The following is a 138,120-nucleotide window of genomic DNA, read 5'->3' on the forward strand; positions in this document are numbered from 1 at the left end:
TTTGAGCGAGGAAAAAAAGAAAATCCCTCTTTTCCATACGCGTGGCCTGGGAACAGCCTGGACTACAACTCCCATCATGCACTGCGCCCCAGTGCCGCGCCCCCGCCGGCACCTCCCTCTCGGACTACAACTCCCGTCGTGCCTTCCGCCCCAGCGCCGCGCTCCGCCGTTCTCTCCACTCCCGGACTACATCTCCCAGGCGGCCCCGCAGCGCATGCGCAGAGTGGGGCGGGGCGTCGGCGCGGTCGGCGGCGGGGGAGAAGGGGCAGGGCCGCCCGGCGGGCCGAGCTGCTCCCCGCGGGGCTCCGGGACTGCCCTGCGCTCCTGTAAGTGCTGGGGGGGCCGCGCCCGAGGGGGCAGCTCGGGGGGCGCAGCTTCTGGCTCTAGGGGGCAGCCTGGAGCTCAGGGGGGCGGCCGGGCCTGTGGGGCAGCCCCGCTGTATGCGGAGGCCGGGCCCCTGTGGGGCAGCTCCGTGGGGCAGCCGGGCCCCTGTGGGGTGGCAGGGGCCTGTGAGTTGGCCAGGCTCTGGAGGGCGGGTCGGGGGGGCAGCCCTGCCCTGTGGGGCAGGCGCTGGGCTGATGCTCTTCCCTCCCTCCCCGCCCGCTCGGTGCTGGCCCGGGCAGGGCACTGTCCTGTGCCGGGCACTGTCCTGTGCCCGCCACGCCTCCGCCTTTGTGCAGCTCCTCGATCGTGCCTTTCCCTTCCTTCCTCCCACTCTTTTTTTCTTCCTTTTCGTTCTCCCTCGAAGCCTCAACAGTGGCGTGGGGGCTCTGCCCACGCTTCACCCCGGGCGCAGAGGCAGAATGGTCTTGGCGAGGCAGCCAGGGCTCTGTCTGATCCCCAGAGGTGAGAAGCTGATGTCAGGACCCCTAATATTGTTGCTTCCTACTCTTCTTCTTAACTTCGGTCTTTGAGCATGATGGGAAGGAGTGATCTTATCCCGGCAGAGCCCTGCGGTGCTGGTGCCTGGGTGGGTGTGGGCTCCCTGCCTGCTCGGTTCTGCTCCCTTTCAGTATTGACATGTCGAGCTGCAGCTTTGGTAAACGTGAGTGGGACAGCTAACGCCTCTTCTGGCTCTCGAAGGCGCTAGTTCTAGTCTAGTTCTGTTTGGGAAAACCATTGCCTGTGCTGCTGATGCAAGCCTGCGCCTCTGAGCTGTGTTCTGGCTTTGCTGTAACTGGGGCTGGTTACTTACTGCAGCAGAGTGGATGGATAACTTGACTAGAAATGAACGTTTAGCTAATATTGTCATATTTGCAGTCTGAGCACATGTAGAATTTCAGACAGGCGATTGATATGCTGCTGCCTTGTGTTGTGCAGCTCCCTTAGGTGTAACTATCACATAACCTTCATAAAAAGCTTTGTTATTGCATAAAATGTTTGCAAAACGGCTTTAAGAGGACAGCAATTTATCTTTGGGATGAAGGCTTCTGTTTTGAGGCCTTTTTTTTTAAAGTAAGCATCTAACTTCAATGTACTGTGTTAGTTCATAGGCAAGCAAAAAGAAGAGTTTATCTTCAAGTCGGGCAGCCATTCTTTATTAGGCTGAACATTATGAATTAGACATGAGCAAAGTGGTGTTGGTTACTTGAGGAAAGCTGAGAGGAAGAGGGATTTTTTATTTTTTTTTTTTTTGGTAGATCCTTAACAGCCAGATCTCTCTGTGCCTCACCCTCTTAGAAAAGCATAGCGTGTTTGGATAGACCACTCAGCATCCATGCATGTAGCAAGCTGAATGGCATCAGCTTTTTCACTGTCTTCTGATAAGTCCCTTGCTTTACTAAGAGGGGCCATAATATCTGTAAAGATACTTCTGCTCTCTTCCCGTTACCTGATCCCATGTGTGACAGTGAAAGACAGAGCTGTACGTGGTCACGCCGTTTGGGCCTGTGAGGTGCCAGGAATAGCTTCTTATGGTTGAATCCAGCAGGATTTGCTTCTTTTCTTTTCTTTGATTTGTCAACTTCCTTGTTGCGCTCAGGCTGTGTTCATTGAGATGCGGCACAAATCCAGTCTTTACTGGGATGGAGCTGGGCATGGCAGCTGTGGCTGGTCATGCTATAATGAGTTATTCTGTCTTAATGAATTTACTGCACTCTTAAGGATGATGGGGGTTTAATGCTTTTAACTTGAAAGCAGTTATGCTTATGTCTTGTATCGGTTTATTTCACAACTGAGTTAACAGGCTCAGCTAATTCAGCAGTCCTTGAGACTGCCTATAAATTCAATTACATATTGGAAGACTTAAGTTTTATAAGTTGCTCTTGTGAGGCTCCACATTTGATAAATTCACAGGTCACTTGCTGCATTCTGGTCTTAACAGTGGGTTTGAAACAGTGGACTTGCCTTTTAGGTCCTTGCAGTCTCATGTCCTACTGCTGGTTGTTATTTTGTTTGCAAGAGTCACCCAAGTAGCAATGCATAAAGCTGTCAGGTATGTAAAGCAAAGGGGTGCAGAAGTGCTATTTTCCTGTTTATCACACAAGTAAGTGTTAAAAGTGGGCTGCAATCTCTCATGGTAGAGAGAGATTCTTGGCCTTGTTGGTATTTGGAGGAGAGCCTCTTAATACAGGAATGAACAAGCACTGATGCTGTAGAGAATGATTCCAGACAATACATGGGGGGTTTGTGTATCCTAGAGATCACAGAGTACCAGACTGCTGGGACAGCTTTGCATAAAAGGTAAAACTCCGACTCTCTTATGTTCTTTTTACAGTTATTAATTGTTGCAATTTTATTTTGTTAGTGTAGAAACATTAATTCTGAGTTAGTAAACTGTAAAAATTAGAGTACTCTATTTTCTTAAGCTCTTTCTGTGTTCTGTAACTGCGTCTGGCCTTACATTGTGCTGTATAGCTGTGTATTTCAAGGACAGAAACACAGAGAAAGATGCACAGTGGTCACTGTGACAGTTAGATCGCAGTGTTCAAACGTTCCAGAGGAGCAGGGGCTTTCATATAAACTGGAGAATAGACAAAGAAAAGCCAGTGTATGAAGAAAATAGGAAGCATCTTAATAATTTTCCTCCTTCCCTATTGTATTTGCAGTGGCACCTGAGTGACAGGAGACAGTCACACACGTGGGGAATAAGGAGGGCGCGTATATGAGGGAAAGCCCTGAATGCAGAAGGTCTTGGTGTTTCCAGGTGGCTGTGGCTTGTTTCAGGAGACCAGGGAGCTATACCAGCAGAAATAATAGAGCTTAACTGTATGTCAGGGAGTTGGTGTGGAAGAGGGGAAGCGCAGAAGTCAGTATGTATTGACTGTAGCAGATTAGAAAGAGCTCGGACATCACTGAAATGTGAACAGATCAAGACTTGTAATGCCGCCTCCAGTGAGTGTTGGACGGTGCCCAGCCTGCCAGGCCTGCAGAATCCTCAGTCTATTTTAGTCACTTAGAATTCCATCAGTGTCTTTATTACAGAATGTGCCTGTTTATTTAAGCTGACAGTTATCACAGCAAGTGTGGTTCCCTCAGACTGCAGCAAAGCAGCGGCACTGGGAGGTGAGTGCACATTAAAAGTGAGAAGTTCCCTTGCATGCCATGGTTGTGCACTTCCTTGTGCATCAGTGCTGGTCTGAACAATGGCTTGTGGTGCAGGATCGGGTACTGTTCTCGCAAGATGGCGTGTGTGTAACTATGAACAATAGGAACATTCTTAAAACATTTTTAGTTGGGTTTGGAGCCAAAGGAACCTTTGTGCAGTTGTACAGTTGTGTGCAAATACAGGATAGTGACTTATGGCAATGCCAAAACATGGCAATTTAGGTAACTGGATTCAGCATAAACTTTGTAAAAGTGGAGCAAGTGCTGCGGGTTTCACCAGGAAACTAACCTTACAAGAAATACAGCAGTACATATGTGTATTCTTTTCGGTTTGAGTGTAAATGCAACAAGACGTAACCAGAAGCGTTGATCTTGGTGCTTTATAAAATTATATAAGAATCAAATATCAAATCCTAGTGAGCAGATCTGACAAGTAGAAATAATGTAGTTGCTTTAAAAAAAGCACCTGTTGAAGAGGTCAGAAGTGTGGTTCCACTTCTGGTTGTGAAGTGACACTTGAATGCACAGAAGGATGGCAACGAATTGGAATGGGGGATACGTCTGAGCTGCTGCAAAATTTCTTCAGCTCTTACACTGATCTCTTAGGTTAGGACTGTGAAGATCTGACCTCGTGCTGCAGCCTAACTGAGAAACATTTAGATACATATTCTTGTATGGCTGGGTTTTATAAATAACACTTTCCTGTTCGTGCTAGGTACAGCAGCAGGGTTTGTTGCTGTTGAGGAAGGAAGCTTAGTTCATTGTCTCAGCCCTGAGCAGCATTTTCTCCCTCCAGGGACTTGCAGAAGCATCGAGAATGTGTAGGTGTTTCTTTAATCTTGGAGAAGGAACTTATTAAGCTTTCTGGTGCAGAACTCTGAGCCACTTTTAACAGATGTTATCTGCACGAGCAGGGAGTTGCAGGTCTGGTAGACATTTGTGGCATTCAACAGTTTAAACAGTTTTCAGGTTGGAACATATGCCTTTGCCTTGAAAATCTGAATAGTTTCAGGTGTTTTATGTAGAAGAGTGGTGGTTCGATGGTGAGGCTGCTGCTCTGGGACTTGGGAAACAGGTTCAGCTCACTGCATTGCCTAGAGCTTCCTGTGTGGCCCGGGACTTGCTGCTTCTCTGTCCCTCCACTCTCATAGTGAAACTGCCAAGCAGATTCTGCATCACCCAAGTGCTGCAAAGGGCTGTTGGTCAGGGTTTGATGTGCAGTGGTGGTGTGGGGCTTGTAGCTCCACCGTGCTGGGAAGGAGAGGTTGGAAAGGCTGCTGAGTTAAAAGTTAGGAGAAAGCCCCAGACAGAAGGGGGTAAAATCAGAAAAATAAGGGAAGGGAAAAAAAGTTTGGACTGGAATTCTCTTGGATCAGTTAAAAACAAAGAAAGCAAGTTCTTAAAAGATTAAGGAGCACTGCATGGCTTAGTTTGTTTAACAAAGTATAAAAAACAATGCTTAAAATACCTGAATGAACCAGGCAAATATTACCTATTATGCCACACAGGGAACAACAGCAAAGCTATCGATTCCTCTCTTTGGAAAGCACTTTTCATGTTCGCTAACTGTTATCATCCCAGAGGTGTAGCTGTCAGTTTTGTCCATTGGTTCTTCTGGCACAATAGGCAGAATTTCTTAAATTGTTTAATTTATTGACTTTTTGTGTGAAAGAGGTTGAGAAATGAGAGCTTCTCTGCTGCCATGCTTCTCTGCCTCCCCACTCTTTTTGCAACTCCCTCTAAGGAGCAATGTCTTTAGTAACTTTATAGAGCTAAAAGTATTTTGGATTTTAAAGCCTTTTAGGGAAATACAAGATGGTATTGCCATGGCTGTGAACTGAAAATGTAGACCAGACAGCAATTACCAAGCTTTGCAAATGTGTTTTGATTTGCTGAGAGTCAGTGCTCCCAAGAGCAGTCTCTATCCCGACGGTAGGTGATAAAATTCATTACTTTAACATGGAATTGTTTTGATGTTTATGTTCTCCACAGATGCTTTGGTACCCACCACATTTACATCCCATGTCCAAGAAAATGTGTTTGTACTTGTCCAGACTAGTGACTTAATTAAGTGTTCTGTTCAGGCTGAAACAGTTACATGTCAGCTTTGTTCTGAGAGCAAGCAGGCTTCTTAAAACTGCATTTGAAAAGGTGTTGTTAAATCTATTAGTTAGCTCTTTAGGGGGGCTTATAATGAGTGGAAGCTTAGGCTGTACTAACCAATCACCTGGCGAATTATTTCTGTAGCTGGTAGCCTTTCTGTGTGTGCACGCACTGGTGCTGTAAAGTGAGGTAGCAGTGCTTACAGGTTGGCCTGGCTTCCAAAGGGTTCTTGCTCCTTCAGGACTTCAGGCTTTGGTTATGTCCTAACCCTTCTTTTTCCCCTTAAACCAAGTTCACTGCAGGTGCTGTAATTCTTTTATGCTGTCTTGCTGGTTGTGTCAGTGCCCTGGTTCTTGGTGGAGGAGCAGGGTTTCTCAGAGTGGTCTATTCAGTCCCCTCCTGCGATCGTGTTGCAAACCAGTCCCGTGTGTACACACAGTAAGGTCAGGATGTCTAAGCATATTTTTGCACGTACAGGACCTGCAACTCCTCTGGATTGTTTCTGTCTCGCAGTGTACAGGTCAGGCAGCGCTTCTGCAAGGTGCCAGGAGCCCAATGACTTCCTGGTAGTGTTGGGGTGACTCTGGGTGGAGCATCATTATTCTCCATAGATGCTGGAATTTGGGAAGCCCTGTGTCAGTGCAGGCCAGCAGCTGGGGTCTGTGGCGTTGCACAACTAGGGAGAGGGGGAAGGAAGATCTGCAGCCAGGCATGGGCTGTACCTGATGTGAGGACTCTGCTGTAGCTTCACAGCTTGTTTGCAAGGAGGAAGGCTGCTGGAAATGTATGGTGTAAGAACTTAAAGCAAAGTATGTGCTTCAAGTGAGCTGTGCTGGCACTGTGCTACAAAACATGTTATTGCAGAGACATTTTTATTTTATAGGGCTTTTTTCTGTGTCAGGCGAGACCTTTATCATATATATGAGAGTGGGATTTCATTTTCATAATTTAAGAAGTATAAAAAAGCAAGACAGGAAGATAATGACCTGAAAACCTTGCTGTTTGATGGGAGCTACCTCAGTAAATGGGAGCTAGTGTATGTCCTGTAAATGTGTGTTGGATTACTTGTGTGAGACAGACCAAGCCTTATTCTTCCTAAAGAACTCTCACTGAACTTACGCTTACTGCTGAGCTCTGAGATTAGTCCTAATTGCTGTGAACCCTTGTGTAGTACCAGTATCATTGATACTCCCTCTAGATCCTGGAGGCCATGTCCAGTCTCGCAGTAGTGGGAGTTTTGGCCCCAAGAGTGGGTTCTGCAACGAACTGAACGTGGTCTGTAGTGAGTGGTCCCACAGTGTGAGGGGAAATCTTAATGGCAGCAATTGTTCCTTCCTAAAATAGGAAAGTAGATGAAACTGCATTATTTTATTCTGCATTAAATATGCTAAATTAGATCTATCAAATCCAATCTGATCATCAGTTACTTGCTTTGTGTGCTTTGATTTCATTAAATCCTTGTACCTTTTCAAAAAGGGTCAAACCAAATGCTCATCTCAGTGTCCTTTTCGTTGTTTAGCACTTGAAATGAACTTACCTTTGAATCTGTATGGGGTTTTAGCCAGCCTCGCTTTCCTTCCTTTTGTATCAGAGTTCCCCAAATCCACCAAGTTTCATAAGGATTTGTAGTTTGGTGGAGACAGTCACTGGGCTTCAAGTCCTCAGAGTGCTGTCTCAGTTTAGCCCCATCCTGGCCAATCTTGACAACTAGAACTGAGCAATTGTGCTGCCGCAACCCGGAGACTGAGTCTTGTGCTCTGTCGACTGAGCTCTTTGAGACTCTTGCTGTTTGAAGATGAGTTTGGGTTGAGTTTGTGGTTGCTGGCAGCGTGTGGAATTGGAGTTGTTGGAGCAATTGGCCTGGATGAAACGGGTTTTTTTACTAATGACTAGGCTGTTCATAATAAGTAATCCTAATAAGTAATATGCTTAGTCCCCGCTTAATTTCTAATTCGGACCAGTGCGTATAAGTGTTTTCAGGAGCAAGGGCCTGATTTGTTGTGTCTGGACTTTCACATACAGCACTTGCTGAAGATTTTGAAAAGGCTTGTAAAATGTTAAGGTAATTGTAAATAATAATGAGTTCCAAATGTGCATTATGAAGCATTTTAACTAGTGTGAAACTGAAATTAATAAGGTATTAAAAACGTGTTTTGAGGATTGCATGACCTAAGCTGAAGTGAATTAGCAATGTGGTGCTCATCCCTGGCTAGATCTCATTTTGAGTGACTTTGTGTTACCTCGGCTTCATAGGAGGTAATGGAAACTGGATTTCTGATGGCTGTAAAAACTACTTTATTTAACATATTTTTCCATTGTCATTCAACTTTGTTATTTGTCTTTATTGCTCTCTAGGCTGGGCATCACTCATCAGTTATTAATAGATAATTTCCAAGTGCTTCCTTTTGTTTGTGTCAGCTCAGGGCATTCAGAGGGGCTATTAAAGCACTTGTTTGACCTGGGCAAAACCTATTCATAGGCAAGGTTTTTTTTGTTTTGGCTGTCTTAAGGGATCAGAGACAGGGAGGAATTCCACATCCTGTGCCGGGCATTTCCTCGTTTCATCATATCCCAGAGCCTGCGGCTGCTGTTGCACATACCTTAAGATGGAAAAAAAAAGGTTAAATTAAGAACATGAAACATCGCTTACAGAAATCCCTGCAAAAGTTCTGTTCCATCATGGAACTTGTATATCATTATGCAAAATAGGCCAGTGGATGATTGCAGAATCACAGAATCATTTAGGGTGGGAAAGACCTTTAAGTTCAGCCATAAACCTCACACTGCCAAGTCACCACTGAACTATGTCCCTAAGCACCACACCTCCACATCTTTTGAATCCCTCCAGGGATGGAGACTCCACTACTGCCTTGGGCGACCTGTTCCAGTGTTTGACAGCCCTTTCTGTGAAGGAATGTTTCCTAATATCCAGCCTAAACCTCCCCTGCCCCAGCTTGAAGCCATTTCTTCTTGTCTTATCACTTCTTGGGAGAAGAGACCAGCATCCACTTCATCACAACCTCCATTCAGATAGGATTCAAGTAACTTCAGAACGTTCTCCTTAGAAGTCCAGTGTTCCCCTGAAATGTAATGGAATTTTTACCTGGACAAAGGTGATGTTGCTGCAGTTCAGCCTGAAGATGAAGGGCTTGCACGTGGATGGATGACGTTGTCCATGGAGAATGTCTGTGGCTTTCTGGCCATCCTGTCTGGAGTTGGGGCAGCCCAAAAAGGCTGTGAAAAGCCATCCCTTCCAGCGTAGTCAGGAAGGATGCGGTGGGATTTGTGTTCATGGACTGCATGTGTCTTTTGGGGTTAACTTCATTTCAGTTGATTTCATTGCAGTTGTTACTTGCTTTGGTTTGAGCCAACTGTTTCCCATTAGCGTTTTTTTATACCAGGTGTCTTGGAAAGCTGCAGGGTTTACTGGATCCAGTCTGTACTGAAAGAAGGTGCATCAGGCTGCATATTTTGATGCATTTCTGTTGCAAAAATGTGTATTTTAATAAATATACATTTAACACATATACATTGAATAAATACGCACACAGAAAATATTTTAAGAAACGCTGTTTATATGTGGACATTGAGAGCAGGTGGGGTTAATGCTGTGGCATTTTAGTGGTAGATAATATGGAATAAAAAAATACAGCCATTTGACTTGCTGTGTTACAGTGGAAAAGATGGGAATAGTTGGCTTACCCTGATTTAACAAGTCTTCCTGGAAAACAGCAGATCAGATGTGTTTTAAAGACAGAATGATAGCCAAGTAAGACTGACAGGCAAGATAAGACAGCTGTGTGTGTTAGGTGATTCATCAGCGCAAGTGATGATTCTTACCCGCTGTGGCCTGGCTGGAAGCTGGATTAGGGACTGGGATAGGGGTGTGTTGGTTGCCTCATGGTTTGATTAGGGATGGGTGAAGCCAGTGCTCCTGGTACTTATTTCAGAATTTTTTAAAGATCAAGGTCTTATGCTTAGGAATTCTCTTGCAGGTGAATAGGGGCCTTCTGCAGCTGCTTTTTCCCTCCTCCTTGGCCGTTTTAGAGAAGGAATCTAAGTTTAGGGGGCTGCACATCTTAGAGATTTCCCATTCTCATCTCTAGATAGAGTTAAGATACTGCTGATAGTTTCACACGCTTCTAGCAAGTCAAGTAGTGTGGTCTCTGTAACAGAAGCATACGATTTCTGTTGTGCCCTCCAGAACAAAACAAATCAGTGAGGTATCTTTGGGAAACAGAGAAGCTCAGTATGTCATTTTAAAATACTCAATCCTAAATTATCTTTAATTGTCATCAGAATTGTACACTGGTGATACCTTCAGCTCCTGGATTAGTGTTTTCTGTCATGGTTTGGGTACTTAGGAAGCTGTACTTTGGGTAGTTAAAGGGGTTGTTAAAGATGAGCAATGATGTTATCTCTTGATGTAAATTATCCACGGTGTTGTCCCTCTCCTAGAAGGTTTACTAAAGAAGTGTGAACAACTGGCCTGGAAGATTTATGGGACTTGTTTTCAGAGGCTGCTCTGAGCTGGTTGTGTCAGGGTTGGGGTTTTTTTTGCCCCCTCCTCTTTGTTGGCCTGAATGTGTGCAGGAAGGAAAGCTTTCATTACTGTGCTCTTCAGGGAATAAGGAGGACAGTGAACTCACCCCTTCCCCTCGGGAGCCCGTAAGTGGAGTAAATGGGCAGTAACAGAGGTGACCAACTGAAGCGGAGCTGATTTACAGCAGGAAGCTGATAGTAATTGTCAAGGCAAAAACCAAGACTGCTCAATAATTAATCAGTCCCTGGAACTGCAGGGAAGGCTGGAGATTGCTGGGAATGCCCTTTGCAGTGACGGTGTAAACAGTAGGGCTTAAAAAGAGGGGTGGGGAGGCGGGGTGGGCATGACTTACAGCATCATTTTATATTTATCAAGTGTCAGTTTATGAATGTTGTTCATCATTTCATAGAGGTGAGTAAGTAGGTAATGTACACAGCTTCGTCACAGCTAATAGAAAAGGAATCCCAAAGTCACCTCCTGCTGTAAGTTAAACCCAAAGTTCAAAATGTCCGTAGGCTGACAGAGCACCAAGTAGAAATGTTACTTTAATTTAAAGAAGTTAAAACAATATTAAAATTTTACAGAAAGCTTGGTGAAATACACGTAAAATAGACACATGTAAAATAAATCTAAAAGGTAGCGTGGAGAAATGCTCATCTTGCTACATTTCTTAAACAAGCTTTCATAGAATCATGGAATGGTTTGGGTGGGAAGGGACCTCAAAGTCCATCCAGGACAACTCCTACTGGATCTGCTTGCTCCAAGCCCCATCCAACCTGGCCTCAAACACCTCCAGGCAACCTGGACCAGGGCCTCACCCCACCCTCACAGGAAAACATTTCTTTAAAAGATCTTATCTCAGTCTCCCCTCTTTCAGCTGAAAACTGTTCTCCCTTGTCTATTCTGAATGTTTCAAAGGAGCTGCATATATGCCCCTGCACATACCAGCTGAGCAGTCCTGCAGTCGCAGTGATAGACTGCAAGAAGGCAATCTGTGATTTGTATTTATCGTGGAGCCCAGGAGGCCAGGCAGCCTTCAGTTTTGATGTAAATATTGAGGGGGAATCTGAGGCAAGCTGGTCTGTGAGGTAAGTACCTACTTAAATTGGTGCACTGCCACCAGAAAGAGGGGCATAAGCCTCAAAAACAAGTGAATGCTCCTGTTTAGGATATAATACAGCCCTCCAAGAAGGGATTTTGAGGAGCTGAGGGTTTTCTGAGTTCTTATCTCTGAGTGTCAGTGCACACTACGAAGTGGGCTTGCACAAAGATATTGCAGCTTCTGGTGGATGACTGCGAGAGCCAAGATGAAATGGGCCCCAGGGATGTTTTCTGAGGTAGCACTGCTTCACTGACCCCTGCCTCCTCCCTTCCTGGTTCCGCTGTTCCAGAGAGAGAGGTTATAGTGCAGTGATAATGTGTGTGATCCATTACAGGTTTGATGCTTTCTGCTTTTCTCTCTCAGAACTCCTGATTGTTTTATAATGTTTGATTCTAAAAGTGGGCAGAAAAGTTATTACACTGTGTTGTACAGCAGAAAATAAGAGCTCCCATGTAGTAAAGGCTGGATAAAGTACACAGGCTTGGAGGCTTTTGTTTTATAATTTCCTGAAATTATAATTTTGTGAATAATAAATCCTATCCACGTAAGGTAGGATCTGTGTTCTGAAGATGCCTGTAAGTTGAGATTCAGGTCAGTTTTTAGGCTGATAGCACAGAACTCCTTTCATGACTCTTCAGAAGTAATGTGGTGGCTCCATCTACATTGCTCTCTCAGTCAGTCTGGAGTGGCCAGGAAGGTGTTGGGCTGGTGGGTTTGTCATGGGGGCTCAGTTGCTGCAGTAACTGGGAGAAAAGCACAAATGGATTTTTTTGTGCGCTAGAAATTGTGGTTTGTTAGTGAGGCTGAATACAATGGGTATTAATTTACAGTGGAATCTTGCCAAGCTGTAATGTGATGGAAGCGGGCTTTTAAAGCTGGAGAGCAATTGCATGTTTGATTCCAATTTTATGATCTACTTAGAGGATTGTTTGCAAGTCTCTTATTCTTTAAGTGCTTCTATCTGGTACGTGTCAGTAATCCTGTGAGGACCTGCAAACTAATCCAGGGGAAACAGCAGCTATTGATAGTCTAACCTGTGTTTCCATGACAGAACAAAGGAACTGCAAATAATGTTGTTTTGTAGGCTAGAAACTAGGTAGTACCACTTTGAAATAGCTGATCTGTATGAATTCAAGAGTGTTGTTCTGTGAAGATTGTTTTATTGAAAATACAAGAAATCTGGATTTTGTCTTTTGCCCTGGACAAAAGAATTCCAGTCAGGGAGTAGCTGGGCTGTAGCTGATTGAGCGCTTCTAACGGAGCTTTGTGAGTGTCCCTCTTCCACTTTTCAACAAGGCTTTCTTTTAACATTGGGTTAGTTTTATACAAGGTTTTTTAATCGATTTGTACCATGTTTCACAAGCACAGTTTCAATGTTTCATTCCTCCACATCTGCACAGGAGGCAGCCCGAGCCTGCTCTGCCAAGAACCCAGCCACCCCCATCTTACAGGCACGGGCTTTGCTAGGCTCTGTGAGCTGTTGGTGCTGCACTGGATTGTGCCCCAGGAGCGCTGTTGCTTTTGTTGAGGGACCACCTGGCCGAGGTGGGGCCTGGAAAGGACAAATCCTTTAATTCATTCAAACACAAGCGATATGCGCTGCCTCCTGGGAGGTTTGATTGAGAAGATCACTGCCCTCAGGCTTAACCCAGCTCCATATGTGTTTGTAGGGAGATGATGCTTCTGTGTGAATTACTGCTGAATGTTTGTTACCATTAGAACATTGTCTTAAGAGCACTCAAGTGTTTGGGTTTGCTGTCACTTGTAACTGGGTGACAGCACTCATCATAGATCAGTCATGTTTAAATTGTGAGGGACATACAGTAAAATCGAGATTATCTTAATGAATGTTCTGACTTTAGTGAAGAACAAGCCTGCACTGTTGAGGATTTAAACCATCATTGCATACCTAAACTATGGCAACTCCTTTACCTTTTAGAGGCAGAAAGAAGAAACCAGTTGAGCGCTCAGTGGGAAGCTTGTACACGTGTAATGGCCTTGGGGCTGTGCAGAAAATTTTCTGCATCTCAAACCAAAATGTTAACTTTGTTATGTACCAAAATGCATTTATCTTCAGAATTTAATAGCTTTATATATAATAAATTTAAAGCATTAACATTTCTAATGGTCTGTCATCACTATTGTATTATGTGTCTTCAGCTTTTGGCACATCCTGATGAACTGAGATGCATGCCACAGAACACCAGGTTGGAAGGGACCACAGAGATCGTCTGGTCCAACCTTTAGGTCATCTGTAGTTTAAATCAGATGTCCTAGCACCCTGTCGAGCTGAGCCTTGAAAGTGTCCAGTGTTGAGAGGTCCGCCACTTCCCTGGGGAGGCTGTTCCACTGCACCAGTGTCGATCTGGTCCCTGCTGCCTGGCTCAGTGTACCAGACCTGAATTCCACCTGAGGGTTGGTTTGTTGGTGAGAAGTTGGTTACAGATTGAGTTACGTGACTTAAAACTGCTCTCTAGAAATGCTTCTCCTGTGGTGTTGAAATGAGGATAATGGATTATTTAAGAATTATTTCTCATAGTGGTTGAAGCAAAATGTGACCAGTATTCTCATTAGCCATCTAAAAGGGCCGCTAAATCCAAGCACGAATCCACATGTTTGTATGTCTGATCCCAGACGCTTTCAAATGTGTCCAACCACATGTTGTGCTTTGCTGTGATATCAGTAGCAACCTGCAGAGTTAGCAGGGGGATGTGTGTGTAATTATAAATCAAATAACTTTAAGCAAGGAAATAGTAAAGGTAAACAACTTCAAGAAATATTTAAAGGAAATTTTGATGTTGCGCCGCAAAAGCTGCAGGGTGTTATGAGAAGTGGAGGGTGCTTAAACCTGCTATGTCTCCTGTTAATATCTTCAGATGCGTGCTGTCTCTGAGGTCTGTAATGATGTAGAGAAGACTGAATCTTTTCTTTCCTGGTTTTAGATGAGTATGCAAATTTCTCTTTGGTTGCACGGGGCTGGCTCATAAGGTAAAGTACTGTGCCATCAAATAAAAGGAAGCAAAGAAAATGATGCAAGAGCCTGCAGTGAGACAGAACCATAAAAGGTGAAGCAGGCAAAAAGGGAATAGGTGGTCAGTGGTACAGATTTTTCTTTCTTTCTTTTTTTTAAAGCACAAAAATAGGGAACACCCCACCACCCCCCTCCCCCCCCCAAAAAAAAAAGCCTACTGCCCTCAAACTTAGTGCCACGTGTATATTGAGGATTTGACGACTGACAAGGTGTTTGCATATTCATTTGAACTGTTTAATGTATAAGGATGGAAGGATGTCTGCTCTGAGATGTGAAGCGCTCCTTGTAGGAGATAATCAAAATGTGACCAATATTTCTGAAAGCCTTCTGTTCAATTTGCTCAAGCAAAGTGTAGACAATCACATTGAACAATAGAGCCACTGACAAAGATCTTTTCCTGATGGTGAAAGATGGTGTCAAGGTGGAAGCCTGAACCTTGCGTTGTCTCTGCTTTGTGCAGGTTGTGAGGGAGAACCTTTGGGGATTCTGTAGGGATCTCACTAAGGCCAGTCTGGATGCTCATTTGCTGTTTACCACTCGTATCTCTGCCTGTTTACCACTTGTATCTCTGCACCTGGGGTATTAGAGATCCTAATCTCTTTAAACAAGTGAGAAAGCCCTATCTAAAAATTTGGTGGGAGTGGGAGCAAACAGCCACACTTGTTCTCCTGTAGAAACTTCTTTTCGCTGTTAGTCAAAACTGCTGAAAATGTCATGGGTGGGTGCAGAGCAGCCCGAGAATCAGTAATGAGGAACCTGGCTTAACCTCCGTGCTTTCTGTTCTGCAGTGTGATGGTCAGGGTCAGAAATGCCTTATGTGGATCGTCAGAATCGCATCTGTGGTTTCCTAGATATCGAAGAAAATGAGAACAGCGGGAAGTTTCTGCGGCGGTACTTCATTCTGGACACGCGAGAGAACAGTCTGGTGTGGTACATGGATAACCCACAGGTGAGGGGTTCCCGGCAGTTGCTTCCTGGCTTCCATTGATTTCCACTTCTGTGGATTTTGTAACAGATATACTTAAAAATTTGGTTTAATTTTAACGTATTGTCCTGAAAGCTAGGGGAAAAGCATAGTTAACTAAGTGAAATGATTGTAAATCGCTTTGCTAATACATGCAGTCTGTTAATGAAAACAGTGTTCTTGTTTCTATTGAAAACATTACCAATTGCAGTTAATAGTAGAACATTAAAGCCAACTTGAATGTCAGTGACTTGCCAACATGAAATCTAAGCATTGACAGGAGATGTAGGGATCAGACTGGAATCTGAGTTTGATCACGCTTACCAACTGGTCACTAGGGTGCCTTGCGAGCGGGAAGTTGAACCTTCTTGATTTTCTTCTGCTGCTGTAGTTTTGAAGAACGACAGACTTTTGACAGATTCACCAAGTGGAGACAATTCCTAATCCTTGAAGTGATGAAACTTCATACAGGATGGGTCTGTGATTTGTGCAGAGCTTCATTGGGCCCTTTGCTACTAGAAGTGCTCTGTTTGTACGTGTGAAATCAATTCAGCTGTTCAGAGCAATATTCTTTTTAACTCCACCATTAACACGCATTATTATCCACATAAAGATTATAAAACTGGTGTGTGCTGGGATCAGAATCATTCTGATCAAGTAAAACTATATATTTGGGCAGAATGGGAAAACGTTTTTAATTAAACATCAGTGTTACTAGCCTACAGTAAACCTAACCTATTTCTTAGCTTTGAAATACGAGCGGACAAGAAATCATTTATTTTTCGTTTTCTGACTCTGTGGGCAGTGTTAGGCACTTCTCTGCGATGCCAAAGCTCTTAAGGCACTATGGAATAACACAGGGCCCTTTAGCTGGGGAAGGGAGCAGCGAGCAGACACACAGCACTATTCTCATGGCCTCCAGGGAGGCCGGGAATGGGAGGAACGGTACTGAGACGTAAAGGGCTGTTGAGAAAGTGAAAACTGTAATGGGAAAAAGTATATGGAAAACAATACTCTAGTGAGAGGAATAAAACTGGGAAGGCTGTTTCCTTAGAAAAGATGCTGCTGCTCAGTTCTTCTAGCTGGTTATGAACAGTACTGTGAATGTTACACTAGTGTGCTAGGAGGATGTGAAAACAAGGGACAGCTCTTCTTTGGAGCGTAGATATCCTGAGGCTTGTCTGCAGTGTTTGAAATCATCCCAGCCTTCCCTGCAAATATTAAATGTTCAGGCTATGATTTGTCAATTCCTTTTGGAGGGCGTGAGACTCTGCTTTTGAAGTGTCTGCCCTAACAGACGAATGTTGCTTCTTGTCCCTTCCGCCTGTCTTGGTCAGAATACATGAAGTGCCAACATCTGTTAAGGAAAAAGTATTCTTTCCGGATTTCCTGGATGCAGACCTGAAAGAACCCTTTTTCCTCTAGTAAAACACATAGACCTCTGAAACAGTCACTGTTTGTATTGTTTCTAGCAGTCATTGTGTTTTTAGGTGATTAACAGATGTGTGTACAGTAAACATGCACTTCCGATCCTGTTTTGAGCATGCATTGTGTATTGTCCATAAAAACATGTAGGGTTTTCTTTCTGTATGTGGAATTCAGTTACTTTTTATGTTTAAATGCTGCGATACGAGGATAAATTAGTTTCACTTTGCAATTTGTTTCAGAATCTTCCCTCTGGATCCCCGCCTGTTGGAGTCATCAAGCTTACGTATATTTCGAAGGTGAGAGAATATGCAAGACACTAGTTGCTAAATTTCGTGATGACTACCCAGGGCTGCTTTTGAAGGCCTGAACTTCAGTTGTAAATACCTCTCACATAGCACATGGGAAGATTTTCACTTTTGTGCTATTCCTGAATTTCAGAGAAGAATACAAACACTTCCAACAGAACCAGGTTAAAATAAGACAGACCAGTTGCCATGTTGTCTAGGTGCTCTTTGTGCTGTGTACAGTTAATATTTCAGAACTGTATGTTTCAGTTCTTGTTGAGTGATTGAATTCCAGTTAGTCTGGAGAAGAGACAGGCAGTTGGTGAAGTGAAGTCGCTGGGTGTGATGTTTTGCAAGTAAGAATGATCTTTAATGGGTAGGACAGAAAATCTTTTAGAAAATACTTGGTTCATTGCACTCTGCATATGCTCACTTCCGAATACATCTGAAAGAAAACTGTGAACTAAAAGTCTCTGTGGGTAAATTTGTAGCAGAGACTGCATTAACAAATAAGTGGAAAAAAACAGTTGACCTTCTCTTGTCTTTCTGCTCATTTCTCCTCCTTCCTTTGGTCATCTTTACCTTTGGAGGCAGCTTGTGTGTGCCTCCTGTGTGGAGACCTGCCTGACTCTCCATAGTTCTCCTATTTACGTGGTACATGTGTTCTGTTTCTGGCAGAAAAAGAGGGTTTAACGTGAGAGACTGCTTTGTCTTCTTCCTCCCTTGATAAAAGTGCTCTGTGATGTGAAAATGGCAATGCCTCTCTCAAAACAGGACACCCCCTTCCCTCTTACTCCCCCAGTGTGGAGACTCCAGAAGCAAAGTGGCTATTGTTCTTCTTATATTAATGAACCAAAATAGAACCAGTGTCCTTGAAAGCATGGAATGTCCTTGCGTTTTTAGTTCAGTTGAGAAATAGGACCTCAAAATGCAAGTGGAAGTCTTGTGTTTTCAGTTTGCAATCTTAGTCTGGTAATTAATCCTTAAAATTAAGGAACAGGAGCATATGGCTGAAGCTGTCTTCTTACCATAGGTTGCACATCTTGAGCCGAATCTTGTATAGTACTTCTGTTGTATCTGAACATCTTTATACACAACAAGCCTGCTGTGCTGCTAATCTGCAAATTTAACCACTTGAAAGAGAAAAACCCTTATGATATCCGATGTATATTTTGTATGCACAGCAATGTTTATGATCCTTGTTTCCCTCCTAGGTTAGTGACGCAACGAAGCTGAGGCCAAAGGCAGAGTTCTGTTTTGGTAAGTTCTCATGTGCGGCACACACATCAAGTACGTTCTTCAGAAATCGGAAACAGAGATGACGTTCTGCCATTCCCAATACAGCTGACAATTTGTTGTTTAAAAATGACCCAAGGTGCTGGCTAAAACCTTTCAATATTTGCAATTTATCAAAGCATATTTGATGCTTTTTAGAGGGAAAACTTAATTTTTTTTATTATTTTTTTTTTAAATACAGAGTTGCTCTTCCAGCCAATTTATTATACAGTTCTGTGGTTTGGATTTATATTTGCATCTAAAAATGTTTACCTCAAGCTGTTCAATTTGAGGAGAGAGAGGATAGAGTAAAAAGTGTGTATTTATCACCTGTGTTTGTTGCTAGCAAGGACCTGAAGAACAGTTGGGTTATAGGCAGAGCAGCAAAATCTTGTCATGCTTCAGGGTGCTGGGAAGGTTTTAGTCACTGTTCATCTGAAAAGCAGTTTCAGGATAAGCTCTTAGAATTTGTGAGAAAACCAGCTGTGATATTGTTTTTTTACTGTTCCTTAGCAATGCATTTGTCCTGTTTGGATGCAGGTGTGCTGGGTGTTGTCAGGTCGATATAGGAACTTGGTAAAAATACACTTTCTCTGCCAAATCATTGAAGTAAAATATAGATTTGTGTTCTGGCTGTTTTAAAGTTGTTTGATCCTGAGTGTCATGTTCTTAGCAACCAATGCTGATATTTATGCAAATTAAAAATAAAAGTCAGTGATCACAGTCCCATTACTGAGTTTGTTGCAAAGGATCACAGGGGCTGGTCAGAGGATTAAAGGGAGAAACTGTAGAAGTCCTAAGTATAAAACTTCATTTCTGAGGGAGATGGAGAAAAGGAAGATTCATGGTTTTGTTTCTATGTGATAAAAATCCTTTAACAAATTCTGTATGAGTCTATGTAAATGGACAGCTTAAAAAAAAGAGAGAGAGGGGGAAATTAGGGTTTTTTAGAACAAACCAAGCCCATCGAGTGGATGTGGGTGTCGTAAGATGGATTTCTAAAAAGCAGGGAACTTGAATGCTTCAGCTGCATTCTCTGTCTGAAATCAAATCTCTTTATGATGGTGTTAATTTGATCATAAATGTCAGTGTTGTTAACTTCTCACAATGTTTTTTAACAGTTATGAACGCAGGGATGAGGAAATACTTCCTACAAGCCAACGACCAGCAGGACCTAGTGGAATGGGTGAACGTTCTGAACAAAGCTACCAAAATCACAGTAAGTGCTTTAGTTGATTCATAGAATAGAATAGTTTGAGTCGGAAGGGACCTTAAAGATCATCTAGTTCCACACCCCTGCCACAGGCAGGGGCACCTCCTGCTAGATCAGGCTGTCCAAGGCCCCATCCAACTTGGCCTTGAACACCTCCAGGGATGGGGCAGCCACAACTTCCCTGGGCAACCTGTGCCTCACCACCCTCATGGTGCTCCTCTCCAGTTTAGCCCCGTTCCCCCTCATCCTATCACCACAAGCCCTTATGAATAGTCGCCCTCCAGCTTTCTTGTAGGCCCCTTTCAGATTCTTAGCAACGCTTTCAAATGGGGGCTGTCTCGAGATGCTTAAAAGGAACTTTGCTTCCAGTTGCTGTGCTAGAGTAGTCCTTTTAACTCTGCAAACAAGGCTTGGCTGGCTTTGCAAGACTTGGAGAAACTGTGCAGAACTCCCCCTAAATTGGAGTTTATTTCACTTTTTTTTACATTAACGGTCCTGTTCCACTCTCAGGTACCAAAGCAGTCTGATCCTCTCTGTCCGATGGATAATTCAAACCGCCAGGCTGAAAGCCCCGGGGGAAAGAAGCAGGTCTCCTACAGGACAGAAATTGTTGGCGGTGTTCCTATCATCACACCCACGCAGGTAATGCCCCTGAGACAAGGGACTGTTGTTTGATAGAGGAAGCTTTCTTTGGCACATGAGTACACGTTGTGTATCTCAGTATGGGTGTCAGCTTCTCACCTCGCTCAGAAGACTTATAGTTTGGTGTGCACCTTTCAGTGATACTTGGGCGGGGAGGATCTTATTCACTTTATACAAGATCATAGAAAATTAGATTAAACTATAAAGAATTGCTCAAGTATTGATTTTTTGCTCACAGATACCAGAGAGCGTGCTGCAAACATCTGACTCTGTGTGTGTGAAATCCGTTGGTAGTGTTAGCATTGCCAAAATTCTGTCTTCTGCCCACTTTTCCTGGCGGTTAAAGACGTGATTAAGTTGGTTGATTATATAGACGATGTTAATAGAGGTGGTAAGGACAGCAGTAGATTAAACCGTTGCAGAAGGGCTTTGTGAAATGGCATGTGTGGACAAATGAGACAGCAAGTGAAATTCAATGACAATAAAAGTGATGTAAGGATTCTGGGAAAAGCAGTCCTGGTTCTTACAGAAAATGCTAGTTTTTGAGAAGTAACAGTTTCTACTGAAGGGAGAGAGGAGAGTTACTGTCACACCATGAAAACATCTTCCTAGTGTTCAGTAGCAGCAGAGGAAAATGGGATTTGTGAACATGGGAGGACACGATTATTTCCTGTTGTAACTAGTACGCTTGTTCTTTGACCTTTGGAAACAACTGAGTGTTCTGAACTTTCCTGCTTTTCTCTAGAAAGAAGTCAGCGAGTGCAGTGACGGAGGGGATCGGGGCTACCTGAAACGGTCACAGAGTCACCTACCTTATTTCACTGCCAAGCACCCCCCGGATAATGCTGTCATCAAAGCTGGCTACTGCGTGAAGCAAGGAGCAGTGGTAAGTGTTTGAGACTGTGTCTCATCAATCAAGAGCACAGATCCTAGGGCAGTGGTTGCACTTGGCAAGTGGACAGTTTAAAGAGAGATGTAATTATCAGTAATTTCAGCACTGCTGTCAATGTTAAAGATAACTGAAGATAAAACTCATCCTCCTGCAGCACGTAACTTATGTATGTGTTCCTTCTTTTCATGACTTTCTACAGTGTGATGTTGGAAATATTTTGGAGAGGAACAGTTGTGTACAAAGACTTTCACGTGGCGCTCGGTGCTTGCAACTAGGGATTCTGCTGCTCCATATGTAGAGACCCTTAGCTCACTTATTAGAAGCGTTGAAATTGAGGCAGAAGTTCAATGTCTACAGGCTTTTTAAATCATTACAATGTTTAGCAAAGGCAATTTTTTCAGTTCAGAAGAGTTGTACGACTTCTCAATGATGAATACAAGTGGGACTGCTCACACCATGCCTTGCTGAAAGCAGGCACAGTTTGGATTAACCAAGATACGTGTGCATCGTGAGTCCTCAGCCTTGTTTTATCTTGGATTATGAAGCTGTTTTTTGTAATTTTCCTTTTTTAGTCAAAAATAAACTAGAAATTTTTAATGTACTGTCTTTTAACATTTCTTATTGGGTATTTGTGCTGCTGAGTTGCAACAGTTTCACTGTAGATGGTCTTATAGAACATACTAGCTTCAAGGATTTTTAATTTTTTGTCATTTTAAAAAATAAATTAACTGGGCAGAGCCTTGCAGAACTATTTTAGGGATGTTTTATATATACACAGCACACGTGTATGTGTAATACATAAAGTTATAGATCAGTAATTAGAAATAAGAATGATACAGAATATATTATTAAAATAATCTAGAATCATGAAAACAATTAAATATGCAAATATGTGGATAATATGTGCCGTGTAAGTGTATTTGTATTTTATATGTAAAATCTATGAATCTGTTTATTTTCCTTTACCAGATGAAGAACTGGAAGAGAAGATACTTCCAGTTAGATGAGAACACGATAGGCTATTTCAAGTCGGAACTGGTGAGTTTCCAAATGGTGCTACTTTCCAGTGATTGGTTGCAAGAAAATCTAAAGAAATACATGTGTCCTTGAAAAATGTGCCGTGCTGCTCCTAAAATCTGGTCTCTGTGCTATGATAGCTTTTCATGGTTGGGAAGAACAAAAAGTTAACAGGGTAGCTGTTAACTCATAGAATCATGGAATGATTTGGGTTAGAAGGGACCTCAAAGCCCATCAGTTCCACCCCCTGCTGTGGGCAGGGACACCTCCCACTGTATCAGGTTGCTCAAAGCCCCATCCAGCCTGGCCTTGAACACCTCCAGGGATGGGGCAGCCACCACTTCCCTGGACAACCTGGGCCAGAGCCTCCCCACCCTCATCTTGAAGAATTTCCTCCTTATGTCTAATCTAAATCTTCCCCTCTCCAATTTATAGCCATTGCCCCTCATTCTATCGCTCCAAACCTTTGTTAACAGCCCTTCCCCAGCTTTCTTGAACACCCCCTTCAGGTACGGGAAGGTAGCTACATGATCTCTCCGCAGCCTTCTTTTTTCCAGGCTGAACAACCCCAACTCTCTCAGCCTGTCCTCTTACGGGAGGTGGTCCAGCTGCATGATCATCTTTGTAGCATCCTCTAGACCTGTTCCAACAGCTGCATATCCTTCTTATTTTGAGGATTCCAGAACTGGACACAAACTCTGACTTCAGTCTGCTGTTTGGGAGACCGTCTGTAGGCACGGAAAAGCAGAAATAGGATACATCTTAGTGGCTTGTGTCACTTCGCACTTGCATGTAATTAATTGTGCTCTTGAAAGAGCTGATGATTCTGTGCAGAGGCAAAACTGTAATCTCACAATTCTGAATTTAAAGTCAGAATTACAGGGTGTTTATAGTATGAGCAATGAGATCCTTTTCCATGCACTTGTTTCATGAGGGCAGCCAAGATGGCAGAGCTCTGCTGCTCAGAAGCAGTGCTTACAGCATTTGCTTCTGTTTCCTGATCTTCCTTCCCAACTCCCCACCATTCAACCTTTTTACCAGTTTTGTCTGAATGTTAAGTGCCTTCAGGCTTCATTTAAATAAGAAGTGGCTGGTAGTGGGGATGGTTTGTTTGTCCCAAAAAGGAGTCCCACACTTACTGAACAGGAGAAATTCTGTGCCTAAGGAGTGGAGTCTGTGTGGTAGAGTATCGTAAATTAAGGAAAGTTGAGTTTACAGGCCAGCTGTGAGATGTAAGATGTCAAGAACCCAAATTTCAGGCTGCAACAAGGACAGGAAAATAATTGTGTGTGTGACTTGACTTTGGCATGGCAGAAGTGAAAGTATTTCTCTTGGAATGCTCTCACTTTTTTCCTGTTGTACAAAGCCTCTACAGGAACCGTAACACTTTTGTTATGGTACCAGGATTTTCTTGTGCTTTAAGAATACTTGCTCTTTTACAGGTTCTGGTATGATTGATCTCTTTGTATTATTTTTCATTGTGTTGGGGGTGGGATACAGTTAATCTGTTTTAAAGCAGTGTTATACAGTACAATTAACAAAGCATCTGGTGTTGAAGTGTTTCATATGAATGAATGCAATCGCGGTTTAACTGCAGTAAGCTGCTTGAGGCCAGGTTCAGTGCTCTGATCCGGTTAGAGGAAGGGAACAGGGGTGGCCGTCTCCATTACGGTGAGGGGAGTTGATGCTTCTGGGTGTTTAATTTTCTTAATTTGGCCTCCTTTTTGTTGCACATGCCATTTAATACTTAAGAAAGAGAATTAAAAGGTGGTGCCAACCAAAGTTTGCTAAAGCAACTGCCTTCAAAGTCATATTTATATACATCTGCTGCTGTCAACTGCTCTGACCACTGGCTTTCTGATGGGATTCCAGTTATTAGATACAGTCTACTAACATAGTTATGCCTTTCTTTTCAGGAGAAGGAGCCTCTCAGAGTGATACCTTTGAAGGAGGTCCATAAAGTTCAGGAATGCAAACAAAGGTGAGGAACGAAGCACTGACGCTGTTCCATGGAGTGCAGGATGTGGCTTTGGCATGGCTTGACAGCTCAGGAATGGCAGAGAACTCTTTAATAGCTGTGGTCAATGTGTGCATGTGTGAGACTCTATAGGACAGCGGGTATTTCTGCCCGTAGAACTGATTTTGAGAGCTCCATGTGTTTCAAACTCATCACTCGGTAGAATGCAAATGTGTTGGACAAGGGTGGAACAAAGGAAATCATACAGTCACGAGTTAGAGATGCACGGGTGCTGTCTGATGTGAGGCAGCAATTTTAGGAGTCTCTGTTCTGCTTAGGTAATCTCTAAGCCTTCAGAGGACATGACCTTATGTTAAATATCCAAATTGAGATGAGAACCCTCCTGCTGCCTCCCTCCCCTCAAGCAGCAATTCCAAAGGAATTAATTGCCTTGGTAGTAGTTATGAGGGATGTTGATTTTATTTTTTTTATCAGGCTGGTGCCAGAACTCTTACTTTGCAAAGACATCACAACATTTGCATATGAAATTGTACAGAAAATTGGCTGAAACAATAAATATTTTTAAACTTAAGGTGATGTGGTTTACAATGTTCCACTTAAATATATAAATAGGAGCACATGCACCACTGATAAAGAGTATTAAGGCTAAAATGAGTAAGATGCTGATTTTTGCTTTTACTTGATATTTACCAAAAACACCAACAGTGGTGCAATAAAGAAATTCAGACAAGAAATGCTCTGACTCTGCACACACTAAAGTCTTCTTAAAATAAAGTGGTTCAGTGTTACTTGGCTGCTGAGGTGTTTCTGTTTCATTTACAGCGATATAATGATGAGAGACAATCTCTTTGAAATTGTAACAACTTCTCGAACCTTCTATGTACAGGTAATTTCTTCTTTTAAATGTTGGGCAAACCCGAGAGACTGCCATAGTCACAGCAAAGAAGCGCTACTTTTTGCCTTTAAAGCTGTATTTAACTATGCTATCATTTTCAGAGCAAATGTGATCTTCATTGTATTTCAGAAAGATGCGTATAAGAAATATTCCGCACAACAGCAAGTATTGTGTTGGTAGCATATGAAAATAATAAACAACTCCTAATGTGAGTTTGTGGGCATTCAGATCTTCAGATTCAGAAGTGCTGAATTTTTATGTTTAGTAATTGAGGTTTCAGTTCCAAGTTAGTTGCCACATTAAAATGCCTACTAAAGCACAGCACCACTTAGATTTCCACACATATCAACGTCACTCACTGCATCCTCACCCTGTCACCTTTTACATGTTCATATACAATGCAAATTACAAAGACTTGCTTTTCCTAGCTCTGGGGGAATGTGGTGCTTATGGTACCAGAAATCATTTTGGAGTTCCTTACATAGGATCAGAAAGACGTGGATAAGCCCAGTAACTGCAGTGGTGCTGAGTTCTGAGCTAAATAGAATCATTAGGTTGGAAAATACCTTTGAGGTTGAGTCCGACCATACCTGTCCACCAGTAAACCACCTCCGAGCATCTCATCTGTCTGACTTTTAAGTCCCTCTGTACTACAGCTGAACAGAATGAAGCAACATGGTGCAGATATTTCTTCTTGGTGGATGTGTTCATTATTATAGTTACAACATAATTAGGAGGTGGCTTTAGCTTTTTAATCTGACTTTTATCCCCAGTATGTGCAGCCTTGGTATTTGCTGTCAATCTGCTGCACTTCTGTTGGATTTTGTTCCAAGTAAATGCAGAGCTGCCTCCCAAGAGGCTGAGTTGTGATTTAATGTAACTCTTCGGTCAGTACCTCCTAGAAGTGAAGCACAACAGTGACCAAAAGGCACAGAAGTGATGTCATTGGCCATGAGAGGGGTCAGCAGATCCCCTGTAAGGATTTCTGGGGGCAGTTTAATGGTTTTGTTTGCCAAAAGGAAAAATGTGTGTTGAGTATGCAAATAGTATAAAATACTTATTTCTTTTTTATTATTATCTCTATCTGTATGCAGATAACAGTAGATTCTGAGTAAGACGTTAAGAAATATCTGGGTTAAGAAATGGAAGTGGCTTTAGATAACAGACCACTAAAGCAGGACAAAGGCATCATTTTGATGCACGTGGTCAGGGGGCTGGGGAGGCTGAGTGTTGATTGTGTTGAATGTAACGCATGTTGTTTGATCCAGGCGGATAGTCCAGAAGACATGCACAGTTGGATAAAAGCAATTTCTGGGGCCATTGTAGCACAGCGGGGACCCGGAAGATCAGCAGCTTCCGTATGTTATTCTGACCCTCAGAGATGCAGTGATGACTTGGTGCTCACCTGTGCACATGAAGTTGTAGTTATGTTTTCCTTGCCTGCCCTCTCTCCTGTCCTGTGGTAACGCGGTGTCTTTTGCATGAACTTTCTTATAGACTGGCATAAAACATTGTGTGTTTTAACGGAGCTTTTACCTTAGTCTGACAAGCGTGTGACTTGAGGTGCACTGTGTTGTCCTGAATGTGTAGATAATGCTAGTGCTAACCTAGAGAAATACTGCCAAGCTGGAGGTGTTCTCTGTCACTGTGCTGCCACGAGTTGGGGAGGAAAACTGAGACTTCCGAATTCCTGCGAGGTGTTTTGGCTGACTGCCGAATTGTACAATCAGATGGCAATGTCTTGGTTTTAACAACTCTCAGTGCTCAATTGTCATTCTCTATTGCTGATGGTTTAGTGTATGTGTGGATACAGATTCAAACGTAAAGTAACTTTCTAAGCGATCTCTGCTCGCATGAATTGGTTTTTGCGGTTGGAAACGTGGTGTGGACACCATCTAGTGCTGCTGAACCGAGGCAGTCTGACACATCTTGTATTTGTAAAGCCACATGGGTGGCAGCATTGCATACGTGCTTGGATCTAAGCTGCTGCTGGGTGTTCAGCACAAAGCACATTGACTGATGAATAGCAAAGGTTTCTGCAGTGTCACAGTGCCTCCGAGTGTGTCCAGATCTAACAAACGGGATACTGGGCAGTTCAGATGCTGCAAGCTATGGTTTCCACTGTCTGGCTATGGGATGTTGTGTAATTACCCAAGTATATCATTGCCCCCACGATCCAAACTCTAATTGTTTAACTCTGCCTTTTGACCACACGTTTGCATTGATATTGTGTTTCTGCTAAATCAATCTAAGCTCTCAATTTTATTTTTTGCAGCTGGGAGCTGCTTTGTGCCTTTAAATGAAACTTCCTATTATAAATTATGTTTCTGCTGGGGGGAATGAAAATAAGCTGACAACTTTTCTTTGTTTACGCTTTGGTTTTGTGGGGCTAACTGAGCAATCTAGCTGTGACTGTCTGGATCGGTTCTTTCTCTTTCCCTCTCTTCTCTCCTTTCCCCGAGTGTAGGTTACTCTAATCTTAGCTTTGCCCTGTGTTCCAGATGCGGCAGGCCAGAAGGCTGTCGAATCCTTGTATACAGAGGTATACATCAAGAACTGGTGAATGCAGCACGTATGTGGGCTCTCATGGAAACTTGCCTTCTTAACAGAGGGCTAGGGCTAGAGACTAATGTGCACTGCAATAAACTAAACATAACGCTACCTGTTGGCATTGCCATTACTGAAAACTAACTCGTAAATTATCATTCATTCACAGGTTTGCTCTGTTTTTTTTCTTACTTTTAAACTAATTGGAAATTAAAATGGCAAAACGGTGTATTTGTACTTCAAAGCATACTGTGTAAATAAATGTAAGTTACCTGATTTTAGTAGGAAAGTATCAAAACTAATTTGCATGAGAGTTCATATTTCCATTTTAAGTTACATTTTTTTGAAACTGCGCAAAAGCAAAATTGAATTTAAGCTCCCCACAGACTAATCCAGATGCGTGCACACAACAAATGCACGTTGTAACTCCTGTAATTGGAAAGATAAGATTGTAGCCTGATTTGCATGGCTTCTGAGTGTCTGCATGAAATTGTTAGTTCAAATGTAGAAGTGTTATGGTGTGTGATTGCCACTGTTCAAAGCAGCACACATTAGGGGTAATGCAGCAGTATCACCTCCGAACTGTGACATTGCAGTTGGTGTGGGCAGGAGAATCTGAGTGTCCTGCAATTCAGCTTGGCAAAAAGCTTGTTAGAGAGATCTTGTCCAAATAATCCTTATTTCTGACCTATCTGTTGAACTAAGATTGTTATTAATACAGAAGAATAGTAGGTAAATCCCTTAACCCTAGGCAGTCTGGGAACTCGTTTCTATCAATGAGTTAATGGTGAAGAACTATTTTCCCAGTATCAATGTGAAGGTCAGCGTTACGGCAGTTAACAGTAATAAACCTGACAATTACAAGGAACAGCTTAAACGTGAGCTTCTTTTCTAGGCCCATTAACTTTGGGCATTGTTACACAGCCTAGGTAGCATAAAATAGGGGCTTTTTTTGTCCCTGGAACGAGTTAGGGAGATTGATACCCCAGAAAGAGGGAACAGTGAAGGTGCATTCCCTTGGGATTTAGGATACAAATACCTGATGGATATGAATTAGTTTGAATGCATCTTTATCATGGAGAGTGTCACTTTGATGGCCTTTATGGTGTGTATCCTCAAAAGGTCACTGAACGCCACAGGAGAATGAGAAGCCTCAGTTTGCTGGACTATGTTATAAAGTCCAAACTGCTGCTGAGGTTAAGTTGAGAGATTTAATTCCTTCTGATGAGGAAACCGCTGTTGCTGTCACATCCCGCTGTAAGCTCACATGTAATAGCGCACTGCCGTGCCAAAGCACCTGCCTCCTGCTGCTGTGGCTGATGCTGCACTTTGTCCATTTTCTACCTTGATTTGTTTCTGAGAGTGAAGTCTGAAACTGTGTCTTTCCAACATAACATCAATGATTTCATCTGACACGTGCTTTTCTTTTCCAGGAACATACCGAGTCTTCTGCCGAACCCAACCATGCTCTCCGTTCTGCCGTCCCAGCCCCAGCCTCCTCACATTCCACAGCCGCTCACAGCAGCCCTCTGGTCCCAAACCCTCACGCCAAATACCCTGCCTTGGAGAAGCGAGGATTTCACGAATCTTATACCAAGGCCAGGTCAGGGAGCTACAAGATCCAGGCTGTCGCTCCAAGAGAGTCAGCTTCCAAAGTGACTGAAGGGGCCCTCTCGGAACCCCAAAGTAAAAATGGCACTCAGGAACAGGATCCTGGCCTTGTGGATCTGGATGATGCAAGCCTTCCAGTTAGTGATGTGTAGTGATGGAAGTGTTTGAAGAATGATCCATTTGTTCGGTCCTCTAATTTCCTTACTTGGACTTCTAACCAAAGAAAATTATAGGAAATGAGAAGAAAAAAAACACGAGAACACTGTTTTTTATATATATATGTGTGTGTGTGTGTGTTTCTGTGCACACATGTGTATATATAACATGTTTGTATTTGCCTTTCAGCTGAGGGCCAGAAACGGACCTCATGCAATTTCTCAAAGCCTGATAGTAAATCACTTACTAGGGAGGGGCCAAAACTACACAATTAAGAATTAAAAAGCAAAAGACAACCCAAAAAATGTACTTCTGCAAGTGAGCAAGTACCAGCAACTTTTCATTCCTAATCTGGCAAACTCACTAAATTCACAGCTAACACTGTGTTGGGGAGAGCTCGCTGCCAACAAATGTAATCACCTGATTTCAGTTTGAACCACAGTAAGGTTCTAGGCATGGCTGGGAATTGTTTCTTGCCATGATTTTCAGATACCAGGAAATGCACAAAATGTTTCTGCTGTTCTTTAGGATGGACAGCATCAGCCAATTTGTTATCAGAACACAAATTCTGAGCTCCCTGGGGATTCTAATTGTGGTGCTGTAAAATTCCCACATAAGTAATAGTTTGAGCAGGCAGCCTGGTTTTGATGCACTCCTAAAGGCGGGTCTTAACGTTTTGCACATTTGGGGTTTAATGGACTGCATGGAATGTTTTGGAGGCAGGAGAAGAGAAATTGGACTTTTGAATTTGGACACTTTTGAACCAAGTAGGGTTTATATTGTGTTACATTAGGCTTTGCAGCAATTATTGTTCTTCAACATCTGAGCATATTGTTTGATTACTGTTTTGAGAACGGTTTCCTTATCAGTGCTTTGTGAACAGTTCCTGTCTCTATATTTGACCTCCTCAATGAGTTGTCATTGTTGGTACTGAACTGTTCGTGGTCATGTGGTCGTGGCCTATAACTCTTGGTGCACTAATAATCTGAAGTGCCTGTGGTTTCTCTCATGTTGTGGAAACACTTTTGGATTAGGTTGTACACAAACTATCCTTAATGATTTTGAACGTTGGAGTTGTCCTGGATAGCATAGCTCAACACAGCTGTTTGAACCGAAAACCTTGCACGAGGACTGCCAGAGTTCTGGTCCTGCACCTTCTGGCTGTGCAATACGTGTCTGGAACACTGCGCTTGTGGTGTTTGTGTGCACTGTGTTACAGGGCTTCAGTGATGCAAACAGAAAGAACCCTCACATTTCAAATACTGGATTAGGTTGTGTACTGTTCATCGGTTTTGGGAAGTGTTGGCTTTAATCAGACCCCACAAACGTCTCATGCTACTGTTACCATGATTTCCATTGCCCAGCTTTGCCATACTTTTGTCTACTGGAACCCAAGATACATATCGGACAAGTCCATCTTCTCTACAACTTCCAAACTGACGTCCTGCTTGAGAGATGTGGATGGCTTTACCATGGTAACTTGTTGATCCAAGGGTAGAATAATGGGTCTCACACAAGAATGAAACGGAACTTGATTTCAAACCCTTACCTTCTATCAGCACCTTCATGTTCTTTTATATCCATAAGCTACAAACTGCTGTTGGAAGGCAGTGGTGTCTGTAAATGACTGGTTTTGACTCTTTAGACGTAGGTGAAAACTAGCACAGGATTGGGAGTGACTCTAAATGTCTGAACTAGCATTGTAGGTTTTAACTTCTGTAAAGATAAAACAATAGCTCTTTAAAAGCTTATTTTTTCACGAGTACATTCTGTGTGGAAGACACTTCACATTGACATATTTTTTAATATAGTCTAACAGCTGAAATCACTTGCCCTGGTACCGCTTTCACACTGCATGGTCATTATATTTGGTTTTGTTATTGGCAGTTTTATACCTTGGGTGGAGGTAAAGCAGCTCCATTATGGGACTCCTAAAAGAGGAGCGTTAAAAAATGGAAAAAAGAAGAACTACTGTTGTAGTTCAGTAGCATAGGGAAATGTTTGTGGTTGGTAACTGTCAGGGTCTCCTATTTATCAGTTCTTTTATAAATCTATGAAAATTGTTAAATTATTTTAGAAACTGTGCTGTAAATAAGTCACGTTGAAATTGTCAATAAATCAGTTTGGGTAACTTAAAATAACCTCTGGCTGTGTTTCATTGCACCGTGGTAAGTATTTTATCAGAACCATGTGTTCCTTTTTAGCGTCTTAGGTCAGATCATCTCTTATCCAGCTGTAATGGCTTCGTGATGCTTTAAGTCTGATCAGGTTGTGTCACCTAGGAAAGAAGTTGAACGGGATGAGCTGTTGTTCTTGGTTTGTTCTGTGGGATTTTTGCATTTTATGCAAGGAAAGTCAATCCAGTTTCTTTTTAATCCCTGGAAGAGCAAATATGTGATGTGTGGTGATGTCAAGTTAACCTTTTGGGAACACTTGGGTATCATTGGAAAGGGAAGAAAATGTACCATGTATTGTTTCTGGCTCTCCACTGTTGCAGAACAGATGTTGTCTCTTAGAAATGCTTTCCTGAGATGCCAGCCCTGTGTGATGCTCAGAAGCGCATCACTATCAGTGCAGTAGGGTGGTACGGTGTCATCACCCAGTGACCACATCTTTCCAGTTCACGTTTCCCTCTTGTGAAGCAGCACGGGTGGTCTGTCTGTCTGAGCAGCATGGGAGCTCCTGCTGGTGCGGAATGGTGATTGAGTGAGGCATTTTATACAGGCTGGCGACAGGTCCCCCCCATCCCAGTATGACTGCGACCTCTCCTGGCTGTACATCATTCCAGGTACGTACACATCTGCAGTTTCACTGATATCAAAATCCACTAGCTGTTGCCCACAACGTTTTACTCCTTTAGAGGAGTCACTGCACCAAGTGTCTCAAAGCTTCCATTTTAACAGTTGCATCGCAGACCAGAGTTGGTGTGAGGTGCATATAGAATCTTACCTTGAGTCAGCCTGTGTCTGTTTAAACAGACGCTTTCAGCTTTATCACAGTGTCACCAGGTTCCAAAAGCAGCTAGATTTCTGTGGTGTGGAGCCGATGTCTCGGTAATCCTGAGCATGCCAGGTCAGACACTCACCCCAGCACAGCAGGGCAGCTCGTTCTGCCTCATAAGAGACAGCAGTGTGGTGTTGCAGGCAGTGTGCTGGCTGCAACTCAGAGGAGCTGAAACAATCATTTCTAGTTCATCTATCTTGCTGCATGCATCTCTGCCAGTTAGTTTTCAACCCCTCCAATTACTTTCATAGATACCTGAAGGTGTTTTTCCCAGCCTGTTGGCCCCTGGGATGGTGTGGATGCTCTGCCTTTCTGCTTCTTGTGTTGCACGTTTTCATTTGCCACATGTTTGCTGTTGCCCCTTTCCCGACAAGGGAATCACATTATTTGTTGTGGTTGGTGGGGTTTAACCCAACACATTGCAACAAGAAACCTACAGGACTAACTCCTGAATCTGCAATCCGTGTGCCTGGAGGATAATGGTCCAGGATAGAGTTTAATAAACTGACATTACGCCTTTATTGCATAGAAATTCAATAAGGTGGCACCGCCTTCACCTCCTGGGATACCAGGGTGTCAGCACCACCTAGAGGTTGTGTCCTGGCTATAAAACGATCTGCATCGGGCATTTAGATTGTCAGTCTCTCTCTGAAACTTAAAATCATCATTCTGAAGCTCCAGTTTTTGAAGTCACTGGGCTGCTCAAAAGGGGGCTTTAACTCTTATGCCTTGTCAGCGTTAAACAGCAATAGCAGCACAAGGGTTGAAGGTAAAACCTCCCCCCTTCCTTGTTGATCCTATTGAGAAGACTAGTTTGCTCTTGGGGAAGCCCTGATGTTACAGGAGAAAAGTGATCAACCTCCTGGACGTTTCGGTGGGTAGTGAAGGTGTGAGCTCCTCGTGGTGCTGCTGCCTGTGGGAAGCAGGGACGGGCGGTCAGCAAGGAGTAAAACGGCTGAGGGAGATGCTGGGGAGCTGGTGCTTTGTTGAATGGAACTCCAAACCAGGGCACTAATGAACTGGGCAAGGGATCGTGCCCCTGCACTCGGTGCTGGTGAGGCCGCACCTCGGATCCTGGGTTCAGGTTTGGGTCCCTCACTACAAGAGGGACACTGAGGGGCTGGAGTGTGTCTGGAGAAGGGAGCAGAGCTGGGGAAGGGTCTAGAGAGCAAGGACTACAGAGAAGAGCAACAAAGCTGGGGAAGGGTCTAGAGAGCAAGGACTACAGAGAAGAGCAACAAAGCTGGTGAAGGGGCTGGAGAACAGGCCTTATGAGGAGCGGCTGAGAGAGCTGGGGTTGTTTAGCCTGGAGAAGAGGAGGCTGAGGGGAGACCTCATTGCTCTCTACAACTACCTGAAAGGAGGTTGTAGAGAGGAGGGTGCTGGCCTCTTCTTCCAAGTGACAGGGGACAGGACAAGAGGCAATGGCCTCAAGCTCCGCCAGGGGAGGTTTAGGCTAGACGTTAGGAAAAAATTCTTTACAGAAAGGGTCATTGGGCACTGGAACAGGCTGCCCAGGGAGGTGGCTGAGTCACCTTCCCTGGAGGTGTTTAAGGCACGGGTGGACGAGGTGCTGAGGGATATGGTTTAGTGTTTGATGGGAACGGTTGGACTCGATGATCCGGTGGGTCTCTTCCAACCTGGTTATTCTGTGATTCTGTGACTAGGAGAGGCGGCTGAGGGACCTGGGGCTGTTTAACCTGGAGGAGAGGAGGCTCAGGGGAGACCTTATCACTGTCTACAGCTGCCTGAAAGGAGGTTGTAGAGAGGTGGGTGCTGGGCTCTTCACCCAAGTGATAGAACAAGAGGGAATGGCCTCAAACTGCACCAGGGGAGGTTTAGATTGGATATTAGGAAAAACTTCTTCACTAAAGGGGTTCTCGTGCCCTGGCAGAGGCTGCCCAGGGAGGTGGTGGAGTCTCCATCCCTGGAGGTGCTTAACAGCTGGGCAGACGAGGTGCTCAGGGCTCTCGTTCAGTAGTGAACAGGGACGACTGGACTCGATCTCAAAGGTCTTTTCCAACCTAGGGATTCTGTGATTCTATGAAATGTACTCGTGTCTAAGAACTGATATTCTCCTATGATAAACTAGTGCCAGAGAAAGCCCTTGCTAACAGCTAGGTAGGAATTCAGTCTGAGTCAGCAGCCTTTTGTGAACAGATAGCAGGTATGTGTGTGTTAGGTGATGGTGTAACTTGTGTGTGCTCAAAACAATAATTAATGATGGAAAGACATGTGTCCAGCAGCGTAAGGCAGGAATGTTCTGTGTTGAGAGGTCTGGAGAGAAGCTGGTTGACTTTCCATTACTGCAGTCTGAAAACTCCAGAATGCACCTGGGAAACAGGTTATGGAGAGTGAGGCAGCTGGGGAGGAGGACCTTTAAAACACCTCAGCCTCTCCCCTGCTGGACTGGAAGGCAAGTGTTTCCATGGCTTTGGGTGGGCAGAGAAATGGAGAGTGAAAACATGAGTCTGGAGGTAGAACAGAGTAAGCAGGGCAACGGATTGAAGGGGGAGATGTCACCAGTCTGACACTCCATTGTGTCTTCTTACTCAGGGCTGCCATGTTAATCGAGTCTGCTTTACAGGCTTTGGGGCTTTGCTATCCTATATTAAGCCAGGTTCAGAAGCCAAACTCCTATACAGAAATGAGTTAGAAGTAGATCTGACATCCCAGAGCCTCTCCTGTTATAGAAAACGGCTGTGTTAGTAGAAAATGTTGATATTAAAAGATATTCTTTTTGGGAAGTCTGTATTAAAATGAGCAGAAATCAGTGAGCACATCGAAGAGGTGCACTGTGAAGGTGGAGCATGGAAATATCACTGTTCTTAGCTAGATCCCCTATTTTTTATTTGAGGTGGAAGAGAGGGAAGAAATAGAAGAAGGGGGAGTTGGGAAGAAGGATATTTTAATCTAAAAGTTAAAATGAAATAAAAATAAGAATTTGAAGCACTCTGTGCTGTGGGTAGTTTCCCTTTTATCGGTTTTATTTAATGCCTTACTGTTGGCTGCTGGTTTGGACCACAGTTTCTATCACTACTCAATGTTTCCAAGCCAGGAAGCTGCTAAACCACTTCTGTCATCTTCCCTGGATGTAATGAAGGTCACTCTGGGAAAGTGAAGTGTGGATCTTGCTCCGTACCTGAATCCCATCCCAGACATCCGTCTTGGCTTTTCACCTCAGGTTTTCTGTGCAGCCTCTCTGGGAAGAAGAACCTGGTGCTGGTTTGTACAGTCACCGTGTGGTGGTGTAGTGCTGGGTGAGTATCGCCCTTCAAAATGCTGTCTTCATGCTGTTATTACTTATTTACATCTAAACCCACCATCAGCACTGTAATTTTGTATCTTAATGTGCACGTGCTGCACACAGCGTCCAAGAATTCAAACCATCTGCTGGGCTGCGACCCTCCTGCCCCATCTCCTGAGAGCGAGCTGTGAGCACGCCCCAGAGATGCCAGCTTGCTGCGGGGCTGCAGGGCAGCTGGAAGCGAGGATTAAGTAATTTATGAGTGGTCTCAAAAGCCTTCTCCAGCCTAGGGATTCTATGAGTCTGTGAAGCTTTGGCTTGCTTTGCAGTCTCTGTGGCGTGATGCTTGCACTCCTAGGAGTGTTGCTCTCCGACACCGAAGGAAACTCCACCTGCGCACAGACACACAGCGTGTTCAGGTCGGCAGCTTTTTCTTGGAGCGGGTTGCTTGGTTTCCAGGGTTTTTAACTAAAAGACAGCCTTATCGTTTATTTGCCTTGTAAACTGTGCCAGCAGTGACATTTGTCAGGCACCAGGGCTGGATTCACATCTGGAAGAGAACATGTAGCTTTGAGTCCCTTGGTTGGCAGCTGTTCCTGTCCAAAGTAACAGCCGTTTTTCTGTGTGTAGCAATGAACCCAGCACAGGTTTTTAAGAAACTTTTTTCCCCCTTTTTTTTTCTCCCCAAAATAAATATTTATTTAACAAAACAGGGAAGTCCTACAAAACAGAGAGGCCCTGGGGCTTGAGGAGACAGGGATAGGGGTGCTCCATCCTGTCAAAAAGTGTGCAGGACAGCAAACTTTCCTCCCCCTAGAAAATCTAGGAGAAGCCATTCATGAATGAAGCAAAATAGTAACACTGCCACAATGAACCTAGAAAAGGTTTCAGTGCAGTCCAGGCTCCCAGACTTGGCTTGGAATGAAGGCATGAAGGCATTCTGGGCATCTCAGACTGCCCCCACCCTTTTCTCTGGCCTGATCCTTGATCCTTCTGTCCCTGCAGTATAATGTTAACCCCTTCTGTCCCTGTGCTAACCCTCTTCTGCCAAGTGCACTCTTGGGGTTTTTTTTTTTTCCATCCTTCACTTGCTCCTTGCTTCTCTCCCTTTCCCTGTGTGCCCAGACGCTCACTCCAAAGCCACCTCCTTGGGCCCATGTGCAGAAGCAACACAAGGATCCTGGCTTCCCTTGCTCCCTCCTTTGCCCAGGAAGCCACTGGAGGTGACAGCTCTTGCCACAGACATTTTGGTGCTTTCCAAAATGGATATTCCAAAGGCAGTGAATGACACATCTCAGGTAAGGTGGGAACATCTTCATGGGCACCCAGCAAAACATCCTTTTACGATAGGTGATCCATCACTTTGCAGGAGCTGACCTCTCCTGCCCTGGCCTGGTCTGAGAGTGGGGCTGGGGCTGAACGTGGGGGTGAATCTGAGGTCCCCAATCACAGCATCTAAACTTCCAGTCCTTTGGAAGAGTTCCTAGTGTTTGATCTCTGAATGCAGCCTTCTACCACCGAGTTCCATTTGAAAAGAAGGAGATGAAATATTTTACTATGAAGTCTTTCAACTGTATTTTCAGACCCCATTTTTGGCCTCTCTGGGTAGTGATAAATGCCCGCTGTCCGCCAGAGTCGTTCTGTTGGGGGGAAGAAGGAATTCCTGGGGTTGTGACATCTTTCAGGTGTAAAGCACTTCTATACAGATTAGGTGAGTGATGAACAAATAGATCTGTCAAATATTTCTTCTGAAGTCTCTTTTCTTTCGCTGCGCAGAAGGAATTGGGAAAGAGCAGATGGAAGGTGCTCGTGTTGTAACTACAATTGGGAATGCTGGAGTCTACGTGGTTTCCTACCTTCAGGTACTAAGCAAGTGGTTAAGGAAACTTCGTGGTCACATTTGATAAGATTTTATAATCATAGAATAGTTTGGGTTGGAAGGGACCTCAAAGCCCATGCATGGGCAGGGACATATCCCACTGGATCAGGGGCTCCAAGCCCCATCCAACCTGGCCTTGAACACCTCCAGGGATGGGGCAGACACCACTGCTCTGGGAAACCTGGGCCAGGGCCTCCCCGCCGTCATCTACAAGAATTTCTTCCTAAAATCTCATCTCAATCTTGCCCCCACCAATTCAAATCCTCAAACACAATCCCCCTCCCCTCCCCGCCCTGTACAGAGACAAACCGGATCAGCCCGAGGCGGGATGGAGGAATGCTGCTTTTTAAGCGTTTTGTCTTCTTTGGGTTGATTAACTTTCTGCTAATTGCCGGAGCCCGCCCGGCTCCGACCATCCCGGGAGAAGGGGGTGGGGGGGGGGGTTGGGTGAGGATGCCGGAGCGCCTCCCTCCAGCCTGGTGCCCTGGGGGGTACATTTGCACACATTTGCTTACATTTTCATGGCTCTCTGAGCATCCCTTATCAGATGGAGATGCCGTCGTGGCTCGGGGCGGCTTCCTGGAATTCCCCAAGGGAGGTGTTATGGTCCGAGGTGTGAGGGAGGTGTTAAGGTCCCGGGGGGGGGGGGGGGGGGGGCGGCGGAGACAAGCGGTGTCCCTCAGGGATCCGCACTGGGACCGGTGCTCTGTAATATCGTCATCAATTATATTGACAGCAAGATCGAGGGCACCCTCAGCATGATGGGGGTGAGCAGCCCTGCAGAGAAGGACTTGGGTGCTCGACATGAGCCGGTAATGTGCACTCGCAGCCCAGAAACCAGCCGTGCCCTGGGCTGCATCCAAAGCAGCGTGGCCAGCAGGGCAAGGGAGGGGACTCTGCCCCTCTATTCCTCTCTGGTGGGACCCCACCTGGAGTGTTGTGTCCAGTTCTGGAATCCTCAACATAAGAAGGAGATGGAGCTGTTGGAACGGGTCCAGCGGAGGCTGCAAGGATGATCTGAGGGCTGGAGCAGCTCCTATAGGAGGACAGGCTGAGAGAGTTGGGGTTGTTCCAGTACCTGAAGGGGCTACAAGAAAGCTGGGGAGGGACTGTTTACAAAGGCTTGTAGTGATAGAACCAGGGTCAGTGGGTATAAACTAGAGAGGGGCAGATTTAGGCTAGACATAAGGAAGAATTTCTTCACGATGAGGGTGGGGAGGCCCTGGCCTCGGTTGCCCAGAGCAGTGGTGGCTGCCCCATCCCTGGAGGTGTTCAAGGCCAGGTTGGATGGGGCTTGGAGCCCCTGATCCAGTGGGAGGTGTCCCTGCCCATGGCTGGGGGTGGGACTGGATGGGGCTTTAAGGTCCCTTCCAACCCAAACTATTCTATGATTCTATTTTTTGGTCTGGGGGGTGGGTCATGATCTAGGGGGTGGGTGTGTAGTTACTGCCCGTGTGTGTTAATGCCTGGGGTGGGGGGGATGCTATGAGCCAGGGGTTGGATTTTATGACCCGGGGCCTCATCTTTAGGGGGAAGTGGGGAGTTGGATGCTGGTGGGTGCCGGTGCCCGCGCTGCCTGCCTGCACCCGGGGGGGAGCTGGTGGTGGGTGCTGGTGAACTGGCGCTGCCCGTCGGTGCCCGGGGGGAGCCGGGGGTGGGCGCTGGGTGTCCGCCGGCGGTGCCGGTGCCCGGGTCCGCCCCCCCCCCCGCCGCGCCCCGCCCCGTCGCGTCGCTATAAGCGGCAGCTCTCGGGCGGCGCGGTGTCCGCGCTCGGAGCCCGGTGCAGCCCGCGATGCTGGCGCTGCGGGCGCTGCTGCTGTGGGCGCTGCTGGCCGTGGCGCGGGGCTCCCCGGGCTCCCCGTGCCCCGAGCGCTGCGAGCGGTCGCGCTGCCCCGCGCTGCCCGTGCCCTGCCCGGGGGGGGCCGTGCCCGACCCCTGCGGCTGCTGCCCGGTGTGCGGGGCGGCCGAGGGCGAGCCCTGCGGCGACGGGGCGCCCTGCGGCGAGGGGCTGCGCTGCTCCGGCTCCCCGCCGGCCTCGGGCACCGTGCGGCGCCGGGCGGCCCCGGGGCGCTGCGTCTGCCTCGGCGAGGGCCCCGTCTGCGGCAGCGACGGCAACACCTACGGCAGCGCCTGCCGCCTGCGAGCCGCCAGCCGCCGCGCCGAGAGCCTGCGGCAGCCGCCCGTCATCGCCATCCAGCGCGGAGCCTGCGGGCAGGGTGAGCCCCGCGGCCCCTCGCCCCTCTGCCCCGTGTCCCCCCGTCCTCGTGCCCCGCGTCGTCCTTCATCGTCCCCCGTCCTGCCCCCTCGTGCCTCTCGTCCTCCCTCTTACTCCTCCTTCCCCATCTCCTCCTGTCCCCGGTGTCCCGTGTCCTCCCTCCTTCTCCTTCTCCTTCTCCTTCTCCTTCTCCTTCTCCTTCTCCTTCTCCTTCTCCTTCTCCTTCTCCTTCTCCTTCTCCTTCTCCTTCTCCTTCTCCTTCTCCTTCTCTCCCTCTTCGTCGTGCTCTGTCCTCCCTCGTCCTCTTCCCTTCCTCATTCCCCTCTTTCTGCGTCCTCTCTTCTCCCTCGTTTTGTGCCCCCCATTTCCCCTGGTCCCCGCTCCCCTCCCTTCTTTGTCCCGGTATATCTATCGATTTCATCCTCCCCCTGCTCCATCCCCCCTCTCCGCTGTGCTCTGTTCTCCCTCGGTCCCCCTTTGTCCCCCCGTGTCCCGGGTGCAGACAAAGGCATCCATCCCATCCCATCCCGGCCCGGCCCGCCCCGGCTGGACCAAAGGAGGGGGCTGGCCTTGGCTCGAGCTCGCTATTTGAGTTCAGCGAGAAACTGGAGCAAGAATGTGGTGTTTGTCCCTGTCTGCCAAACGGCCGGGGGGAAAAGGAGCTCGTATCCGACTTTAAAACTAGGCATCGTGTCAGGGAGTGCGGGGATAGGAGGAGGGGGAAAGGTTTTCAGCTGAAAGAGGGGAGATCGACGTGAGATCTTGGGAAGAAATGTTGTGCTGGGAGGGTGGGGAGGCCCTGGAACAGGTTGCTCAGAGCAGTGGTGGCTGCCCCATCCCTGGAGGTGTTCAAGGCCAGGCTGGATGGGGCTTGGAGCAAGTGGATCCAGTGGGTGAGACTGGATGGGCTTCGAGCTCACATGCCACCCAAACCGTTCCATGATGGTTCTGTGACCTCCTCCATCCCCAGAGGAGCGATGCTGGGCTCACAGCTGGGGGAACCAGGTTACAAAACTCCAGAAGCTTGTGCAGATGAGCTAAATCCGACTGTGTGGCTCCATGAAAGTTTAGAGAAAGGCTCTCAGCCAGGCGCTTTGGCACAAAAAAATGCCCTGGGAATTGAAGCCAAGAATGCAGAAGCTGTTAAAATCCGGTCACAGGGAATGGATGTGGGTATCCGTGCAGCAGAGCCCCATCTGGCTGCCTTTGCCCCTGCCAGCATACGCACTCACGTTATTAATCCTGTTATTAATCCTGGATGCGCTCAGCGCTGAACGAGGGGATGTCACTATCAACAGGAACCATCACTGTCAACAAGAACCAACAGAACCGGAGTGTTCTTCTCACAGCATCACCATTGCTTAGTTGTTATTTTAGTTGAATCGGATGTAACTTGAGTACTCTGAGTTGTGGGAGGGATGCTCATTATTCATAATCCACATAAAATGCGTTGCTGGGTTATGAAACAGCGGCTCTGCGGGAGGAGTCGCGGGCTGAGCAGCCCGGTGAAGCGTTTAGTCCTGTCGGAGTGACGAGTGCAGGATGTGACAGGGCAAGGCTGGGGGATAAACACGGTCAGCTTTGAGATGCGACCCTGAATTCCAGCTGGCTTAAACCTTGTAAGCCCAGGCTGCCTATTCCTGCCAAGCCGTTCAGCACGTTTAGGGTGTTAGTATGTGAAATTCAGTATGAATTTCTGAAGTAGGAGCCTCACTTTGGTAAGGCAGTGCCGTTCCACTGAGGCTTAATTCTTTTGGTAGAGCTCATGCCCCTTGTGCACTCATTTCTTTAAAATGCATCATTGCCCATGTTTAGCCATCGTCTCTCCCACAGGAGAGTGTTGTGATGTGACTGCATGCTCGGCAGGGGCAAAATTCCGGTCCCGCGTTACAGATCGAACTTGGAACACTGGTGCCCGTACAATCAATTTTTTTGTATGGCTGATTTTCCCCTGGGATTCAAAGCTGCGTTGTCCTCGCGGAACACAGCTGGCATTGACTGACGTGGGAGACAATTAAAGCTTTCACGCTACAGTTTCCTGATCCCTGGCATAACATTAATGCCTTGTGATTTTTGTCCTCAATTCCTGACACCAATATTGTTTGTCTCAGCCTTTTGTGCTGTGCTTTTGCAGAACTGGGGCAGTGATGGAGCTGGAGGGCAGTCTGTGCCCCTGTGGGCTCTACAGAAAATGCACAGCCTGCATCTAGACCTGGTGTGGGGAAACCCGCTGCGGGATGCATGTGGCCAGACAATCGTTTTGCCCTGTTGCATCTCTGGCTGGAGTGATGTGTATTTTCTGTGTTGCTAGAGACAAAAGGAAGGTGCTGGAGAAGCTGAGTGCTAGCACGTGTTTATCCCTAGTTTGGAGCAAGCAGCTGCAAGCGAAGCTTTTTTTTTTTTCCCTGATGTAAAGAACCTCAAATAAAAAAGAATGGAGAGCAGGCTGTAAAGCACTGGTCCCAGCTTTGGAAAACTGTTGCCTCATGTGTGACTCCTCAGAGTCATTAATCTTTAATTGTATTTTGAGTTTGCTTTTTGGAGTGTTTTCACTTCCGAGAGATGGAGTTATTGGTGGTAAAATACTTCTATGCTTTTACAATAACATCTCTATAAAAATAATGCTGTAAATACAGCAAGATGGCCTGGGGAAAGGAGGGAACAGGGATGCAGACAAAAGTGTTTGGAGAGTGCTGGTTTTGGTTGTTTTTAAATTTCACGTTGTTTCAGTAGCTGGTCAAATACAGCATTGTGTATATTGCATAAAAGAACATAAAACTGCTTGGTTTTTAAGATTTTTATGTACTACAGCTCACTCCTGGTGCTTCAGGGATTCTCAGAGCATCCCTTCACATCCTGGCGTGTTTCTGATGGGATGTGAGAGCGGCAGGAGGAGGCTGTGCTGGGTCTGCCTGCATAAGGCAAGTGTTTTCCTATGCAAAGTGGGAATCAGGAGTCTAAAACTGCAGAAAAAAAAATCACAGGCCTGGGAGCTCACTCTAGGCAAAACTCTGCTGTGGGGATGAGTGGTGGCAGGGGGCAGCTGCTGGGGACTGTGGTGCTGAGCAGGTCTCCTGCACCATGGTTATGTGCCCTGGGTGTGAGCCTGACACGTGCGGAGGGCAAAGAGCCCGTCTGGAGAAACCCCAGGAGCAGCGAGCGGAGAGGGGCAAGCCAAAAGACCAGCTGTGGCTGTTAGGGAAGACACTGGGTAAGCTAGAACGGCGAGTGCACAGGGTGGGAGCAGGGCTGCTCCTTGGGCAGGGTGAGCTTGAATTCTTTCATCAGGGCTGTGCTGTTCTCTGGGTCTCAGCGCCCTTTCTTTGCTCCCTCTTCCCCACCTGCCTTGGGCAGGTCTTCCCTCTGCCTTTGGCAGGTGATGGAGCCCCACTTTTCATATCCAGACCACTGGTAGACAAACACTTGTGGGAGCGGAAATGTGTTTCTGCACCAGCCTGGGCAGGGCTGCGGAGCTGCAGCACTCACAAATGAAACCTTCACTTCCCATGAAGCGCATGAGAAATGTTCATGGAATCATAGAATGATTTGGTTTGGAAGATTCCTTTACAAGTCATGCAGTCCAGCCCCCCTGCAGAAACAGGGGCATCTTTAGCTCCATCAGGTTGCTTATGTTGGTAGAGGGTGTCCAGTCCTGCAAAGTGTGTGCTTGGTAGATGCTTGGTGCGCATGGGGCAGCGTGACATGGGTCTGGTACCTGTGAAAACACAAAGGCGCAGTAGGAAAGTGAGTGTTCTCTGAGCAGAAACAGTGACTAAAGACCGTCCCACATCAGGAGCGAGGGCAGTGCAGTGAGACCTCAAAGTTCTACGTTATGACGTTCATCCTACTAGCGGGATGTTTTCTTTTTCTTCTGCAAATATGTTTTGGTGCCCTTAAATCCCTCCTGCTGAGCCAGGGAAGAAGCTCGGGGTGTTCGACACCCAACCAAAACCAGTCTTTCTTCCACTCTCACTGCTCCTGGTAGGCTGGCAGGTAATTTAGGACAGTGCCCTTCTCACCACACTGTGCTCCTCATGCTGTAAAACACAAACTGACCTGGATTTATCTTCTCACCTTTAACCAGAGTGAGAAGAAGAAAGCTCCTTGTGGATGCTATCACTTCCTAACTTTACTCTGCCCCAGTTTTGAATTGGATTTTAAGGGGTTTGTGTTTTTATTAGATGTGCTCTGTCTAGTGGGATGTTTCAGTCACTTCAGCAGCCCTCAGCGAGAGCGTCTGTCACAGGCGGTTCATGTGTCTCTGTCACAGGTGTGCTCTCACCATGATGTCACATCTGGAGTTTGATGTGAGCTCCTCTGCTTTGGATGAAGAGGGTCATTACTGCTTGCTTTGGGGGAAGGTGGAGGTGTGGTTAGGGGTAACTCAGTTCTCGAAGGGTTTTTTTCAGTGATAGGTACAGGCTTTGCTCTTTCTTTTGGTCGTGTTATCATTCTGTAGCTCCAGAGACTGGGGAGAGGTGGGGAGAAAAAAATCCATTACCCAAACTCCATTTCTTGCAAAGTGGCTGACTGTGTTTTGAAGCACACCAGGTGAAACTGCCTGAGTGCCTGTGTGTAATTATCTGGCAGGAGAAAATGACCTTTGTGGTCAATAAACCATTTGTCATTAATTCTGTGTCCTTTAAAAGCAACGCAAGAATGAAATCCATGCGGCAGAGGATGGGAGAGAGCAGTAGATGGACCTGCCCAAGTTCCTTTGCTCAGAGTGCAGACAGGGCTGAGTAGCTGGCAGCGCTCAACGCAGCAGGAATGAAAAATTGGGGCAGGAAGAGAAACTCAGCTGAGAAATCTGGGAAGGCCAGGAACCAAGCCAGGTATTTATCAAGAGGGAAGTTAATGTTGTTGTCATGAATTTGGATTTCAGCTGTTTCCCGCAAGATAACAGTGTGCTTGTGATGGTTAGAGCACTGGAGAAATGCTGGGAGAGCTTCCCAGGTGACCTGCCACGTGTTGAGTCTGTTAAAAATGACCTGGGAGGGCTGGGTGTTGAGGAACTGGATGTTCTAATGAGCCCTGCAGGGACATTAATTCTTGCAGCCCCCTTCATCTCCCTTGGTTGCTGCGTTTGGGTGGTCTGAAGGTCGTTATCTTCTGGCTTTCCTCATTCTCTTTTGCAGCAGCAGGAGGAGGAGGGAGGGAAGAGGCAGCTGAAAGCAGTGGAAATAAATAGCAACATATTTCCAGAAGAGAAGCAATTCCCAAGTGTGGGATTAAAGAGCTTTTCCAAAGCCAAGCATTCAGCTCTGAGAGGAAAGCGCTGTAAGAAGTGGTTTGTCTGGAGCAGCTCACCTTTTTCCCTCACCACATCGAGGTTTCCTTCCCGGGGAGCCAGCAGTCGTTCCATAGGCTCTAGACATCAAACAGGCAGCTCGGTAAATACAGATGTGGGGCAAGGGAAGGTTCAATCCTTTCATCTTCTGGGCTTTGAAACTTAAAGGTACCTGTGGACTGGACAGGAATTCCTAAAGCCATGAGTAAGCAGCAGGAATCTCGCTAAGCAGAGTCTGGATGTGCTGGAGGCAGTGTGTCCTCAGCAGTTAAAGGGAAGATGCTGCCATCCAAGAAATAGGAGAAGCTGGAAAATATTTTTCAAATATGAGTTTGTGTGCTGGTAGTGAAAGAAAGCAGCATTAGTAATAGAAACTGGGGTGCTGTGGAACTGAACTTTTGTTGTAAATAAAGCCATTCCTCGCTCCCATAAAGTGCTGGGGCCCCTAGGATCGCTGGCTGGGCTTGGCATCGAGTCCAGCAGCGTCTGTAACCGGGCCCCAGTGAATATCTGGTGTTATTTTGGAGGCTGTGCTCAGGATATGTAAAAAAAGAACAACTTTATTTTGTCTTCTGGATACAGGTCATTGTGATTCCCAAACTGTTTTGCCTGCCTCAGAGAGAAGAATGTAGTTAAAAAAGGACTCCCAACTCTGCTGTATTGAAGGGCTATAAAATAACCATTGATCCTTCGTTAACTGATGGTGTCACCCTCGTATCTGTAGGGAACAGGGCACATGATGAGCTTTTAAGACAGGACACAAGTGGCTAGTGATTTTATTTTCAAGTTTAGTGAATTGAGAAGATCTTGGCTACCATATTTCAGTGGCTGGAGGCGCTTTAGGCAGCCGGCCGGAGTAGCTTTTGACTTTTTGGGTTAATATCAGATACTCTGATGCACAGATAAGATGGAGCCCAAGGCTGTAAGCCAGACGGGTTATGCAATTCCTTGGGAGTGCTTCGCCAGGAGCTCATTTCTGGGGACAAAAACGTGTGTGTTTGTGTGTGTAGGTAAACACACTGCAAAAAATATAGACGTGTATGTAACGCGTGAGGAGATCCCTCAGCCTCTTCTGTCAGCGCATGTGAACTCTGCGGGCTCACCGGGACGGTAGCTGGTGCTGTTGGTGCAAGCAGCAGCATTAATGGACTGTCACGGTGCAGCTGCTATTGCTACCCCTCACTTTTCCTGTGCTCCTAGGTAACCAAACCTTGTTCTTGTGTCCATCGCTTCTTCCCATCAAGTTCTAGGAGGTGTTTTGCAGTCTCTCCATTTCCCTGCTCGCCTTTTGGCTGCGGCGGGAGGGAGGGATATGCAGCAAATGGTTCCTGCATCTGGTTTTACAGGATGGTTACCAGAAATTTTGATGAGGTGGAGCTCATCAAATTAAAAAAAACGCTTCCCGTTTCTGATAGCAATTGAATTTGCACGTATTTTTCCTTACAAAGAAATGATGGATAAAATAATGCATATTAAACCTAGGAAACGCACATGGAAGTTATCCAATGGCCTCAAATTTAGAATAGTTCATACAGCAGAGCATGAGGAGATGCTCACAACTCTTTGGTTTTTTTTTTTGGTTTTGTTTTTCTTTTTTTTCACCATTTCCCAGATAGCAGATCCAGGGCAGGGAAGGATAAAGAGCTTTGCTCAAGGGCAGCCAGTAGCAGAGCTGAGAGCAAAGTGAGGTTTTGTGAGCCCCTGCTAATTTTTCTGCCCCTTGCCAGCATTGCTGATGCATTTTCCATGACTTTTTTTTTTTCCATTACTCTATTTCTTAAACTCGCCAGTGCAGTTTTGGCTCCGTTTGCAAACAGCATCGATGATCCGTCAATCCGCATCTGCAGAAAGTGGGTTTGGAGAAGGGAAGAAGTAGATGGGCTGAGCAGCAGTAATGAAGAGAAACCCAAACAACTCTCTCTCCTCCCACCATCCCACCCCCAAAATAAACACAACCCCCCAGGAATTTCATACTTCACAGTTTGTGGTGGTGAAGGGATGATTCACTCCTTTTTCCAGGAGAGCATATGTACTGTTTGGTGTGTCCGGCCAGTCTCTATCAGAGTTGTGTGTGTAGACCTCTACCTATAAAGGTAAAGCTTGACTAACCCTTGGTTTTAGACAAAAGTAAAAGGGTCAAAAGCAGAGACCCCACTTATAAATCAAGTATGAAAAACCTTCAGAAGGTCCATGCAATAAGGCAGAATAGATGTGTGAGTAGAAATGCCACTAGGTAGACAGTTACTCCTTGCTTCCCATCAGCATTCTAATAATTAGAACTCTAAATATTGTAGAAGTGTGTGTATTGGAGAGTGAAACAGAAGCCTACTCTCCTTACCTGTAGGGAGAGGCTGTAGGTGCAGCAGGGCAGGGCACTGTGTGACCCTGGCTGTCTCGCCAGGGGCACTGCCACCTCCCTGCAGTGAAATCCATGACTCTTTCTTTTAGGCTTGCATCTTAAGAGGCTTTTTTTTTAGGTTTCTCATTAGAAAAAAAAATAAATTAATTAAGAAGCATGAAAACAAGAACTTGCTTCTATTCCCTGGTGTCTTAATACCAGGGTTCCTGGTAGTTGAAACCAAGTGTCTCTTAAGCAGGGGTTTCTTATAAAGATGAAGTGTGAAAGTTTCTCACTTACTTGAAATGAGACTTTAATGGTTTTATGGTGTTAAGAGGAATTGTCAGGGTCAGACAGCTGTTGGTTACGTAAAGGAGATGGGATTGGAGATGGGATTTACCACGCTGTTGTTGCCTAACAGGCGTTTTGGGGTTGTTTTGCTGGTTCTCTGCCTGCCACGCGCAGAGCTGGGAGGCAGAGCAGGGTAATGACCTGGGCTGGAAGGGACGTAAACTGAGCAGGGCTGGAAAAAGGAGAGGAGAAATTATTCCTGACTCATCAGTTATATTTGCAGCCTTTGCAGGGAAGAGAATACCACGTCTGCTTTAACCTGTTGACTGAAATATTCTTCTCATCTGTTTGCAGGAAACCAGGCAGACTCTTTTCCATAACTGCCTGACTTCCTTTTCTTAATGTCTCTAGTTCAGACAGGGCTGCCGTTAGCGATGTTTTGGAGCTCAGCACTCTTTGCCCTTGTCCTGAATTGCTCTTCACCCTTTTCTCCTGTGTCTGAGCGTTTCCCTACACCCTCCCTTCCCTCCTCATTGCCCGGACAGACCAGTTCGCCTGCGCAAGGCTCCACAAGCGCGGGGAACGCTGCTGGGTGGCCACCAGGGCCACGCATCGTTGGAGGGCTGCTGGCTTGCGATTCATTTGTCAGCTCTTCCAATGAGCTCAAGCTCAGCGTTGTATTAATATGGCAATGCCGCTGCAGGAACAGCATGTTCCTCCTCACAGGGCTGCGTTCCGTGGGCCTGGGACTCCAGCCTGGCTGTTTATGCAGAAGTTTGGTTTCCTCCCACCTCACTGCTGGTGTTTACAAAAGGAATTGCAGTTTCCTGGGAAGTGAGATGGAGCTGCTGCTCTGCTCTGGATGCCTGCCCTCCCTGCTTATGCTGAGCTCCTTCTCAGCCTCCTCAGCCTGAAAGTCTTGATCGGTTTTGCTCGTTGCTGCTCTAATTGTGAGCCTGGCTTTTTGCAGGGGCAGCCAGGGCGCTTGGTCTATAGAAGAGTTTCTGGCATTTCTGAGCTGTTTTATATACCTGATTTCTCCTTCTGAGGTTCTGCAGGTGTTATTCCTGTGAGATAAAACAGAAGTGATGCCTATGTTAAAGATAAAACTAAAACACTGAGCATTCAAATTACTTTCCACAAGTTGCATAGAGATGAGTGACACAGCTTAGAGCAAGACGCGCACATCCTGGGTGTTGCTTCTCCTGCACACTGCTGTGTGTGTGCTGGTAGATGTCCTTTGACATCTACCTAGCAATTCAGTAGGTGAGTTGCAACACCAAGTGCTGTGTGTCTGATTTGGACAAGTGGCAGGAACAGTCCTGTTAAGCTAAACCGTTGGTATCTGAAGTTGTATGGGAGCTTCCACCAAGGAAGCTGTAGGTACCTTCCCAGGGACGTTGCCCACCAACCAGGTTCAGTGGCAAGAAAATCCTGAGTTACATTGGGACCGGATGCCACACAGATCCGTTTCTTACTAAGAAAGAAGCTGGACCAAAGAGCTTGGACCAAAATTCCCTGAAAACTCTGGGCTTTACTATGTACCTATCATCAAATATTTTTTTTGTTATTATTTTCTTGTTTTCTGACTGCAGAAGAGTTCTGGGTGTGCTGTTCTCTTCATGCAGCCTGGCCATTCGTGTGTTGGCAGTAGCTGCTTTTCATTATTTGCACATTTGTATTTTCAGTAATTTGTTCTCTTAAACCCTGATTAGGGACAGCATTAATTTGTGGCCGGTAGGATGCACACAGATACTGAGCTATCCAGAGCATTGCAGCAGCTTCTGTGCCTCCAGCAGGAGCATCCTGATGCATGGGTGGGTGCGACTACTCTTTTTCACACCCATTTCCATGAAAATCAATGAAGTCAGCTTTTGTCGTCCAATTTATTCACCTGCATCTTTGTACTCCAAAGTGCTGTGTTCTGTGAGCGCCCACATGTGGGGCTGATAACTGTTGTGTTATCATTAATTTCAGAGTTGGTTAGTTCTACAAGCTGTGTATAGATTCCTGATTTTGATTAGCTTGGCAGCTTTTGTATTGTTTGTTTAAAATCAGTGATTAAAGTGAATGGTTTCAGGCTCTTGGTTTAGCAGGGAAAACAGAAATTTCAAAAGCTGTTCCTTGCAAGATCTGTGATACTTGTGGCAGAGTCCTTGTTAGAGGCTGCCAAGAAAGAACTGAGCATCTAAATATTATGTGGATGAAAAAGGAATTTATTTTCCCTTTGCAAGTTTGCACTCATGCCAAAAAGCAGTTTTACTTTAAATCCTCACTTTAATCTTGCAGCAGCCCTCACTGTGGGAAATATTTCAAGTGAATAACAGATCTGTGCAGTTTACTATTTGGTGGAATAAAATGCTTGAAGTCTCTCCGTTATTTAGCACTATGTAAATATTTTTGCTTTTTGGGATGTCACAGTAATACAGATTTTCTTCTCAGAAACCTATGATGTGTCTCTGGTTTCTCCTTGGATTATACAGGGGGAAAAATAACTGATGCAATAGTGGCTTTATTAGCACGGTCCTGTGGTTCAGACCTCTCAAACCTCCCTCCATGGACCTGAAAGCTGTTCTTAAGTGACTTGTCTGCAATACATAGAATGTTGTTTCTTATTTTCTTAGTGTTTTCATTGCATAATGTCCTTTTTTTGGTGCATTACACAATTTATCCTTGAATAGGAAGTGGAATATTTAGGCTTGCAGTTTTCTGTCATTTCTAAAAGAGAAGCGGCAGCAGATCCCATACATCACTTTTTCCCAGTGCCTCTCCAGCCTGCCGATGCCACCGTTTTCAGCATGAGCTGAGCATGTTTGCTTGGGTTTCTCTTTCCATAGCAGCATCAGGGGGTTAAGGTTTTCCTATATGTCGTGAATGGGAGTTTGTACAAACGCCAGCAGTCAGAGTTTTGTTTGGGAGGTTACAGTCCTGCAGTCTGTGTAGCCCAGAGGTTTTATCAGTGCTTAAGGCCCTGCTGGTTTGGTTCTGCAAAGTAACCTAAGCTGTCCTGTCAGACCCTGGTTGTGCACACGCACCCGGGATTGTGTGTCTGGGCAGAACTTCAAGCAAGCAGCGAGGATGGGGAAGGGATCATCTGTTTTCAGCAACCTGGGTAGCTCAATGCGTTTAGTCAGCCACAAACTCCAGCAGGTTGTGGTGGCTCTGCTCACACTCCGTGTTACTGGGCAAGGAGTGCATAGCATCCTTTGTGACCATTATGAAGGTAATGGGGAAAGATCCCTGGATCCCAGTCCCGTTTTCTTCCACTGACACCAGGATGATGTTAGTAGACCATGGACCCACCCAGCTGAGATGACGATGGTGGGTCTGGTGAGTGGAGCTAGGGTGAAACAGCCCTCCTGGCTTAACCTGCTGCTGCTCGTGTGCAAGCGTGGAGCAAACACAAAGGAGATTTTAATTGGGTTCCTCTGGAAGGACAGGGCTGCTGCACTTTGCCAGTACAAAGCATCTTTCCTGATGAACCTGGAGACGTGCTCCACCCTCCCTGTGATTTGCATATGAGCATCCTCTTTAGCGGTTACAATACATGGTTTCAGCTGTCTAGGTGGTTACAGTTTCATGGGAAAGGTTTTTTTGATCTTAATGGGAAGGAAAGTTTCTTGTTTTAAAGGAAGATGAAGGCTGGATTCTAGACTGAATCTGAGCTTTTTGACTTATGATGAAGACATCTGCTGTGGTCACATCAGGTGAGGCTAGGAGGGAGAGGCTTGCTGGTGTTCGCTGGAATGTGCCTATATCTCCTCGCTATGCATCTGGGATAACAAGTCCTGTGGAATGAGATAATTGTATTGGTTCTGACTCCGGATGGTGTAAAGGAGATGTGTGAGTGTTGGGGATGCCTTGGGACATGTGCCTAAAGCTTTGTGTGAAGAGTTCTCATGAGCGGTGGACCTACGCTGGGAGAAGACCTGCTGGAACAGCAGATGAAGCTCTCATGGCTGAAGAAAAGAGGTTACTTCCAGAGATTTCTATCTCCAAAGAAAGCATCCTTTCGGTTTGGCTCAAATTATTACCCAAAGCAGCATGTCTGAGTTGTAAGCATCGATGCCACTTTGAGTAATGACCTAATCAGAACCTAGATCTTAATATGCTTTTTGGCTCATTTTTATGAAACCAAATTATTTCAGTTGTTTACAGCTGGGTGTACTTTTTTCCATGGCTTGGTGTATTCTGTCTTGTCTCCCAGCAGTTTGTTTACTGATACTGGCCCTGTTAATGCCAGTTGGCAGAGATTCTCCTTTTCACTTGAGGGCTGAGAGCAGTACCTTTGAAGTCCTTGAAGAATTAGTTGCCTTGGGAAGTTTTCATGCTGTAACATATGGCCTTTTTAAAGTTTTTGATCATTAACTGACTTCACCACAATCATCTTCATAATGCCATTAATAAAGGTTTCTTAACCATGCTCTTGGGCACTTAGGAGGTTGTGCAATAGTTCAGGAAAAACATTACAAAACACAAATAATCGCAGCATGTAAACAGAAAGAGGGACAGTCTGGAAAGGTCTGAACATTGAAGCCTGAAGGTAAGTAGGAATTAGAGCTTTATTCAAACACACCTTTCAATGTTTAAAACAAAAACCCAACCCCAAACCCCATGTCATTAATCAAAACATAAAGGTATTGCTTTTTTAATTGCTTTTATTTTTTTGTTGCTTAATAGTCTGTGGTTTACTAAACCACTACAGGAGTCTTCGGCTCTGTAAACCTGAAAACTTGGAGGATGTTGCATGATACCCATTCCACTCATAAAACTGTGTTTTCTGCTAAAACCCTGAATTGTCAGTACAGCTGGAAAAATGTGTGTGTGAGAGAGTGAAGAGGAAAGTATCCCCTGAGAAGTTATGGATTTCCCTGCTGTCTCTGGTTATTGCTGGAAACTGCCATGCGGTGGTTGAGGAATGAGCGTATACTCAGATTAGGTTTGTGTTATTGGTGTTTTTATGGCAATTTAGCCTTCCACATAGTTACCTGCACCCACTGGTGATTCAATCTGAGCTAAGATAAGGGAACTGTTGGAATGGGTCCAGAGGAGGCCAAGGAGATGATCTGAGGACTGGAGCCCCTCTGCTATGAGGACAGGCTGGGAGTTAGGGTTATCCAGCCTGGAGAAGTGAAGCCTCTAGGGAGACCTTGTAGCAGCTTCCAGTGCTGAAAGGGGCTCCAGGAAAGCTGGAGAGGGGCTTTTTACAGGGCGATGGAGTGATGGGATGAGGGGGAATGGCTTTAAATTGGAGGAAGATTTGGATTGCACATTAGGAAGAAATTCTTCACGCTGAGGGTGAGGAGGGCCTGGCCCATGTTGCCCAGAGCAGTGGTGTCTGTCCCATCCCTGGAGGTGTTCAAGGCCAAGTTGAATGGGGTTTGGAGCCCCTGATCCAGTGGGAGATGTCCCTGCTTATGGCAGGGGGTGGGGCTGGGCTTTGAGATCCCTTTCAACCTGGACCACTTTATGATTCTGTGACCTTTTACGTGGCTGTTGTTCCTTAGAGGAAACAGAAGTGCACATCTCGGCTCTCACATGCTCTCAGTAATCCAAATTTGTGATTAGCTCTGGTGAGCATCAAGTATGTCCATAATGGACAAACGATGTGCATGCACGTGTTCAGTTTGTTGTCCTGTTTTTTCTCCCAGGATGCTTTTTCTCAGTGATAGAAGTTTTTCATGTAGTAATTCTTTTACTCTAGTCTTCAGATTTTCTGTCATCACTCAGTAGTAAAGCCTAGTTGGTGGGGGTGTTTTAGTTAGCATTCATCAATGAATCCATCTGAGCGGTACCTTGTTTCTGTTTACTTGCTTTACAAAGGTATGTTTTCCATTTAAGTGGGCAGTTGTTCAAGAGCTGTTGCAAAACCCTGTTACACAATGCACGAATTCCTGATGCATAAGCAAGGGGCAGGCGTGGTGAGCTGCTGCGAGCTTTTTAGGTCAGTATGCCATGAATCAGTATTTATTATCTAACTTTTTCAGAGCTTGAAATTTTGACCTTTTCACTGTGCGGCTCTGTTTGGGACTGCGCAAAGAGGCAAATTGTACGCAAAATACAGCCAGCTCTTGAATTCCGGGCATTTGTAGCCAAAGCAAAAGCAGCTCTGAGCTGAAACATTAGTAGTCTGGCCATGTACTGCTCAGGCATCCTTTCTCCTCCTGAATAGCTAAATGCGAAAAAAGATTGAAGGCATGAAAAAGCTGTGTGTTTTCTGTGCAGTCCCCTCATCCGTGGGAGTGCTCTTTTTCAAGAGCAGGATGTGACCTTTGGATGTTGACAGCGCTGTAGCCAAAGTGAATCATTTTATAAGCAGTGATCAAAAAGCAGATTGGACACAGTAGTGCCCTGTGGTGTTTTATCCCAACATCGCCTTAATCGAAGCTGATAATCTGTCAAATTGTGATGTGAGTGAGCGCTTCCAAAGTACAGCGCTCATTCTCCTGCCCATTTACTGAACCGCTCTCATAGTTGTCAGCTTTATAGCAAAGATGTGGTTCATTTGATACTGGATGTTTCTAATGAGGGAAACATAAATCTTTAGGTAAATCAATGTTTGTCAGTTAGCCCTTATGCCTTTCTGATGTTAAAGTGCAAGGAAAATAGCATATACATGAATCACAAAAAGCATGGAATGCTTTTGAGGAAAGCAGTAGGTTGAGGACACGGGTTTCCTGATCAACGTTCCTGCTCCATAAAGAAGATTAAGACCTTGGAGCTGTGATCTGAAACTGCATAGCGGATTTTGTGGTTACTGCGACGGCTGCTGCTCATGATTGCATTTAAAAGCCCTTGAGGTGCTTCACAGGGAAGTGTAAATCATAGAATCTTAGAACAGTTTGGGTTGGAAGGGACTTTAAAGATCATCTAGTTCCAACCCCCATGTGGTGGGCAGGGATATCTCCCAGTGGACTAGAGTGCTCCAAGCTCCATCCAACTTGGCCTTGAACACCTCCAGGGATGGGGCAGCCACCACTGCTCTGGGCAGCCTGGGCCAGGGCCTCGCCACCCTCATCGTGAAGAAATTCCTCCTCCTGTCTAATCTAAATCTGCCCCTCCGCAGTTTATACCCATTGCTCCCAGTCCTATCACTACAAGCCTTTGTAAACAGTCTCTCCCCAGCTTTCTTGTAGCCCCTTCAGGTACTGGAACAAATGGGAACAAGCTTGTTCTTGAGTGATCGAGTAGTGTTTGAGTTGCACATCCACCCAGCTCACTAGGGCAGTATGTGCTGGTTGGCTTTGGTAAGTCACCTGAAATCAGTTGTTTGCTCCTGCCTCAAACCAATGTCTGGTTAGTATTAAAAGCAGCGATGTTTTGCTCCCAAGTTGTTCACGTCTCTCTCCTGCCATGGGGGTTTGCCTCCGGTATGTACTTAGAAGTGTGCATAGTTTTCTGGTCTGTGTTCAGCTGATTAAGGTCATTTGGGTATGAGCATTAAGATGATTTTATCGGACAGTCCTGTGTCTCCTAGAGTTCTGCAAATAAACTTTCCTGTTGCAGCACCCACAAGCTGCTTACTGCTTTAATCTCTGGCAGATTTAGAAGCCAAATGGCCAGGAGGAATGGGAGCAGCACAGCGCATTAACGCTCATCTGAAAGCCAACTACAGATCTGGCTTGTGCCTTTATAGAGCAAGATGGATGCATCAGATAAAATGGGAAGGCTGGTGAAAACAAAGAGTGTTACTTGCTTCTGGAGAAGTACAAAGGAACTATTTGGGGTATTCTAGTTGCTTAATTGCTCTCAGTTTCAGTTTTGCCCCTGAGCTGCTAGAGAAGGGGAAGCTGTGTCAGTGTTGTGAGGGTTTTTTCCAGAGATGTTTAGACATCTGATAGTGCAGACAACTTTCCCAGTGGCCGCAATTTGCACTTGAAAATCCCACTGCCCTCTCTTGAATCCTCAGTGACCATGAGCTTTTGTGTTACAGCACTGCCCAGGAATGCAGAGCTTTGCAGTGTCATTGTTTGCATGTTCCTATCTATTTTATCGCCTTGAGGGTGGTTCAATAACTCCAGAGCACATGGAGCTGGTGGACCACAGGCAGTTGCAGTGGGAAGGACGCCCCCAGGATAGCCATGCAGAACATATGTGATGCGCATCCACGCGGAGGTGCCAGGCAGAGGCTGGTGGGTCGAGTTGTGTGGGGACACCGGTGGGAGCAGCAGAGCAAACCTTGTACCGGGGTTGAACTTCCTGCTGTAGACTTCAGCTGGGGGTAGGACCGTGCAGCAGCATGAGACTTCAAGAATCACTAAGCAGGCGTTTTTTGGCAGAGGAACAGAGCTCATTTGTTTTATCTGAGAAGACCATGCAAGCTAAATAGACCATCCAGAAAATAAGAGGTGAGAGCAGTAGTGGAGGCATCTAAACACAAGATGCCTTTCATGAAGGGAAGAGCAGGGCAGCACAAATGTGGACTGAACCTCACGATTCTCCAGTGGCTCAGCCCCAGGAGCCACTGAGTGGAATGTGCTGAACCGGGGGCTGCCCGCATGCAGGGTCTGCAGTCACAGCCACGCTGCTGCCCCATGGCCTCATCACCTCCACTTGAAACAAGAAGGTTTTGCGTCTCCTTTTGTCCCAATGATAAAGCATGCAGCCTATTCTGAGCAAAGAGGGAGGTCTAGGGGCAAGGGTTGTGCTGCAGATGGCTTTTAAAGAGGAGAACTATATCCACTTGGAGCTTTTTTTAATTCAGGTGTTTTGCAATGCCCCGTCTGCTGTCACTTGAAGAACTCATGACATGTTTTCTGTTTCTATTTCAGGCCAGGAACTTCCTAACAGCCTGCGGCACAAATACAACTTTATTGCAGACGTGGTGGAGAAGATCGCTCCTGCCGTGGTTCACATCGAATTGTTTCGCAAGTAAACAACATGCCCAGTTGTGACTTTTTTTGTTCTTGAAAACAGCTACCAGTGTGCCAGGCATGGTGATTGGTGCTGTGTAATAGCAGAGAGGGTTTTGAGATGATAAATATTTGTCATGCTTGAGAATTAAAGATAATTTAAGAGTTCTGGCAGAAAAGAAAGGAGTTAAACTAATTCGCATGCATTATCTGCTAATGATACTAAGTATAACAGCAGATCTCCTACAGCATTTAAAACCCACGAGGCTCTCTTTGTATGTTATTTGGAATAATTTGGGATGTTTCAACCTTTTGCAGCAATAAATGTTTGTTTCCTGTGTCTTTTAGACTTCCTTATTCAAAGAGAGAGATCCCTGTTGCCAGCGGGTCAGGGTTCATCGTCTCGGAAGATGGGCTGATAGTGACAAACGCCCACGTTGTCACCAACAAAAACCGGGTGAAGGTGGAGCTGAAGAATGGGGAAACTTATGAAGCTAAAATTAAAGATGTTGATGAAAAAGCTGACATTGCACTAATTAAAATAGATTCTCAGGTGAGTCATTGAAAGCAAGACATTTTATTCCTCTTAATTTAGTATCCTTCTGTCCAAAAGTTATAGCTCGTTTCCGTGTTTGGAGGAAAAGCTGGTATTGTAGTGGTGTGTGAGTTGCACAGTCTTCGAGCGAGGTAGATCCACACTTTTAAAAGCCAAGTTTGAGGTTGGTAGCGGTTGATTTTATCGCTGCTTAGCACAGGATAAGCAAGTACTGAGTACTTTTGTATGCACCCTCAAAATAAAACCCGATGTCATTTACTGGATGGTTTACACACACATTTGCCCTCTCGGAGAAGAAATGGGAGTTGTTCTCCTGTGGTTGGTAGAGGGACGCATTAGTCTTTCTCGTGTGTTTATGTTGAAGCCACAAATTGCTTTTAGAACCCTCAAGGGCTGTGCTACACTGATGTAGATACCAAAATGGAAAATAACTTAGGAAGCATCTTAAATGTGCAAGTCAAAGCCAACTTGAAAGGATGCTCTTGCACTGCGAGTGGTTTTCGGAACAAATGGGAGCGCAACTTCCCATCCATACTCTTTCCATCTCAAATGAGGCTGTCAACGTCTTTCTGCCCCTGCAATTGCAGAAAAGCCGTCATGCAGTTCTGCATGTATTGGCAGCATAGCGCAGGTAGAATGTTGTGTCAAAATCTAGGTGCATTTGGCTGCATGTGACTGCTTGGAGTGCTGTTTCCCTTGTTTGAACTGTTAATTAATGACCTCCAAATTTAACAGCGAGAACGTTTCATTTGAAACACATGACTCAAAAACGTGTAGAACTTGCAGTGTTGTTTGAGGTCAGGCCCATTCCCCAGTGGGTTCAGGGGGAATGTGCCAGAGTTCATGACTAAATCTGACGTCTGATGCAAAACTCTTGGATGACCCAAGAAGTGAAGTGCTCCTGCTGCTCCCTCGCCACCTTTGGCTTGTGAAACTCTTTTTAAAATTTTTTTTTTCCTTTCTCATTTAAAAGCTTCTTAATGGCAGCATAGCAAAAAACCTTTCCAGTACCAGGAATGGGGTTTGCCATGTTGTTGTTCCCTCTGTTTTCCTGAAGCAACCTATTTGCAGGTAAACTAATCCTTTATTTTCTCATTTTTATGTTGGAATAAGCAAAAGCAGTTGTGCAGTAACAAAGCAAGGGGAAAGATCCCTGCAAATCCTTGAGAATTTAGATGAAGTAAGGGATGAAGTTCTTTCTTTTGAATAAATTATTTGAAGGTCAATAAAGATGCAGACATTTTTTTTCCCTTATGTTTTTCCATGATGTGTTCAGTCAGGGACTGAGGGGGAAAAATGCTCTCTGGTCAGGGCAGAGCTGGGCTTGAAGGATGAGGTTAGGCTGTCAGCTGGGAGCCCTGAAACTGTTCAGACTCTGCAGCTGCTTGCATGCTGTTTTTCTTCAAGGTGTAAACAGTAGCCAAGGACATCACCAGAACTGAGTGCAATAGGAAATGAAAGAGGGTGGTAAAATCTGTGCACCTTGAAGGATGAAGCACTTTCCGGATTTAAATTCTTCTCCAGGCAAAAACATATTGCAGTCAATAAGGAAAAGAAATCTCTGAATTCTTCCGATATTAAAATATGCTTATTTTTAAAGTCTATAAAAGAAACTGAATTTCTGGTGCCCGTAGTGAGACACAGCAATTTGCTCAGGTGTTGAAAGTAGGGAGAGAGATTGGAATAGTAGAATCGTAATGTGGTTTGGGTGGGAAGGGACCTCAAAGCCCCTGCAGTCCCACCCCCAGCCATGGGCAGGGACACCTCCCACTGGATCAGGGGCTCCAAGCCCCATCCAACCTGGCCTTGAACACCTCCAGGGATGGGGCAGCCACCACTGCTCTGGGCAACCTGGGCCATGGCCTCTCCACCCTGACAAAGTGAGCTGAGCGTGGTAAACGTGAGTACAGTGTAACTGTCCTTCCTCATGCAGAGGGGCTGGAGAAGGCAGCAGAACTAGAGCGAAACAGTGGAGTTTCAGACAGTTTTGATAGGAACATGCAAAACTTCTAAAACCTCCCCAGAACCGTTGGGGCTTCGGCAGCCTGGGCAGATAAGCAAATCCATCCCATGTGCACATGGGATGCTGTGGCGAGCCTGAAACCCATCACATATATGGCACAACACCCAAAGACAGCAGGTGCTTTGGAGCTGGCAGAGCTGGGTTATTAAAGTCCTCTCAAGACAAATAACTGTGAATGTGCGATACAGCTACTGACACTGCAAAACGCCAGGAGGGGGAAGGAGCATTGTAGGGTTGTTTAATGGGCAATGATGAGGTTAACTGCAAGAGACCCCTGTGCCTGAAACCCAAAGCACTGGAAGGCAGAGGTGCTTTCGCCCCTGGGAATCTGACTCTGCCCCCAAAGAATGATCTCAGTGGCAGGTGCCTATGGTTTGGCAGTGAGTGTAGAAGGGGCAAGAGTGGCGAATGGCTTTACGTTGAGGTGTATTTTCTTCCTACACCCTTACAAACCAGCCACTGACTCTGGAATAGCACCTATGTCATGGAAAACGTGCCAGGGGCTGCAGGTCTTGGTTCCTCGATGTGGCCAGTTACTGGCATCTGCATCCCAGCAGGACTTGGCGTCTGAGCAATATAGCAGTTATGGGGTTGTGACCAATCTCTAATTTGCGGTGATAGTTCAGCCCATTCGTTTAAGGTTTTTCCTGCATTCTACTAATGCCCACTTAAGGTTTACAAGTTTAAATCAACAAGGCTGCTGCCCTCCTTTCTCTGGTGGTTTCAGGAGGCAATGCAGCCTCTGTGTCCTTGTGGTCAGAGGGGATTTGCTTTTTTTTTTCCCCTGTGTGTACAAACTGGAGGAAGCACTAAAGCAAACTTTCCTGTTTATGTATCAATATTTTAATAGGCTGCATTTTGGCAAACCAAGCTATTTGCATACCAGATGTACGTGGCTTTCCTAAAATGCTATTTCATACTTTGATATCTGTCTTCCTCTTGAGTGCCCCAGGAAGCCCGCAGATTGGTTCCAGAAGTCCTCGGGACCCATAGTGATGAAACAAGCTTGTAAAAAGCTTGCTTGGTGGCTCATGTTTGCCCATCAGTTGAGGCAGCGGCCAGTTTCCTGCCACCTTCAGCTCCTCGCAGCCCTCCCTGCGGGGACGGTGCGTGATCTGGCTCCCACACAGTGACTGCTCCTGCATCTCCAGCACAGCCCTGCCAGCTCCAGGTTATTTTATTTTAAGGGGGAACAGCAACATCTTGCCAGGTAACTGAAATCCTGGTGACACAGCAAACCAACATGTAGTCGCTTCTACTTTTTTATTTCTGCAAGCTTCCCAGGCTCTGTATTTGGATAAGGAGCCCCAGTTTTGTTTTTCTAGCTATAGATGAAATACTTTTGGAGGCTCGTAATGCATTCAGCTTGGGCTTTTCATTTTCTTTGGCATTTTGTCAAGCAGTTTCTGGATTGTAGATGACACTCGACATTTTTATATGCTCATGGCCTGTGTTTTTATTTTGCCATAACATATTCTAGGAGTTAAAATAGTTTCATTAATGAGAACAGCAATGCAGTTCCCAGGGAAGTTACATGTTTTGCCAGTTACAGCAGAATTAGCATTCCGTATGAGCATCTGCTTCTTTTCCCCCTAAAAAATAAAAAGCAAGAAGGAAGTCTGTTGTGTTTTAAAACCAATCGAATGTTTGTCTCTATCAGTTTATTGAACTACCTCCTGCAAATTCCTGATCTTCTTGAATGAAGGGGATTGCAGAGCAGAGAAAGGGTTGGCTTATTTCATGAGTGTGAAGGAATTTCAGCCCAAGCCTCTGCTGTCTGTGGCCATCGGTCTCTTGGCTTCTGTTTGCCCAGGGCACCAGCTGTGCCTGGTGAGGGGTTGCGTGCTGCCACCTCTTTTAGTCTCAGAGCTGATTAGACAAGGCTCTGCTTACTGTACCTGACTCAAGTTACCTTGCTAAGGACATTAGGAGAAGTTCTGGCTCATGGCTGCTGCTGATGTTCCCCTATTCTTGTTCCTGGTGCTGAGCTGCTGCCTCCTGTCCCCAGGACAGCCTCACCGGATTGCTGGGTGATGCCGTTGGTTGTGATGGTGTGCAGCTCTCCATCTCGTGGGAGTCATGTTTATCCAGGGTTTGAGTCAAATCCACGCATAAAAATGTCTGAAGCCCTCGGGGATGAGAAAGGCTTAAAATATTAACGCTAATTAACGGCTCCTTCTCCATCTGCCTGTAAACAGTGAGTCATGTGCTACTTATGGTTTTGCATGTTTAGTCCTATTTCTGTGTACTTGCAGAATGCCTGCTTGCAGATTTGTTTTATTGAGTAAACACAGATCCTAGCAGAGCCTCGAGGCTCCTTCGAATGAGAAATGGAAGGAGGAGGGGGAGGAAAGGCTGTTGTGCATTGCCCAGGGTCATGCAGTGAGTCACTGGGAAAGCTGGGTGTTTCTGCTCCCTGTTCATTGTGCTGCCAGGCACGCTCCTTTGCCTCTGGTTTTAATTAACTGTGGTGGCAAATCTATAGGTAACTGAGGAGAAAGAATCACTTCTTGTAGCAGTAGTTACATCATCCTGATGACCATCAAGCGTTACGTAAAAATTGAAGAGTGTCCCCTTATTAAGTGTAGCAATTGAGAGTCCTAGACCTGAGCACTTAAACCTGGTTTGCAGGGACTGCATTAACGTCCTAGGTGCGAGCTTGTGAGGTGTGAGGGCAAAGGCAGGGGATTCTGATAGGATTCTGGTCACAACCACTGCTGGAAGTGCCTGCCCTGTGCTCCTCTTGTGGACAGCACAAGAACATCGAATCACAGAATGGTTTGGGTTGGAAGGGACCTTAAAGCCCATCCAGTTCCACCCCCTGCCATGGGCAGGGACACCTCCCCCTGGATCAAGAGGCTCAAAGCCCCGTCCAACCTGGCCTTGAACACCTCCACACGGTCACTGGGTGCCTCAGTATTTGATCAGGTTTATACTGGCTTCATTGCAAAACCACCTCTGCAATTTAAATACATACTTGGGTTGTTTTGATAGAAGAAGGTTTAGTTCTGAATGTGGCCATTTTTCAAGCTTTTTAGAGAGAGGACCTGAAATTTAAAACAACTGTAGTGCATGTGCTCATCACAACCAATTCTTCATGGTATTTATTTGCAGAGGCACCAGTGACTGTTTGCATGCAGAGCTGTCAGTGCGCACTGCACAACACTGCTAAATTGTAAGGAGCAGCATTTCAAGTAGTATGCAAACCCCGCTGTCTTTCATTTACCGTGTACTCTTCCAGACCTGGGAGCTCTTATCCAGTGTGCTCAGCATCCTCCTTGTTCTTTCAGTGTGATAGGTACCAGTGTGGTCAGTCCTTCCCTGTATGGGAACTATGGGACTATGCATGGGACTATGTAATGGGTAACAATTAATCCTATTGCTTTACAGAATATGACAAGTCAAATGCATTGGTTATGTCTGTAGTTATCTCAGGATAGTGTATTTTTGCACAAGGCTGCATCTCTTCGAGAAACATGATGCTTAAAGAACACAGTTTCCAAAGCTCTGTTTCATAATATGTGCAGAGCAAGGCGATTTTTACGATTGTAAAATTTTGTGTTCCTAGCACATGGAAGGTTAGCCAAACTCTTTCCGGAAGGCATGTTGGATCACACAGCCACCCCAGACAGCGCTGGACTTTGAACTGAAGCCTAGCTGGTATAGGCACAGGCTTGAAAACTCAGCACAATCAAAAGTAATTGTGTTAGTCAGAGATTGTTCATGTTTTTTCTGTCTGCTGCCAAATGCAATTTTTGGCTTTGTGACTGTTTTTATAGCTCAGGAACGCTGTCTACATGTTTAATTTTGTACATGACCAGGCCTTTCTTTTTTTTTTTTTTCATATTAATGAAAAAAATATTTCTCATTTCTTTCGCTTGGCTGTGTTTCATTTGCTGATAAATGTCCTCTTTCTCTAGAAAGTACCTGTTTTCAGTGCACTAGGACACAGGCAAAAGCCACTTCTTGTGTTGTTTTGTTTCAAAATAAGGAAGAGCAGTGCCAAAAAGAGATGCTCCTCTTGACCAGTGACATCTTGAAAATGCATGCTCTGTAAGCGTAAGGCATCTGGTGAGAGGAGGAAGGGCCAGGGCGCTCCCTCTGTCCAAACAATAGCCAGCTGGGGCTGTTTGTGCTGTGCAGCCTGCGTGCTTCCCAGCACAGCTCACTGGAGCCGGGGCTGCGGGATGGGATCCTGAGCTGCTCAGCACTGGCGCCTTGGGATGTTGCTGCTGAGCGTCACCGCTGCCTCCTTCTTGGAGCTAAACCACAGCCGTGGTTGTGTTTGTGGCTGTGGCACCGGAGGGACCACAGATAATTATTATTTAGTAGCAGGGCATTGCTGGCTCTGAAAACTTTCCTTTCCAAGATAATTAGAAAGGGAAAGGTTTGATCCTTGCTGTTCCATTGCTTTTCCAACTGATTCTGTTTAACAAGCTGTTGGTTAATTGTTTTCATACTGTCTGGAGACTAAAGGAGAAGTTTCTGTAGAGAATCTTCTCCTGTCTGGGATTTGGCAGTGAGTTTTATTGAAACAATCTGTTCATCTGAGTGAAATTTCACTGGTGGAATCGTTACAAAGGATACGCAGGACCAGGCTTGTTAAATATTCAAACCATAACTTCTATATTTGTAGCAGCACATAGTGGTGACTGATGTGCTTCGTCTCTTATTTGCTGCTGTACAGGCACTGTGCATCTCCTGGGACATTTGAAATAAAACTGTGGGTGAGAAAGTGATGGGCATTTGGGTTAGTTTATATTAGGAATTTTGTCTCTAAGGGTGGATTATCAGTACAGGCTTTCCCGCTGTTGGTGATAAGACCTCTACAGAGCTATCCCTTGATTTCCAATTTAAACACAAAACATTTTTCCTTTTGCCTAAATTTAGTAAGGATTCAGCTTCCGTTAACTTCTGGAACCAAATGATCACTGAGTTTGGAGTCTGTACAAATGATCAGGGCATACTAAATATTGTTGGTTTTGCTATGTGAGCCCATGATGCGTAACTGATCCCATCGAGAACAGTCACATATATCTGTGTGCTTTGGAACTCCTACAGAATGGAAAAGGCACCTTTGCAAGTTTTCCTGAAGGGATGCATTACAAGAAAGGGCATCAAGCCAGTTTTTACCTCAGTTTTAGGTACACAGTTTAAGAAGACCTTGAAGGTACCTCGTTTGTTAATTAAGTGACTGTTTCCTGCTCCTTGGAAGATGGTTTACATTAATCTCCGCTTCTAGAATTATTGGCCTGTGTTTAAAGTTTGATGCCTTTTTCCTCATGGAGCCAGGTTTGTTGAGCAAAAGAAAGACTTGTAAAGTGGGTCGAGTTTGGAGGAAAGCTGTTTCAAAGTTAGATTTGCCGAACAAAAATGCTTCCCTTAAGACTTCTGGTTTGATGTAGGGTTCAATAACTTTCTAATCCTCCAAATCCTTAAGCCAAAATTGGTTCAAGTCCAGGTGCATTGATGCTCACAGAAATAGTTCAGTGCTGTGGTTAAATATGTGTGAGTCAGGGTCATTTGGACAAGAGATTAAACATAAAAGGAGGAAAAAACATTTAACATCACTGGAAAGGTAGAGGCTGATTTTTAAAAATGTGAAGCAAGGGAGCGCAGTGTGTATTTTCCAGGCAGGGGAGAAATAAAGGCAAAGTATTTATTGGAAATCTGCTCTGTTTCAGAACACCTTCTTTAGTGACTTGGGGAGTAGGAGGCCATAAGAATGTCCCAGCTCTGTTCTGATTGCTGGGGGATGGTTATTGGTCCAGTTTGAATCATCCATTACCCAGACAGTTTGGTTCCTGTGCAAATACAACATGTCCTGGAGAAATTATGTCAGTTCCCTTGATCCAACATTCCCTCCTGTTTTGCTTTTAATCGCTGTAAATTGCAGTGATCTGGATTTGTGTCTTGGTGGGCATGTCTTCAATAGCATGATAGGTAATGTTTTTAGAGATAAGATCTTGGAAGGAAAATACAGTGATATATCCCTGACTGTCATAACAGAAGCATCCCATAAAGTCTTAAATCCTAAATCTCCAGAAGACATCAGTGAATGTATGTAGGAGGCAAGATAATTATTGAGAAGAGGTTATCCGTTGAAAAAACAATAAGATGAAACATTAGCTGGTGTCTTCTGAGCATATAAAATGTTTTTAACTCCACCTATGTACGTGTGCTACACTTTGACTGTTGCTTTCATGATCTTCAGGGTTCACTCTTAAACAATATAGGTATTTTTTCCTCCAGCAGCTGTTGGCTAATTATTTCAAGAAGCTGTTGGAAACAGCTTATTCCTGGTATCATCAGATGTTTCCTTTGTACTTTGCATAAATATTCCTGTGGTCTTTTAATTGTTTTGTATTTAATGGATACCTGTTGTGGAAAAAGCAATCCTACAAGTACAAAGAGCCCACCCTTCAGAGCAGAAGCTCATTTGAGATGTTTCCGTACTGAGCCACACGGAAAATTCAAAGAAAACAGAGCAGGCAAAATCCCCAAGGGATAAAACTCTCTTTTTCCCCTCTGCTCCATTAATGTATTCATGTTTCTCTAGAATTTGTTCTACCCGTGTATTAGTGTCTCAACAACATCTGAATTGTGCTTCATTCTTCTTCTCTTTTCCTTTGCAGGGTAAATTGCCAGTTCTTCTGCTGGGTCAGTCTGCAGACTTAAGGCCAGGAGAATTCGTGGTGGCGATTGGGAGTCCGTTTTCCCTGCAAAACACAGTGACGACAGGGATCGTTAGTACCACTCAGCGTGGGGGCAAGGAGCTGGGGCTCCGCAACTCTGATATGGACTACATCCAAACAGATGCCATCATCAATGTAGGTCCCAGAGCCCCTTCTTCGATTTCTTGAATAGTTGCTTTGAAAATGTCCTAGTGTTGCAGCGAGCGTAGCTGGCTCTTCTTTTATCCTTGTAAATACGGACATCTGTGGCGCAGCAGCACTCGGCTGTTATTTAACACCCCCACAAGGAGCCGCACCAAGTACAATATCTGCCTTCACTTCAAAGTCCTTACACATTACGAGGGAGGAGGCAATATTCTCTGGCGAATAAGCATCTTTTCAAAAACCAGCATATTTTCCAGAAAGCAGCCAAGCTTAGTTTAATGATTCGAGTTTGTTTCTGCAGTAAGGCTAAACAATAGGTTTTGTATTTCTATGCCCCTGTAAGAAATCCTCACTAACAGCTCCCTGAGCTGTCCTAAAACCTTCTGTTAAAGCAAAAGAAAAACTTTGGCTTCCTTAACATGCTCTGGCAAAAGAAGAAGGACTAAGCGTTTGCAAAGCTAAGCCTAAAGGGGGGATGTTAAGTGAGTTAATGTTTTGAATGCTCAAACTGTCCTATTGCGCTTATTTAACAGACAATGAAAAAATCATTACAGAAATCTCTCAAAGTGTCTTTGATGTTTTACTTGCCATGAATGAAGAGGTAGATATTAAAGCACGTTTTTGCCATGTGTTTCTTTTCAGTATGGAAACTCTGGAGGACCCCTAGTAAATCTGGTAAGAGTTTCTTTAAGTTTGCTTAGCATCAAGCGTATTACTTTTTCCTTTAAAAACACAACACAAACCCCCACCCAAATCAACCAACAAAGTCCCATGCTAGAGCTGTGATTCAGAGCTCTTGCTATCTGGCTGACTACACAAAATTCCTATGGTTAGTACTAATCATTTGCCTGCGTTTGTGCTGGAGAATCACAATATGCACTTGGATTTCAGTATTTAAAGTGTTTACAGTTTGCCTAGTTTGGGGCAAGTGCAATACTCAAAATCTTTTTTGCCCATGCCTTTTAAGAAGTAAAAAGCCCATTTTGAAGCTGTGGCATTGCACTCACTGCATATTGTGCAGACAGTGAGAGTTTTTTGCATACTGAAACTCAGTTTAATGCTTCACAATCACATGCGTCTCTTTATTTTGAATCACACTGAGGGGGTAGAAAAACCCGCAGTTGGTAAGATACTAGGGCTTATTTGCTGATGTTGCACCGTGCGGTCAGAGCTGACCTTGCAGCTGTGGATAAGAGGGAGGGACGAAGCAGTTGTGAAACCCAGCTGCAGGGTGAGAGCTCAGGCGGGGGCATGTGGGGTCGGACAGGAGAGTCAGTGCTCCTCAGCGAGGTACGGTGCAGGCTGGGGGAAAGAGCTGGGCAGAGCTCCTGCCTTGGGAGTTGGTAATTATCTTTCACAGAACAATTTCAGCAATTACTAGTGGAAAGCTGGTAGCTGGGTGGTTTTATCTGGGATAGATAAGGGAGCTACTGAGACTGCACAGGTGTTTTTATCTTAAACTCTCTTGGAGTCGCATTACTGGGACAAACTTTAGATTTTGCAGAAATCCATTTTCCTTTCTATTATTCTGCACTGTTTGCTCAGAACCAGTTGATGCCATGCTTTGTGAGGTGCCTGCTGAGATAAACAGACTGAAATCAGCTGTAGAATATGCTGCTTGTCTGCTGGAAGCAGGCGAGCTGCCCAATTCCAATCTCAATTCTGGCAGTGGCAATATGAATATCCACATCAGCTCTCCAAAAACTAGGTTTTTTTTATCAATAGATTCAGAGGAATTGCAGTTAAAGAAACCATTTAGAAAATTGAAAATCAGCTGTGAAATACACTGTATGGATTCATCTTTGTGGTTGCTTGGAAGGAACCATCTACTTCTCTCCAAGGTGTTTCACATTTGCTAATAACAATTTCTTATTTCTGCAGGACGGTGAAGTCATAGGAATCAACACATTAAAAGTTACAGCAGGCATCTCATTTGCTATCCCGTCGGATAAAATCAAGAAGTTCCTAACTGAATCCCGTGACAGACAAGCTAAAGGTACTGTACCTCCCTGCTTTGAAAGAGAAATACGTGAAAAGAGTAATAAACCAGAAAGTCAACAGTTTTGGAGGTGGTTTTGGTACAAACAAGTAATCAAGACCCGTTTTTCTTTTGTAGGAAAAGCTATAACCAAAAAGAAATACATTGGCATTCGAATGATGTCTCTAACTCCTAGGTAAGTAAAACCTGTGGTTCTTCACCTTCCCCAAGCGTGTTCACTGTGTATGGTTGCATGAAGCTTCTGATCTGCAGAAACAGCCAGGAGGATGTGTAAGCAGCACCTGCCTCTGTAGGTGCTGGTGACAGCTTCCAGCCCATTTTTGCTGCCTTTTTCTCCAGTTCTGCTCCATGCATGGTTGAAGTCTCGTGTAGACACCTGTGTGAGCTGTTTTTTAAAAACTCCCTGGCTTTTTCTTTTCCTTAAAGCTTCTGAAGGGAAGAGCTAGAGATCATTAATTTGTCCCAGGGCTCTCTTAGTGTTGTCACCATCTGTCCCGTGCTATCCTGTGGGTCAAGGAGGAAACAGGACAGTGAATTGTCAGGAATTCCAGCAGCTCCATGCGTATCTCAATTTCTATAAAATTCTTTTCATTAAATCATTCACTTAATGTAAAATGTATCTTTTCTGTGGGCCTGGGTATTCATACTCACACCAGAACAGACCTGTGAGCAGGGGATTCTACATCCCAGAGGAATAACTAGCATTTTCCCATGTGCAGGACCAGAGGTAGAATGAAGCATTGAAAACTGAAGGGGTTTTTGAGGTGTTCGGGATCTGCTAGTTCTAAGGGAATAACAAAGATTTGAAATGTTTTAACTCTAAGCATCTGCATGTATTGAAATGATTGCCTTTACCAGAAACTGGCACTAACAAGCTGCGTGCATGCAAGGAGTGCTATAATTCTTTGAAAGGCTTTTATGGGTTAAAATTATGATCTTTCGTTTGAGTTGGAAGGGACCTTATTCAAAATTAATTGTGTTTTGTCACAGCAACATGTGTCAGATACTTCAGCTGGAGAATGTTGAGTTAACTTAGCAAAACATATGCATGATTTCCACCCCCCTCCATCTTGTCCAAATGTTTTTTTGTTGCTGTTTTTTTCGTTTTTCAGCAAAGCTAGAGAGCTGAAGGATCACCATAAAGACTTCCCTGATGTTGTCTCTGGGGCCTATGTTATTGAAGTCATTCCAGAAACACCAGCTGAAGCGTAAGTTGAACTACTTTGCTCTCAAAACCGCTGCCATTGACTGAAGAGGGGAGTGATGGAGAATGTTCCCTACTTCGCTGGCTGGCTTGGTTAAGCTAAATTAACAAAATTACTACCATCTGATAGCTATTAAGTTGTCTGCTGGCAATCAGATTGTGGTTTCAGTTGGGTCCCTGGTGGGCAATATTGCGAACGTATCAGGGCATTGCAGCGAAGCCCCGTCAGCGTTCCCAGCTCAAAGGGCAAGGATTCAGTGGGCGGGAAAACTCTGTTTTCCTTTTTCCTAGCGACTGCTTCCAAGACTTCTCTTGTACCAATGCCAGTGCTTAATAAAGCCATTTGCTTGTGTGTGCTCCCCACAGCCCTGCTGGTCCCTCCTGTAAGAGAGCCGGGGGGGAAAACTTTGCTTCCACCTCATGAAGATGTGTCCATGTCAGCCCAAGCACTGGGCAAACCCACCAGCTCTCCTGGCGTGTCTCTTTCTGGGGTGATGTCCTCTCTCAGCATGAGATACCCTTCTATGCAAGAGCTTTGTTGGGGTCATGTTACTGGGAGGAGCTTTTGGGTTTGACCAACTGATCTTTTCCTTCATATCTGCCCAGAATCTCACATACTGGTTGGTCTCACTGCATGAGATGCCTGGCTGAAGTGCATCATCTGGTCCGTGGTCACCGGCACTGGTCAGGAGACGTTTTACCTTCAGAGTTTGGTTAATACAAAATCACTTGGTAATCCAGGGTAGGAAAGAGGAAGCTTTATTCATTTTCTGGAAGTAGAGATCATTTTAGAGAAGAGTGAATCTTTGTGCCGCAGAAGAGACGTGTGGAGCATCAAGGGCATGTAGGCAGAGAGCTGTGTGGAGCAGATGAGTTATCTCTTAGGGAGACTGCAAGGATGATTGGATGATGTCTTTTCGTTGCAGTTAGGATGCCACTCTAAGCCAAGAGTGTCAGCTGTCTGCCTTGCTTTCTAAATTATTGCTGCTTTGTGCAGATAATTCGTGTGGACTTCTTGTGAGAAATATTCATGCGGAATATTTTTCTAGCTCTAATGTGAAATGAAACTGCAGTGAGTGTAGGAATAATGTGGCCATTCCCCTGTGGGGCTGAACTGACTGCCTTGACGTGCAGGTCCCATCTGAAGGTGCAGAAAAATCATCATAGGATTACGGGTAATAGGAGAGAGCGGGAGAAGGATATTGGAGAGAGAGAAGAAATGTGAGGCAATACAGCCTCATAACTTGAAGGCAAACTGAAATCGGGACACTGCATCCAAAGGCTGGCCTGGCAATTAAAATGCAGCCCACATTTGCCTTGTCCTCCCACTGCTCCTGGTGCCCTTGCTTGTGGGTTTCTCCATTCTCTGGTTTCCTCTCCAATGTGCTTGGGTGATTGGAGCAGTTCAGTAGTGACCTGTCCTGGGTGTGAGTTGAGAGGAGAGGCTGCGTGAAGGACCAAGATAACCAAAATGATTTCTCCCAAGGAGAAGTTTCATGTCATGTCTTCAATGAGCAACTGGATGTGCTGCAAGCTTTGGCCAAGGCATCCTGCTTGCAGGAGGCACTCGTGTAAGGCATTTTCCACGGGCGGAAGCGGACAATGACTGCTCTGTGGTTTTTCTAGGAAGGTTTATGCTGAAGGGCTGAATCATGTCTGATCTGGTTACTTGGTGAATATTTCCATAACTTGGAGCCAGATCATTGTGCAAGACCAGGCAAGTCAGCGTGGTCGATGGTAGCCCTTACCACCCTGTTTCTTGATCCTGACAGGGGAGCCTTGCAGTGTCAGCTCTGATTCTGCCCTGTCTTGCTTTGAGTGGGGAAGTGGTTGTTTTTGGTTTGGAGATGGTGCTGAGGTCAGGAGAAGGGGTTCTGGGGGCTGCAGTCAGGGGGAAGACACGCGTGCATTTTTGGTGACCGGTGCGTGTGTCATTCTGCTGGGGTTTAATACACAAAGGTGAGGTGAAGCCGCTGCTGATAAGCTGTGTGTGGAGAGCAGCATGGATCCAGGACCAGAATTCCTCATGTGTTAACACACAGTGCCGCTGAAATTGCTTTGCTACGTATAGATGAATAAAAGATTAGAAACTTTCTTCTCTAAAACGAGTGCCTCACTGCAATTACTTTAAAAGGAAAATATTTCTCTTTTCTGCTGCATCAGCATCTGGGATCCGTGCTGCAAAAGCGTTCCATTCTTTACAATATTCAGTCCCTTTGAAGACAGTGAAGTGTGGGGTCCCTCAAACTCGTACCTTCATCTATTTCTGAGGTTTCTGTGTTGTGTTTTAGTCTTCACTGCTACATAAATTCTTACTGCTTTTTGCATGCATGTGGGGTCTCTGTGCCCACTTGGGTGGGAAAGGAGAAAAATCCAGCAGTCTTTTTATTTAAACAAGACAATAAAGCGGCAAACCTACTAACACATTGCTGCTTTGTGTTTGCAGCGGTGGCCTGAAGGACAACGATGTGATTATCAGCATCAATGGACAGTCGATCAGTTCAGCCAGTGATGTCAGTGACATCATTAAAAGGGACAGTACGTTGAACATGGTCGTACGCAGGGGCAATGAAGATGTTATGTTAACAGTAATTCCTGAAGAAATCGATCCCTGACCAGAAACATGAGCTGGATTTCATGTTTTCTTTTAACAGCATTGGACTGCTTCTGTTCTCTCTGTGCTGGTACAGGAACCGTTAGACTTCTGACCGACGTTCTGCTTGTTCAGTGGATTAGCATTGGCCGACGGAGTAACTTCTAATAGGTTTAAGGTGCAAAACCCGTGTAATTTCACATACTCCAGACGATAATGTTTTCCTTCTGTATTATCTATGCAATGTATTCTTTACTGGCTGTTACATTCCCCGCTTAACAACTTGACGTTTGCTTCCCTGTGTTGAATAGATTTTACCATTATTTCCGCTCAGATCTAAACAAAACCCACACACACAATGTGTGTTGTGGTATTCAGGTATGTATAGGTTAGCTGTGTTTTAACTGGAAATGCCGCTGTAAAGGAGTAGTTGGTTTAAATGAAAACACAATTGGGGAAAACAAGTTTGGTTTATAAACACAAAGAAATCCCAACTGAAATAATCCTCTGAGGATCCCGTGCAGGGTTTTAATACTATGATATTTTCCTAATGTTATTAAAAGAATTCAACAGTATTGGCTCGTGTGAGTGAGTCATTTTGCTTCCCCTTATGAAGTGTTTTCTTTTGAGCAGCACATCTGCCTGTGAGGACATCTGGATGGTGTCCTTTTTATCCTCATAACCCAAACCACTTGTTAGTGTGTGTTTGTATTTGTGCTCTCGTGCATCTGCTTTTCTTAGCACAGCTGGCTTGAATTTGCTTTACTGGGTATTGCAGGTTGCCTGTCCTCCAGATGTGAATACATTTGTGTTGTTTTAATTGCAGCTTCACCGGTGCCTGAAATCTCTTTCCCCACTACAGAAATGGTCATGTTGTGGATCACAGGTTCTATACCGTTCTGGTTCAGCTGCTGGGATATTCGCAACCATGGTAGATCTGGCTTGGAGCTCTCTCCAACAGGCTGGTTTATTCAAAATGCGAGTGCTGGGGTGTGTGTGATAGGACCTGGGTTTGACTAGGATATTGGGCATTCCATTAACATAGAGATTAAACTTTATACGTGTATTTGTGGATGCCCTTGAAGCTTGGGTAGTGAATGAGATGGTCTTTCTGTGAAGGAGAACAATTAACTGAATCCAATTACAATGTAATCACTCACGGGTTAATGATAGGCTAAGCAGCTCTTCCTTTCCTCTGCTGAAATCTGTCTCTGAGAATAAGTCCAAGGGCTGCAGACATTGGTGACTGGCATTCCTGAACATGCTCTTCTGTTGGAAACTGTCTTAGTAGATGGGTAGCTGGCAGTTTGTGATTTTGAAAGAAAGGGCTGTGTTCCATGCAGTTGCAGCAAGAACTCCTCTAGATCCAGGTATCTGACAGTGCCCCTTCTCCCACTAGCTGTATTTCAGTTCTCTTTCAGCCAGCTTCTCCCAGTTTGGGGAGCTCCTGTATCTGTGAGCACTGGCACTCGCCCGGACCACTATAAATTTACAGTCAGACAGGGTGTTGGCACTGGACACGACTGGACACCTCAGTACTGATTGACTCCTCCATCACTGTGGTAAATCACACAAGTCTGAAAATCTGCCAAGGTATTGTGGTGCCAAGTGCTGGAGGTCTGCAATGCCTTCTGGAATGGAAGATGCAAAGGAGAACAATCCTGCAGAGTTGCTTTGTTGTATATTTGCACTGCAAGTTCATCTTACTGACGATGATGAATGTTTTATCTCCTGTGAGAGTGGAGTTTTATTCTGCAGACCATCCATGCCCTATGCAGTGCACAGTGTGATGACATCCAGCTCTTGGCAAAAATGAGTTAAAAGATCTCCTGCCTTCTCTGCTACTGCACTAGCCCAGCTCACAAAAATTAAGCTAAGCCCCAAAGCCAGGAGATTGTGTTTAAAACAGAAGTGATTTTTCGTCTACCTTTTTATTTCAGAGCAAGTGGTAGCGTGGTTTTCAGAGCTGGTTGATGCTCTTTGTTCCTGCTGTTTGTTGATGTGGTCTCTTAAAATGCAAACCCATTTGGTTTTTGGCTCGGTTTCTATCCGGCTGCTTCAGTACTGCTGAGGTCCCTGCAGTGACAGCCACCACAGCACAACCTTCTGACTCTGCTAGATGTAGATATGCCTGTGAGGCACAGATGCTGCAAGACAACCGCTCGGGTGTGCCTGTGCGATAGGGAAGATGCAAATGTACTTGACTTCTGTGAATGGTTTTCCTTCCACTGGCATTAAGGAGACACTTGACTGGATTTCTAGGCTGTGTAGATCAGGCCCATGGCTCCATCTAGTGGGATGTGAGATGGGCTCTAACTGCAGTCAATCATTTTCCATCACGTGTTTGAAAGTGGTTTTCTGATTGGTGTTTTCTTCATTTATAATTAATTTCTTTGCATCAGATATCCAGAACTACATGCACGTCCTGAAAAATATTTACTCTCCTAGTGTGCAACCATGTTCGCTGATTGTTTCTTCTAATCAAAGTTGCCTAAGCAGAGACACAGAGGCAAAGTTTGTCTTTATTACAATTAATTGGCACGTATTTTTCGTGGAATCGTGGAATGGTTTGGGTTGGGAGGGACCTTAAAGCCCATTCAGTTCCACCTCCTGCTATGGGCAGGGACACCTCCCACTGGATCAGGGGCTCCAAGCCCCATCCAACCTGGCCTTGAACACCTCCAGGGATGGGGCAGCCCCCACTGCTCTGGGCAACCTGGGCCAGGGCCTCTCCACTGTCACAGGGAAATATTTCTTCCCAAGATCTCATTTAAATCTCCCCTTTTCAATTTAAAGCTACTTCCCCTTGTCCAGTCACTCCACACCCTTTCAAACAGTCTCTCCAGCTTCCCTATCATCCCCTTTTGGTACTGGAAGGCAACTTTTGATGTATTGTTGGGTTATAGTTTGGAATGGATTTTATTCCTTGTTTCCACACAGTTTTTTCCAAGTGCAACTGAAAAGACTTTGTGCGGAATAGCTTTGGCACAGTTTGTATAACTATCAGTTTCCTGGACACTTCAGCAAGTGTTGGAGGTAAATCAGGGGAATTGGACATTCTGGCTTGATTTTCAGCATTTTGGAATGTCTGCAATGGAAACTGGAGTTGCGGCCTCTGTGGTGCTGTGCGGATGGCTCAGTGTGGCTGTGCTCAGAGATGATTCTGAGAAGATAATTCACTTATTCCATGACGGAAATGTCTTGAGCTGTGAAAGAAATGGTCATGACTAATGGTTGTCTGGTTTCTGGGGCTTGTATGCCAGGCAGTAAGGGCCTAGGGTTTCAGTAAGAGAGGGCTTTTTTCCCCCTACCCTTTCTCTCCCCATCACTATTTTGTGTTTATTTTAAGAAAACTGAGGATATTTTTAAAACAATGTTTTTCCAAATTAGCGTGAGAGACATCTAGTAGGGCATTGGATTGCATGCACGTCCTTACTGTATGCCTGAAAAATACTATAGAGGTGATTAAAACAGCAGCTGAAAATATCCAAGAGAATTAGTGGTGATGAAGTTGTAACTGTCACCAGTCCAAAGCAGTGGATGATGAGTGCCTCCACATGGTTATTTGTATGCAATGGTGGGTCACTGGAGGATTGCCTTTCATCCTTAGAGTGAAGATAAAGAAAAGGTCATCTGAGGCTCCAGGGATCTTCTTGATTGAATTGCATTTGTGATTATATCTGCTGTTCCTAAATTCTTATATTATTTCCCACTGTTTACTCTTCCCCTAGAAAAGTGCCCTGGCATCCTTGACTCAGTTTCCCCCTCCCCATTAGTGCTCCTGGTGGCTGCCAGCAGAAGGAACCTGAAATTTCACCCTGGGCTGACCTCCAGGATGTGCCAGGGGAGGCTTAGATTGGACAAAAGGAAAAATTTCTTCCTGTCAGATTGGTGAAGCACCGGCAGAGGCTGCCCAGGACAGTGGTGGCTTCTCAGTCCTTAAAAGTGTTCAAAAAGCCGTGCAGATGTGGCATTTCGGGACATGGTTTGGTTTGCGTAGTGGGATTGGGCTGACGGTTGGTCTGGATGAGCTTGGAGGTCTTTTCCAACCTTATTGATTCCATGATTCTTACAAGAATCTCAGGTAGTAAATCCACGAGGGGGGCGAACTGAGGCTAAAACCTGCACCCCATCATCCATGGAAGCTCCACAGGCTGCGTCTGGTGGTTGCACTGTGATGGTCGAACCCTTTCCACTAGTGTTCATGCAGTGGTGTGGGGGGAAGAGAGATGCACATGGAAGCCTGAACTGATCATCTGTTCAGAACAAAGTGCTGCAAGTTGTACTTGTAACAGCTGATATCAACTTTCTGGGGAAAAGAAAGGCAAGGAAAGAGTAGGTTTTGGCTGCACCTTGGGTACATCTGTGCGTCTTGCAAGGAAGAGCTGACAGGCTGGATGGGAAACCAGAATGTTTCAGGATGCTGTGTCGTGTTTGGAATCCTGTACAGCTTTGCTTTTACAGGAGAAAACGTCAAACCTGCGAGTCAACCAGTAAAAGGCAAATACAACAAAGAAGCAGCTCTGGCTGTCACTGGAGCAAACCCAAACTGTGATGAGACACAAATGTAACTAACTGGAGAGTAAGAGCACATTTCCTCAGAGCTGGACTGATAAGCATGGTCAGACTGTATCTTGCTTAAAAAAAAAAAAAGAGCACCAGTGAGGCAAGGGGAGACTGGGAGCCCAAGTGCAATTTGAATTGCTGGACATGGTTGTGGCAGCACCATCGCAGCATTGTTCCTCTCGCTCGTGAGATGGGGCTTGCGAAGGTAAGCAGCAAGGTTATCATCATCTGGGGCTGAGAAGTGCATGTCTTGTTTGAATTCAAGTCTGGGATCTTGAAAGGAAGGTTTCCTTTTGAAGATGAGCTGGTGAAAGAATTCTGCATTTCACCATCGTGGTCCTTGGGAGCCTTTGTGTCTCATTTGTCATTGTTAACGTCCTCTTAGATGTAAAGTATTATGAAAGAATCTTACATTTACAGCTCAGTTCTAAAAAGATTCCATATTAAATTGCACATAGTGTACTAAGATATATAAATATGCTCTCCATATTACTGCAAATACCATGTTTTCTGGTGGGACTGTTTTATCTTTTCTGTCTTTCTGCTCACAGGCACTCCTGCAGGCTGTCTGTGCTGACTGATCTGGCCTCATGTAGCTCTGACTCCTTTTCCTCAGCCGTTTCCCTCACCGATCAGGCCATCACACACTATCTCCCTTATCAGAAAGTCTTTATATGTAACAAGATTTCACCTGCAGCTGCAGCCCTACCACACAGTCGCTGGTCATCAGATTAACTGGAGACTGAACAAGGTGATATAAACAGAAATCAGGTCGTAGAAGCTTTATTGCTAGAATGGAAAGAGTGTTTTATTTTATATCTCTTGATCCAGATGTTGTGATTTCATGTCCAGAGGAGGGCAACAAGGCTGGGGAAGGATCTGGAGAACAACTCTTATTATGAGGAGTAACTAAGGGACCTGGGAATGTTTAGCCTGGAGAAGAGGAGGCAGAGGGGAGACCTTATCGCTCTCTGCAAATCCTGAAATGAGGTTGTAGCGAGGTGGGGACTGGTCTCTCCTCTGAAGAAAAAAGTGATAGGACAAGAAGAAATGGCCTCAAGTTGCACTAGGAGGAGTTAGATTGAATATCAGGGAAAATTTCTTTACTGCAAGAATGGTGAAGCCCTGGCAGAGGCTGCCCAGGGCAGTGGTGGAATCTCCATTCCTGGAAGGGTTAAAAAAATGTGGCCGTGGCACTTTGGGTCATGGTTTAGCAGGTACGGTGGGGTTGGGCTGATGGTTGGACTGGATGAGCTGAGATGTCCTTTCCAACCTTGTTGATTCTGCAATTTTATGATTCTATATCCAGATATTACTGTAGGGAATTTGCTACGTAACTTTATCATATAGCCATCAAATAATGACAACATTAACTGCTTATTTTATGTGATTGTAAATCCTGCTCTTCAGAATCAACCAGGAACAATTACATTCAAATATGATCGTTGCCCTTTGGTCAAAATTGCAGATGCCTGTTCTGTGAGGTGAACTATGCTATTATGACTAAAACTTGAAATTTGCACTCATTACAGAAATACAGTTCCAGCAACCTGCCAAACATTTGCACTTAGTGAAACCATTCACCTTTTGAACAAGCTTGCAGGGTGGTGCTGAGGGAAGCAGTGGGGTATGAGCTGAAGGACTGGATGGCTGAACAATGCAGCCAAGGGGTGCAAGCAAGTCTTCTACAAGAAATGAATATTCTCTTCATCTGCACCACCTTCCGTGTATGCATTTATTCTTTATTGTCTACTGAGAGATGACCATTTCTGGAAGCAAAAGCAGCAGAGGGGTGGTAGGAGGCCTCTGTACAAAGAGAGAAGCTGATGTTCCCATGGCCAAGCTGCATGGCTGGCCCCAGTTACTGACTGAATTAGTTAATCAGCCTTCATTGTTCCAAGCAAAATTAGCTTAGTGCTAGCAAAAGAGATGTGGACAGCTTGGAGAGGGTCCAGAGAAGGGCCACAAAGATGATGAAAGGACTGGGAATCCTGCCATATGAGGAAAGGCTGAGAGAACTGAGTCTATTCAGCCTTGAGAAAAGAAAGCTTGGGGGAGATCTTCTCACCATGTTCCAGTATTTAAAGGGTGGCTACGAAGAAGATGAAGACTCCCTTTTTACAAGGAGTCGCATGGAAAAGATGAGGGGCAGCGGGTACAAGTTACACCTGGGGAGATTCCAGTTGGACACAGAAGGAAAGTGTTGCATGGTGAGAACAATCAGCCACTGAAATCATCTCCACAGAGAGGTGGTGATTTCCCAGCACTGGACACTTCTAAGATTCAGCTGGAAAGGGTGCTTGGGCCATCTTGTCTAGACCGTACTTTTGCCAGGAGAGGTTGGCCCAGATGATCCTTGAGGTCCCTTCCAACCTGGTATTCTAGGATTTTATGACTAATCACAAAACTTGATTTCATTACGCAACAAAACCATTCTGGCTTTGCAGTTTGCTCTGGTAATGCTTGTGTAAACAAAGCTTTGGGCAGAGGTGCAAGGAGAGCCAAAAACCTGGGGACTGAGGATGGGGGTCCAGAGGAAGGTGCCATGGATGCTGTCTCATCTTGGGCTGGGTGATTGGTAGGTACTTTCTGCCCCCTGCTGTATCCCATGTCAGCGAAGCACCATTTAATGCTGCAAAAGAAATGACCTTATAGATGGAATCTAAAGGGGTAAGTGGGAACCCAATAGATAATCACAACCAATGATGACATGTGAACAACTTGCATCCTTTCTCCCACCCGAAAGACAAATATTTCATCGCATAGTTGACTTTTAAAACAAGTTTGGATTCAAATGGAAGCTAATGTTTGTACAACCCCCCCTCACCAAGTTGCAGTCCTGGTGAAAGGAACCAAGAGCCAACAAAAAATGCTGTATCCTACCTGGTGGGAAGAGAGGTCTTTTTGTGCAAAAGGCAGGTCAATACCAAAGGACTGGTTTTTGCCTCTGGCTCTTGGGATTGTTTTTTCAGCAATATTGGGGACCTTGTGGTGACCACTGCAGGTGAAGCAAGTGCAATCCAGTACAGTAAACAGAAAGAATGTTTCCATCCTGTGCCAGGTCATGTCTTAATCTCTGACCCAGTGCCTCTGGCACTTCGGCATTTCCAGCTGCAGCAGGGCCACCTCGGGGCATAGCTGAGCCACAGTGGTGGCACGTCTGAGAAAGCATGCTAAGGAAAGAGCAAAATGCCACGTAGGGAATGAGGACTTGGAGAGGGAAAAGTGTGAGGAACAGCCCTGCACCAAGACCAGAGAAGATGGAAGGGGAGGAGGTGGTCCAGGTGCCAGAGCTGAGGTTGCCCCACAGCCCATGGAGGGCCCTGGGCTGGAGCAAGTTTCCTGAAGGAGCTGTGGCCATGGAGAGCCCTCGCTGGAGCAGGCTGATCCTGAACGACTGCAGCCCATGGGAAGGACCCACAGTGGAGCAGGTGAAAAGAGTGAGGACAGACGGTGCAGCAGAAACAAAACAGCTATGGACTGACCACAGCCCCCCACCCCCTTATCCTCACTGTGCCACTGCGGGAGAGGGGAGGTGGAGGGATTGGGAATGAAGCTGAGCCTGGGAAAAGGGGGAGGTGTTATTTTCATCTGTTTGTGTTTCTCGCTGTCTTAGTCTATTTAAATTAGCAATAAATTGAGTAATTTTTCCCCAGATTGAGTCTGTTTACCCTGTGACCATAACTGGTGATTTCCCCGTCCTTACCTTGACCTTTTTCATCTTATTTTCTCTTCCTGCCCTGTGGAGGAGGAAGAGGAATAAGAGAGGGAAATTCCCTTTGCCAACGAGCAACAGCATTGCCTTCCAGCTGATTCTTCTCCTGGTTTGAAGGCAAAGTCGAGGTATGAAGGTGGACAGATGGTAACACTGAGGAGAGCTGGAAGTCATGGAGCCAAGCTGCCTTCTCGGTTCAACCCTCCTCTTTCAGCTGCCTCAGGCAAGATACCCATCTGGAATCTTTTACCTTAGACAGCTTAGAAAGGAAACCTGCATAGAGAGGTATAAAAGAAGGCTGGAAGGCAAAAGCCAGGCTTGAGGGTCAGGTATATTGCTCGGGAGCCTGCTTTAGTAGTGGACATGTATAATTGAACTTGATCTCAAAGGCCTTTTCCAACCTAGTGACTCTATCATTTAAAACAGTAGGAAAGAATGCAGCTGCAGGGGAGGGTAAGACAGGAGCAGATATGCCCCATGAGAAGCTCTGCATACCATTTCTGATGTTTATTATTGCCACTTTCTCAGACCATGTACAGCTGAGCTTTTCTCCTGTTGCAGCGACAAAGCAAAGAAGGCGAAGAGTAAAGCTCTGAGAAGTACTGGGTGCTCTCTCGATGGAGCCTGGCCCATCTGGGTACAACAGGAGGTGAGTGGAACCATATCTAAGAACTGAAGTCCTGCAGAGTGTTCCCATGAGATACAAAGGAGCAGTGTGAAAACATAGGTGTTCAAGCTCATTCCTGCACAAAACCAGCCCATGGGTCCAGAACCCAGTGTTATGGTAAGGAAAATGTTGTATATTTTATTTCTCAAACAGGAAGAAAATGATTGACCAAGGGAGATGCCAAACTTGTCCAGGTGCTTTGTGCCTGACATCTCCTGCATTACAGTAACACAAATTCCATCCTACGCATTCTGTCTCAGTGATACGTGGTGAAGCCCCCAGGCAATGGTTTCTGTTTGTTGCCTGTGTGAGAACAGCAAGGGCTTGCTGATCTGCTGTCCAATATTTACTGGGTTTTATGGCACTTTACAGCAAATGGGAATACTGATATCAGCTGTCAGTGTGTGTGGTAGGAAGCAGATGCAATCTAAGGCTTATCTGGTACAGGGGATACTGGCACTGTAGAGGCTGCAAATCAAAGTTGCCTCTTATCAAAGCTGCAGGGACGGGTCCTCGTCTGATTTTGGTAAACATTGACACAAAATGCACCTGGAAGCTGGAACTGGTGAGACCTGGCAAGACCTCTGACAGCCAAGTTTGTGTTAAAGAACCATCCTGGCAGTTTGAATGGTTGTGGGTAGATTTAACCACAGTGCATTTAGCTCTCCTTTGCTCTTGAACCTCCTTGACGTATTTCATACATTTTCTCTTCATGATGTCACAGCCCAGCTGAGGCTGGATGATGTGGAGACCACCTTGTCCATCCCCTTACTCGAAGCAAGGTCTGAGAAAGCAGGTGTCTTTTGCTTGAGTTTGAATATTTTGAAGAATGGAGGAACCCATAGCCTCTTTGGGCAACCTATTCCACTGCTAGAGCACCTTCACAGTGAAATACTTTTATCTTATGCTTACGTGGAATTTACTGTACTTCAGTTCATGGACATTGCTTCTCATCCTGCCATCAGGCACCACTGAGAAGAGTCTGGCTCTGTCTCTATCCCATCAAGTATTTGTACACAGTGATGAGATCCCTCTGAACCTTCTCTTCTCTGGGCCTCTCCTTGGATGAGACATGGTCCAGTCTCTCAATCATCTCGGTGGCCTTTGGCTAGGTTTGCTCCAATATGTCCATGTCTCTCATACTGTGGAGCCCAGAACTGACACTAGTACCCAAGTGTGTCTCACCAGTGCCAAGTAGAGGGGGAAGATCACCTTCCTTGACTTGCTGGCAATGTTCTTCAGAACACAGCACTATTATGCCACTGCCCACCTTTGCTGCAGGGCACGTTGCTGGCTCACGATCATTACATTTCACCAGGAACCCAGGTCCTGTTCTGAAAAACTGCTTTCTAGCTGCCTGAGCTCCTGTGCAAAGAGTTCTTGAGTCTGTGCAAAGGGCTGATTGTTGAAGAGTTTAGAGGTAGGACTATGACCCCACAGCCCCTTCCCAGTGACGGGGTGTGATCACCCCACTAAGTACATGGAATTGCTTTTGCTTTTGTCAGGAAGACAGGAACAGTACAACTGTGAATAACAGCGTTCAGGCTTACATTTCATTATTAACGTGTGAGTTCACTCAGTTGTATTTACCATTGTCCTCCAGTTTGTTTGCTCTTCTCAATGACTGCTTTGACAGCTTCTGACTCTGTCTCTGGACTCTGGCCTTTTGTCTTCCTTTCCTCTATTCTAGTACTGGGAACCTCTGCAGAAAGAAGACACTCTTTTCCCTTCATCCTTAGACCAAAGCTGTGCTTTGTGCAGGAGGAAAGCTGGAGTATACCAGCAGGAATCGTGAGTTATGTGCACTACCACAGTTTGGTTGCCACTTTTATCATAGCCAAAATGAACTGAGGCACAGCCTGGATGAAGTGCAATGGAGAAAACATTAGATCAACAACTGGCTTGTATTTCTCCTCACTGGATGTGGGATTGGCAGTAAAATGACTCCGGCAGGACAGGACTTGGGGGCTGTTGTGCACTAAACGATCTAGATCTCCAGTAAGATTTCGTGTAGACCAACTGATGAAGCCATTTCAACAGGACTTTTGATTTTACTTCAACCCATGTTTCTTTCCCTTTCTATAAATTTTGTGATTTCAAGGATTGAAGGAAGTCTTGTTGGCAAATTTGGCTAAGGAGCACAGCCGTAGATTGTGAGAAGGCATTAACAACCCAGAGGCTGATAGGTGTGAGGTTCACTTAGGTTGTGCTCCCAAGAGCTGACCTTAATTTACTTTGGATACTGGACATAATCCCATTTATGATGTGCTGTTTGGATATGGGCAGCAGAGGAATGAGCCTGCAATTTCAACTGGAAACCATCAGAAAGATAAACATTATGGGACAAGGGCTCTCTGCTGAAGGATTTATCAGAAAGCCTGTAAGGAATGTGTTTCCTTGCAATGCGTTACAGTCTGCTTAATGCAGCCGTTGGTCGTTAGGGGCAAAGTAACGTGTAAATTCACCAACCTGGTTCCAAAGGTACTGCTGGGCCTGCACCTGCAGTTAAGATAATTTGTAATATGGCAGTAGCCCAGATTATCCAGGAAATGGAAACTTGGGAATTGGTATAGGACCATTCTGTAGAAATCAGAAAGTCATAAAAATATTGCATAAGAAGTCAGACATAACGTGAGCCACACTGACCTTGGGAGCCTCAGCCTCTCCAGGTGTGGGTATAAATGCTGATGCTCTGCTTTATTGGCATCTCTGAACAAGATGGGTACCACCAAGAACTTGCTGTGGTTATTCCTCTTAAGTACAGCACTCCTGGATGCTGCCTCAGGTAAAGCGCTTAAAATCTTTGCAGAATTTTCTTCCAGAAAAAGGTAGGAGAGAGGGATTGTCTCACTCCGCTGTGCTGTTTCCATCCATACAATTCACATGTGAGAATAATCAGCTTTGTGTGAAGATGAGAAGTAAGGCAGACTGCAGTTGGATAGCATTGTGTTGTCTTACTGAATATACAAACCCACTGAGGTTGTGACTAACTGTTATTCACGTTAAGGATGTGCAATGAGGTTGTTAGTGCTGTGGTTTGCAGTGGTGTCGTGTAGCAGAGTTTAAATCATATTAAAAAGTATATATTACCATGACAATGCTACTGAAAGACTGCGTTCCTATCAGCCTGCGGGTTTTGGTGTGGAGTTAAGAGATAAAAAAGTTTCTTTGGCTGCAATGCATGTTTGATTTGAAAGACTTGAAAGTCAGCCTTGCAGATGCAGATGGAACCACCCAGTACTTATTCGACTTTATATAATTTCATAAAGCACACCAGTGAGAGCCAGGTGCTGTCCTGTACAGTGTCACAAAGTCCCAGAGGTAAGTGTTTTTCACCCCCGAGACTTTCATGCACGTGGAATGAAAACTTGGGGACATCATCGATCTAGTCTGCACAGGCAAATGGGAACAGCACTAGCGCTCCCCAGCACCAATATTTAGGATTGGTGAGGGGTTTCTGAATACGATTGCTGCTTTACAGAGGTGAATTCTTCAGTTTCCTATTCCCATTGGACACCTCTTGAGCTGTGTCACACCTGCCAACCTCTTGCTTTGCCTTGGCGAGGGGACTTCCCTGCTTTACCTCAGGCACAAGCACTTGTAAAAGCAAGACAAAAACCAAGGTGTGACCATCCCTCCTGTGGCAGAGAAGAGAGCTGAAGTGTTCTGCTCTGGCTAGGAGTTTCTTCTGACCAGGACACTTCTCCATTCACTGTGCTCTGTGGGCAGAAATAAGAAAAATTACACCCACTGTAATCCCAAGGACAGGAAGGATATAGAGTGTGTTTTATCTTTTGTCCCACTGGCTTCCATCCACAATGAATTGCAGAGTGTTATTCAGGTGTGGAATGATTGGAAAAACCTATATTACCTTTTGTCTCAGGAGTTTGAAGCTGCCTGGTTGCAAGTGGGACAGATACGAGCATGGTGCTGTGATGAACCACATGCCCCAGTCTGCTAGTCATGCCCTTGCGGCTGTTGGGTGCATGGCATCTAAACCTGGAGCTTTGGAGCTTTGTTCTCTCCAAGGTGGATTGCACCACATCTGAAAAGATGCACCTTGCTAGGGATCCTTGTCTGGATTTGTTTATCACAATGACCACATCCAGCTCTGGGGGATCTGTTTCTCCAGGTGGGTCTGATTTTGTCATGGCTTTCCTGGCCATCACTTTTGGCAGTACCTGGTGGTGGCTCACAGGACAGGGGTTGGTCTTCTCTATGCAGGGCAGAGCCAGGGAAACACACAGCTCAGTGTAGCTGATGGTGGCAGACCGGGTGGCCTGAAACCTATAGAGCGTTGCCAATGACCTGATGAGAAAAGGTGCCTGCGTGCTGGAGAGTTTCCCATGTTTCCCCTGTTTTCTCCTTTCCAAGGTGCCTCCCTGAGCCTGGTGAATGGCAGGAACCGGTGTGAAGGGCGTGTAGAGATCTACTACAATGGGGACCGTGGCACTGTCTGTGATGACTACTGGGACCTGAATGATGCCAACGTCGTGTGCAGGCAGCTGGGTTGTGGCTTTGCTGTTTCTGCAAAAACAGATGCCTACTTTGGCCAAGGCACTGGCAATATCTACCTGGATGATGTGCAGTGCACTGGGAGTGAGTCCTCCCTCTTCCAGTGCAGACACCGTGGCTGGGGCATCCACAACTGTGGCCACCATGAAGATGCTGGTGTTGTCTGCTCAGGTACCATTGCTTTTCCCTCCTAAAGAACGAGACCCTTTGTAGAAGTGGCCCTTGTTGGCCCCAGTTAGGTATGTGTTGGGGAGGTGTTCAAAGAGTGTGTTTTTCATTGCTCACAATTTGGTAGAGCATCCCGCTGAGATGCCCAAGCTCTCCAGTGCCTGCTGACAGGATGGCACCAACATCCTCAGCGCTGCGAGAAAGCCTGGCTGTGCTCCTTCATCCACAGGGTCCTCACTCGTGTCTTTCTCTTCCTCCTCTAAACAGATGCCACAACAATGACCACATCCAGCTCTGGGGGATCTGTTTCTCCAGGTGGGTCTGATTTTGTCATGGCTTTCCTGGCCATCACTTTTGGCAGTACCCGGTGGTGGCTCACAGGATAGGGGTTGGTCTTGTCTATGCAGGACAATGCCAGGGAAACACACAGCTCAGTGTAGCTGATGGTGGCAGACCTGGTGGCCTGAAACTCCTGGAGATACCACAAATATTCTGCATTACTCCCACCCGTTTCCTGTAAGGAGGCCAGTAAATGAAACAAATAGTCTGTAAAGCCAAAGATATAATTTTATGAATCATGTCAGAGCAATACATTTGAAAACTAATCTCTGTTTTCTAGATGAAAAAAATCCCCATCCCTGGAGGTGTTTAAGGCCAGGTTGGGTAGGGCCTTGGTTAACCTGGTCCAGTGAGTTGTCCCTGCCCATGGCAGGGGTATGGAACTAGATGATCTTTGAGGTCCCTTCCAACCCTAACCTATTCTATGATTCTATGAAATGCATGTTTATTTTGGAGCTTGAGGTGCTCTTTGAATCACATGTTTTGTATTTGATTGAGTGTATTGACATGAATAATACATTGATGACTAATTTGAGGTGCCCTACATAGAACAAGTATGGCACAAGTCCCCGTTCTTCTTTTTATTGTAATGATAAGAATATAAAAGGAATTACCACTATTTTACGTTGTTCCAGTTTTCCCAAAGGCTAATGCTTGTTATGAGTGTAATTACATTGATTGCATAGGCAGTGATTTGCCCAGCCTGGGGACCGATACCGATGTCAGTGGGTCTGATGGGAGGGAGGATGCATCAAAAAGGGTAAAATGGATGGAGACCCCACCACCAGTGTAAGCAACTGGAGCAAGTTCTCATCACCCTCTATGTGATGTTCACAGAGAACCTCCTGTGCTTTGGTTGTGCCCAAGGCAATCGTGATGAAGGTGATATTGAAACCAGCTTTGTTTTGGGAAGCAGTTAAGCTCAGTCAAACACTGAAACAACTTGGTTTATGTTTTGAAATCAGCTTTAACCAGCCTGACACCCCTCATTAGATCCTTTTCTCACCTCAAGGGCACCTGGCAGCCTCTGGGCCACTTGGAGGTCAGGGTGGGTTCAGGAAGAGATTTGATGATGAATGGAGGAAAAAAATGGTGAGAGCTACTAAAAGAGAAAGAAACCTCCTGGATCCGAAGTTGGTCAGCCACACATTGCTACAAGAGGAAGCTTCAAATTATATTTCCCTTGTTGATCTTCCCCCATTTGCTATCAAGAATCTTTTTCCCTTCTCTAGAAACACCACCAAGTACAGCTCCCACAACAGTACCTGGGACCACTGATTGTAAGTAAAATCCATCAGCTTTCTTCTTTATGTGACAGGGATGGCTTTGTATTTTAACCATCCCATTTCTTCTTGTGAAGAAATTTGTACGGTGAGCAAGCTGATGTGATCATTCAGCTCGACTCCCTCTGGGTTGTGGCTGTGTTCAGTTCTGGAGGGGCCATGAGGTCTGGATAACTCCTGCCCAGGTGTCCCACGGGGTGTCCTGGTGTTGCCCATGGGGGTCGCTGCCTGTGGCAAGTGCAACTCTGAGGGCTCCTGGAGATGGGATTGCAAGAGCTTTCCACTCATGCCCAGGTTCTGGTCCTTTCCACAGGTGTCATCACCTGCGGTGGCTTGCATCAGAGTTTGTCTGGCTACCTGCAGAGCCCGGGCTACCCCAACTCTTACCCCAACTACGCCCACTGCGTGTGGCGCATCCGGCTGTGGGAGCGGCATCGCAGGATCCAGCTCCACTTTCTGGATGTCGAGTGAGTGCAGTGGGGTGGTAGCTGGGGTGCAGGCAGGGTGCCTGGTGCTGGCTGCGGGCTCAGGGGTGGCTCTGTGCCCATCGTGGCACCTTGGAAGCCTCTGCCTGAGCACCGCAGCCAGCCAGGAACAGGGTCGAGTTGCTTGGGCCCCACAGATCCTTCTGGCCCTTGTGCTCGGAGTGGGGCAGACAGACCCTCCTCTCCTCTGCAGCCTGGAAGACAACAGCTGCAGGTTCGATGCCATCAAGGTGTACGATGGTGCATTCCCCAGGGGCTCGTTCCTTGGGACTGTTTGCTGGAACGACCACCGCCTCTTTGAGTCATCCGGTCACCAGATGACCATCTTGTTTCGCAGCGATGGTAGTGTCACCCAGAGAGGTTTCCAAGCGTACTACACCTCATATCCTACCTCCAGCAGCACCACAGGTAAGACCAATCCCACCAGGATGAAATGCACTCTGTGGTTTGCCTTTATGCATACGAGGGTTACCTTTGGGTAACACCCTCCCAGCGGGCTCTTTGTCTGAAATAAAAGGCTGCTGGCTCAGCTGCTGCTCTCTCCCTGAGCACCAGGTGACTCCATCTGGACTCCCTCTCTGCCATCGATGACAGGTAGGTTTGAAGGGGCAGAAGGTTATCCCTTGTCCTTGCTCAGGATCTCAGAATGCTGCTCATTCACATGTTGTTCTCTCCCCACAGCACAAGACACCTTCACCTTGGCGGCCACTGTGTCAACGACTGCAGGTAGGTCCAGAGGGGTTGAGAAGTCTGATGAGCTCCTGCCTTGCTCAGGATCTCAGAATCTCTGGGTGGCTGAGGCTGAAAGGGACCTCTGGAGGTCATCTAGTCCAGCCCTTGCTAGACCTGATTTGGTTCCAGAGGCAAGGATCTGCCCAGCCACTTCTTTGGAGAGAAATCACGTGTTGACTTTAAACTGAGGCTGGGAGTGTGTGTGGAAGCAGAATTATCTGGGAGCTGGGAATTCAGGGATGTTCCTTTGGAATTGCATTCCTTTTCCTAAAGTGGAGTTTTACAGGGGACGTTTATTTTCCTGTAACTGACACAACTGAAAGCCTGGCAGCGACAACAGACACGGCCTGTAAGTTGGATTTAGTATTGGTTTCCCCCTCCTTTACACGCTGTGCCTAATGCAGGCAGGAGACAAGGCTATTGAACCTCACCATGCTCCTGCTGTTGCCATGTCCCTTGCATAATCCTCTTGAGATGTATTTGCATGTTGACATTCGGAGCATGAGCCATGTGTTTGATAACTGTGGATTCTATGAGTTACTGGAGAAGCCTTCGTAGTGTAAAGGTATTGCTGGCTGTCCGTGGTGACTAACAGAGAGCGTGCAGTGTAATGAATCCTCTGACATCAATGCAACATCTAAAGGTGGAGGTGGCCAGACACAAAGGTTCCTGGGTTTGCTTCATGATGAGCGTGTGCCGTGTAAGGGACTGTTCAGGTCCACTGGCAGCCTGCATCCACAGCTAAAGTGGGGTCACCTTGAGCTGGCTGACCAAGACCATGTCCGTGTGGCTCTTGGCTGTCTCCAAGGATGGAGAGCCCACCACCTGTGTAAGCAATCTGTGCCAGTTCTCAGTCAGCTTCTCAGGGAAAAGTGTTTCCATCACACTCTTGGTTAAGACAGACGGTCCTCCATTGGTGGTGACTCCCAGTGAGTTGTTTCTCTTATGCAAAATGCTGCTCATTCATGTGCTGCTCCCTCCCCACAGCACAAGACATCTCCAGCTTGGCGGCCACTGTGTCAACGACTGCAGGTAGGTCCAGAGGAGTTGAAGTCCTACCTCCTACTAAAACAGGATCACCTAGACCTGACTGTACAAGCCCACATCCAGGTGGTTCTTGACCATCTCCATGGATGGATAGTCCACTGCCTCGGTTGGCAACCTGTGCCACTTCTCAATCACTTTCACAGTCAAAAAGCGTTTCCTGCTCCTCAGGCAGAACATATATGGGTCATGAAAAGTTCATTTGTTTATATGGTTGATGTTAGCTCCAAATGAGAGAGGGGCTTGTTCATGTTTGCTTGTAGCTGAAAAAGAAACTGAATGTTCCTCAGCAGATCTCTCTGTGCAGGTACCTTGTTCTTTCTGTGGGTTCAAGGATAAAAGTGTGAGTTGTCTAGTTAGGGATGTAATCCAAAAGGCGGTGTCCGTTTACACGTTTCTCTTTTCTTGGAGCAGTTTGAATTTGGACTGAAAATTATCTTAGGAATCCATGGCTCTCTTTGCCTTCTCTGATCTGGATTCCTCTGTTATTGGACTGCAACTGATCTACAAATAATCTGTGTTTGTTGACTGTGACAGAAGGTATTCATGTCTATGAATTGGGTGTTTGCCAATGTTCTTACACAGAAACAAAATCATTTTTGTCCTTCTTTCCTTCGCTTTGGCCACTGGCAGTTGTGGCAGAGGTCAACCAGGCTCAGCTCTGACTTCTTCTCTGTCAAGGGGCAGCTGAGCTCCGGAGATCCAACTCCCATCACTGCACTTCTAGGACAAAGACTTGTACCCTGCTGGTCCTGACACGGAAGACAAGCAGTATAAAAGCTCTTAAGTGCATTTTGCACCTCCTAATTTGCATTCAGATAATACAGGAACCTAATAGAAAGAGCGTTGAAGCTCACCAAAGTCAGTGTGTCCAAATTTTAGACTTGTAATTTCTACATAGACATATTCCAAACACAACCTTAAATGGTTTATATGTCTGTTTTTCTGCTTGTATTTTTCTCTGCAGAGGATTATTTCTGCGGTGGCTTGCTTTCCTCTCCATCTGGGACACTACAGAGTCCATTTTACCCCAGAAATTATCCAAACAATGCCAACTGTGTGTGGGAAATACAAGTAAAGAGCAATTTTCTTGTCACGCTCATATTTAGAGACATTCAGTAAGTAAAAATTTATGACTTGGGAAGTTGATGCATGGGATTGACATCTCAGACTCACTAACTTGATAGCTGCTTGATTTCAAGGGTGTTTTTTAGTACATCTGAGGTGAAAAATGTGCCCATTTTTGTATATTTAGTCAGTGATGTGGTTGGCATCTACTGAGATGGAGGTTGGAGGCTGTAATGCCTGTTCCAAAGGTCTGACAGGGCTGTCAGTAAAATGTGCTTTTCTGCTGGGAACAGTTAATCTGAGCTTTTATTAAAAACAAAACACAACAAAAGGAACAAGCTGTAGCAACAGCAAATGCAGTGTTTAACTAAAGATTCCTGTTTCCTCTGCAGGATGGAGGGTGGCAGATGCCTGTCTGACCACGTGGAGGTCTATGATGGGCCACCCTACACTTCTCCTCTCCTTGGGAAATTTTGTTCTGGTTTCTATCGCACATACACGTCTTCCTCCAACCTGCTGACGGTCCGGTTCTACAGTAACTCTCGCTACACGTACAGAGGGTTTTGGGCTGAGTACTACTCCACTCCAGCAGATCAGAGCACTAGTAAGTTCATGCTTAAAGCAGAAACCTGCTCCTCAAGTATTTGCTGATTCCCTGGTTGTTAATCTTGTAGCCTTCTATAATCTTGTTGTTTCAACTCGATCTATAGCATTTCATAGAGATGCAAGTTTTCAGCCTGGGTTCTGAAGTCTTCCTGCATTATCAGGTCCTTCTGCAAAAGAGACTCTTTATTTAAGTTGCCACTTCGAACCAATTCTGGTCCCTCCAGTGAACTTTTAACATGTTTTCTTTGCCATCTGCTAGCTCTGCAGTGTTTGCCAGACTACATGCGTGCAGTTGTGAGCAGGTACTACCTTCAGTCGCAAGGCTACTCTGCTTGGAAGCTCAGCTTGAACGACCCCTCTTGCAAACCCAACATCACCTCGCAGTACGTCATATTTGACATACCGTACAGCTCCTGCGGCACGGTGACTGAGGTAGGGGCTGATGCAGGTCAGCAAAGGGTGCAAATATTGTGAGTGCGTAAGAATTCAGACCAGAGTGTTCGCTGTGAAAACCGGCACAAAGCGAGAGCTGGGCTGGGGTCTGCAGGGACTGGAGGTGTCCTGGGGGTTGCAGGTGCTGCTCCCTCTCCTGAGGGATGACGTTTGCTAACACTAATATTTTCTGCCTCTGCTGCCAGAGTATCCACTTACGGCCTGTATTGAACTTGGAAGAATTACAGTGGGGAAGGAAGTAAACATTTGGCATTTTCAAGGTCCCAGGGTGAGAGTGGTGTTTAAAAGGGTCTCAGAGCTTTACTGTATACAACTTATCATGTTCTAAGCGAGGTTTCAGCTTCAGTACTCTCCTGGACCCAAACCCGCAGACATTCAGTGTTCAAAGCATTCTACAGGTTGTGGCCAATTTCCACATTTCATGTGAGCAAATTTCTGGGCCCACTGTGTAGGCACTGAAAATTACACATCAATTCTGGCTTCTTACCTTGAGAACAGAAATGCCTGGATTCAGGCTTCTCCACTGCAGACTTTGTGGGGAATAATGTATTTACTGTACACGTTGTATAAGGATACAGCACAGTTTAAGATGCACAGGAGGAAGCCTGAGTGTGGGAATTAATTCTGCATTTTATTTTCTGTGCCAAACAGGGGAACAGCAACACAATAATTTATTCCAACCTCATCACTCATCACAGCTCAGATAATGCAATCACAAGAAATAAAAATCTTCACTTGCATGTCAACTGCAAAATGCTCCAGAACACCTGGGCTCAGATAATGTACGTGGTGGACAACAATCTTGAAGTCACTGAAACTCAGTACGCCCGATACGATGTAAACCTCACATTCTATCATTCTGGGTCCTTCTCATGGCCAGTCTATGACTCACCCTACTATGTTGACATCAACCAGAACTTGTTCCTTGAAGCTTACCTGCACAGCTCTGATCCCAACCTGATGTTATTTGTGGACACCTGTGTAGCATCTCCCACTCTCCGCAATCTTACGACAGTGACCTATGATATAATCAGGAATGGGTAAGTTCTTATGCATTACAATTACAGACAGAACTGCCTTTAAACTCCTCTAGCTCTTTTCTCTTTTATTTTTTAATGGAATAGCGTGAATACAGCATATGTTAATGTCAGCTTCTGACTTATTAACGAACAGAGGCATTTGGGGTTTACTGGGGGAAGGGAGATGGATTGACTCCACCTTAAGATGACAACTCGATGGATGTGGCCAGCTCATCATGGTACCAATGACCCATCTCAAGTGAGGTTAATGCACCTCCAGAAAAACATACACACAAACCCAACCCAGACACACAACGGGCTGAGGGGAGGTAACATGGCTCAATGCCGCCAAAGGAGAGCATCTTGCTTTCCCTAATTTCAGCTTTCTGAACTATTTTCATCATGTTTAACAATCACTATCATGTTCTGTGTTACACTGCATGTGAATGACTGGGCAGAGGGTGTACTCATGAGAGCTTTCTTGTTTCTTTATAGATGTGTTCGAGATTCTACCTACAATACTTACTATTCACCCTACAGACACATCGTCCGGTTTAAATTCAATGCCTTCCAGTTCATTCGTAGCAATCCGTCTGTTTACCTGCAGTGTGAACTAGTGGTGTGCAGAACCTATGACTACTCTTCCAGATGCTTCCAAGGCTGCATTACTCGGTCCAAGAGAGGGGCAAGCTCTGGCCAAGAACGGGTGACTGTTGTTGCTGGCCCAGTAGAGCTTAAGGAAGACGATGCTGGGAATAGGAATGTATGAGATTTTAAATAAAACTGTGTCTCCTTTAGCAGGAGCATCTTTAAGTGCCAGCTTAATTCTGAATGAAACTATGTGTCTACTGCTCGATTACCAGCAGGTCTTCAATAAACCTCAGGAACATGCTCACTGACTCTTGCCTATCAATCCCACCTCACATCACTTATCTTTACACATCACAATGATTCCAATTCAGCTGCTTGCGGGGAGGCTGATGAGAAAGGGCACTGGCAGCTCTGTGGAACTCCCCTCTTCCCAAACTGCTTGCTGCTTGCAGCTGCTGTGTCCAAAAAACCAGTCAGGAAAATCCCAGAAAAATCACACATGAATCTGCAGTCCCTAATTTCTTCTAGAGAGGAGGGAGCTGGCCTCTTCTCTCAAGTGACAGGGGACAGGACAAAGGGAAATGGCTTCAAGCTGCACCAAGGAACGGTCAAGCTGGACATCAGAAAAAAAAATTTCACAGAAAGGGTTATTGGACACTGGCAGAGGCTGCCCAGGGTGGTGATTGAGTCGCTATCCCTGGAGATATTAAAAAGACAGGTGGATAAGGTTCTCAGGGACATAGTTTAGTGGTTGATAGGAATGTTTGGACTCAATGATCCTGGAGGTCTTTTCCAACCTAGTGATTCTGTGATTCTGTTGTTTGGTTTTTTAATGGTAAAACCAAAATGCTCAAGTTGCAGTTTAAGTTCCACAAAACAGCTGTATCAATACAATCCTTGTTTGAGGTGCATTTGGAGTAGCCTGGGTGTATTAGGGTGCAAGACAGTGATTGATGTTTAAACCTGACCTAGAAAGCCAGTTTTTCCTTTTTGAATGCTTTGGAAACAACAGGATGAGGGATCAAATGTGACCAGGTCTTCTCCTTCCCAGAGTGGGACACTATTGTCATCCAGGAGAACACAAATTCAGCTCCTGTTCCAGATGTTTCTCAGGCAACATTTTTTGTTGCTGTCAGGCCCCTGATAGCCACTTTTTTCAATCTTGTTGGGTTTATTTTGCAACCTATAGCAAAGAAAACATTTCCCTACCCAATTGTGCAAGCCTTGGTAAACACCTGCTGCTGATCATATTCGTGGAGTAGTTTGATGGACTGAGTAATTTCCTTTATCGAGTAATTCCATTGGATGAAAAATCAAGCAAGAAAGGCTTTCAGTGGTGATGGCTCACCTCATGAGAAGAGATGGGCTTGTCAGCTCTGTCAGCTTGTCAACTCAGCTCTGAAGGAACCCAGGGAAAGTCTGCAGCCCAGTAATGACCCTCACATTACTTGCCACCTGCAATATTAGGCTCTCAAATGTTAATACAGAGGGTGAATCATCAGTCTCCTCCTCTTGGGATATCTTAACTTTGCTGGTGAATAATGCACCCTGGGTTATGGGGAACCCACACAGCCATTTCTTACTCCACACCAAACAGGAGTTTGTTTCCTGCTTCCTCAGGGGTAAATTAAGACCAAGAGTCTCCCCCATAGAGCAGCAGTGAGTGCGTTCCACGCTGTGTGCTGCGTTGATAGCCAATAACAAGGCCCATTCACATACTTCTGAGAGGCATTTCAATAAATCTCAGTGTCTATATTTCAATTTACCCTTCATACAAGCTCAGCTTTGTTGTAATCACCCTCTTATCTTTCCTGTTTCCATTGCAGTCAGTACCAGCAGGCAAAATATGTGAATGCAAGTGCTGCCATTGTACTCTGTGAGCCTTCTTCCCAGTCCAGTTTTTTACCAGTTCCAGTTTTCTAAGATGGCAATTAAACGTGGCATAAAAGCCTGCATGGCCTGGTGAAGTGTTTCAGATGGAGGCTGTATGCAGCTAAGAATACCTGGACCATCACACACGGCTGAAAGGGGAAAGTTATTCCTGCCTATGGGTCCCCATACAAAATATCCGAATATTTTGTGAGTTGGTCTTCAAGGAGGTCCTTATTGTTGAGAAAATGAGCTCTTAGAGCTATTTTCGATTATGCTACTCCAAGAATGCCTGGATGCAACCCTTGTGCTCCAGGCTGCAACATCCCTGAGTTCTCCTGGCGTGGTTCACGCAGAGCAGCTTTGCTTTGACATGTCTGGCAAGTGCAATCTGTGTGATCCAAGCTGGCCCTGGGCTGAGGACAAGGCAGGTGGAAATGGGCTTCAATGGCTGCTCACAGGTCAGCTCCACCTGAGTCAACAGACCTTTGGTACCTTTGCTGGTATCAATAAAAGCTTGGAGTCCTGGAGAAAGCAAGACTAACCTTAGGCGTAGCTGGAGCTGTGAATGAACAAACCGAGTTATTGCCATAGCCTCTTGTTTTGGAACATGTTCAGACCTTCACAGGGGCAAAAACCTAGATCGGACTTCAACAGCTTCGGACTTACCACATCACCGCTGTGATGATCTAACTGCACACAGCTGGAGGAAGTTCTGCTGTGGGAGGTTTCTGAAGAAGAGGGCTGAAAGACAGCAGTTTGAGGGCTGAACTGGATGAAAGTTTTATGATCCACAAGTACTTCACATTTAAGACCAAAGTATGTGGAATATCTGAGGGACTCTAAAAAATTTCTGTTAATGTGAATCTGCAACCTGCATAAATGCAGTAAAACCCAAATGTTTCCATAATTTCCCCCTTTGTGAAATACTAGTGAATGAATAGAACCAATATGGGCATCCCCATAGTGATGTTTATGCTGTCATGTTTGTGCTGAGGTCTAAAGTTTTCCTCAGAATTCCTTGGTTGTGTACAGTGAGCCTCTTCCATCTGCACATCAAATCTCAAGTTTTAGGTCAAATGATGTCGTCATTCAAGTGCTGTCAGTAAGTACAAGCTATAGTTCTTAATAGCTAACATTTTCTCTTACATTTTCCATCCTGAAGTGCTTTGCTGATTCTGGGAGCGTGACCCATCTGGGTACAACAGGAGATGACTGCGACCATACCCAAGAACTTCATCCCCGTGAGATATGAAAGAGCAGCATGAAGACTGATGTGTTCAAGCTCACTCCTGCAAGAAGCACACCCCTGCACAAAACCAGTCCATGGATCCACAACCCAGTGTTACGGTAAGGAAGATGTTGTATGTTTTCTTTCTCAAACTGAAAATGATTGACCGAGGGAGATGCTGAACTTCTCCAGGTGCTTTGTGCCTGACGTCTCCGGCATTACAGTAACAAATTCCATCCTATGTATTCTGTCTCAGCGATACGTGGTGAAGCCCCCAGGCAATGGTTTCTGTTTGTTACTGGTGTGGGAACAGCAAGGGCTTGCTGATCTGCTGTCCAGTATATACTAGGTTTTATGGCACGTTGCAGCAAACAGGAATACTGATATCAGCTGCTCAGCTGTCAGTGTGTGTGGTAGGAAGCAGATGCAATCTAAGGCTTATCTGGTACAGGGGATGCTGGCTTTGTAGTGGCTGCAAGTCAAAGGTGCCTGTTATCAAAGCTGGAGAGACGGGTCCTCGTGTGAGTTTGATAAACATTCCTATTTGTTCTTTCAAGGGTTTAGGTAATGTCTGTATCTAGGATATTCAGAATAATGTTCTAGAGAACAAAGTGTAGGAGAGAGTTAAGGGAACAATTCCATCCAGAATGCTCAGGATTTTTGAGTATTACATCTTCTTTCTGACTATACTAGGACCTGGTACAGAACTTTATACACACTGGGAATGTGATTTCTTGCAGTAATTTCATAATCTAATGTGTCTAAAAGGGCAACGGTGAAATGATTGCTGACTCCAATGTGATAAAAGTGCCAGCTTATGGTGACCTCATCAAGAGGTAAAAGGACCTCCACTTGCACATGAACTGCAAAATACTCCAGAACACCTCACTGCAAGTAGCATACCTTGCTACTGCCATCATTAATGTCAGCAAAACCCAGTATGGCAGATAAAATGTGAAGTTGGCATTCTGCAGTTCCTTATCTTTCCTATAGCTGAAGTAACTTAAATAACCTAAGAGTCTGGGTATCACTGCCTGTCTGCCTGTCAGCTCAGGGAACCTCAGCTCTGGAATGTGCCTTTGTAGCCGACTGAACGCAAGCCAGCAGCGGCCCAGGTGGACAAGGCCAATGGCATCTTGGCCTGTATCAGAAACAGTGCGTCCAGCAGGCCCAGCGAAGGGATTGTGACCCTGCACTTGGCACTGGTGAGGCTGCACCTTGAATCTTGGGTTCAGTTTTGGGCCCCTAACTACAAGAAAGACATTGAGAGTCAGGAGCACATCCAGAGGAGGGAATGGAGCTGGGGAAGGGGCTGGAGAACAACGAGTCTTAGGAGAAGCGGCTGAAGGACCTGGGGCTGTTCAGCCTGGAGAAGGGTAGATTGAGGGGAGACCTCATTGCTCTCTGCAACTACCTGAAAGGAGGTTATAGAGAAGTACATGTTGGTCTCTTCTCCCAAATGATAGGTGATGAGATGGAATGGCCTCAAGCTGTGCCCAGGCAGGCTCAGATTGGACATTAGGAAAAATTTCTTCACCAAAATGGTTCTCGGGCACTGGCAGAGGCTGGCCAGGGAGGTGGTGGAGTCCCCATCTCTGGAGAGGTTTAAAAGGTGGGGAGATCTTTTTCCCTCTGTACTCAGCACTGGTGAGACCACACCTAAAATCCTGGGTTCAGTTCTGGGCCCCTCACCACAAGAAGGGTGTTGAGGCTTTAGAGCATGTCCAGAGAAGAGCAACGAAGCTGGTGATGGGGGCTGGAGAACAGGCTTTATGAGGAGCGGCTGAGAGAGCTGGGGAGATCTTATTGCTCTCTACAACTACCTGAAAGGAGGTTGTGGAGAGGAGGGAAAAGGGGGAATGGCCTCAAGCTCCATCAGGGGAGGTTCAGGATTGACATCAGGAAAAAAAAATTCACGTAAAGGGTCATTGGGCACAGGAACAGGCTGCCCAGGGAGGTGGTTGAGTCACCTTCCCTGGAGGTGTTTAAAGGATGGGTGGATGAGGTACTGAGGGGTGTGGTTTAGTGTTTGATAAGAATGGTTGGACTCGATGATCCAGTGGGTCTTTTCCAGCCTAGTGATTCTGTGAGATGAAGTGCTCAGGGATGGTTTAGTACTGGACAGGGATAGTTGGACTAGATGACCTCAAAGGACTTTTCCAACCTAGTTGTTCTATGACTCATAACTCTGCTGTAATTCTCATAGGGATTTTAAAAATAATTTTTATTAAATTGTTTTTACTGTTTCCAGGCTATTTCCTTTCTATCACAGTTTAGATCCACTCTTTGTTCTGTCAAATGGCAATTGGTTCAGCTCTGTGGGAACAGAGACGAGATGTGCCTCATCCCCCTGCAGGATGTACATGACTTTTTCAGAACTGTCTGTGCCTGACTGGTGTGTCTTTTATTTATTAGCAACCAGTCAGTAGGTTCCCTCGGAAATGTTGTTTCAAGCTATCATATAGCTGCTGTTTCATAGAATCACAGAATGTCTGAGTTGGAAGGGACCCACAAGGATCATCGAGTCCAACTCCTGTTTTCCAGTACCAGGAAACAGCATCTTACAGTCTCAGTGTGTGAACACTGTAAATTCTTAGTTGTTCTTCCATTTCTTGCCCTAATCTTTACTTGTTTGGCATGGCCACAGGATCATTTATGAAACGACGTGCAATAAAGCAAGTTGGTTTCTGACCAGATCCACATTGTAACATTTAAATTCGAATTCCCTTTGCCTATTTACCTTTGACATTGCTTGGCACAGAGCTGGCCTCTGACATGCAAGTGAAAGGGAGCCAGCTGCCCTGCCCCTCTGGCTGTGGCTGCCATGGTGCTGGCAGCTGCCCTTCTTGCTGAAGGGGGTGCCCTTCTGAAGCAGAAGCTGCAGGAACCCATCTCGTACCAGATAGTGGGAGAGGCAACCAAGGCTTGCAGGTGGAGGGTGCTGATATTTTTCACCAGTCATCCACTTCATGATTTGGTTTTTCAGTCTGTGTAGAAGGTGACTCTTGCTTGACTGCTCCACCATGCATGTCTTGTTTGAAGAACGCACTGTCCTGAGGTAAAACCTTGTGTTGTCGTGAACTGAACTTCTAAAGGAGCTGGGCTTTAAAACCCTCACCTCCACATACATACACCTGAGGTCAGAAGAAAGGTTAATTCTTCCATCCCAGCATCCAAATCAGTTACCAGGGAATCCAGCTTCAGTGCTAGATATTTAGAGCATCTCAGTCAATTGTCTGTCTGTCAGAGAAGACTGATTTAGGTGACTTGAGAAAGAAGAATTGACTTGCCATACTGATGAGCAGACAAAACACCGTGCAGCACCATGAGATACACTGGAAAGCAGTCCAAGAGAAATATTTCTTCGCAGTAAAAAATATCTCAATAATGATCCAGGAGAGAAAATGAACAGGGATTTCACATGAGGAATTGTTCCCTATTTGGGGTGGGGGGGGATGGATGGGTGGTTCGTCACAGTGACAAGTTTCTCTGGGCAAATGTAGGCCACTTACACAATTTTTGTATAGAGGACACAAATAACCAGATCTGTTACATAAATGTGTAATTTAGAAAAAGCAGGAAAGAAAACAGGCTTTGAGCACAGCTTCTTTTTGTGTACTTGCCAACACCATCTACTTGTCCGAACTCCCAGATAATGCTTTATCAGCTTGGAAAACGTTCCTCTGACGAAATGACTTTGCCAAGCAATGCTTTCTGCTCTTGTTCTTACGTGTTTCTGCACCTGTAATGGGGAGAGGAGAGAGAATGTATGTAAGCTGCCAGAAGGAAATGTGACCTGGCCCCTATCCCCGTGTGAAAGCACAATAAAAAATAACAATAAAGGAAGAATCTACTTGGAAGAGGCTGCTTCCTATGAGTGGAAAGGTCACTGGTATTTGTTTGAGAGATGCTCTTTCAACTTTCCTGTTTTCTAGCCAGCTATGACAGAGGGAAGTTCACTGGGAGCAGCATAATGTGCGGTGAGCCAGAGGAACAGGGAGACATAAGGAGGATGAGCTGTACTCTATGGTAACATCCTGACCTGACGAGGAGGATGTGGGCAGCTCGGATGGAACAATCATCACAGCCTGTACTGTTTTATCCTACAAGGTGTGTTTTCCTGATGACCCAGGCAGGCCTCTCGTCCTCTCTCCATGCTGTGGAGAAGGGACCATACCAGCAAGGACTGGCATTGCCCAGAGAGGGGAAGAGAATTTTGTTGTCCACAACGGAGGAACAAGAATAGAGGAGAGTCCTCCCCTCCTTCCTGCCTACAGCCAGCTTTGAAAGGCAGAGCAACCCAGGAGGCTTTCAGCTAGCCCTGTTGTGTGGTCCAACGATTGTCCAGGCTTGGAGGAATCCAGCAACCTGCTCAGCACAGTGAAGACTTTCCTGTATCTGGGCTTTCCTAGCTCTCTAGAATAGAACCTACCCTTCTGTTCTTCCCAGATCTGCTGTTTTCTCTCCTGCCTCTGCCACTGTGATTGTGCTACCCCAGCATTTTTAAGGGCATAGATTGAAAAAAGGCACTTTTTTTTACTTCTTCTTTTTTTCAAATGTCATTGTGATCAGAAAAGCAGAGAGATCCTAGACCTAGGATGTTGGTGCCTCCAACCTGCATTATGCTTGTACTCTCCAGAGCTGAGTCTTCCAGTATTATCCAGGGGTCCATCAAGATTGTATCAGAACACAAAGTAGAGGTACCAAGTTCAGCAGTCTCCATATCAAATGTTGCTGTAAAAAATGCCACTAAACTGTCGTAGTTGGTGTCTTAGACTCATCCTCCTGGTTTTCCTGCCACATTCCTTGACCCACAGTTCTTATAGAAATGCAGGACTGAAGAAAGCTGGATTTGGTGATGAGGAAAGAGTAATGCTCTAAAGTGCATAGATTGGTGGTTGGTGTCTCTGCCAGGAACCTTCCTTCCCATCTCCTGCCCAACCACGTTCAAGAGAGCTGCTACCAGTAAACCTGGTGGAGCTGACTCTCAGTGGCAGACAGTTCTGATTGACTCATATCCTCATTATCAAGCAAATGCAGATTGATTTGTAATGATACGCTTCACATGACACACAACAGAGCCCCAAAGGCCATCTGGGAACCTGATAAATCAGACTAAGGTGCCTCATCTTAATGCTTGGAATCAAATGATCATTTCTTTGTGCGGAAGTCTATGGATACGCTCATTCCATTCTACGTAGTTTCTAAAGTCACAATTGACAGCTGACTCATCTTCTATGTCCTTTCAACAGTTTTCATTTGGACCTCACTAAAGCTAGTGTGTCTGCAGAAGTCTCCTAGCGCTGGTAGAAAGGGAAATGTTTTCAAAGCTCGGTGGAGCTTCTCTCGCAGAGTAACTTTCAGAGAAGCAATTCAAGCTGCTGGAAGTCCTAGAGAGCAAAAATGTGTTACTGCAAAAAGACATACCTTGCCAGTGGGAAGGGTGAAAATGTGTGTGGTATGGTATCTGAATGAATTAATTAACTCAAATTAACTAGAACATAATATTTCTCTATTCCTACTCTGCAGAGATTGTCTGATAATCACTAGAAATATCTACACCTTTTAGGTCTGTAGTAAAAGAATGGGTTAGTGAAGAATATGGAGAAGGATTAATCAGTTGCTTGTGTCCATTTACCTGGATAACTCAACATGTTTTTTTTTTACTTGAACCATCTGGGAATTGTTCGAATTATTTTCATGTTCCCCTGCCTCGCCATCCTTTCCAGTTATTACAAGAGTTTGCAGAACTGCTGTCCATCACTTACTTACGCTTCACTGACTGCAGTGTTTGATTGGCCAGTGAAATACACTGGATTTTTTCTGCTTGTTGCCAAAGTGTCAAAAACAGAAGAATATGAATAGTAAATACCAAGTCTTGTGTACATTTCCTCATCCATGTGTTAATGCGGTTGTTTGTATAAAGAAGAATCATATTTACCCTTCTCAATGTTGACTTTCAAGGCTTCCAACATCATCTTTGGCATTTTGTGTTTTGCACTTCCTTCTTCCATTCCAATAATGCTGGCCTTTGTGGAAAGACCTTCCATGTCATTTTTTCTTGGACTCCTGGACTTCAGTCTTCATCCTTGGTGACTCCCCCTGAAGGCAACAAATCTTTATATGGCAACAACTGTGCCACAAATTTTCACTCCTGGTATCATCATCCAAGCCGTGAAGGCTGTGGAGATAGGAGTGAGATGAACAACAGCATTCTGGCTCTTCAGTGTCAGGATGGTCATCAGGCTTTTCTCATTAAATGTTTGAAACATAGGAAAGTGGCAAAGAACAGTGAATGAAAAATGACCATTATTTCACATTGTGGGCAGCTTTGGATTAATTGTTCAAATGAATCAAAACAATACACCTCTAACAGTCATGCTGCAAAATTAAATAAGGAACTTACTAAGAGAGATTCTTAATAGAAATCTGAACCTTTCTTCCCCCCATTTTGTGGTTCAAAGGATCAAAGGAAGTTTTAGAAGAAAGTTAAGCTGCAATCCATGTAACTGACTTAAAAGTGCATAAAATCCACTGTTTTTTCTGCACAGTTCTCACAAAAGGTTTTCAACTGACCTTGATGTTCTTGACCCCTTCTTGCTATCTAATGGTCTCTCAGTATGTAGAGTTTTGACTTGAGCTTAAAATTGCCAAAAAGGATTGGGTTCCTGTTGGGGCTAGGGGTGCTGACTTCATCTGCAAGGTTCTTCATAGTGTTTTCCTTCAAGGCTTAGCTCAGACTCTCTCTTAATTATCTGGAGCAAGTTACCCATATGTTGAGGCAAAGACATCACGCACATACATTGGTGGGAGCTCCCCTACACTTATGGCTGTGACTTTCAAGGAAGGAAACCAGCAAGCAGTATTTCACGCCTTTCTCAAGTCATCTCCTCTTGCTGCCACTCCAGCTCTCTTTCCCCAGGTCCTGGACTGGAAGCTCACCCCGGACCACTGACTGCCTGCTCTTCTTCCTCACATATCCACCACGTTGCCTCTCCAGTGGCTCCTACATCCACTAGGAGGCCACAGCCACCTCCTACCTTAACCTTCTTGTTGCTGGCACTATTGCCAATGGCAGAGGGATGGATGGTGCAGTGGAGCCAGCAATTTTGATAGAAAGCAACTGTCTCAATTGAGTGTCTCTCAGTTACCTTCACGTTGCATTCAGCAACGGCCACAGTTCTGGTGCGTTATGTTCAGAGAGATTCCCACCAAGTCATATTTGAACAGGGCTACCAGGTCTTGTTTTGTTTTATTGGAGTACGCCAAACTTGTAAGAAATTCGTGGCTCCTCAAGGAGGCTTGCCTCAATAGTTGGAACCAAATCATGAAGCTCTTTTCTTATTTTGCTGGAGACAACCCAATTTGTTTCAAGATCCCACTGCCTTCCCCAGACTTGCCAAGGAATCTCCCCATAAAAGAAAAATACCGAGATTCCTCAGCAAGAATTGAAAGGTATCTTTGGATAGGAGCTCATTTGCTTTGTACAATGAGAGGATTGTGAAACTTATAGCAGCATAAATATTTCCTTCCGGCAGTGGACAATGTTGCTCTTGAGATATTATCTTTCTGCAAAACCAAGGAAGTTGCAAAAATCTTGAACAGCAAATAAAAAATATTTTTATTTCAGATCATAGGACCATGAAGGTTTTGTTGTTCTGAAGAATGAGAAACCTATAGAGCCACTCCCCTTCAGAAAAAGAGACTATATAATCTGATGGTCCTTCCTATCAGCAGGATGGAGAGATGGGTACTGTTACAATTCTGACATGGCTGTTCTTGCTAGGTCCGGCAGTTCTGGAGGCCAAAACAGGTAAAAAGCTTAGACTTGCTCCAGGACACTTAAAAAAATTATAAAGACTGGCTGGGGTCCTCTCTGTTGGTTCCATGAATAGAAATCACATTGATGTTGGTATGTGTTTGGGGCTAACTATTAAAGGGAAGTTTGATGAAAGAGGTAGCCTGGTTTTGTTTTGCTCAAATTATGGACTAATCATCATAGTGAATAAGAATGATTTAAAAGGTTCATCGAAGCTCATTTTGCTGACACAGGGTAATGCTTGTCGTAGCACCTAGTACTGTTTTGATGCTTGTGTCTGCGACCGTGGCGGGAATGAGTTGTTCTTCCAGTTACAGAAATTTGAGCTAAGAATTCTGGAAGAATTTATTTTTTATTAAAAAAAAGTATATTTGTTCCAGAGGATGTGCACATGTAGATACGCTCTGTATTTAACATTGCTTGTATTATTTGATTCTGCTCAATCTTAAGTGCAATTTAATGATATGTAACAAGAATTTAGCTTTCATAATCTAGCACTGCAGATAAATGAGGGGCATCTGAAAGTAAAGAAAGGCATGAAATGATTTTTGTTCAACATTTTCGTCATTGGCTTCTTCCTTACCCCATTGCTTTCTGCCTGCTCAGTTGCTCCGGTGACTTCGAGGTAACCAGTTCAGCCTATACCCTATAATAATTGCAGATTTTGTTTCTAATTAGTTATTTAAGCATAATTACGATAATTTATATTGCCATCATCTGCCTCATCCAGCTTTCTTCATCTATCCTCTGCTTGCCTGGTGATACTCTTGCTGCTCCAGTCCTTCTCTCTGCTCTTGGCTTCATTCCCCAGCCCCTGCCTCTGTCTCCTGGGCCACAGAAAGTGCTGTAATTGTACAACCATAAGCTTTTGTATTTTTGACACCTTTAAAGTGGGAGGCAGGGTGCAACCTCTCTAATTACATGCCCCACTGGTGGTTATGCTCTCACAGTGATGACAGACCTTGAATGAAAGCAAATAAAATTGCTTTAGATCAGCTTTAATTTCCTAATCCTGCTCTGACCTTTTGCCAGGTTTGCTGTTCCACCTCTCCCAAACCCTATGAGTGGTTCAAAAAGGTCCAAACTGATCCTGGAAGAATCAGAGCAGATAAAAGTCAGGGGTACTCCTGCAGCCTCTCCCCTGAATTGGGAGTTTGGGGCATGCAAGGAGGGTCACATTTAGCTTGGACACTGCCTTGGCTGTTCTAGTCCAACAGAAAAGAAAGAGATGCAGTGAAGAAATCCTGGAACTGTTAACTGCTTAGATGTATTTTGCTTTGGATGACTTGTTCGGTCACTAAGAAGCTGAATGCATATTTGGCAGAAAAGCACACTCTAACAAAAGCAGCGTGCATGTTTTGCTTTCCAAAGTGTAAATATTGCAGGTCTTAAGTTACAACATTTATTTGCTCACTTGCACTTTGTGGTAAAGTCTTTAATAAATTTCTTCTCCGAACGTGCACCTCTAAAATCAGTATTTTTATACTGTTCACTGCAGAATGTCCAAATTATGGACAAGCTCACTCAAGCAGGAAAGCAGATAGGTTTTACCTCAGTGAATGCACTCTAGCATATCAGATGTATGTATGATAGGTTATTAAATATTCTTTATTTCAGACTCTGGTAGAATTTTACAGGCTTATAAATAAAGCTGTTGGATTCCTATCGGAATTTCCATAAACCTGTTGAGAGCATCATCCATTCTGTTGGAAACTTAGCAGAATTCTTCCATTGAAATTGGTCTTAAAAACTACAGGGTTTGGTTGTGAGCTGTGGACTCTGGGTCCTGAAAATTCTTTTAAAAATGTTAGAGGAAGAAGAGAAATTCTAGTTAAATTGCATAAATCAGAGAGAAAAATAAAGAACAGTTATTGTTTCCTCTAAAATACTATAGAAATCCTGCAAAAAATATGTGCAGCTGATACTGAGTTCTGAGAGAGGGGAAGAAAGCAAGTGTATACCACCTCTGTCCTCACAGCCTTTTAATACTGGGCTACACAAGCACCTACTGGGAACGGTGGGGCAAGAGTGGAGAATAGATGACTTCTTCAGGTCACTTCCAGCTTAACTGTCTGACGGTGTTAGTGCTCAATCCCCTCTCTCCCAAAGGTATCTTTCTCCAGCTGGTGAACGGAAGGCACAGATGCGAAGGTCGCGTTGAGCTCTATTATAGAGGACAGCCGGGGACGGTGTGCGATGACTTCTGGGACATTGATGATGCCCAGGTTGTGTGCAGGCAGCTGGGCTGTGGCGAGGCCGTTGCAGCTCCGGGAAGCGCTTACTTTGGCCAAGGCTCAGGTGACATCCTGCTGGACAACGTGAAGTGCACCGGAGATGAGCTTTCCTTGTTGCATTGTAATCATGCTGGGTGGAATATACACAACTGTTACCACTACGAAGATGCTGGTGTTGTCTGCTCAGGTGCCGTCACATTTTTCTTTTCTTAAGGTTGAGAGTTGAACTAGATGACTTTCACAGTCCCTTCCAACCCAGAATATTCTGTGATTCTATGACAAATACTTTTGCCATAAATTGCACTCTGTATGTGTGTGCCAGCATGGGGACATGCAGACATTCTCCTTCTGAGAGAACATTTCATTATTTCAAGACGTGTGATAGAAGGTTTACCATGTATAGAATCATAGAATCATAGAATCACCAGGTTGGAAGAGACCCACCGGATCATCGAGTCCAACCATTCCTATCAAACACTAAACCATGCCCCTTAGCACCTCGTCCACCCATGCCTTAAACACCTCCAGGGAAGGTGACTCAACCACCTCCCCGGGCAGCCTCTTCCAGTGCCCAATGACCCTTTCTGTGAAAAATTTTTTCCTAATGTTCAGCCTAAATCTCCCCTGGCGGAGCTTGAGGCCATTGCCTCTTGTCCTGTCCCCTGTCACTTGGGAGAAGAGGCCAGCACCCTCCTCTCTACAACCTCCTTTCAGGTAGTTATAGAGAGCAATGAGGTCTCCCCTCAGCCTCCTCTTCTCCAGGCTAAACAACCCCAGCTCTCTCAGCCGCTCCTCATAAAGCCTGTTCACCAGCTTTGTTGCTCTTCTCTGGACTCACCCCAGAGCCTCAACATCCTTCTATCAGATATCAGATATATATATATCTTCTATCATATATCAGATATATGTCTAATCTTTCTGCTTTATTGTGAAGAATCCTTTCTCTATGGAAGATCACACCTCCTCTGAAAAGACCTGTTCTCAGAGAGCAGAGTCTGATCTTCCTATAATATTGTCTTTTCTCTCTGCTGATCCTGCAGAGCCAGTACAGACTCAGGTTTCTCTCCCTGGGCAGCACACAAAATGTGCTTGCTCATTCCATGCAAAGCAATTAAAAACCCCAAGTATCAGATGTGCATTGCAATACGCAGAACTGATATTCTGTCTAATCACCCAGCAGTCACAAAGGGGAAACAAGTCAGAGTTAGAGGCAAAGATGTGTCTGACAGGCAGAGTTCATCAGGGAGGAATGGGGTTAGGTGAAACTCACCATAAACCTTAATGTGTCCATTAAATCAGTAATAATTCCACCATCACAACCCAAACTGCCATAGCTGACAACTCACTTTGCATTGCTCATGTGTTTTTCATACTTAGGGCCCTTCATTCTCTTTTCCTTTACCAATATGCATACATTTTTTAGTACTCTGCCACCCTGCAGTTTTTTTATTCCTCTTATTTTTCAAGAAAAGGCAGTGCATTTGTTTTCACCTGCACCAACAGCAAAGCAGCACGAGCTGCAACGTGGCTGGTAACCCATTGTTGAGGTGTTTTATGCATACGGCAGTCTCCACATTTCCTCAAAGGGGAAGCGCCCAGACAGCTGAATTCATGCTGGAAGGAAATGCCAGCGACTTCAGTGTTTGCGTTTAGAAGAGAACAGCAAAGCTCACTGCAATACCTCTGTTACTATATGTGTGAAGTGCTCAGCGCCTTATTTAAACGTCATTTATTTCTTGCTTTTGCAGACACAGTGGCTGCGACAGAATGGCCGTATCTAACAGGTAATTCATGCTGGCCTGATCCACTCCTCACCTTGTACCAAGCACCACCCCAAACCCTGCCAGGGCTGCTCCTGGGGATCACCTGAGCCTCTGCAGAAGGGTGACTGTGGTGGCAATGCTGCCTTGTGGCTGGCAACAACCCTATCGTTCTAGCTGCACGGCAAGAGCCTGTGCCGTGGTGTCCTGTGGCTGGGAGCAGGTGCCATGTCCGGGCCTTTCCCTGCTGTCACCATCTGGAAATACCACTTTAAAGAAAAACTTGCAATTGGCTGTCACCATAACTCCATTCTATCTGCTGGCTCCAGTCAAGATAGAGTATGTTTTGACAATAATTCATCATGATTTCACTTTATTCTTGAAGAACTGGACTTGTAGCTAAATTAGAGTAGTACTCTCTGCACAAGCATAGCCCTCATGCGGGTGATGTTTTTCTTCCATGTTTACAGGAAGTACCTTTGAAACACCGATGACCTCCACAGTTCCACCAACCTCAACACTGGAGACAACCTCTTTAGTGGACGCTGCCTCCACAGAGGAGACAGCTGCCGCAGTACCAACAACCTCTCTAGCAGAAACAACCTCCGCACCACCAATGACCTTCCAAACAGAGATGTTCTCCACACCACTAACAACCTCCCAAGCAATGTTCTTCACACCACGAATGACCCCCCAAGCAGAGATGTTCTCCACACCACCAACAATCGTGCTAGCAGAGACAATTTCCCCAGAACCAACGACCTCCACAGCAGAGACGTCCACCATGGCGGAGTCAACAGCTACAGTGCAAACAACTCCCATTTTCCTAGTGGAGATGACCACAAAAGCACGCATGGTTGACACAGCAGAGGAGAGCACACCAGGTAACTCTGACCACGGCCACTCACTGAACTCCTCAGTGCCCCTGATCTCCCTTCCCAGACTGGACTGCACTGGAGGGAGTCTCCCATTCCTGGGACAATCCAGCAGGGCTATTCCTGGCATCAAAGTTCACAGCAAGGATGCAAGCAGAGCATAAAGAAGAGGTGGTAATCTGGGGGGTAAGGTCTGAGGTCAAAACCTCTGTGTGCTGGTAAAAGACACTCTTGGGGGTGGGCTTTCCTATCACTGCAGCTGGAGTGCACTGTGAAAGGGGAATATTCTACTTTTGACCTTCCAGCTCCTGCACAGGTAGGACTGTAGCTACCACCTGGATGTGTTCTGGGATTTGGAATTTGGCTGGAAAAGAGAGAGCTGATGCATCAAATGGTTTGTAATGCAAGTTAGGCCTCCATGGGCATGTGGTTGCTGCCCAGGGAGCAGAGGGCACAGAGATGTCACGAGGTCATTTCCATTGAGTGGAAGACCTCCACATGATGTAAGGGCCACAGGATATGGGCTCTTTCAAGACGAGCTGCTTCGAGTGCATGGTATGATCTCACTCTGTTTGGAACCTTTCTTGTTGACACCAAATTATTCCTTGCATCCACAGCTACAGAACGCACCACTGACTGGCCATCTTCAAAAGGTAATTGATGCACACCTGACCAGCCTTGGCCTTGCAGCAGCCACGCAGCTCTGTGCTGCAGGGACACACTTGGGGACCATGGCTGCGGGTCTGGGGATCCCTGACCCAGTGCCCGTCTCCCCCAGGCACCTGCCTGTGGGCTTCCCCACACACAATCCCACACTTGATGCTGATGTTGGATGGGGGATGGAAGCAATGGCCATGGCGCCCCAGCTCGTGGGCACTGTGGCCATATCATGACCCGGCTGGGGAGATGGGGACTGTGGGTCTGGATCTCCTGGATGTGGTCTGGGATTTGGGATTTGGCCTGGAAACCCTCCCTGGAAAATGAGCTGGGTGTGGGGAAAAGAGCAGGATTGGGGCATCTCGGCTTGCAGAGGATGAGCAGGGCTGGGGACACTTGAGGCTGGTGTTGAACCGGGCATGGCAGCAACAAGCACGACACACTCTCCACTATTGGTGCTCCAGGCGTGATTTACCATGCCCACATCGATTTTGATTTCCATTCACATATCCCTAATCCTGTCTGTGTCCATGTCCCTGTCCCAATCCATACCCATCGATCCCCACGAGCTGCTTCACGTACTCTCTGTTCACTCTCTCTTTCTCTTTCCTTTCAGCTCCAGAGAAAACCCTTCCTGACGAATGGCCCACCTCAAATGGTAATCCTTGCCCCTCGCACTTTCCCACGTTTGATGCTGGTGTTTTGATGGGGAATGGCAGCAATGGGAATTGCGCTTTCTGCCCATATTGGTGCTCCAGCCTTCCTTTTCTATGTCAACATGCATTTTCATTTCCGTTGATGTGTCCCTGTCTATGTCCATGTCCCTGTCCACCCAACATCCATCCATCCCCACGAGGTGCTGCATGTGCTCTCTGTTCACTCTCTCTCTCTTGTTCCTTGCAGCTCCAGAGCCAACCCGTCCTGATGAATGGCCCATCTCAACCGGTAATTCCTTCCCCTCACACAGTCCCACGCTTGATGCTGGTGTTCGATGGGGGATGGCAGCAATGAGCGTTGCACTTTCTGCCCACATTGGTGCTCCGGTCTTGCTTTTCCATGTCCACATCTGCTTTGACTTTCATTCACATGGCCATGTCTGTGCCAATGTCCCTGTCTGTGCTGATGCCCTTGTCCGTGTCTTCCTTCCTGTCCAAGTCCCTCTATGTGTCTCTGTCTGTGTCCCTGTCCCTGCCCATGTCCATGTTGGATGGGGCAAGGCAGGTTAGAGCTCCACTCCCTCTTCCTCTATCAGTGCTCCAGCCTTGACTTTCCACATCCACAGCTATTTTGATTTCCATTCCCATGTCCATGTCTGTGTCCTTTCCAAGTTTCTCTCCCTGTCCCTACCCATGTCTATCCATCCAAAGAAGTTGCTGCATGTGCTCTCTCTGTTCACTACCTCTCTTTCTCTCTCGTTGCTTGTAGATCCAGAGCCAAACCTTCCTGCTCAACGGCCCATCCCAACTGGTAATTGTTTCCCTCAATCCATCCCCAGCCGGGCCCCGATCTCGTGGCCAAGCCCTGGTCCCTCGAGGGCAGCAGCGCCCCAGCTCGAGGGCACTGGGGAGAAATCCCAACCTGGATGGGGAGGTGAGGACCGCGGGTGTGGGGCTGGGGGTCCCCTGACCGAGTGCCCATCTCCCCCAGGCACCCGCCTGCGGCTCTCGGGCGGGAGGAACGGCTGCGAGGGCCGCGTGGAGCTGTACGACGGCAGCAGCTGGGGAACGGTGTGCGACGACTTCTGGGACCTGAGCAACGCGCGGGTGGTGTGCAGGCAGCTGGGCTGTGGCCAGCCCACGGCCGCCCCGGACAGCGCACACTTCGGCCCCGGCACTGGGAGCATCTTCCTGGACGATGTGCGGTGCCGCGGGGACGAGCCCTCCCTCCAGATGTGCCAGCACAGGGGCTGGGGCGTGCACAACTGCATGCACTTTGAGGATGCCAGCGTCATCTGTGCAGGCACGAGGGCAGCAGAGGACACCGGATCTCCTGCAGGTACCACCGGGCTGGGTTTGGTGTCCTCCCTCAGCACAGCCAGGCTGGAGGTGCCATTCTGGGTCTTTTGCTGCGCGGTGGTGGTAGCTCGGCTCATGCCAAAGCCCCCTTGAGCTCCGTGAGGCCCAAGCGGGCTGTCGACGCTCCCAGGTTAGGGGCTGGGTGTGTGGAAAAGGGAAGGATTGGAGCATCTCATCTTGAAGAGGATGGCCAGTGCTGGGGACACTTGAGGCTAGTGTTGGATGGGGGATGGCAGGAACAAGCACTCTTCCCTATTTGTGCTCCAGGCTTGTTTTTCCATGTCCACATCCATTTTGATTTCCATTCACGTGTCCCTGTCCTCACCCACATCCATCCATGCCCACGAGCTGCTGCATGTGTTCTCTGTTCACTCTCTCTCTCTCGTTCTTTGCAGCTCCAGAGACGACCCTTCCTGACGAACGGCCCATCTCCAACGGTAATTCTCTCCCCCCACACCATCCCACACTAGATTTTAGTGTTGGGTGGGGGATGGTAGCAATGACCAGGGTGCCCCAGCGCTTTGGCACCACGGCCAAATCATGACCTGGCTGGGGAAGTGGGGACTGTGGGTCTGTATCTCCTGGATATGCTCTGGGATTTGGCCTGGAAAAGCCCCCTGGAAAAGGATCTAGGTGTGGGGAAAAGGGCAGGATTAGGGCATCTCAGCTTGCAGAGTATGAGCGGTGGTGGGCCCACTTGAGGCTGGTGTTGGATGGGGAATGTAGGAACTATCACTCATCCCCATTTGTGATCCAGGCTTGTTTTTCCGTGTCCACATCCGTTTGGATTTCCGTTAACGTGCCCCTGTCACATCCATTTTGATTTCTGTTGACGTGTCCCTGTCTATGTCCATGTCCCTGTCCACCCAACATCCATCCATCCCCACGAGGTGCTGCATGTGCTCTCTGTTCACTCTCTCTCTCTTGTTCCTTGCAGCTCCAGAGCCAACCCGTCCTGATGAATGGCCCATCTCAACCGGTAATTCCTTCCCCTCACACAGTCCCACGCTTGATGCTGGTGTTCGATGGGGGATGGCAGCAATGAGCGTTGCACTTTCTGCCCACATTGGTGCTCCGGTCTTGCTTTTCCATGTCCACATCTGCTTTGACTTTCATTCACATGGCCATGTCTGTGCCAATGTCCCTGTCTGTGCTGATGCCCTTGTCCGTGTCTTCCTTCCTGTCCAAGTCCCTCTATGTGTCTCTGTCTGTGTCCCTGTCCCTGCCCATGTCCATGTTGGATGGGGCAAGGCAGGTTAGAGCTCCACTCCCTCTTCCTCTATCAGTGCTCCAGCCTTGACTTTCCACATCCACAGCTATTTTGATTTCCATTCCCATGTCCATGTCTGTGTCCTTTCCAAGTTTCTCTCCCTGTCCCTACCCATGTCTATCCATCCAAAGAAGTTGCTGCATGTGCTCTCTCTGTTCACTACCTCTCTTTCTCTCTCGTTGCTTGTAGATCCAGAGCCAAACCTTCCTGCTCAACGGCCCATCCCAACTGGTAATTGTTTCCCTCAATCCATCCCCAGCCGGGCCCCGATCTCGTGGCCAAGCCCTGGTCCCTCGAGGGCAGCAGCGCCCCAGCTCGAGGGCACTGGGGAGAAATCCCAACCTGGATGGGGAGGTGAGGACCGCGGGTGTGGGGCTGGGGGTCCCCTGACCGAGTGCCCATCTCCCCCAGGCACCCGCCTGCGGCTCTCGGGCGGGAGGAACGGCTGCGAGGGCCGCGTGGAGCTGTACGACGGCAGCAGCTGGGGAACGGTGTGCGACGACTTCTGGGACCTGAGCAACGCGCGGGTGGTGTGCAGGCAGCTGGGCTGTGGCCAGCCCACGGCCGCCCCGGACAGCGCACACTTCGGCCCCGGCACTGGGAGCATCTTCCTGGACGATGTGCGGTGCCGCGGGGACGAGCCCTCCCTCCAGATGTGCCAGCACAGGGGCTGGGGCGTGCACAACTGCATGCACTTTGAGGATGCCAGCGTCATCTGTGCAGGCACGAGGGCAGCAGAGGACACCGGATCTCCTGCAGGTACCACCGGGCTGGGTTTGGTGTCCTCCCTCAGCACAGCCAGGCTGGAGGTGCCATTCTGGGTCTTTTGCTGCGCGGTGGTGGTAGCTCGGCTCATGCCAAAGCCCCCTTGAGCTCCGTGAGGCCCAAGCGGGCTGTCGACGCTCCCAGGTTAGGGGCTGGGTGTGTGGAAAAGGGAAGGATTGGAGCATCTCATCTTGAAGAGGATGGCCAGTGCTGGGGACACTTGAGGCTAGTGTTGGATGGGGGATGGCAGGAACAAGCACTCTTCCCTATTTGTGCTCCAGGCTTGTTTTTCCATGTCCACATCCATTTTGATTTCCATTCACGTGTCCCTGTCCTCACCCACATCCATCCATGCCCACGAGCTGCTGCATGTGTTCTCTGTTCACTCTCTCTCTCTCGTTCTTTGCAGCTCCAGAGACGACCCTTCCTGACGAACGGCCCATCTCCAACGGTAATTCTCTCCCCCCACACCATCCCACACTAGATTTTAGTGTTGGGTGGGGGATGGTAGCAATGACCAGGGTGCCCCAGCGCTTTGGCACCACGGCCAAATCATGACCTGGCTGGGGAAGTGGGGACTGTGGGTCTGTATCTCCTGGATATGCTCTGGGATTTGGCCTGGAAAAGCCCCCTGGAAAAGGATCTAGGTGTGGGGAAAAGGGCAGGATTAGGGCATCTCAGCTTGCAGAGTATGAGCAGTGGTGGGTCCACTTGAGGCTGGTGTTGGATGGGGAATGTAGGAGCTATCACTCATCCCCATTTGTGATCCAGGCTTGTTTTTCCGTGTCCACATCCGTTTGGATTTCCGTTAACGTGCCCCTGTCACTTCCATTTTGATTTCTGTTGACGTGTCCCTGTCTATGTCCATGTCCCTGTCCACCCAACATCCATCCATCCCCACGAGGTGCTGCATGTGCTCTCTGTTCACTCTCTCTCTCTTGTTCCTTGCAGCTCCAGAGCCAACCCGTCCTGATGAATGGCCCATCTCAACCGGTAATTCCTTCCCCTCACACAGTCCCACGCTTGATGCTGGTGTTCGATGGGGGATGGCAGAAATGAGCGTTGCATTTTCTGCCCACATTGGTGCTCCGGTCTTGCTTTTCCATGTCCACATCTGCTTTGACTTTCATTCACATGGCCATGTCTGTGCCAATGTCCCTGTCTGTGCTGATGCCCTTGTCCGTGTCTTCCTTCCTGTCCAAGTCCCTCTATGTGTCTCTGTCTGTGTCCCTGTCCCTGCCCATGTCCATGTTGGATGGGGCAAGGCAGGTTAGAGCTCCACTCCCTCTTCCTCTATCAGTGCTCCAGCCTTGACTTTCCACATCCACAGCTATTTTGATTTCCATTCCCATGTCCATGTCTGTGTCCTTTCCAAGTTTCTCTCCCTGTCCCTACCCATGTCTATCCATCCAAAGAAGTTGCTGCATGTGCTCTCTCTGTTCACTACCTCTCTTTCTCTCTCGTTGCTTGTAGATCCAGAGCCAAACCTTCCTGCTCAACGGCCCATCCCAACTGGTAATTGTTTCCCTCAATCCATCCCCAGCCGGGCCCCGATCTCGTGGCCAAGCCCTGGTCCCTCGAGGGCAGCAGCGCCCCAGCTCGAGGGCACTGGGGAGAAATCCCAACCTGGATGGGGAGGTGAGGACCGCGGGTGTGGGGCTGGGGGTCCCCTGACCGAGTGCCCATCTCCCCCAGGCACCCGCCTGCGGCTCTCGGGCGGGAGGAACGGCTGCGAGGGCCGCGTGGAGCTGTACGACGGCAGCAGCTGGGGAACGGTGTGCGACGACTTCTGGGACCTGAGCAACGCGCGGGTGGTGTGCAGGCAGCTGGGCTGTGGCCAGCCCACGGCCGCCCCGGACAGCGCACACTTCGGCCCCGGCACTGGGAGCATCTTCCTGGACGATGTGCGGTGCCGCGGGGACGAGCCCTCCCTCCAGATGTGCCAGCACAGGGGCTGGGGCGTGCACAACTGCATGCACTTTGAGGATGCCAGCGTCATCTGTGCAGGCACGAGGGCAGCAGAGGACACCGGATCTCCTGCAGGTACCACCGGGCTGGGTTTGGTGTCCTCCCTCAGCACAGCCAGGCTGGAGGTGCCATTCTGGGTCTTTTGCTGCGCGGTGGTGGTAGCTCGGCTCATGCCAAAGCCCCCTTGAGCTCCGTGAGGCCCAAGCGGGCTGTCGACGCTCCCAGGTTAGGGGCTGGGTGTGTGGAAAAGGGAAGGATTGGAGCATCTCATCTTGAAGAGGATGGCCAGTGCTGGGGACACTTGAGGCTAGTGTTGGATGGGGGATGGCAGGAACAAGCACTCTTCCCTATTTGTGCTCCAGGCTTGTTTTTCCATGTCCACATCCATTTTGATTTCCATTCACGTGTCCCTGTCCTCACCCACATCCATCCATGCCCACGAGCTGCTGCATGTGTTCTCTGTTCACTCTCTCTCTCTCGTTCTTTGCAGCTCCAGAGACGACCCTTCCTGACGAACGGCCCATCTCCAACGGTAATTCTCTCCCCCCACACCATCCCACACTAGATTTTAGTGTTGGGTGGGGGATGGTAGCAATGACCAGGGTGCCCCAGCGCTTTGGCACCACGGCCAAATCATGACCTGGCTGGGGAAGTGGGGACTGTGGGTCTGTATCTCCTGGATATGCTCTGGGATTTGGCCTGGAAAAGCCCCCTGGAAAAGGATCTAGGTGTGGGGAAAAGGGCAGGATTAGGGCATCTCAGCTTGCAGAGTATGAGCGGTGGTGGGCCCACTTGAGGCTGGTGTTGGATGGGGAATGTAGGAACTATCACTCATCCCCATTTGTGATCCAGGCTTGTTTTTCCGTGTCCACATCCGTTTGGATTTCCGTTAACGTGCCCCTGTCACATCCATTTTGATTTCTGTTGACGTGTCCCTGTCTATGTCCATGTCCCTGTCCACCCAACATCCATCCATCCCCACGAGGTGCTGCATGTGCTCTCTGTTCACTCTCTCTCTCTTGTTCCTTGCAGCTCCAGAGCCAACCCGTCCTGATGAATGGCCCATCTCAACCGGTAATTCCTTCCCCTCACACAGTCCCACGCTTGATGCTGGTGTTCGATGGGGGATGGCAGCAATGAGCGTTGCACTTTCTGCCCACATTGGTGCTCCGGTCTTGCTTTTCCATGTCCACATCTGCTTTGACTTTCATTCACATGGCCATGTCTGTGCCAATGTCCCTGTCTGTGCTGATGCCCTTGTCCGTGTCTTCCTTCCTGTCCAAGTCCCTCTATGTGTCTCTGTCTGTGTCCCTGTCCCTGCCCATGTCCATGTTGGATGGGGCAAGGCAGGTTAGAGCTCCACTCCCTCTTCCTCTATCAGTGCTCCAGCCTTGACTTTCCACATCCACAGCTATTTTGATTTCCATTCCCATGTCCATGTCTGTGTCCTTTCCAAGTTTCTCTCCCTGTCCCTACCCATGTCTATCCATCCAAAGAAGTTGCTGCATGTGCTCTCTCTGTTCACTACCTCTCTTTCTCTCTCGTTGCTTGTAGATCCAGAGCCAAACCTTCCTGCTCAACGGCCCATCCCAACTGGTAATTGTTTCCCTCAATCCATCCCCAGCCGGGCCCCGATCTCGTGGCCAAGCCCTGGTCCCTCGAGGGCAGCAGCGCCCCAGCTCGAGGGCACTGGGGAGAAATCCCAACCTGGATGGGGAGGTGAGGACCGCGGGTGTGGGGCTGGGGGTCCCCTGACCGAGTGCCCATCTCCCCCAGGCACCCGCCTGCGGCTCTCGGGCGGGAGGAACGGCTGCGAGGGCCGCGTGGAGCTGTACGACGGCAGCAGCTGGGGAACGGTGTGCGACGACTTCTGGGACCTGAGCAACGCGCGGGTGGTGTGCAGGCAGCTGGGCTGTGGCCAGCCCACGGCCGCCCCGGACAGCGCACACTTCGGCCCCGGCACTGGGAGCATCTTCCTGGACGATGTGCGGTGCCGCGGGGACGAGCCCTCCCTCCAGACGTGCCAGCACAGGGGCTGGGGCGTGCACAACTGCATGCACTTTGAGGATGCCAGCGTCATCTGTGCAGGCACGAGGGCAGCAGAGGACACCGGATCTCCTGCAGGTACCACCGGGCTGGGTTTGGTGTCCTCCCTCAGCACAGCCAGGCTGGAGGTGCCATTCTGGGTCTTTTGCTGCGCGGTGGTGGTAGCTCGGCTCATGCCAAAGCCCCCTTGAGCTCCGTGAGGCCCAAGCGGGCTGTCGACGCTCCCAGGTTAGGGGCTGGGTGTGTGGAAAAGGGAAGGATTGGAGCATCTCATCTTGAAGAGGATGGCCAGTGCTGGGGACACTTGAGGCTAGTGTTGGATGGGGGATGGCAGGAACAAGCACTCTTCCCTATTTGTGCTCCAGGCTTGTTTTTCCATGTCCACATCCATTTTGATTTCCATTCACGTGTCCCTGTCCTCACCCACATCCATCCATGCCCACGAGCTGCTGCATGTGTTCTCTGTTCACTCTCTCTCTCTCGTTCTTTGCAGCTCCAGAGACGACCCTTCCTGACGAACGGCCCATCTCCAACGGTAATTCTCTCCCCCCACACCATCCCACACTAGATTTTAGTGTTGGGTGGGGGATGGTAGCAATGACCAGGGTGCCCCAGCGCTTTGGCACCACGGCCAAATCATGACCTGGCTGGGGAAGTGGGGACTGTGGGTCTGTATCTCCTGGATATGCTCTGGGATTTGGCCTGGAAAAGCCCCCTGGAAAAGGATCTAGGTGTGGGGAAAAGGGCAGGATTAGGGCATCTCAGCTTGCAGAGTATGAGCAGTGGTGGGCCCACTTGAGGCTGGTGTTGGATGGGGAATGTAGGAGCTATCACTCATCCCCATTTGTGATCCAGGCTTGTTTTTCCGTGTCCACATCCGTTTGGATTTCCGTTAACGTGCCCCTGTCACATCCATTTTGATTTCTGTTGACGTGTCCCTGTCTATGTCCATGTCCCTGTCCACCCAACATCCATCCATCCCCACGAGGTGCTGCATGTGCTCTCTGTTCACTCTCTCTCTCTTGTTCCTTGCAGCTCCAGAGCCAACCCGTCCTGATGAATGGCCCATCTCAACCGGTAATTCCTTCCCCTCACACAGTCCCACGCTTGATGCTGGTGTTCGATGGGGGATGGCAGCAATGAGCGTTGCACTTTCTGCCCACATTGGTGCTCCGGTCTTGCTTTTCCATGTCCACATCTGCTTTGACTTTCATTCACATGGCCATGTCTGTGCCAATGTCCCTGTCTGTGCTGATGCCCTTGTCCGTGTCTTCCTTCCTGTCCAAGTCCCTCTATGTGTCTCTGTCTGTGTCCCTGTCCCTGCCCATGTCCATGTTGGATGGGGCAAGGCAGGTTAGAGCTCCACTCCCTCTTCCTCTATCAGTGCTCCAGCCTTGACTTTCCACATCCACAGCTATTTTGATTTCCATTCCCATGTCCATGTCTGTGTCCTTTCCAAGTTTCTCTCCCTGTCCCTACCCATGTCTATCCATCCAAAGAAGTTGCTGCATGTGCTCTCTCTGTTCACTACCTCTCTTTCTCTCTCGTTGCTTGTAGATCCAGAGCCAAACCTTCCTGCTCAACGGCCCATCCCAACTGGTAATTGTTTCCCTCAATCCATCCCCAGCCGGGCCCCGATCTCGTGGCCAAGCCCTGGTCCCTCGAGGGCAGCAGCGCCCCAGCTCGAGGGCACTGGGGAGAAATCCCAACCTGGATGGGGAGGTGAGGACCGCGGGTGTGGGGCTGGGGGTCCCCTGACCGAGTGCCCATCTCCCCCAGGCACCCGCCTGCGGCTCTCGGGCGGGAGGAACGGCTGCGAGGGCCGCGTGGAGCTGTACGACGGCAGCAGCTGGGGAACGGTGTGCGACGACTTCTGGGACCTGAGCAACGCGCGGGTGGTGTGCAGGCAGCTGGGCTGTGGCCAGCCCACGGCCGCCCCGGACAGCGCACACTTCGGCCCCGGCACTGGGAGCATCTTCCTGGACGATGTGCGGTGCCGCGGGGACGAGCCCTCCCTCCAGATGTGCCAGCACAGGGGCTGGGGCGTGCACAACTGCATGCACTTTGAGGATGCCAGCGTCATCTGTGCAGGCACGAGGGCAGCAGAGGACACCGGATCTCCTGCAGGTACCACCGGGCTGGGTTTGGTGTCCTCCCTCAGCACAGCCAGGCTGGAGGTGCCATTCTGGGTCTTTTGCTGCGCGGTGGTGGTAGCTCGGCTCATGCCAAAGCCCCCTTGAGCTCCGTGAGGCCCAAGCGGGCTGTCGACGCTCCCAGGTTAGGGGCTGGGTGTGTGGAAAAGGGAAGGATTGGAGCATCTCATCTTGAAGAGGATGGCCAGTGCTGGGGACACTTGAGGCTAGTGTTGGATGGGGGATGGCAGGAACAAGCACTCTTCCCTATTTGTGCTCCAGGCTTGTTTTTCCATGTCCACATCCATTTTGATTTCCATTCACGTGTCCCTGTCCTCACCCACATCCATCCATGCCCACGAGCTGCTGCATGTGTTCTCTGTTCACTCTCTCTCTCTCGTTCTTTGCAGCTCCAGAGACGACCCTTCCTGACGAACGGCCCATCTCCAACGGTAATTCTCTCCCCCCACACCATCCCACACTAGATTTTAGTGTTGGGTGGGGGATGGTAGCAATGACCAGGGTGCCCCAGCGCTTTGGCACCACGGCCAAATCATGACCTGGCTGGGGAAGTGGGGACTGTGGGTCTGTATCTCCTGGATATGCTCTGGGATTTGGCCTGGAAAAGCCCCCTGGAAAAGGATCTAGGTGTGGGGAAAAGGGCAGGATTAGGGCATCTCAGCTTGCAGAGTATGAGCGGTGGTGGGCCCACTTGAGGCTGGTGTTGGATGGGGAATGTAGGAACTATCACTCATCCCCATTTGTGATCCAGGCTTGTTTTTCCGTGTCCACATCCGTTTGGATTTCCGTTAACGTGCCCCTGTCACATCCATTTTGATTTCTGTTGACGTGTCCCTGTCTATGTCCATGTCCCTGTCCACCCAACATCCATCCATCCCCACGAGGTGCTGCATGTGCTCTCTGTTCACTCTCTCTCTCTTGTTCCTTGCAGCTCCAGAGCCAACCCGTCCTGATGAATGGCCCATCTCAACCGGTAATTCCTTCCCCTCACACAGTCCCACGCTTGATGCTGGTGTTCGATGGGGGATGGCAGCAATGAGCGTTGCACTTTCTGCCCACATTGGTGCTCCGGTCTTGCTTTTCCATGTCCACATCTGCTTTGACTTTCATTCACATGGCCATGTCTGTGCCAATGTCCCTGTCTGTGCTGATGCCCTTGTCCGTGTCTTCCTTCCTGTCCAAGTCCCTCTATGTGTCTCTGTCTGTGTCCCTGTCCCTGCCCATGTCCATGTTGGATGGGGCAAGGCAGGTTAGAGCTCCACTCCCTCTTCCTCTATCAGTGCTCCAGCCTTGACTTTCCACATCCACAGCTATTTTGATTTCCATTCCCATGTCCATGTCTGTGTCCTTTCCAAGTTTCTCTCCCTGTCCCTACCCATGTCTATCCATCCAAAGAAGTTGCTGCATGTGCTCTCTCTGTTCACTACCTCTCTTTCTCTCTCGTTGCTTGTAGATCCAGAGCCAAACCTTCCTGCTCAACGGCCCATCCCAACTGGTAATTGTTTCCCTCAATCCATCCCCAGCCGGGCCCCGATCTCGTGGCCAAGCCCTGGTCCCTCGAGGGCAGCAGCGCCCCAGCTCGAGGGCACTGGGGAGAAATCCCAACCTGGATGGGGAGGTGAGGACCGCGGGTGTGGGGCTGGGGGTCCCCTGACCGAGTGCCCATCTCCCCCAGGCACCCGCCTGCGGCTCTCGGGCGGGAGGAACGGCTGCGAGGGCCGCGTGGAGCTGTACGACGGCAGCAGCTGGGGAACGGTGTGCGACGACTTCTGGGACCTGAGCAACGCGCGGGTGGTGTGCAGGCAGCTGGGCTGTGGCCAGCCCACGGCCGCCCCGGACAGCGCACACTTCGGCCCCGGCACTGGGAGCATCTTCCTGGACGATGTGCGGTGCCGCGGGGACGAGCCCTCCCTCCAGATGTGCCAGCACAGGGGCTGGGGCGTGCACAACTGCATGCACTTTGAGGATGCCAGCGTCATCTGTGCAGGCACGAGGGCAGCAGAGGACACCGGATCTCCTGCAGGTACCACCGGGCTGGGTTTGGTGTCCTCCCTCAGCACAGCCAGGCTGGAGGTGCCATTCTGGGTCTTTTGCTGCGCGGTGGTGGTAGCTCGGCTCATGCCAAAGCCCCCTTGAGCTCCGTGAGGCCCAAGCGGGCTGTCGACGCTCCCAGGTTAGGGGCTGGGTGTGTGGAAAAGGGAAGGATTGGAGCATCTCATCTTGAAGAGGATGGCCAGTGCTGGGGACACTTGAGGCTAGTGTTGGATGGGGGATGGCAGGAACAAGCACTCTTCCCTATTTGTGCTCCAGGCTTGTTTTTCCATGTCCACATCCATTTTGATTTCCATTCACGTGTCCCTGTCCTCACCCACATCCATCCATGCCCACGAGCTGCTGCATGTGTTCTCTGTTCACTCTCTCTCTCTCGTTCTTTGCAGCTCCAGAGACGACCCTTCCTGACGAACGGCCCATCTCCAACGGTAATTCTCTCCCCCCACACCATCCCACACTAGATTTTAGTGTTGGGTGGGGGATGGTAGCAATGACCAGGGTGCCCCAGCGCTTTGGCACCACGGCCAAATCATGACCTGGCTGGGGAAGTGGGGACTGTGGGTCTGTATCTCCTGGATATGCTCTGGGATTTGGCCTGGAAAAGCCCCCTGGAAAAGGATCTAGGTGTGGGGAAAAGGGCAGGATTAGGGCATCTCAGCTTGCAGAGTATGAGCAGTGGTGGGTCCACTTGAGGCTGGTGTTGGATGGGGAATGTAGGAACTATCACTCATCCCCATTTGTGATCCAGGCTTGTTTTTCCGTGTCCACATCCGTTTGGATTTCCATTAACGTGCCCCTGTCACTTCCATTTTGATTTCTGTTGACGTGTCCCTGTCTATGTCCATGTCCCTGTCCACCCAACATCCATCCATCCCCACGAGGTGCTGCATGTGCTCTCTGTTCACTCTCTCTCTCTTGTTCCTTGCAGCTCCAGAGCCAACCCGTCCTGATGAATGGCCCATCTCAACCGGTAATTCCTTCCCCTCACACAGTCCCACGCTTGATGCTGGTGTTCGATGGGGGATGGCAGCAATGAGCGTTGCACTTTCTGCCCACATTGGTGCTCCGGTCTTGCTTTTCCATGTCCACATCTGCTTTGACTTTCATTCACATGGCCATGTCTGTGCCAATGTCCCTGTCTGTGCTGATGCCCTTGTCCGTGTCTTCCTTCCTGTCCAAGTCCCTCTATGTGTCTCTGTCTGTGTCCCTGTCCCTGCCCATGTCCATGTTGGATGGGGCAAGGCAGGTTAGAGCTCCACTCCCTCTTCCTCTATCAGTGCTCCAGCCTTGACTTTCCACATCCACAGCTATTTTGATTTCCATTCCCATGTCCATGTCTGTGTCCTTTCCAAGTTTCTCTCCCTGTCCCTACCCATGTCTATCCATCCAAAGAAGTTGCTGCATGTGCTCTCTCTGTTCACTACCTCTCTTTCTCTCTCGTTGCTTGTAGATCCAGAGCCAAACCTTCCTGCTCAACGGCCCATCCCAACTGGTAATTGTTTCCCTCAATCCATCCCCAGCCGGGCCCCGATCTCGTGGCCAAGCCCTGGTCCCTCGAGGGCAGCAGCGCCCCAGCTCGAGGGCACTGGGGAGAAATCCCAACCTGGATGGGGAGGTGAGGACCGCGGGTGTGGGGCTGGGGGTCCCCTGACCGAGTGCCCATCTCCCCCAGGCACCCGCCTGCGGCTCTCGGGCGGGAGGAACGGCTGCGAGGGCCGCGTGGAGCTGTACGACGGCAGCAGCTGGGGAACGGTGTGCGACGACTTCTGGGACCTGAGCAACGCGCGGGTGGTGTGCAGGCAGCTGGGCTGTGGCCAGCCCACGGCCGCCCCGGACAGCGCACACTTCGGCCCCGGCACTGGGAGCATCTTCCTGGACGATGTGCGGTGCCGCGGGGACGAGCCCTCCCTCCAGATGTGCCAGCACAGGGGCTGGGGCGTGCACAACTGCATGCACTTTGAGGATGCCAGCGTCATCTGTGCAGGCACGAGGGCAGCAGAGGACACCGGATCTCCTGCAGGTACCACCGGGCTGGGTTTGGTGTCCTCCCTCAGCACAGCCGGGCTGGAGGTGCCATTCTGGGTCTTTTGCTGCGCGGTGGTGGTAGCTCGGCTCATGCCAAAGCCCCCTTGAGCTCCGTGAGGCCCAAGCGGGCTGTCGACGCTCCCAGGTTAGGGGCTGGGTGTGTGGAAAAGGGAAGGATTGGAGCATCTCATCTTGAAGAGGATGGCCAGTGCTGGGGACACTTGAGGCTAGTGTTGGATGGGGGATGGCAGGAACAAGCACTCTTCCCTATTTGTGCTCCAGGCTTGTTTTTCCATGTCCACATCCATTTTGATTTCCATTCACGTGTCCCTGTCCTCACCCACATCCATCCATGCCCACGAGCTGCTGCATGTGTTCTCTGTTCACTCTCTCTCTCTCGTTCTTTGCAGCTCCAGAGACGACCCTTCCTGACGAACAGCCCATCTCCAACGGTAATTCTCTCCCCCCACACCATCCCACACTAGATTTTAGTGTTGGGTGGGGGATGGTAGCAATGACCAGGGTGCCCCAGCGCTTTGGCACCACGGCCAAATCATGACCTGGCTGGGGAAGTGGGGACTGTGGGTCTGTATCTCCTGGATATGCTCTGGGATTTGGCCTGGAAAAGCCCCCTGGAAAAGGATCTAGGTGTGGGGAAAAGGGCAGGATTAGGGCATCTCAGCTTGCAGAGTATGAGCAGTGGTGGGCCCACTTGAGGCTGGTGTTGGATGGGGAATGTAGGAGCTATCACTCATCCCCATTTGTGATCCAGGCTTGTTTTTCCGTGTCCACATCCGTTTGGATTTCCGTTAACGTGCCCCTGTCACATCCATTTTGATTTCTGTTGACGTGTCCCTGTCTATGTCCATGTCCCTGTCCACCCAACATCCATCCATCCCCACGAGGTGCTGCATGTGCTCTCTGTTCACTCTCTCTCTCTTGTTCCTTGCAGCTCCAGAGCCAACCCGTCCTGATGAATGGCCCATCTCAACCGGTAATTCCTTCCCCTCACACAGTCCCACGCTTGATGCTGGTGTTCGATGGGGGATGGCAGCAATGAGCGTTGCACTTTCTGCCCACATTGGTGCTCCGGTCTTGCTTTTCCATGTCCACATCTGCTTTGACTTTCATTCACATGGCCATGTCTGTGCCAATGTCCCTGTCTGTGCTGATGCCCTTGTCCGTGTCTTCCTTCCTGTCCAAGTCCCTCTATGTGTCTCTGTCTGTGTCCCTGTCCCTGCCCATGTCCATGTTGGATGGGGCAAGGCAGGTTAGAGCTCCACTCCCTCTTCCTCTATCAGTGCTCCAGCCTTGACTTTCCACATCCACAGCTATTTTGATTTCCATTCCCATGTCCATGTCTGTGTCCTTTCCAAGTTTCTCTCCCTGTCCCTACCCATGTCTATCCATCCAAAGAAGTTGCTGCATGTGCTCTCTCTGTTCACTACCTCTCTTTCTCTCTCGTTGCTTGTAGATCCAGAGCCAAACCTTCCTGCTCAACGGCCCATCCCAACTGGTAATTGTTTCCCTCAATCCATCCCCAGCCGGGCCCCGATCTCGTGGCCAAGCCCTGGTCCCTCGAGGGCAGCAGCGCCCCAGCTCGAGGGCACTGGGGAGAAATCCCAACCTGGATGGGGAGGTGAGGACCGCGGGTGTGGGGCTGGGGGTCCCCTGACCGAGTGCCCATCTCCCCCAGGCACCCGCCTGCGGCTCTCGGGCGGGAGGAACGGCTGCGAGGGCCGCGTGGAGCTGTACGACGGCAGCAGCTGGGGAACGGTGTGCGACGACTTCTGGGACCTGAGCAACGCGCGGGTGGTGTGCAGGCAGCTGGGCTGTGGCCAGCCCACGGCCGCCCCGGACAGCGCACACTTCGGCCCCGGCACTGGGAGCATCTTCCTGGACGATGTGCGGTGCCGCGGGGACGAGCCCTCCCTCCAGATGTGCCAGCACAGGGGCTGGGGCGTGCACAACTGCATGCACTTTGAGGATGCCAGCGTCATCTGTGCAGGCACGAGGGCAGCAGAGGACACCGGATCTCCTGCAGGTACCACCGGGCTGGGTTTGGTGTCCTCCCTCAGCACAGCCAGGCTGGAGGTGCCATTCTGGGTCTTTTGCTGCGCGGTGGTGGTAGCTCGGCTCATGCCAAAGCCCCCTTGAGCTCCGTGAGGCCCAAGCGGGCTGTCGACGCTCCCAGGTTAGGGGCTGGGTGTGTGGAAAAGGGAAGGATTGGAGCATCTCATCTTGAAGAGGATGGCCAGTGCTGGGGACACTTGAGGCTAGTGTTGGATGGGGGATGGCAGGAACAAGCACTCTTCCCTATTTGTGCTCCAGGCTTGTTTTTCCATGTCCACATCCATTTTGATTTCCATTCACGTGTCCCTGTCCTCACCCACATCCATCCATGCCCACGAGCTGCTGCATGTGTTCTCTGTTCACTCTCTCTCTCTCGTTCTTTGCAGCTCCAGAGACGACCCTTCCTGACGAACGGCCCATCTCCAACGGTAATTCTCTCCCCCCACACCATCCCACACTAGATTTTAGTGTTGGGTGGGGGATGGTAGCAATGACCAGGGTGCCCCAGCGCTTTGGCACCACGGCCAAATCATGACCTGGCTGGGGAAGTGGGGACTGTGGGTCTGTATCTCCTGGATATGCTCTGGGATTTGGCCTGGAAAAGCCCCCTGGAAAAGGATCTAGGTGTGGGGAAAAGGGCAGGATTAGGGCATCTCAGCTTGCAGAGTATGAGCAGTGGTGGGTCCACTTGAGGCTGGTGTTGGATGGGGAATGTAGGAGCTATCACTCATCCCCATTTGTGATCCAGGCTTGTTTTTCCGTGTCCACATCCGTTTGGATTTCCGTTAACGTGCCCCTGTCACTTCCATTTTGATTTCTGTTGACGTGTCCCTGTCTATGTCCATGTCCCTGTCCACCCAACATCCATCCATCCCCACGAGGTGCTGCATGTGCTCTCTGTTCACTCTCTCTCTCTTGTTCCTTGCAGCTCCAGAGCCAACCCGTCCTGATGAATGGCCCATCTCAACCGGTAATTCCTTCCCCTCACACAGTCCCACGCTTGATGCTGGTGTTCGATGGGGGATGGCAGCAATGAGCGTTGCATTTTCTGCCCACATTGGTGCTCCGGTCTTGCTTTTCCATGTCCACATCTGCTTTGACTTTCATTCACATGGCCATGTCTGTGCCAATGTCCCTGTCTGTGCTGATGCCCTTGTCCGTGTCTTCCTTCCTGTCCAAGTCCCTCTATGTGTCTCTGTCTGTGTCCCTGTCCCTGCCCATGTCCATGTTGGATGGGGCAAGGCAGGTTAGAGCTCCACTCCCTCTTCCTCTATCAGTGCTCCAGCCTTGACTTTCCACATCCACAGCTATTTTGATTTCCATTCCCATGTCCATGTCTGTGTCCTTTCCAAGTTTCTCTCCCTGTCCCTACCCATGTCTATCCATCCAAAGAAGTTGCTGCATGTGCTCTCTCTGTTCACTACCTCTCTTTCTCTCTCGTTGCTTGTAGATCCAGAGCCAAACCTTCCTGCTCATCGGCCCATCCCAACTGGTAATTGTTTCCCTCAATCCATCCCCAGCCGGGCCCCGATCTCGTGGCCAAGCCCTGGTCCCTCGAGGGCAGCAGCGCCCCAGCTCGAGGGCACTGGGGAGAAATCCCAACCTGGATGGGGAGGTGAGGACCGCGGGTGTGGGGCTGGGGGTCCCCTGACCGAGTGCCCATCTCCCCCAGGCACCCGCCTGCGGCTCTCGGGCGGGAGGAACGGCTGCGAGGGCCGCGTGGAGCTGTACGACGGCAGCAGCTGGGGAACGGTGTGCGACGACTTCTGGGACCTGAGCAACGCGCGGGTGGTGTGCAGGCAGCTGGGCTGTGGCCAGCCCACGGCCGCCCCGGACAGCGCACACTTCGGCCCCGGCACTGGGAGCATCTTCCTGGACGATGTGCGGTGCCGCGGGGACGAGCCCTCCCTCCAGATGTGCCAGCACAGGGGCTGGGGCGTGCACAACTGCATGCACTTTGAGGATGCCAGCGTCATCTGTGCAGGCACGAGGGCAGCAGAGGACACCGGATCTCCTGCAGGTACCACCGGGCTGGGTTTGGTGTCCTCCCTCAGCACAGCCAGGCTGGAGGTGCCATTCTGGGTCTTTTGCTGCGCGGTGGTGGTAGCTCGGCTCATGCCAAAGCCCCCTTGAGCTCCGTGAGGCCCAAGCGGGCTGTCGACGCTCCCAGGTTAGGGGCTGGGTGTGTGGAAAAGGGAAGGATTGGAGCATCTCATCTTGAAGAGGATGGCCAGTGCTGGGGACACATGAGGCTAGTGTTGGATGGGGGATGGCAGGAACAAGCACTCTTCCCTATTTGTGCTCCAGGCTTGTTTTTCCATGTCCACATCCATTTTGATTTCCATTCACGTGTCCCTGTCCTCACCCACATCCATCCATGCCCACGAGCTGCTGCATGTGTTCTCTGTTCACTCTCTCTCTCTCGTTCTTTGCAGCTCCAGAGACGACCCTTCCTGACGAACGGCCCATCTCCAACGGTAATTCTCTCCCCCCACACCATCCCACACTAGATTTTAGTGTTGGGTGGGGGATGGTAGCAATGACCAGGGTGCCCCAGCGCTTTGGCACCACGGCCAAATCATGACCTGGCTGGGGAAGTGGGGACTGTGGGTCTGTATCTCCTGGATATGCTCTGGGATTTGGCCTGGAAAAGCCCCCTGGAAAAGGATCTAGGTGTGGGGAAAAGGGCAGGATTAGGGCATCTCAGCTTGCAGAGTATGAGCAGTGGTGGGCCCACTTGAGGCTGGTGTTGGATGGGGAATGTAGGAGCTATCACTCATCCCCATTTGTGATCCAGGCTTGTTTTTCCGTGTCCACATCCGTTTGGATTTCCGTTAACGTGCCCCTGTCACTTCCATTTTGATTTCTGTTGACGTGTCCCTGTCTATGTCCATGTCCCTGTCCACCCAACATCCATCCATCCCCACGAGGTGCTGCATGTGCTCTCTGTTCACTCTCTCTCTCTTGTTCCTTGCAGCTCCAGAGCCAACCCGTCCTGATGAATGGCCCATCTCAACCGGTAATTCCTTCCCCTCACACAGTCCCACGCTTGATGCTGGTGTTCGATGGGGGATGGCAGCAATGAGCGTTGCATTTTCTGCCCACATTGGTGCTCCGGTCTTGCTTTTCCATGTCCACATCTGCTTTGACTTTCATTCACATGGCCATGTCTGTGCCAATGTCCCTGTCTGTGCTGATGCCCTTGTCCGTGTCTTCCTTCCTGTCCAAGTCCCTCTATGTGTCTCTGTCTGTGTCCCTGTCCCTGCCCATGTCCATGTTGGATGGGGCAAGGCAGGTTAGAGCTCCACTCCCTCTTCCTCTATCAGTGCTCCAGCCTTGACTTTCCACATCCACAGCTATTTTGATTTCCATTCCCATGTCCATGTCTGTGTCCTTTCCAAGTTTCTCTCCCTGTCCCTACCCATGTCTATCCATCCAAAGAAGTTGCTGCATGTGCTCTCTCTGTTCACTACCTCTCTTTCTCTCTCGTTGCTTGTAGATCCAGAGCCAAACCTTCCTGCTCATCGGCCCATCCCAACTGGTAATTGTTTCCCTCAATCCATCCCCAGCCGGGCCCCGATCTCGTGGCCAAGCCCTGGTCCCTCGAGGGCAGCAGCGCCCCAGCTCGAGGGCACTGGGGAGAAATCCCAACCTGGATGGGGAGGTGAGGACCGCGGGTGTGGGGCTGGGGGTCCCCTGACCGAGTGCCCATCTCCCCCAGGCACCCGCCTGCGGCTCTCGGGCGGGAGGAACGGCTGCGAGGGCCGCGTGGAGCTGTACGACGGCAGCAGCTGGGGAACGGTGTGCGACGACTTCTGGGACCTGAGCAACGCGCGGGTGGTGTGCAGGCAGCTGGGCTGTGGCCAGCCCACGGCCGCCCCGGACAGCGCACACTTCGGCCCCGGCACTGGGAGCATCTTCCTGGACGATGTGCGGTGCCGCGGGGACGAGCCCTCCCTCCAGATGTGCCAGCACAGGGGCTGGGGCGTGCACAACTGCATGCACTTTGAGGATGCCAGCGTCATCTGTGCAGGCACGAGGGCAGCAGAGGACACCGGATCTCCTGCAGGTACCACCGGGCTGGGTTTGGTGTCCTCCCTCAGCACAGCCAGGCTGGAGGTGCCATTCTGGGTCTTTTGCTGCGCGGTGGTGGTAGCTCGGCTCATGCCAAAGCCCCCTTGAGCTCCGTGAGGCCCAAGCGGGCTGTCGACGCTCCCAGGTTAGGGGCTGGGTGTGTGGAAAAGGGAAGGATTGGAGCATCTCATCTTGAAGAGGATGGCCAGTGCTGGGGACACATGAGGCTAGTGTTGGATGGGGGATGGCAGGAACAAGCACTCTTCCCTATTTGTGCTCCAGGCTTGTTTTTCCATGTCCACATCCATTTTGATTTCCATTCACGTGTCCCTGTCCTCACCCACATCCATCCATGCCCACGAGCTGCTGCATGTGTTCTCTGTTCACTCTCTCTCTCTCTCGTTCTTTGCAGCTCCAGAGACGACCCTTCCTGACGAACGGCCCATCTCCAACGGTAATTCTCTCCCCCCACACCATCCCACACTAGATTTTAGTGTTGGGTGGGGGATGGTAGCAATGACCAGGGTGCCCCAGCGCTTTGGCACCACGGCCAAATCATGACCTGGCTGGGGAAGTGGGGACTGTGGGTCTGTATCTCCTGGATATGCTCTGGGATTTGGCCTGGAAAAGCCCCCTGGAAAAGGATCTAGGTGTGGGGAAAAGGGCAGGATTAGGGCATCTCAGCTTGCAGAGTATGAGCAGTGGTGGGCCCACTTGAGGCTGGTGTTGGATGGGGAATGTAGGAACTATCACTCATCCCCATTTGTGATCCAGGCTTGTTTTTCCGTGTCCACATCCGTTTGGATTTCCGTTAACGTGCCCCTGTCACATCCATTTTGATTTCTGTTGACGTGTCCCTGTCTATGTCCATGTCCCTGTCCACCCAACATCCATCCATCCCCACGAGGTGCTGCATGTGCTCTCTGTTCACTCTCTCTCTCTTGTTCCTTGCAGCTCCAGAGCCAACCCGCCCTGATGAATGGCCCATCTCAACCGGTAATTCCTTCCCCTCACACAGTCCCACGCTTGATGCTGGTGTTCGATGGGGGATGGCAGCAATGAGCGTTGCACTTTCTGCCCACATTGGTGCTCCGGTCTTGCTTTTCCATGTCCACATCTGCTTTGACTTTCATTCACATGGCCATGTCTGTGCCAATGTCCCTGTCTGTGCTGATGCCCTTGTCCGTGTCTTCCTTCCTGTCCAAGTCCCTCTATGTGTCTCTGTCTGTGTCCCTGTCCCTGCCCATGTCCATGTTGGATGGGGCAAGGCAGGTTAGAGCCCCACTCCCTCTTCCTCTATCAGTGCTCCAGCCTTGACTTTCCACATCCACAGCTATTTTGATTTCCATTCCCATGTCCATGTCTGTGTCCTTTCCAAGTTTCTCTCCCTGTCCCTACCCATGTCTATCCATCCAAAGAAGTTGCTGCATGTGCTCTCTCTGTTCACTACCTCTCTTTCTCTCTCGTTGCTTGTAGATCCAGAGCCAAACCTTCCTGCTCAACGGCCCATCCCAACTGGTAATTGTTTCCCTCAATCCATCCCCAGCCGGGCCCCGATCTCGTGGCCAAGCCCTGGTCCCTCGAGGGCAGCAGCGCCCCAGCTCGAGGGCACTGGGGAGAAATCCCAACCTGGATGGGGAGGTGAGGACCGCGGGTGTGGGGCTGGGGGTCCCCTGACCGAGTGCCCATCTCCCCCAGGCACCCGCCTGCGGCTCTCGGGCGGGAGGAACGGCTGCGAGGGCCGCGTGGAGCTGTACGACGGCAGCAGCTGGGGAACGGTGTGCGACGACTTCTGGGACCTGAGCAACGCGCGGGTGGTGTGCAGGCAGCTGGGCTGTGGCCAGCCCACGGCCGCCCCGGACAGCGCACACTTCGGCCCCGGCACTGGGAGCATCTTCCTGGACGATGTGCGGTGCCGCGGGGACGAGCCCTCCCTCCAGACGTGCCAGCACAGGGGCTGGGGCGTGCACAACTGCATGCACTTTGAGGATGCCAGCGTCATCTGTGCAGGCACGAGGGCAGCAGAGGACACCGGATCTCCTGCAGGTACCACCGGGCTGGGTTTGGTGTCCTCCCTCAGCACAGCCAGGCTGGAGGTGCCATTCTGGGTCTTTTGCTGCGCGGTGGTGGTAGCTCGGCTCATGCCAAAGCCCCCTTGAGCTCCGTGAGGCCCAAGCGGGCTGTCGACGCTCCCAGGTTAGGGGCTGGGTGTGTGGAAAAGGGAAGGATTGGAGCATCTCATCTTGAAGAGGATGGCCAGTGCTGGGGACACTTGAGGCTAGTGTTGAATGGGGGATGGCAGGAACAAGCACTCTTCCCTATTTGTGCTCCAGGCTTGTTTTTCCATGTCCACATCCATTTTGATTTCCATTCACGTGTCCCTGTCCTCACCCACATCCATCCATGCCCACGAGCTGCTGCATGTGTTCTCTGTTCACTCTCTCTCTCTCGTTCTTTGCAGCTCCAGAGACGACCCTTCCTGACGAACGGCCCATCTCCAACGGTAATTCTCTCCCCCCACACCATCCCACACTAGATTTTAGTGTTGGGTGGGGGATGGTAGCAATGACCAGGGTGCCCCAGCGCTTTGGCACCACGGCCAAATCATGACCTGGCTGGGGAAGTGGGGACTGTGGGTCTGTATCTCCTGGATATGCTCTGGGATTTGGCCTGGAAAAGCCCCCTGGAAAAGGATCTAGGTGTGGGGAAAAGGGCAGGATTAGGGCATCTCAGCTTGCAGAGTATGAGCAGTGGTGGGCCCACTTGAGGCTGGTGTTGGATGGGGAATGTAGGAGCTATCACTCATCCCCATTTGTGATCCAGGCTTGTTTTTCCGTGTCCACATCCGTTTGGATTTCCGTTAACGTGCCCCTGTCACATCCATTTTGATTTCTGTTGACGTGTCCCTGTCTATGTCCATGTCCCTGTCCACCCAACATCCATCCATCCCCACGAGGTGCTGCATGTGCTCTCTGTTCACTCTCTCTCTCTTGTTCCTTGCAGCTCCAGAGCCAACCCGTCCTGATGAATGGCCCATCTCAACCGGTAATTCCTTCCCCTCACACAGTCCCACGCTTGATGCTGGTGTTCGATGGGGGATGGCAGCAATGAGCGTTGCACTTTCTGCCCACATTGGTGCTCCGGTCTTGCTTTTCCATGTCCACATCTGCTTTGACTTTCATTCACATGGCCATGTCTGTGCCAATGTCCCTGTCTGTGCTGATGCCCTTGTCCGTGTCTTCCTTCCTGTCCAAGTCCCTCTATGTGTCTCTGTCTGTGTCCCTGTCCCTGCCCATGTCCATGTTGGATGGGGCAAGGCAGGTTAGAGCTCCACTCCCTCTTCCTCTATCAGTGCTCCAGCCTTGACTTTCCACATCCACAGCTATTTTGATTTCCATTCCCATGTCCATGTCTGTGTCCTTTCCAAGTTTCTCTCCCTGTCCCTACCCATGTCTATCCATCCAAAGAAGTTGCTGCATGTGCTCTCTCTGTTCACTACCTCTCTTTCTCTCTCGTTGCTTGTAGATCCAGAGCCAAACCTTCCTGCTCAACGGCCCATCCCAACTGGTAATTGTTTCCCTCAATCCATCCCCAGCCGGGCCCCGATCTCGTGGCCAAGCCCTGGTCCCTCGAGGGCAGCAGCGCCCCAGCTCGAGGGCACTGGGGAGAAATCCCAACCTGGATGGGGAGGTGAGGACCGCGGGTGTGGGGCTGGGGGTCCCCTGACCGAGTGCCCATCTCCCCCAGGCACCCGCCTGCGGCTCTCGGGCGGGAGGAACGGCTGCGAGGGCCGCGTGGAGCTGTACGACGGCAGCAGCTGGGGAACGGTGTGCGACGACTTCTGGGACCTGAGCAACGCGCGGGTGGTGTGCAGGCAGCTGGGCTGTGGCCAGCCCACGGCCGCCCCGGACAGCGCACACTTCGGCCCCGGCACTGGGAGCATCTTCCTGGACGATGTGCGGTGCCGCGGGGACGAGCCCTCCCTCCAGATGTGCCAGCACAGGGGCTGGGGCGTGCACAACTGCATGCACTTTGAGGATGCCAGCGTCATCTGTGCAGGCACGAGGGCAGCAGAGGACACCGGATCTCCTGCAGGTACCACCGGGCTGGGTTTGGTGTCCTCCCTCAGCACAGCCGGGCTGGAGGTGCCATTCTGGGTCTTTTGCTGCGCGGTGGTGGTAGCTCGGCTCATGCCAAAGCCCCCTTGAGCTCCGTGAGGCCCAAGCGGGCTGTCGACGCTCCCAGGTTAGGGGCTGGGTGTGTGGAAAAGGGAAGGATTGGAGCATCTCATCTTGAAGAGGATGGCCAGTGCTGGGGACACTTGAGGCTAGTGTTGGATGGGGGATGGCAGGAACAAGCACTCTTCCCTATTTGTGCTCCAGGCTTGTTTTTCCATGTCCACATCCATTTTGATTTCCATTCACGTGTCCCTGTCCTCACCCACATCCATCCATGCCCACGAGCTGCTGCATGTGTTCTCTGTTCACTCTCTCTCTCTCGTTCTTTGCAGCTCCAGAGACGACCCTTCCTGACGAACGGCCCATCTCCAACGGTAATTCTCTCCCCCCACACCATCCCACACTAGATTTTAGTGTTGGGTGGGGGATGGTAGCAATGACCAGGGTGCCCCAGCGCTTTGGCACCACGGCCAAATCATGACCTGGCTGGGGAAGTGGGGACTGTGGGTCTGTATCTCCTGGATATGCTCTGGGATTTGGCCTGGAAAAGCCCCCTGGAAAAGGATCTAGGTGTGGGGAAAAGGGCAGGATTAGGGCATCTCAGCTTGCAGAGTATGAGCAGTGGTGGGCCCACTTGAGGCTGGTGTTGGATGGGGAATGTAGGAACTATCACTCATCCCCATTTGTGATCCAGGCTTGTTTTTCCGTGTCCACATCCGTTTGGATTTCCGTTAACGTGCCCCTGTCACTTCCATTTTGATTTCTGTTGACGTGTCCCTGTCTATGTCCATGTCCCTGTCCACCCAACATCCATCCATCCCCACGAGGTGCTGCATGTGCTCTCTGTTCACTCTCTCTCTCTTGTTCCTTGCAGCTCCAGAGCCAACCCGCCCTGATGAATGGCCCATCTCAACCGGTAATTCCTTCCCCTCACACAGTCCCACGCTTGATGCTGGTGTTCGATGGGGGATGGCAGCAATGAGCGTTGCACTTTCTGCCCACATTGGTGCTCCGGTCTTGCTTTTCCATGTCCACATCTGCTTTGACTTTCATTCACATGGCCATGTCTGTGCCAATGTCCCTGTCTGTGCTGATGCCCTTGTCCGTGTCTTCCTTCCTGTCCAAGTCCCTCTATGTGTCTCTGTCTGTGTCCCTGTCCCTGCCCATGTCCATGTTGGATGGGGCAAGGCAGGTTAGAGCCCCACTCCCTCTTCCTCTATCAGTGCTCCAGCCTTGACTTTCCACATCCACAGCTATTTTGATTTCCATTCCCATGTCCATGTCTGTGTCCTTTCCAAGTTTCTCTCCCTGTCCCTACCCATGTCTATCCATCCAAAGAAGTTGCTGCATGTGCTCTCTCTGTTCACTACCTCTCTTTCTCTCTCGTTGCTTGTAGATCCAGAGCCAAACCTTCCTGCTCATCGGCCCATCCCAACTGGTAATTGTTTCCCTCAATCCATCCCCAGCCGGGCCCCGATCTCGTGGCCAAGCCCTGGTCCCTCGAGGGCAGCAGCGCCCCAGCTCGAGGGCACTGGGGAGAAATCCCAACCTGGATGGGGAGGTGAGGACCACGGGTGTGGGGCTGGGGGTCCCCTGACCGAGTGCCCATCTCCCCCAGGCACCCGCCTGCGGCTCTCGGGCGGGAGGAACGGCTGCGAGGGCCGCGTGGAGCTGTACGACGGCAGCAGCTGGGGAACGGTGTGCGACGACTTCTGGGACCTGAGCAACGCGCGGGTGGTGTGCAGGCAGCTGGGCTGTGGCCAGCCCACGGCCGCCCCGGACAGCGCACACTTCGGCCCCGGCACTGGGAGCATCTTCCTGGACGATGTGCGGTGCCGCGGGGACGAGCCCTCCCTCCAGATGTGCCAGCACAGGGGCTGGGGCGTGCACAACTGCATGCACTTTGAGGATGCCAGCGTCATCTGTGCAGGCACGAGGGCAGCAGAGGACACCGGATCTCCTGCAGGTACCACCGGGCTGGGTTTGGTGTCCTCCCTCAGCACAGCCAGGCTGGAGGTGCCATTCTGGGTCTTTTGCTGCGCGGTGGTGGTAGCTCGGCTCATGCCAAAGCCCCCTTGAGCTCCGTGAGGCCCAAGCGGGCTGTCGACGCTCCCAGGTTAGGGGCTGGGTGTGTGGAAAAGGGAAGGATTGGAGCATCTCATCTTGAAGAGGATGGCCAGTGCTGGGGACACTTGAGGCTAGTGTTGGATGGGGGATGGCAGGAACAAGCACTCTTCCCTATTTGTGCTCCAGGCTTGTTTTTCCATGTCCACATCCATTTTGATTTCCATTCACGTGTCCCTGTCCTCACCCACATCCATCCATGCCCACGAGCTGCTGCATGTGTTCTCTGTTCACTCTCTCTCTCTCGTTCTTTGCAGCTCCAGAGACGACCCTTCCTGACGAACGGCCCATCTCCAACGGTAATTCTCTCCCCCCACACCATCCCACACTAGATTTTAGTGTTGGGTGGGGGATGGTAGCAATGACCAGGGTGCCCCAGCGCTTTGGCACCACGGCCAAATCATGACCTGGCTGGGGAAGTGGGGACTGTGGGTCTGTATCTCCTGGATATGCTCTGGGATTTGGCCTGGAAAAGCCCCCTGGAAAAGGATCTAGGTGTGGGGAAAAGGGCAGGATTAGGGCATCTCAGCTTGCAGAGTATGAGCAGTGGTGGGTCCACTTGAGGCTGGTGTTGGATGGGGAATGTAGGAACTATCACTCATCCCCATTTGTGATCCAGGCTTGTTTTTCCGTGTCCACATCCGTTTGGATTTCCATTAACGTGCCCCTGTCACTTCCATTTTGATTTCTGTTGACGTGTCCCTGTCTATGTCCATGTCCCTGTCCACCCAACATCCATCCATCCCCACGAGGTGCTGCATGTGCTCTCTGTTCACTCTCTCTCTCTTGTTCCTTGCAGCTCCAGAGCCAACCCGTCCTGATGAATGGCCCATCTCAACCGGTAATTCCTTCCCCTCACACAGTCCCACGCTTGATGCTGGTGTTCGATGGGGGATGGCAGCAATGAGCGTTGCACTTTCTGCCCACATTGGTGCTCCGGTCTTGCTTTTCCATGTCCACATCTGCTTTGACTTTCATTCACATGGCCATGTCTGTGCCAATGTCCCTGTCTGTGCTGATGCCCTTGTCCGTGTCTTCCTTCCTGTCCAAGTCCCTCTATGTGTCTCTGTCTGTGTCCCTGTCCCTGCCCATGTCCATGTTGGATGGGGCAAGGCAGGTTAGAGCTCCACTCCCTCTTCCTCTATCAGTGCTCCAGCCTTGACTTTCCACATCCACAGCTATTTTGATTTCCATTCCCATGTCCATGTCTGTGTCCTTTCCAAGTTTCTCTCCCTGTCCCTACCCATGTCTATCCATCCAAAGAAGTTGCTGCATGTGCTCTCTCTGTTCACTACCTCTCTTTCTCTCTCGTTGCTTGTAGATCCAGAGCCAAACCTTCCTGCTCAACGGCCCATCCCAACTGGTAATTGTTTCCCTCAATCCATCCCCAGCCGGGCCCCGATCTCGTGGCCAAGCCCTGGTCCCTCGAGGGCAGCAGCGCCCCAGCTCGAGGGCACTGGGGAGAAATCCCAACCTGGATAGGGAGGTGAGGACCGCGGGTGTGGGGCTGGGGGTCCCCTGACCGAGTGCCCATCTCCCCCAGGCACCCGCCTGCGGCTCTCGGGCGGGAGGAACGGCTGCGAGGGCCGCGTGGAGCTGTACGACGGCAGCAGCTGGGGAACGGTGTGCGACGACTTCTGGGACCTGAGCAACGCGCGGGTGGTGTGCAGGCAGCTGGGCTGTGGCCAGCCCACGGCCGCCCCGGACAGCGCACACTTCGGCCCCGGCACTGGGAGCATCTTCCTGGACGATGTGCGGTGCCGCGGGGACGAGCCCTCCCTCCAGATGTGCCAGCACAGGGGCTGGGGCGTGCACAACTGCATGCACTTTGAGGATGCCAGCGTCATCTGTGCAGGCACGAGGGCAGCAGAGGACACCGGATCTCCTGCAGGTACCACCGGGCTGGGTTTGGTGTCCTCCCTCAGCACAGCCAGGCTGGAGGTGCCATTCTGGGTCTTTTGCTGCGCGGTGGTGGTAGCTCGGCTCATGCCAAAGCCCCCTTGAGCTCCGTGAGGCCCAAGCGGGCTGTCGACGCTCCCAGGTTAGGGGCTGGGTGTGTGGAAAAGGGAAGGATTGGAGCATCTCATCTTGAAGAGGATGGCCAGTGCTGGGGACACTTGAGGCT

General features: G+C 48.0%; 4 protein-coding genes across 8 annotated transcripts in view; all 4 read left to right on the plus strand.

Annotated features, from left to right (window-relative positions):
* The first annotated feature begins 227 nt into the window (after positions 1 to 227).
* PLEKHA1 (pleckstrin homology domain containing A1) lies at positions 228 to 31,382 on the plus strand. 5 transcript variants are annotated; one of them, XM_069863787.1, is made up of 13 exons: positions 228 to 326; positions 15,114 to 15,274; positions 16,957 to 17,013; positions 18,216 to 18,261; positions 19,398 to 19,495; positions 20,000 to 20,131; positions 20,877 to 21,017; positions 21,993 to 22,061; positions 23,957 to 24,021; positions 24,841 to 24,904; positions 26,182 to 26,271; positions 27,381 to 27,455; positions 28,894 to 31,382. In XM_069863787.1, the coding sequence occupies exons 2-13, from the start codon at positions 15,134 to 15,136 to the stop codon at positions 29,221 to 29,223; spliced, it is 1,308 nt and encodes a 435-aa protein (XP_069719888.1). In that variant the 5' UTR covers positions 228 to 326; positions 15,114 to 15,133; the 3' UTR covers positions 29,224 to 31,382. The 5 variants fall into 5 exon arrangements, with proteins under 5 accessions (XP_069719888.1, XP_069719886.1, XP_069719887.1 ...); XM_069863785.1 differs by having other exon boundaries at positions 27,415 to 27,485; XM_069863786.1 differs by having other exon boundaries at positions 27,415 to 27,455.
* A 7,750-nt stretch (positions 31,383 to 39,132) lies between these two features.
* Positions 39,133 to 72,131, plus strand: HTRA1 (HtrA serine peptidase 1). Its single transcript, XM_069863772.1, has 9 exons — positions 39,133 to 39,572; positions 56,262 to 56,361; positions 56,691 to 56,895; positions 65,557 to 65,751; positions 66,403 to 66,435; positions 67,642 to 67,756; positions 67,877 to 67,934; positions 68,872 to 68,967; positions 71,410 to 72,131. Exons 1-9 carry the CDS (start codon positions 39,149 to 39,151, stop codon positions 71,576 to 71,578), a joined length of 1,395 nt encoding a protein of 464 aa, XP_069719873.1. The 5' UTR covers positions 39,133 to 39,148; the 3' UTR covers positions 71,579 to 72,131.
* Positions 72,132 to 82,969: 10,838 nt separating this feature from the next.
* Positions 82,970 to 138,120, plus strand: part of DMBT1 (deleted in malignant brain tumors 1) — a 65,096-nt gene continuing 9,945 nt past the window's right edge. Inside the window, exons 1-67 of the mRNA XM_069864137.1 lie at positions 82,970 to 83,289; positions 84,879 to 85,198; positions 86,315 to 86,408; positions 87,123 to 87,276; positions 87,488 to 87,702; positions 87,976 to 88,020; positions 89,014 to 89,058; positions 89,334 to 89,377; positions 103,645 to 103,720; positions 105,836 to 106,147; positions 108,191 to 108,604; positions 109,869 to 109,910; positions 110,156 to 110,197; positions 110,678 to 110,719; positions 110,900 to 111,247; positions 111,663 to 111,704; positions 112,205 to 112,246; positions 112,727 to 112,768; positions 112,949 to 113,296; positions 113,712 to 113,753; positions 114,254 to 114,295; positions 114,776 to 114,817; positions 114,998 to 115,345; positions 115,761 to 115,802; positions 116,303 to 116,344; positions 116,825 to 116,866; positions 117,047 to 117,394; positions 117,810 to 117,851; positions 118,352 to 118,393; positions 118,874 to 118,915; positions 119,096 to 119,443; positions 119,859 to 119,900; positions 120,401 to 120,442; positions 120,923 to 120,964; positions 121,145 to 121,492; positions 121,908 to 121,949; positions 122,450 to 122,491; positions 122,972 to 123,013; positions 123,194 to 123,541; positions 123,957 to 123,998; positions 124,499 to 124,540; positions 125,021 to 125,062; positions 125,243 to 125,590; positions 126,006 to 126,047; positions 126,548 to 126,589; positions 127,070 to 127,111; positions 127,292 to 127,639; positions 128,055 to 128,096; positions 128,597 to 128,638; positions 129,119 to 129,160; positions 129,341 to 129,688; positions 130,106 to 130,147; positions 130,648 to 130,689; positions 131,170 to 131,211; positions 131,392 to 131,739; positions 132,155 to 132,196; positions 132,697 to 132,738; positions 133,219 to 133,260; positions 133,441 to 133,788; positions 134,204 to 134,245; positions 134,746 to 134,787; positions 135,268 to 135,309; positions 135,490 to 135,837; positions 136,253 to 136,294; positions 136,795 to 136,836; positions 137,317 to 137,358; positions 137,539 to 137,886. Of these exons, the coding sequence (XP_069720238.1) occupies positions 83,223 to 83,289; positions 84,879 to 85,198; positions 86,315 to 86,408; positions 87,123 to 87,276; positions 87,488 to 87,702; positions 87,976 to 88,020; positions 89,014 to 89,058; positions 89,334 to 89,377; positions 103,645 to 103,720; positions 105,836 to 106,147; positions 108,191 to 108,604; positions 109,869 to 109,910; positions 110,156 to 110,197; positions 110,678 to 110,719; positions 110,900 to 111,247; positions 111,663 to 111,704; positions 112,205 to 112,246; positions 112,727 to 112,768; positions 112,949 to 113,296; positions 113,712 to 113,753; positions 114,254 to 114,295; positions 114,776 to 114,817; positions 114,998 to 115,345; positions 115,761 to 115,802; positions 116,303 to 116,344; positions 116,825 to 116,866; positions 117,047 to 117,394; positions 117,810 to 117,851; positions 118,352 to 118,393; positions 118,874 to 118,915; positions 119,096 to 119,443; positions 119,859 to 119,900; positions 120,401 to 120,442; positions 120,923 to 120,964; positions 121,145 to 121,492; positions 121,908 to 121,949; positions 122,450 to 122,491; positions 122,972 to 123,013; positions 123,194 to 123,541; positions 123,957 to 123,998; positions 124,499 to 124,540; positions 125,021 to 125,062; positions 125,243 to 125,590; positions 126,006 to 126,047; positions 126,548 to 126,589; positions 127,070 to 127,111; positions 127,292 to 127,639; positions 128,055 to 128,096; positions 128,597 to 128,638; positions 129,119 to 129,160; positions 129,341 to 129,688; positions 130,106 to 130,147; positions 130,648 to 130,689; positions 131,170 to 131,211; positions 131,392 to 131,739; positions 132,155 to 132,196; positions 132,697 to 132,738; positions 133,219 to 133,260; positions 133,441 to 133,788; positions 134,204 to 134,245; positions 134,746 to 134,787; positions 135,268 to 135,309; positions 135,490 to 135,837; positions 136,253 to 136,294; positions 136,795 to 136,836; positions 137,317 to 137,358; positions 137,539 to 137,886 (8,422 nt within the window). The 5' untranslated portion in view covers positions 82,970 to 83,222. The remainder of the gene's footprint in view (positions 83,290 to 84,878; positions 85,199 to 86,314; positions 86,409 to 87,122; positions 87,277 to 87,487; positions 87,703 to 87,975; positions 88,021 to 89,013; positions 89,059 to 89,333; positions 89,378 to 103,644; positions 103,721 to 105,835; positions 106,148 to 108,190; positions 108,605 to 109,868; positions 109,911 to 110,155; positions 110,198 to 110,677; positions 110,720 to 110,899; positions 111,248 to 111,662; positions 111,705 to 112,204; positions 112,247 to 112,726; positions 112,769 to 112,948; positions 113,297 to 113,711; positions 113,754 to 114,253; positions 114,296 to 114,775; positions 114,818 to 114,997; positions 115,346 to 115,760; positions 115,803 to 116,302; positions 116,345 to 116,824; positions 116,867 to 117,046; positions 117,395 to 117,809; positions 117,852 to 118,351; positions 118,394 to 118,873; positions 118,916 to 119,095; positions 119,444 to 119,858; positions 119,901 to 120,400; positions 120,443 to 120,922; positions 120,965 to 121,144; positions 121,493 to 121,907; positions 121,950 to 122,449; positions 122,492 to 122,971; positions 123,014 to 123,193; positions 123,542 to 123,956; positions 123,999 to 124,498; positions 124,541 to 125,020; positions 125,063 to 125,242; positions 125,591 to 126,005; positions 126,048 to 126,547; positions 126,590 to 127,069; positions 127,112 to 127,291; positions 127,640 to 128,054; positions 128,097 to 128,596; positions 128,639 to 129,118; positions 129,161 to 129,340; positions 129,689 to 130,105; positions 130,148 to 130,647; positions 130,690 to 131,169; positions 131,212 to 131,391; positions 131,740 to 132,154; positions 132,197 to 132,696; positions 132,739 to 133,218; positions 133,261 to 133,440; positions 133,789 to 134,203; positions 134,246 to 134,745; positions 134,788 to 135,267; positions 135,310 to 135,489; positions 135,838 to 136,252; positions 136,295 to 136,794; positions 136,837 to 137,316; positions 137,359 to 137,538; positions 137,887 to 138,120) is intronic.
* Positions 89,387 to 93,107, plus strand: LOC138724059 (scavenger receptor cysteine-rich domain-containing protein DMBT1-like). The gene is made up of 5 exons (XM_069863783.1): positions 89,387 to 90,188; positions 90,531 to 90,742; positions 91,004 to 91,176; positions 91,849 to 92,237; positions 92,712 to 93,107. Exons 1-5 carry the CDS (start codon positions 89,995 to 89,997, stop codon positions 92,983 to 92,985), a joined length of 1,242 nt encoding a protein of 413 aa, XP_069719884.1. The 5' UTR covers positions 89,387 to 89,994; the 3' UTR covers positions 92,986 to 93,107.

Source organism: Phaenicophaeus curvirostris, chromosome 9 (assembly GCF_032191515.1).
Source record: "Phaenicophaeus curvirostris isolate KB17595 chromosome 9, BPBGC_Pcur_1.0, whole genome shotgun sequence".
In the NCBI taxonomy this organism is placed as follows: Eukaryota; Metazoa; Chordata; class Aves; order Cuculiformes; family Cuculidae; genus Phaenicophaeus; species Phaenicophaeus curvirostris.

Bases quoted from the DNA above. Each gene is read 5' to 3' on its own strand.
- PLEKHA1 (XM_069863787.1), top strand. From the start codon at position 15,134: ATGCCTTATGTGGATCGTCAGAATCGCATCTGTGGTTTCCTAGATATC. The intron at 19,496-19,999 runs GTAAGTGCTTTA...TTCCACTCTCAG, and splicing joins ACAAAGCTACCAAAATCACA to GTACCAAAGCAGTCTGATCC. The intron at 21,018-21,992 runs GTAAGTGTTTGA...TTCCTTTACCAG, and splicing joins GCGTGAAGCAAGGAGCAGTG to ATGAAGAACTGGAAGAGAAG.
- HTRA1 (XM_069863772.1), top strand. From the start codon at position 39,149: ATGCTGGCGCTGCGGGCGCTGCTGCTGTGGGCGCTGCTGGCCGTGGCG. The intron at 56,362-56,690 runs GTAAACAACATG...TGTGTCTTTTAG, and splicing joins CACATCGAATTGTTTCGCAA to ACTTCCTTATTCAAAGAGAG. The intron at 68,968-71,409 runs GTAAGTTGAACT...TTGTGTTTGCAG, and splicing joins CCAGAAACACCAGCTGAAGC to CGGTGGCCTGAAGGACAACG.
- LOC138724059 (XM_069863783.1), top strand. From the start codon at position 89,995: ATGGTTTATATGTCTGTTTTTCTGCTTGTATTTTTCTCTGCAGAGGAT. The intron at 90,743-91,003 runs GTAAGTTCATGC...GCCATCTGCTAG, and splicing joins TCCAGCAGATCAGAGCACTA to CTCTGCAGTGTTTGCCAGAC. The intron at 91,177-91,848 runs GTAGGGGCTGAT...TGTGCCAAACAG, and splicing joins CCTGCGGCACGGTGACTGAG to GGGAACAGCAACACAATAAT.